General features: G+C 46.8%; 2 protein-coding genes, 2 non-coding genes and 1 pseudogene across 6 annotated transcripts; 1 reads left to right on the top strand and 4 right to left on the bottom strand.

Annotated features, from left to right (window-relative positions):
* Positions 1–6406: 6406 nt before the first annotated feature.
* Positions 6407–8054, bottom strand: LOC102526400 (acireductone dioxygenase pseudogene; annotated as a pseudogene).
* A 4807-nt stretch (positions 8055–12861) lies between these two features.
* IDH2 (isocitrate dehydrogenase (NADP(+)) 2) lies at positions 12862–27431 on the top strand. The gene is made up of 11 exons (XM_006198448.4): positions 12862–13100; positions 21357–21448; positions 22370–22535; positions 22974–23134; positions 23218–23361; positions 24188–24324; positions 24507–24658; positions 26112–26224; positions 26375–26472; positions 26564–26656; positions 27055–27431. Exons 1-11 carry the CDS (start codon positions 12986–12988, stop codon positions 27140–27142), a joined length of 1359 nt encoding a protein of 452 aa, XP_006198510.3. The 5' UTR covers positions 12862–12985; the 3' UTR covers positions 27143–27431.
* TRNAA-GGC (transfer RNA alanine (anticodon GGC)) lies at positions 17387–17459 on the bottom strand. The gene has a single exon. It is a non-coding gene; the product is annotated as a tRNA-Ala (tRNA).
* Positions 27432–28635: 1204 nt separating the features above from the next.
* ZNF710 (zinc finger protein 710) lies at positions 28636–92109 on the bottom strand. Of its 3 annotated transcripts, none has more exons than XM_031691845.2 (5): positions 91760–92109; positions 38817–40305; positions 35724–35915; positions 35059–35233; positions 28636–31344 (listed from the first exon to the last, which is right to left on the bottom strand). In XM_031691845.2, exons 2-5 carry the CDS (start codon positions 40275–40277, stop codon positions 31175–31177), a joined length of 1998 nt encoding a protein of 665 aa, XP_031547705.1. In that variant the 5' UTR covers positions 40278–40305; positions 91760–92109; the 3' UTR covers positions 28636–31174. The 3 variants fall into 3 exon arrangements, with proteins under 3 accessions (XP_031547705.1, XP_072806875.1, XP_015108205.2); XM_072950774.1 differs by lacking the exon at positions 91760–92109 and adding an exon at positions 90265–91695; XM_015252719.3 differs by lacking the exon at positions 91760–92109 and adding an exon at positions 89268–89524.
* A 23919-nt stretch (positions 92110–116028) lies between these two features.
* Positions 116029–116100, bottom strand: TRNAP-AGG (transfer RNA proline (anticodon AGG)). Its single transcript has one exon. It is a non-coding gene; the product is annotated as a tRNA-Pro (tRNA).
* Between the last annotated feature and the right edge of the window lie 11731 nt (positions 116101–127831).

Genomic DNA, 127831 nt, shown 5'->3' with positions numbered 1-127831 from the left:
TCACGAAAGCCAAAGATTAAATTTTCAGAAATTTTGTAAGCCAGTTACTAAACATAGACGCTCTTAAGAATTAAGTGATATAAACTTACAATTAAATAAATCATATTAAAGGACTCAAAACTCATCACTTCCTATTTTACTGTATGTTACTAATATTTCTCCTCTTGAGGATATTTACATGTATTGTATCTACCTGGTGGAAATACTGTAAGATGCAAATCCTATACAAATCTGTGTTCAGTGATGCTATGTTGATAGTTTGAAATTGGCCACGTGGAAGTATCTACACCACAGAAATCAGCAAATACTATAAATCAACACACACACACACACCCTCCATAGAGCTGGTTGTTAAAAACATTTACTAGCACCTCACTGGACAAACTGATGTCTGGAATTTTGTCTTTAGCCACTTCTCATGAGTTTCAGCATTCTCCATCTGTCCCACATAAACAGTGTCAGAGTCCCGCTCTAGCCTTTGGAGTTTCTCCACTCCAGTTTTGGAGTGTAATCCCGAATCTTACTGGTCTATCCCCCCCAACTGGTGTGAATGTTAGTGTCTGTTATTGATCACTTAACACTTACCTCATCCTCCCTCAGCTCACCTTCACAATATCACCATATTAAACTTTTACTCTACCCATTTTACAGAGGATAAAGTAAACCACAGAGAAGTTAGCAACTCTCCCCCAATGCAACCAGCTAAGACAAGGTGGAATCCTCTTATAATCACTAGCTCTACAGATAGAGAATAATCTGATAACCTAATAAAGGAGTGTGACTAAGTGGTTCAATGGCCACTCCTTCATGGTGCCAGCCCTGACTTTGGCTTTCAGCTGCCAAAGGGCATTCATTTTGACATTGTTTTATTGTTCGTAGTCACATCCCATAAAACTGTGGACTCCCAGAATGTCCCAGGTCTTTGGGAGACTTTAATGAATAAGTAAGTCTGTTCTATAGTTAACTGATCTACTGTTTCAGTTGATGTAGTGCTTCTAAATCAATCAATTATCTATTAGGAATTGAGATCCAGCTATGGAACAAACTTAGTTCAAGACCTTGGCACCTCTCATGAAAGCTCAAGCCCAGAAACTTTAAATAACTTGTTGAAGTGTACATAGATTATAAGACATGAAGACAAGATATTAACCAGGCTTGTCTGATTCCAGAGTTCCCTCTCCAGTGAGAGGCATCTGATTGCTATGTTAAAAAACGAAATCAACTGATGGGGTGGGAAGGGATAAACTAGGAGTTTGAGATTTGCAGATACTAACTAATATATATGAAATAGATAAACAACAAGTTTATACTGTATAGCACAGGAACTATATTCAATATCTTGTAGTAACTTATGGTGAAAAAGAATATGAAAATGAATATATGTTTGTTCTTATATGACTGAAGCATTGTGCTGTACACCAGAAATTGACACAACATTGTAAACTGACTATACTTCAATAAAGATAAATATTAAGAAAAAAACCTCAACTGAATTAGTGTAAAGATTTTATTGGCTTTATTCAATGACTCATGAATTGGGCAGCATCCCACTTGGCAAACAGAAAGGAGTTCTGAAAAGCTGTACAAAAGGGAAGATTTTATAGGCAGAAGGAGGCAGGGAAGGAACTTATTCTAGTTAAGAGTGGATTGTTTCAGGCAAGGTCACCTCCCTTTGAGGGAAGGTGGGGTCTATCAGGCATGTTACTGCACTAGTGCTGACTAGGTAATTTCAAATTGGCTGGTTAAAGATCACATTCCTGGGAGAGGCTGAAATTGCCATTGGGTTAGGTATTAAGCCTTGATTTGCTGACGTGGGGTTTAGCAAAAGTGACTCCTTTGGGGACTGTTGTCTCTTTTTAACAACTATCAGGCAGCTCTTTTAAAAAGTCTTGTAGGACATCTAATGGTAGAGAAAAATGCCTGTTAAACTTAAATTTAAAATGGAGGTTGCAAAGTAACTGAATTTTATCAATTCTTGGATACCTATGGTTTTCCACATTTTAACATCTGAAATAGGGTGTGTCAAAAATAAATTCCAGAGGAATTATAGATATTGAAGTGAAAGGTAAAACAATGAAGCTTCTAGAAGATACTATAGGAGAATATTTTCTTTTCTTTTTCTTTTTTTTTAATTCCAAGAAATCTAAGATACATCATGTATCAGCATGGGTTAAAGGAAAAGACAAGTTTGTGGAACAAATGAAAGCACATATGTGTCTTCTATTGTTTGTATTCTGAGGGGCAGGTAATTAGGTTTCTTCATTGATTTCCGCTTGGAGGAGGTACCGGGGATTGAAACCAGGACCTCTTCCGTGCTAAGCATGTGCTCTACCAATTGAGCTATACCCTTCCCCCTAGGAGAATATTTTCATAATCTTGGGTTAAGAAAAGATTTATTAAACAGGAAACAAAATATAAACATAAAAGCTCAATAAGTTGGACTAAATTAAAATTAAGAATTTTTGAGTGGGAGAAAATTTTGCAATACATATATCCAAAAAGGGATATGTATCATCATTCATCAGAATGTATACAAAGGGGATCTCATACATCAGAATATATACTGAACTCCTATAAATCACAAACTAGCAGACAATCCAATGGAAAAAATAAGCAAAAAACTTGAAATAGGCCTTTCACAAAAGAGATTATTCAAATGGACGATAAGTATATGAAAAGGAGCTCAATCTCACTAGTCTCCAGGGAAATGCAATTTATCAGTTTAACGCACTGACCAATTGCACCACAGAGACCACAGGAAATGCAATTTAAAACCACCATAAAACCGACTATACACCCACAAGAGTGACTAAAACTGAAAAGAATGACAATGCCAACTGTTAGCAAAGATGCAGAGAAATGGAAGCTTTCATACATTGCTGGAAGAATATAAATTAGACACTTGGAAAATTGTCAGGCAGAGTCTGTTAAAGCTGAATGCTTAAGTATGTAGCCTATGACCGGGTAAATCACTCCTAACTATCATCCAACAGAATCTCATACATACGTGCAGTGAAAGACAAGTGCCAGAACATTCACAAAAGCATCATTAACAATGGCCCCAAACTGGAAACAACCCAAATGTCCATTAACAGTAGAACGGATACATAAATTGTGGCAGATTCATAAATTAGAATTTTATATAGCAATAGAATTAATAAAGTACAGCTATTTGCAAAAACATGGATGAATTTCACAGACGCAATGTTGAGAAGACACACAGAGTACATACTGTGATTCCATTTACAGAAAAGCAAAAATAGGCAAAACCAGCCTATTTTAGTGGAAGTTAGTTTAGCAGTTGCTTCTGGGGAAGCTGGGAAATATAGCGCCTAGGAGGTGATTTGAGGGGCATTTAGGTGGGTATCAGTGATGTTACATTTTCTGATCTGGGTTGTGAATGGGTCAACAATCAATCATAAGTTGTACACTAATAATTTATGTGTTTTCTGTATATGCATATGTATGTTATACTTCAGGGTTTTTTTAATGGAGATAAAACTGAACAATTTGAGACAGAGAAAGTTAATTACTCACAGATCTTTGTGGAAAGGTCTGTTCAATGATGCCCTTCAATTATTAGAAAACTGAACTCAGGAGGTAGGAGTGGAATGTAAGACACCTTGCTGAGCTAGGGAAAGGGCAGACATATTGATAAAGCTATTTAAAAAATATGAAGAGCCTCAGAAAACCCAGTGGAATGAACATACTCTGGAATAATAACATGGAAGATAAGAGAGGAGAAATTGGACAGAAATCATCTAAGTTTCTCATATTCCTAAGAAGGATACAGAAAATGATGAATTTTAAACCTTGTACAGACAAGTTAAGAGTTTAATTTTTTTGGGTGAGGGGAGGTACTTTATTTATTTATTTATTTATTTATTTATTTATTTATTTATTTATTTATTTATTATTTTATTTTTAATGGAGGCACTGGGGATTGGACCCAGGACCTTGTACATGCTAAACATACACTCTTCCACTAAACTAAACCTTCCCTCCCAAAATAGCAAAGTTATAAACACTTCCCACCCATCCACTCACAAAAGAACAAGGTACTTTAGATTACGGAAAGCTAGTGAGACATGACAACCAAATGCAATGCCTATTCCTTGATTCTGGATCCCAGACCCCATTTCCAAATTTAAAGGAATTATTGGGACATCTTGGGACCATTTAATGTGGATTACATATTACATCGCATTATTGTATAAATGTTGACTTTCTTGTGTGTGACAACGTGGCTCCCATTTTGGTTGAGCTGCTAGTGCATTCCTCTAGGATAATTCTCCAACTGTTTGGTCTTTGGACCCCTTTATACTGTTAGAGGTTGTGAGGACTCCAAAGAGCTTTTGTTTATGGGGATTATATAAAGCTGTATTTACTGAATTAAAAGTTAAAACAGAAAAATTTAAACATGCTTATATGTTCATTTAGAAATAACTACACTTTCCAAAACAGAAGACTTAATGACAAGGGTTGCTTTGTTTACATTTTTTGCAGCTCTCTTCCTATCTGACTTATCAGAAATAGCTGGCTTCTCGCATTTCCTTCAGCATTCAGTCGGTTGCCGTGTGTTGTTATGGTTGCAGTATATGAAGAAAATCCAGCCTCGCATAGATATGTAGGTGGAAAAGGAAAAGGGAGGGGTATTTGAATAGCTTTTTCAGATATTGAGAATATTCTCTTTTTTCCTCCCATTATCAAAGATCATTTAATGTTTAAAGATCAACAATACCAAAAACGTAAAGTGGAGTAGAAGAAAATAATTTTTTACAAGTACATTTTAGTTAAAGCTGTTGACAGCTATTCTCTCCCACAGGAGTTAAGCATGAATTTAAAAAGAATGAGAGATGAGAAAAACAAGCACAGGCATCACCCTGGGTTAGAAGAGCCTCCAGGAATCTGTGGAACTTGAGATTTCACTGCAGCAGGAAGGGGACCGGACACCAATGTTTTTTTGTTTACTGTTTTTTTTTTAAATTAAGGCATTTTAGGGGGAGAGTACAACTCAGTGGTAGAGTGCCTGCTTAGCATGCATGAGGTCCTGGGTTCCATCTCCAGTACCTCCATCAAATAAATAAATAAATAAATAAACCTAATTACTCCTCCCCCCCAAAAAAAGAATAGTTTAGAAAATTAATGAATTAATTAAGGCATTTACTTTATTTTGAACAAGAAAGTGGCAAGTAGAATAAGCAACTGAGAGCATGCCTTGAATATGTGAGCTCTTCCCCGTCCCACTCTCCGCTCCAAGGGATAATTTTGGGAGAAAGAAGTGTCCTATATCTAGTTAGTTATGTTATCTACTATTATACCACTAGTTTGTTTTCCAACTGCAAGCAATTCAGCAGGACTGAATGTCCTACAGCATAATTCAACCCCGACACTGTCTACCTGGAGACAGCATTAGATCCCACAGGTTAAGGGCTCAGTCCCCCAAGACTGATGCCGATCGCACACCCAGGACAGTTGTGCTTCTGAATCACCAGCGGAAAATTAGGGATTCCCATCCCCACTTCCTTGGGTTCCATGATTTGCTAGAACACCTCACAAAACTCAGGAAATGTTGACTTACATTTACCAATTTATTTTCATCTATATAAAGGCCACAGATGAGCAGCCAGATGAAGAGATCCACAGAGTGAGGTCCAGAAGGGTTCTGAGCATAGTAGCTTCTGTTCCGGTGGAACTGAGATGCTCGGAAAGGGTTACCTATGGCTAACAGAAGGCCACTCCTATCATTCAGGAAATTCCAAGGGTTTTAGGAGCTCTGTGCCAGAAACTGGGGACAAAGACCAAAAATATTTCTATATTACAACTTTCTTATAAGGCAGGCATGGTGTTGACTGATATCTGGCTTAAAGTCTAAAATTCAAGTCCAGATAAAGCATCTAAGCAGTTTTTGGGGGAAAGGGGGTAATTAGGTTTGTTTACTTATTATTTAATGGAGGTAATGGGGATTGAACCCAGGACCTCCCTGCATGCTAAGCGTGCATTCTACCACTGAGCTATACCTTCCTCCCCATCTAAGCAGTTTTATTTCAGGAGATAAAACTTTCATTCAGGTTAATGTTGAACACATGTCTGAAACACTGATCTTGATTAAATTGGAAAAATGACTGCAATTTGTTCACATTTCCAGTTGTTTCTATGTAAAAATCAGTTTTCTAGCTCATTTTATTAAAAAATATTCTGATCAAATAATGTTGGAGGAGATGACCTAGCTTCAAATCCGCAATGTAAAAGCAAAGAGAAAATTTTTCTGCTCAATTATCATGTTTAGGATCTTTACAAGGAGGATATTAGGTCCCAGGGAGCATCTCTTGCTTTCCCTGCTAAAAATTTCCTGTACTGTCTTCAATCTCCAGTACCTCCTCTAAGAATAAATAAATAAATAAACCTAATTACTTTCCCCCACCCCCAAATTTTTTTCCGTGTTCTGTCCTTGAGAGTGGAAATGGTCGGCTGACCGGCTGTGTGCGGTCTACACTGGTTCTCCCACAAACATCCACACAGCTGTCACGTAGCTCTTTTCATCCAGCGTGAGGCAGTGACAAACTCCTGCAGGAAGAGTTACCACGTCTCCTTTCTCCACGAAAATCTGAGTCCTCTTTATCTCTTTCATCAAAGTATCCACTGCTGTCCAAGAGGCAGCAAATCTCACACCCAAGTACAAATGCTCCCAGCAAAACATCTGACTCTTTTCTTGGTAATTTGGCAATTTATCTTTGCATATGGTTATTACGTCCACCCAAGGAGTAGTTTCTCTTTACGAATCTTTGCTAATTCTGAATCATTCTCATATTTGTCAGCTTCCAGTAAAGGGCTCCAAGCTGGTGCAGCTGCTCCATGCGGACTGGGCAGCTGGGCTGCAGCCCACGGAGGCCACCTCAGGTCAACCTGGGATTCATCCATGTACCCGGCCTGCAGCACGGTCTGGCTCTCGGGGCTGCGCCTGGGTCTGGGGGCTGCATCTGGCCGTGGTGGGCACCACAAGTAACAGGGGCTCCTTGATCTGCATATGCTGAACTGGGCTGAGGCTCTGGTGGCCTTCTTTTTAGGGGGTATCCAGGCCAGGACTCCTGCCCAACCTTGGTCTCCCAGTTGCTGAGCCTGGGTGAGGCCTGACCCAGGGTATTTTCTTACTGTAACAAAATGCACAAGTGATACTTTCTCAAAGGTTAATTGCAATGTGGAATCTGAAACAACATCAAAATGCCTTTCCTACTCTGTTACATTCAAACCCCTTGCACTCAAGTCAGTTCTTGAATAGATCTTTTACCTATGGATAATTTTTTAACATCATGCATTAGTCATTTGGAAAATACTGGTTCACTGAGTTAGGCAGATCTTTCAAAAGTTGACACATTTCATTATACAATATGAAAAAAAATCATATTTGGTAATACCATTAATCTCATTAGAAACATCATTAAGAATTGGGAAGCTCTCAAGCTCAAGGTGATTATATACAAGTTTTCTAAAAGTTTAGTTTTCTCTTTGCTGAGGAGGAGGTAATTAGGTTTCTTCATTGATTTCATTGGAGGAGGTACTGGAACATTTTTTAGTTTACTCTTGAAAGCTCAAATTTAAAAATCATTGGTGACAAATACTGTCAGTTATTTTCCTTGAAGTGAATGGCTCATTTCATTCATTTTTGAGAAAAAAATCTGCCAAATGTTCAAGTCTGAATAGCCTCTCTATCAGTTGCTCTTTCCGGTAAAAATGGTGTTCTATGAAGACAGCAGCTGCTGCGGCTCACAACTCAAATAAAGCACTCGGGTTCCTTCTGAGAGCTTTTCCAGGAGACTACCGTCTTACCTGCATCTGCAGCACGAGTGCTTTGTATGTATTTCCATTTTTATTATATAGGATATTGGAAAGATGTATACTCAAGAATTAATCAAATTATTATTTTTAATGCTTTATTAAGAGGATCTTATTAATAGACTCTTTTTTTAAATTAAAAAAATTTTCTTTTTTATGATGGAGAGTGCATGGTGGTGAGCAATAAAGTCACTACCAGTACAGTTTGGAGCTTCTGTCATGACTCAGGGTGAGGTGCCAGCAGTTTCCCCCTTGGTGCTTCTGCACCACTTGAGCAAATTTTAACACAGTGAGAAAGGCAAGTGACTTGTTAGTATTATTATGAAAATGTAAGTTTAGATCTCGTGATGCCCTCCCCACCCCCTTCAAGCCTCCTCCAGGATGCGTGGACCACACTTTTAGGTCGCACCTCCACCTAACTTTACATTCATTAACTTCTGATCTTTCGTTCTCCTGTGTCCCCAGGAACAAACCAGCCGCCTCCCCAGGAACAGCCCAGCCGCCTCCTCCGGAGCACCTGGGGTGGCTGCTTCCAGCCGGAGCCGCAGGCAGGGGGCGTGCCCGGCGGGGGCACCGCAGCCGGTACCAGCGGGGCCTTCACCCCTCTTCACTTACCTCACTTCCTCCTGCCCTCCCGTAGCCCCTTTAACCCTCCGCTTTCCCCGAGAATGGAAAGATTGGGAGACGAAAGCTTCAATTTAAAGGAAGCTGCCAGAGCAAATTGTGCTGGGATATGGGACACTCTGGATGCTACCGAATTGCACATTAACTACTGTGTTTAAAATTAAAAAAAAAATCCGTATCTATAGCTATATAAATCTTGATTGTTCTTTTTCTTGTTACAAAATAGATGCTTGATATATAATATTCAAACCCCATAGAATTGTGTAAATTAGAAATTGAGAGTCTCTCATTATCCCCCCTCCCCATACGTTGCTTTCCGTGCCTTTAATTTTTCATATATATGTATGTATATTACGGTGGGATATTTCTCTGCAACTTTCTGTTTTCACTTAGTATATCACAGTACATTTTTCTACATCAGCAAATATAGATCTACCTCATTCTTAATGCAACTGACAAGGGACATTTAGGTCAGTACTAATTTTTCCCTATTACTAACAGTGCTGCAGTGAACACCTTGCACTTACATCTCTGTACAGCTTGGTGAGTATTTCTATGGTGTCAGTCTCTCAATGTGGAATTTCTGGATGAAAGGTTATGTGCATTTTATAATAGGATGGATGCTACCGAAATGCCCTCCAGCCACATCCGTTGTATTTTGAAATGACCTGTTTGCATCTCCAGTGGACTGAGGTTCTCTCAGGGATAAAATGTGCCCTCTTGTCCAACCCTGGGTCACGCCTGTCATATCATAGGAGCTCAATAAACTGGTGTAGAGTGGATGTAAAGGAATAGTATTAACACCACCCTCAGGTTTCTCTTTTGTATGGCAGGAACGATTTTAAGCGTTTTTATCTGCATGAATTTATTTAACGCTAATAATTGCTAGGAATAGGTATTGTTATTATCTCCATTTGCAATTGAAGAAACTGAGGCTCAGAGAAGTTCAGTGACTTGCCCAGGCAATGAGACAATCATAACAAAAGACTGCCACAAACTAGGAGAAAACTTTATGCTCTGGGTATCTGTTACTGACGTGGTAATGTTGCCTCTGGTTCTTTTTAATGCCTTTCAATCATTTCCCCCTGTTCCAACTTTGGATCTCATGTTTTATTTGGAATTTTGAAGATTAACTTAAGCACTCTGAGAGAAAATTTCATGAAATTAAATACTGTTTTAAAATCTTCCAAATTTGTTTCTGGATCCCATCTGTCCTTGTCCATAGATTCATTTTACAAAGTTAAAATCAGAGGTATATTTTGTATTCTTTCATCAGGAGGAGGGGGTCTGGGGAGTTGTTGACCTTTTGTGATGATTCAGGTGTGAATGAATGCTGTGCACCCCCACCCCTTACCCTCACCCCCAGTGCAGACTTGAGAAGGTGGGCTTGCACTTGGCCATCAAGGATGAGTCGGGTCTGACTCTGGGCAGTGAAAAGAATCCACCTGATACAATTAAAAAAAATTAAAAAAATAATCCACCTGGTAGAAGGAAGGGGTAGTGCAACTAACTGCTCAGAGTCAAGATCGACTCAGGGGAATGGCTAAATTTAGGGTTCTTACTGGGAGGGGATAGTAGAAGAGAAGGGTGGTGAGGGAGGTGAAGGCCATACAATGTTATAAGCCGTTCAGATTTTGTTGTGTCAGGTGGTGGAGGGCTACTCCAGTATTGGAGCTGCAGAGTGACTGCTCAGGGCTGTGCTTCAGAGTGACAGAGTGACGGGGAGGGCAGATGGGAGGGGGAGGGAGCACAGACTACTGGCAGGGAAATCAGTTTAGAGATGACCATAAATAGCTCTGCTATCAACACCTCCCCCACAACCCTCCCCCCTCCCCTTGTCTGATTTCTAATAATGGCATCACCATTCTTCCAGCCCAGGGATGGAGGTCTGAGTCACTCTGACTCCTCCCCCATCCAGCCTGCTGCAATTCCTGCAGATGCCATCTCTCCACCGTCTTGCACTGTGGAGTCTTATACTTCTTGAGGGTTCTGCCAGGCCCCTGTGTCAGGCCTGCCCCTGGTTCAGGAATCCTGGCCTCCCTTCCCCAGGCCTAACCTCCCACTCCCTGACATCCTCCCACCACGGTTACCAGATGTTACCCTCGCATACAGACATACCAGGAAACTAACGCCCTGGGGTGTCCACATGGATGACATGAAGTCCCTCACTCTCCTAGTCTGCCTGGCCAGCCTCCTCCCACATCTTAGTATCCGTAAGAGCAGGCTTCATGGATATTCCTGCTCTTAGCTCACCAGGGTCTTCCCCAACAGAGGTGATTTTCTCTTTGTCAGATGCCTAATGTGTCATCTAAACTCCTCTTTGGACCCTTTCTTCTTGCACCTGGTTTGTGGTGATTTTTGGCTCCTGAAGGGGAGAGACTGAATGATAGGCATTTTTGTGCCTCCACAGGGAACTTGCCTATGACCTAGACTCAACAACTAATTGAGGTTTGATTAAAATGTGTAAGGGAGGGAGTTTCCAATTCTCCTGACCCCAAACTGGAAGATTTAAGCACCTTTCCTTTAAACATCAACTTTCTCTGAAGTGCCTTTCAGTGGTTACCACCACCAAGAATTTCAAACAAGTGCAATAAATAGGGGCTCTGGTTCCTCTTATTTCTCCTTGAGAGAGCTATGGACTATGAACCAGGTATATGGGCATGAACCAGAGTTCTGATGCTTCCCAGCTGTGTGACTTTGAGCAAGTGTCCCAACCTCTCTGAGCTAATGGAGCTGACACCAGCTGGCTCATCAAATAGATACTGTATGGGGAAGGCTGCACATGGGAGGTGGGCAATGAGAGCAGTTTAATTTGAAGACTTTGCTTTGACTGCCCCGGGCTGCTGTTGTGCTTGCAAAGGACATGTGCTTCCACCCTGACCCCCTGCAGGTAAAGGCCAGACTCTGGAACACAGTAAAGCTTTAGTATTGCCTCTTGCCAGGCCTCTGACACCCTGGTCCACCATATAAAGAAACAGATGAGCCCCTGGGGGTGGACAGCAATTTCTTTATGACCATTTCAGAAGTGGCAGTGTAGGCAGTTGACTAAGGTAATGGAATCTGATTGCTTGAGCCAAAAGGATCCTCAGGAATCCATTCTAAGTTCACAGTCATAGACAATGAGGCCCTGGTACCTGATATTTGGCATAAAAGTCAAATATCAGAGACTTCCATGGTCTCTGCTTGTGTTCTGAGCGAGAGAACTGGGAACAGAATGAAAGGGATAATTTGTCATTCTAGGACATGCTGGCTCAAGGTCAGGCCTTTGGTTGAGGCTTCAGACTTCGGGGGGCCCCTAACAGCCTCCCCTTGGGCCCAGTCTACGGGATCTCTGGGCCAAAGCAGTAGCTCTGCCTGGCTGAGATAGGGAGAAGGAAGTTTTGAAGTCAGTAATTCAAGGTCACTTTCCTGGCGGGGCTCCATCTGGCAATGTTGACTCTGAGGCAATGAAGGGGAGAGCTGGGAACACAGGGGAGAAAGAGGAGGCTAGTATTTGAGTGAGTTGGTGTGAGTAGGAAAGTGGGGGGCTGGGGTCAGATTTTTTAAAATAAAACCCAGTCCATTTGGTGTCTCATTTCAAGACTGTGGATGACAACGGAGAGAGGGAGAGAGACTTAGGTTGTTTATGGTAGAACCAATCAGTATTGCCTTTTGTATGAAAGCAGGCAAAACTGGAACTGTTTGCCTGGGTAGATGCTGAGTTTATTCAGCCCCGGCTGCCTGAGTACTGTTTGATAAGCACTGGTGATTGTCGTTGAGCACAGGGTGCGCCCCAAGCCATTAACGTACGTTATTCCACCCGCCTCCTGGCAGCCCTGTTACTGTTACAGTTCCCATTTCGTACAGGAGGAAACAGACTCTGGCTATGCTGAATAACTTCGAGAACTAGCAGCTTGATCTTCTGGTGAGAAGCATAGGAGTTTCAACTGTTAACTTGAGTCAGTCTATGCAACTCGTGGAGGGGATAGGAGGATCTGAGAACGAATTTGAAGAGACCCGAGGTGCCCACGGTCTTAGTTCAAGAACGCAGAGCGCTCATTGGTTAATGGACCTTGGAGTGTCAGTCCAACCAACGCAAAGGATGCAGGAGTTTGCTCAGATTAGCCTTTTTGGTTTTAAGCCGATGTCAGCAATTGACACCCTAGTTTAAATAGGGCATCCTGGAAAGAGGGGTTTGCCCCGCTAACAGCTCCCCTAATCCTCCCGCCCCGACTCCTGGGTCCGGGTGGGTCTCACCCGCCTCTCGCTTCAGTGGAGCTGGGCTTCGGCAACGCCCGGGAAAGCGCGGGCTGGGCGCTGGGGCGGGCTCCGGGCTGGTGCAGGGCTGGAGGCGGAGTCCGGGGCCTGCCCCGCCTCCCCCCGGTGAGGCCCAATGGGGAGGCGGGCCCGGGCAGCCCCGCCCCAGCCTTACCCGCGCGGCCCGCTCCTGGCAAGCCTCCGCAGCCCGCCGCCAGGCAGCCGGGAGCAGCGGCCGGCGCTCGGATCTCCCTTGATCCAGTTGGTTCGCTTGCCTGCCCGACCGTTCGGGATGGCTGGTTACCTGCGGGTCTTACGCTCGCTCTGCAGAGCCTCCGGCTCCGGGCCGGCCTGGGCACCGGCAGCCCTGACAGCCCCCAACTTGCAAGAGCAGCCGCGGCGCCACTGTGAGTGCCACGAGGAGGGTCCGGGCGGGGTGCGCGCCCCGCACCGCGACGTGGCGGCCTTCCGGGCGGGGATGAGCGAGCTCTACCCGGGACGTTCGCGGGTCGGGGTCGGCGGGGTGGGGCACACAAGAGCCGGCGGACGGGGAAGTGCTCCCCTGTCCCACCTTCCAGGCTGTGCCAAGCTCAGGGATGGCGACTTGAAGGAAGGTGGCAACTGGTGGCCCAGGCGATGCCGGCCCTGCTGCCCCGCACCCCTAGATATTCCTGTAGGGAGTACTGGGGGTTGTCCGGAGTTGGGAGGGTATCCTGCCCGCCCTGCGCCCCAGGAGGGAGACAAAGCGACCAGGTTGGGGCTGGAGCTCACGGCCTGCTCCCCCGACTAGAGGGAGGGTCGCGGCGCGGTCCCTGCTCAGACAAAGGAGTGGAGGGAGGAGGCATCCACTTCCCCTTCCTTCTCAGCCAGGCGCGCAGTAATCCGTTCTCGCTGTCAGGCCCTCGTCAGCTATTTTTGGAGCCTTTTACGCGACAGCTGGAGGAGCGTCCTTTTAATTTTCTCCTTTTGTTTGGACGCCCCCCTTCTCCTTGTCGACGTACTTGAAGCTCCGTCGTGGGGCCTCTCCTTGGCTTGACCTGCCTCTTCACGCTAGCCGGCTCCTGCGCTGCTCCTTGTCTCTGCCCCGCTCACCCGGCTGGGAAACCTGGCAGCTGCGCCAGAATGTCACTTTCCCAAATTGTTCTTAACAGCTTCTGTGGTACCCTGAGCCTCTTGCTTAGGAGAGAAAACAGTTGTCTTAGTAAGCAGGTCATAATAAGCAGGACTTAGCCTAAACTTTAATTGCACTGTTTGGCATGTGGGCATTGGCCTGCCCCATGGCTCTCCATCCCCAGCTACAAAAGGCAGGGAACAATGTGGGTCCCTTGGCCCTGTCTAATGCCTGTTGCCATGGAAACCCCAATCCTGACCTGGCCAGCAGCCCCTTGGAGTGAGGAAGAGGGGGTGGGGCCCAGGCAGCCTAGTCTTTCTGCTAGAGTAGGTAATCTTTAACCTAGTGTGGGAGCAGCTGACCAGAGCTAGGAAGGGGAGGAGAGCTTGAGCCCCAGCACCTCCCTTCTCTTTCAAGGAGAAAGGGGCATTTCTGCTTTTGTACTTAAAAGATTTGTCTCTAAGGAGTCAGCCCTATAACTCCAAGTTTCCAAGTGCCCTCAGGCCCCAAGCAAAGTTTCCCATATGGAACCACCTTCAGCAAAATATGGTGAAAGTTAATATATTCTCCAATTTTCCCTTTTTTCCTGCATTGATGGTAAAAAAAAGAAACCACCCCCCAAACAAGAAAACAAAGCCCCTTTTGGGGCCTGAATTTTGGCACAAAAAAAGAGCAGTCAGTTGCAGGTCCTTCCAGAAGCCTGCGAGGGGGGTTGGTTATTAATGAGACACATGCCTGGTGTTTGAGTTGGACATGCGACTATACAGTTGTGACCTCTGCTAGTTTATTACTTGCAACACTGCTGGAGACAGAATACTTGGCATTCCCCTTAATGACAAGGAAAGAATATGCTTTGGTTAAAAATATTCTTGTGTTTTTGGTGCCGGATGATTCCCACACGTATTTCTTTCTAGTTTTGCAACTCATAAGCCTTCAGCGACTGCTGGTGGTGGTTCTGATAAGTGAGTTTGGGGAAGTGAGGGTGGGCTCTTACCAACTGCTCAGAGGGAGAATTACTTATCTAGCCTTCCTTTGCTCAGCTCCTAGCCTGGCAACTTCTTAATTTTCTCACCCTGCCCCTATCTTTTCAGATAGGTGACTTGCCTGCACTCTTAGATTCCATGGCAGATTGTTTAATGATTGTTCAAAGTTTTGCAGACCCATCAGTAGAGTTCATATGTGCTCTCCACTGAGACTTGTTTCAACCACATGGGATAAGACCACAGCGGCCTCATCAGAGCTGTTTTGGGAGGTCATGTTTGGGCCCAGCACGGTTTTGGTTTTTTTTTAAAATTTTTATGGGGGGAGGTAAATTAGGTTTAATTTTAGGTTTATTTATTTTAATGGAGGTACTGAGGATTAAACCCAGGACCTCATGCATGCTAAGCAGGCACTCTACCACTGAGCTCCCTCCTGGGTCCAGTAGGTTTTGAAGAAAAGTCTCTGGAAAAGCCTGGGGCCTGCCCCCAAATTTTCTATGTGAGGTTGAGGCCTCTTTCGCTGATCCCAGGATGAGGTGCTGGAAACTGCTCTCTGATTACTAGAAGCCAGCCTCTGTGGCCTGCCCTGGAGTTTACACTTCTGTAAACCCATGTTTACAATGCCAGCAGATTGCAGATAAGCTCACCATATGTTGTGAGCTTCTCCAGGGCTGGGAGCCCAGTGCCCGGCAGAGATGCTACCCTTGTGCATTTGTGACGGTCTGGTGCACTTTGATGGTGAAAGCGTACCGGCCTCTGTGTGGTAATGCATCCCCGGCTCAGGGAGGGGAGAGAGTGCTGTTTAGCCAAAGAGGAGGTTAGAGCAGGGCAGCTGAAATGACTGTCACTTGACATTCATTAATGGACTCAACAGTTATTGTACTTCTACTATGTGCCAGGCACTGTGCCAGGGACACTCTGGGGACAGAGCTGGAAATAAGAGGCAAAGATTTCTGCCCTCATGGAGTTTAAATTCTAATTTGAGGACAGACAGTAAACAAGATAGAAGTTTGCTAGTGTGATATACAGTAACAAGAGCTTAGGAGGAGAAATAAGCAAGGCAGATGTGGCTGAAAGTCTGGGTAGGGCAATCAGAAAAGAGCCCACTGAATGAAATACTGAGGGAGTGGAGGAGACAGGGAGAAACAGAAAGGAAAGGTGTGCATGAATGAGGCTGGCTCAGAGAGCACGGTGGTGAGTGAGGGGAGATGACGTTGGGTAGTGGGGGTCATGGGGGCTGATAGGCCATTTTTGAGAATTTTGGCCTTTACTTGGAGTGAAAGGGGAGGCTTGGCAGGGTTTTAAGAAGAGTGTCATGACCTGATTTACATTTTAACAGGAGCAGTCTGGCTTAAGGGAGCTGGTAAGAGGCCACAGTCAGGATCTGGCAAGAGAGGTTGGTGGCTTGGACCTGGGTGACGGTACTGGAGTGGTTAGATTCTGGATACGTTTTTAAAAGAAGAGCCAATAGAATTTTTTGATGGTTTGGATGTGTGTATGAGAGAAAGGGAGGAGTGAAGGATGTCACCAAAGAAAATACTAGTCTCTTCCAGAATTGCCTCCCTGCCTCCTTGAGCTCCCAGGGCTTCCCTCCGCATTCCACTGGGCCACGCTGGCTGAGCAGCCTCTCTGTCTGCTGAGAACAGAACAGAACAGAGAGTGGCCTAGGTAGGAATGTGGGGAAAGCAGTTAGCTCTTGAGGTCGGCCTTCCTGGGAGGGACATCTAGCCTGGAGGCTAGATCTATTTACTTGAGCAGCAAGTAGATCCTGAAACTGGGGGTGGATTTTGAAATCCTTACTTGGTGTTCAGTGCTAGGAATTGGCCTAATGGACCTCTTGTGACTGGTGTAATTCCATCCCACACTCTGGCCAAGAGGACAGCGTTTGTGCAGTATGTCATCTGAAGAGTTCATGGTGGCTGTCCCTTGGAGGCCTCCAAGCAGGCCCAGCTGCTGTTCCTTGGATTTCAGGTCTCCTGTCACCACTTGTCTTCCAGGGAGGGGCAGACAATAGGGGTGCCTTCCCCATATTGGGTGAACAACAGACAAGGTCTCAAACTCCGATGCCTTTGGGTGCTCTGGAGGGGGGCATGTGGCAGGCCTGGAATCAGGGGGAGAGGCTGTCCTCAGCCACAAGTGAGTGAGCGCCTGCTCAGTGTGGTTGAAGCGACTCATTCCTCAAGAAGGGCTGGATTTTTAAGTAAAATCTTCTGTCCCCTTCCCCTCACTGGTTTAAACTGAAAATTTTTTAAATTTAATTTTCTTTATTTTTTTATTGTGGTAAAAAATGTGTAACAAAAATTTCCACCTTAACCATTTGTATGCATGCAGTTCAGCGGTGTTAAGTACATTCACGGTGGGGAGCGTATAGCTCAGTGGTAGAGTGTGCTTAGCACACCTGACTTCCTGGGTTCAATCCCCAGTATCTCCATAAAATAAGTAAATAAATAAACTTAATTACCTCTTCCCTAACAACAACAACAACAGCAAAAAAGCTACAAGGCTACCAAGTTAGATAGCTACAGTTAAAAAAAAAGTACATTCATATTGTTTTTTGAGGGGTGATGAGGTAACTCGGTTATTTATTGATTTATTTATTTAATGGAGATACTGGGGATTGAACCCAGGACCTCGTGCATGCCAAGCACGCACTCCACCACTGAGCTATACCCTCCCCTCCTACATTCACATTGTTGTTCAGCAACCTCCACAGCTTTTTCATCTAGCAAAACTGAAACTCTGTCCCCATTAAACAACTACCCTTTCCTCCCTTCCCCCAGCCCCAGGCAACCACCATTCTACTTTCTGTTTCTATAATTTTGGCTGCTCTAGGTACCTCATAGAAGTAAAGTCATATAGTATTTGTCCTTTTGTGACTGGCTTATTTCACTTAGCATGATGTCCTCAAGTTTCTTCCATGTTGTAACATGTGTCAGCATTTCCTTCCTTTTTAAGGCTGAATAATACTCCATTATATGCATATACCATATTAAAAAAATATTCCAGTTAAAATTTATTGACCTTCTGAGTGAAGTATAGGAACTGTGAAAAGCTTAGGCATTATACCTATTAAATCCTTACATATTTAATATTGTTTCTAATTTATTATATTGCTTCCCAGAAATAATAATCACAGCTGGATTGAAAGAGTTTTTGGGAAATGTGGTGATGCTGTTTATCTAATCTAAGTATACCACATTGTAAGTCTATTAGTGATCCAAAGGGAATTTGCCCTTGTGGAATTTGAAACAAAAGGACAAGCAGCAAAAGCTATTGAACTAGGTTCAGATCCATCACGGAAACTGGGAAGCACTTTCTTTTTCAGTTTCAAAGCAAGTACATCCATGTTTAAGTGGTGGGGAGCACAGCCTTGGAAAAACTTGAAATCATGAACATCGAGTCACTTTTTGGAGGAAAGTTTTTATTAAACTTCCTGGATTCGTTAACAAAGAGTCCCGTTTTCCTTTTGAAGCTTCATATCACATTTTGTTTATCCATTCATCTGATGATGGACACTTGGGTTGCTTCCACCTCTTGGCTATTGTGAATAATGCTGCTATGAACATGGGTATACAAATACCTCTTTGAGACCCTGCTTTTTTTTTTAAAATATATTTTTATTGACGTATAGTTTACAATGTGTCAATTTCTGGTGTGCAGCACAATACTTCAGTCATATAGGAACATACATACATATATTCGTTTCCATATTCTTTTTAACCATAAGTTACTACAAGATATTGAATGTAGTTTGAGACCCTGCTTCTAATTCTTCTGGATATATATCAAGAAGAGGGATTATTAGGTTATATGGCAATACTATTTTTTAATTTTTTGAGGAACCGTCATACTGTTTTCCATAGTGGCTGCACCATTTACATAAAGAAAGAATTCTCACCATTAGTGCACAAGTGTTCCAGTTTCTTTACATCCTCGCCAACATCTGTTACTTTCGGTTTTTTTGATAGTAGCCATCCTAATGGGTGTGAGGTTTTGATTGTGGTTTTGATTTGCGTTTCCCTAATAATTAGTGATGTTGAGCATCTTTTCATGTGCTTGTTGGCCATTTTTGGAGAAATAATCTATTCAAGTCCTTTGCCCATTTATCAATTGGGTTGTTTTTTTCATTGTTGAAATCACCTCATTTTTAAACCTTGGTCACCAGTTAACATTAAAAAAATCCCACTACCTGGGCCAAACACAGCGAACCTTTGCTGCTGTGGCTCACATCGCCGTCCTGTCCCCCAGCTCCTCTGGGAAGTTGCTTTGAGGGGAGCCGCACTTCTGACTTTGATAACTGTGCTGCTTGCTCTCTCCATTGCCTGTAGGTGTTCCCTTCCATACTCACTCTTTGAGGACAGGCACTGTTGTGTTTAGGTGTTTCAGGAAGGGGTGCTTAGCACCTGGTTGTAAGTAAGTGGGCCCTCTGGTCTCTGAGGGTTGGACACCTGCACGCCCAGCTGGGAGGGCTGCGTGTTGTGATCTTGACATTGAGCTTCCCCCTGGAGGAGGTGTGATGTTCACAGCCACAGGCTGCTGTGCCTAAAGCCTAAAGCCCAAAGCTTGAGTTGAGCCCAGGCTGAGGCTGAAACCTTTAGGACTGGCCCCCCAAATGAATCTCTCCTTAGGGACCTTGAAAACAATAGGTTTAGTACAATTTAAAAAAAAATTAAGTAGCTGTCATTAACCTATAGAAGATGCTTCTAAAAGCTAAGCTAGCTCTGCAACAGCCCAGTGGACTTTCTGCAGGTCCTAAAGCCCTTCCACTCAAGCTTTAGACCAGAGGAGCTGAAGGAATTCAGCGCTTGGGTCCAAAGTCCCCATTCTATCTTGAGAGGAGTGCTGGAGCAGTGCCAGCCGTGTCCACCTTGTTCTCTGGGGAATGAAATATTTTGAGTCTCTGCTTTCTGCTTCTCTATATCTGGCCCACAAGGGCAGCCAGAGGCTGCACTTGAGCCAGGGCCCTGGGATCTGTCCTGATGCTGACACAAGCCCAGCTCCCTGGGTCTCATTTTTCTTCCTTTATAGATTAAAAAAAAGAGAGAAAAAATCTGTTTGCACATCTTTGGGAAGTGAATCATTTTGCTGCACATAGTTCACCTTTTTCTTAGCGAGTCAGGGATGTCATCATGAGTCATGGCTCAGGTGTGTTCGGAGGACAGTGATGTCTTTGGGGTCTGTTGGGCTGTGGTTGCTTTTGTTACCAATGAGCCTGGGTAGCCTTGCTGCTTCATCTTCTAGGCCTGCTATTCATAAGCATCTATCCCTTGCTCTCAAATTAGCTGATGTCATTTGGAGTTTTCAAGTAAACATCCTTGTCCCCTCTTCTGATTTGCTGTGTCGCATCTTTGGTGAGACAGAAGACCTATAACCATATCTGTAAGGATTGTGTGTAACATAAAAGTGGGCCCCGAGTGAGAGCTAAGGAGGGCCTCTCTGGGGGCGGGGCCCCACTCTCAGCAGATCTGCTCCCATCTGGGGTTCAGTGGTGGGTGAGACTTCCTGGTGACTGCGGCCGGGTTGTAGGATTTACATACATCTCGTTGCTGTGCTCTGCGGTCGCTGCTGCTTCTCGGGCTGTGTGCAGAGGAACATACTGGTGCTTGGGTGACCATTTGCTTCAGGTTAAGGTTCGACAATCTTCGCCCACGGCAGCCTGCACTGATTAACTGAATGGGCCATTTTCTTGCGTTTTCTTTGGAATTCACTTCCCAGACTGTTGGTTCTTCTCATGAGTCAGACTTTCCTTGAAGAGCCTCTACTGGCTCCTATTTCCTCCTCCACCATCTCCCTGGGTCTGGATCAGCCACCCCTCCAGTCCTTGGGTGCATCTCTGGCAGGACTGGCTGACCTGAGCCGGGATGGATCAGGGCTTCTGCCTTCCATTCCCAAGTGCCCATTGAGGAAGGTGTAGATCTTCCTGGATCTGCTGTTTTCAGGCTGTGTGAGCTTTGGCAGTAAGCTGATAATCTCCCTGAGCCTCAGTTTCCTGACATTTAAAGTGGGGAGAAGTGGTTTGGAGGATTAAATGCAATCATGTGAAGGGTGTGGTACACCATCAGGCACGTGGGAGGCGCTCCATACAGTTTCCTGCCTCACTTCAATTTAGTCGCCTGTCAGGTTGCAAGCAACTGACAAGAGTTGGTGACTGGCTAACTTGGAGAGAAAGTTGTTGGAAGGACATGAGGAGCTCACAGAATTGCAGGGATTGGACAAGTGGGGGTTCCAGGCTGCCCTAAGGAACTGGGTATCTCCCCAGCTTAATGCTTGACAAGGTGGCTGCAGCTGGCTCTCATTCTCTGTGTTGATCTCCTTTGCCGTCAGATTCTAGGGGAGAGGATCTGATTGGCCAGGCTGGCAACTTTCTGGCTAGTCCTAGCTGGCCATACTGAGTGGAGATCCAGGTGCCCTGAGCAGTCCCGGAGCTGCTCTTGCAAAAGGAGGAGTGAATTCTGGGCAGCTGGACTGCAGCTGACCACTCCTCCATGGTGAAGGGTGGGTCTGGCTGGAGAGGAGAGGGGCTCCCCCACCACCCTCCCCAGGGGTGTGATGTACTGTGTGCCTGGTTCTAGATGCTGACAAGAGGATCAAGGTGGCGAAGCCAGTGGTGGAGATGGATGGCGATGAGATGACCCGTATCATCTGGCAGTTCATCAAGGAGAAGGTAGTTTCTTCCCAAAGTGGGCGGCCTTCCCCGTGGCTGGCCAGGCTCAGTGTTCAGTCCCAGCACAGGTCTCCTGAGCCCTGCTTCAGGTCCCCAGGTTTCACCTGTCACTCTGGTGGGCAGGAACATTCCTGTTTCTCTCCTTCCATCCACCCTTCTGTCATGTCCAGACCACTCTGGCTCTTGTGACATCAGGCGGGGGCTGTCCTCAGCAGGCTGTGTCTCACTCGTGCTGGTGCCGATGCCTGCATGTTTTAAAAGATGTGAGCTGATCCTGTATCATATCTTCTTGATTTCCTCCATTCCGAAGTGCTTCCTTGAGGGGGTGAAAGGAGAACCAGGCCAGCATGCAGGACAGTGACACAGCCTGCAGCCATGCACGAAATTAACCTTCCCTTAGCGGCTCAGGGATGTCACTGTGAGTCGTGGCTGTGATGTGTGTTGTAGGGACAGTGATATGTTTGAGCCACCATGGCAGATGGTTCCCAGGGTGGCTACTTGGCTTCTCCAAAGTCTCTGTGGTTTAGCTCTGCCAGGGAGAGTGCATGGTGGTCACCATGTGGTGACCCCTGCATTGTATGTCTGCCCACAAGAAGAAGGTTGAGAATTGCCCCTTCTGAATGAGGAAGAAGAGGGAACCCACTGTATAGAGAACTCTGGATGCACTGGGAGTTGGGGTTCAGCTGAGTTGATGGGCCATCTCGGGGGGCCTGTGGTCCATGCTAGGGGATGAGTCCTCCAAGGGGCTGCTGCCTGGTCTGCTGGCTACTTCCCAGAGCCCCAGCCTCCCACCAGCTTTGGCCAGTCCTCTGCTGGCTTTCCCCATCCCCGCCCTGATGGGGTGTCCCCTGCCATGGCCCCCACGTGTCCCTGGGTCAGAGTCATCTGGGCTGATGCCTTGCCCCGGCCATCTGTCTCTAGCTCATCCTGCCCCACGTGGACGTCCAGCTCAAGTATTTTGACCTGGGGCTTCCAAACCGGGACCAGACCAATGATCAGGTCACCATCGACTCAGCGTTGGCCACCCAGAAGTACAGTGTGGCTGTCAAGTGTGCCACCATCACCCCCGATGAGGCCCGTGTGGAAGGTGTGAGGGCATAGGGAATGGGTGGCTGGGATGGTAGGGGCTGTGATATGACCCCGGTCTTGCTGCAAATGCCCGGTAAACAGCGGAGCTTTGGCGGTTGCTGTGGAGGAGGCTGTAGAGGGAGGGGCGGTTGAGGGGCTGGCCTCAGGCAAAGCTGGGACCCGAGTCCGTGTCCCTGGCTCCTATGCTAGTGGTGCTTCTGCTGCACTGTGTGGCTCTGGCCAGTGTGGGTGTCACCAGTCACAGGAAGGAGGAGAAAGCGGATGCTGATGCTGTCACAGTGAGGGCAGCTTCTTTAAACTGTCTGCCCCTCTGCCTCCTGGACTGTTTTGCAACATGAGTTTTAAGACCTCCTTCTGACTGTGTTCTTGTGGAAGTTTCAAGTTCTGGTTGGAAGATGAGGGCTGCAGTGGGGCCACTTCATGCTTGTCCTCATAGAGTTCAAGCTGAAGAAGATGTGGAAGAGTCCCAATGGAACCATCCGGAACATCCTTGGGGGGACTGTCTTCCGGGAGCCCATCATCTGTAAAAACATCCCACGCCTCGTGCCTGGCTGGACCAAGCCCATCACCATTGGCAGGCACGCCCACGGCGACCAGGTTGGCCCCGGAAGGAGTTGGGCTCCCAGGGCCTGGGGCCCCCACCAGAGCCCCTGGCCTGAGCCATCCTCTCGTCTCTGCAGTACAAGGCCACAGACTTCGTGGCTGACCGGGCCGGCACGTTCAAGGTGGTCTTCACCCCGAAGGACGGCAGTGGCGCTAAGGAGTGGGAGGTGTACAACTTCCCTGCTGGCGGCGTGGGCATGGGCATGTATAACACGGACGAGGTGAGCACGCGGCTGCCTGGCTCCCTCCCCCACGCCTGTCTCTCTGTCTCCCGCCACGTCGGATTGGTGGTTCTGACTGTTCCTGCGTCGGTGGCCTGCACAAGGTCTGAGGCCTGTGAGCAAATGCATCTCAGATGTGTTCAGAGGGACCTGCGGGGGGCCTGGCATGGAGGGGCTGCCCCTCTCCTGCTCAGCCAGACGCTCCTGCTCAGGTTCCTGCCCTCATTCTCGGGTGCACCTTTGGGGGCATATTGGTTGTCAAGACTCTTGGCTTAAAGCAAAGTGGGTAAGCACTTCCTCCCCTCCCTACACCCCTCGCTTGGCTTTCCTTTCCTCTGTGGTTGGCCTCATTCTCAGGCCAAGAAGAAATGGCCACAAGTAGCTCCAGGCTTATCCCTTGCCAGCTTGACTATCCTATCAGAAAAGAGTCTTCTCGCTCATGGTTCTAGCAAAAGTACAGGCTTAGGTCACATGGCCATCTCTGAGCCAATCATGGAGTCTGAGGGGAGGAAGGGCTCTGATTGGATAAGCCAGGGCCACACTGTCAACTCCAGAGACAGGCAGGGGGACTGAGGGTATTAGCCCTACCCCAGCCACATGGTCTAAGAACTGGGGAGGGTGGTAGCTTTCCAAAGCAAAGCTGGGGGGCTGCTTCCTCCCAGAAGTTGGGAGGGGGTTCTGGGCCAGCAGGAACATCAGATGCTCACTCCAGGGAGGCTGGGTTAACCCCAACTGCCTGCGAGGGTCGTGTGGAAGGAAGGGTTGTTATTCCTGGTGCCCGTGCCTGCCCTGGGGAACCATGCCAGGGACCTCTCTCTCCCTGCAGTCCATCTCGGGTTTTGCGCACAGCTGCTTCCAATATGCCATCCGGAAGAAGTGGCCGCTGTACATGAGCACCAAGAACACCATTCTGAAAGCCTATGACGGGCGCTTCAAGGACATCTTCCAGGAGATCTTTGAGAAGTAACTGCCTCTCCCTCTACTATCTCCCTGGGACTGCATCCTTCTTCCTTGTCCCCTCAGCCTGTATCCACTCGGGGAGGTGGCTGTCCCAGTGCATCTGTCTCAGCTCAGAGGCTCAGGGAGGGATTCCCCAACCTGTCAGCTTTCTGCGCTCTCCCCACAGCAGACCCTTTTGCTCCCAGGCACTATAAGACCGAGTTCGACAAGAACAAGATCTGGTACGAGCACCGGCTCATTGACGACATGGTGGCTCAGGTCCTCAAGTCTTCAGGTGGCTTTGTGTGGGCCTGCAAGAACTATGATGGAGACGTGCAGTCGGACATCCTGGCCCAGGGTATGCTAGCCACATGTGCCCCCTGCATGGGTGAACTGTTCGTTTTCCCTAGAGAAGGGAATTTTCAGATCTTTTGAGGAGAAAACTTCTCTAGTGGAGGAGCAGGATGGGATCTTGCGTGCTCATTGCAGGGTCTCCTGTGGACAGCAGGGGCCAGGAGCTCCCTGGTGTCTGAGTGAGGAAGGACCGTAAGTTAGGTTTGGACTGGGGTATTACTAAGGCTGCAGAGAAAGGAGGACACAGGAATTCAGGTTCTAAAGGGCTAGGTGTGAGCCCTGAATTGGTTCCTGTCCATGAAGGGGCCAAGTGATTGACGCCAGTAGAAAAAGGAAATCAAACACAAGCGGGTGTTCTTTAAATCACAGTGAATTTGTTTTGCATAGGGAACCTTTTGGATGTAGGAGAATACTTAGGGAAGATGGCAAACTCCCAGGCCCTAGGGTGTCCTGAAAGTCAAGTTGGGTTGCAGCAGAAAGCCTGCATGAGCTGTTAGGGAAGAACTGAAAGAAATAGCCCAATTGTGCTGGGAACGAGGGCGGGAAAGATGGTGGGAGTGGCAGCAGGTAAGGCACAGAGAGTGGAAGAGAAGCCAGGCTCTGAGAGGTGGGCGGGGTCGAGCCCCTGATGAGGGGAAAAGTGAAGCCCGTGCCGGGTTGCGATGAAAAGGCAGAAGGTCCCAGTACTTTATAAAAACCTTTGACTTTATTTGGAAAAGTTTGGTGTGATCCTCTCACTAGAACAATTCCCGTCTAGGATGGAAGGATGAAAAGCCCTAGCAGACAAGAGAAAGCATGAAAGGTACCTTTAAGTATATAAGTAATTGCTGAGTGTGAAGGTCTCAGTAAAAATGGAGAAGGGCTCCCCCTTCCTCTGCCCCAACAGCAAAAATTCTTAGACAAATAATTTTCCTCTAGAAGTGCCCACTTTTTCTTTCTTGGACCTTTACAATTCTTATTTTGGTGCCCTGGGGTGCTTTTGGAGGAGACCAGGAGACCTTGACAACATGAAAGGCTGACATCTGGTTTTGGGAAAATTTGGACATAAATCACAAAACTTTAATGTAGCTTAAAAGAGCAGATAAAGTGATTGCTGTGAAATAGTTGGCAGCAGGCTTTATTTTTTCTGCTGGAATGAGTCTCCCAGTCACCAGCCAGGGTGGGTGGGCAGAACTCTAGGGGGTCTCGGGCCCGGGAGGGCCGTGGACTCCGGGGTACCTAGAGGTAGGGGTCGCAGATGTATGCTAACGGCTGACGAGAGCCACCTCTGAGCTGCCCTGCTCTGTGCTGGGCCCTGGAGACCCAGGACAAGGGGAACAAGCCTGAAATAGTCCCTGTCCTCCTAGTTACAGTTGGGGGCGGGTAGAGACACAAGCTGGGAAGCAGCTACAACAGCAGGAGGGCAGTGGTGTGAGGAGAGGCGCTGGCCCTGAGAGGAGGGTCTTCCTACTCTCCAGGCTTTGGCTCCCTTGGCCTGATGACGTCCGTGCTGGTCTGCCCGGATGGGAAGACCATTGAGGCTGAGGCTGCTCATGGGACTGTCACTCGCCACTATCGGGAGCACCAGAAGGTGAGTGTGAGGACTGTGGCCCCAAGTTCACTGGCCCTGAGGGCTGGGAGGATGGGCCTGGCCCTGTCAGTCTAGAGGTCGGCAGCTGTGTCCAGGTGGCCCCCCTGTTGGCTGTTTGGTTCCTGATCCCTCTGCGACACCTTGCCCCAGGGCCGGCCTACCAGCACCAACCCCATCGCCAGCATCTTTGCCTGGACACGTGGCCTAGAGCACCGGGGAAAGTTGGACGGAAACCAAGATCTCATGAGGTGAGTACAGAGGAGGGGCCTGAGCTGGCCCAGGGTAGGTTCTGGGCCCTGCCTCCACACAGCTGGGGTCTCACTGCCCTGTACCCTGCAGGTTTGCCCAGACCCTGGAGAAGGTGTGCGTCGAGACAGTGGAGAGTGGAGCCATGACCAAGGACCTGGCAGGCTGCATCCACGGCCTCAGCAAGTGGGTGGCCTGGGGTAGAGGGCAGGGCTGGCCTTCCAGGGCCTCGGGTTTGGGTGGAAAGAAGCCCAGGGCCCCTCTTAGAGGCCTCCTCCTGAGTCAGCTCAGCTGCCTGGGGCAGGACGGTCCACAGCCCAGAGAGTGGGCCCCTATCCCTGAGGCTAGCTGCTCAGAACCTTTTCCATCCCCCGCTGCAGCCACCTCCCAGCTTCTCCCAGGAGAACTTGTATCCAGTTGCCCATTCACCTAGGAAAAACAAGACAGGCCTTACTGGGGTCCTGCTGAGTTGGCTGTGGCCCTTTGACAGTTGGCTGTAGGTGGCCTCTGGCCTGTAGGCCTCCGCGCCACTGCCCAGGAGGCCCGGCTGGAGCCGCCCTCACGCGCAGGCGCTCTCTCGGCAGTGTGAAGCTGAACGAGCACTTCCTGAACACCTCGGACTTCCTGGACACCATCAAGAACAACCTGGACAAAGCTCTGGGCCAGCAGTAGCTGGAGCGGGAGCGCTGCAGGCCGCTGGTGGCCGGGCCGGAGCCGAATGGGTCCCCGCGACGCCAGGCGGCAGAGGGTGAGCCTCACAGCCCCTCTTAGGAGGCCTTTCTAGGGGACATTTTTTATAAGCAAGATGTTTTTAAAAGTGTCTGTGTGTTTCCCCTCATGGTGACGTGAGGCAGAAACGGTGTGTTTTACCTCAGCCAGTGGTATGTTTTGCATACTGTAATTTATATTGCCCTCGGAACACATGGTGCCGTATTTAGCTACTAAAAAGCTCTTCACAAAATGGTCTGCTGTGTTTGTCCCTGAGGGGAAGGAGGCAGCTGGGGCTTGAGGCAGAGGCCCTCACAGGGCCAGAGGTCCCACCAGGGACACACTGGGGTGCCTTAGGAACAGCAGGCCTCTGTCCAGTCTGAAGGCCCCCCCGGGGGGAAGACGGATTCCCTGGAGTTCCCCAGCATGATCTGGTTCTATGTCCTCTTCTCCACTTTAGGATTGTTGTCACTTCCCGATAGATCCTGGTTATATTTTCATTTATTTTCCTTTGCTGGTTTTAATCCAAACACATGCAGACCTCCGTTTTTGCTCATTGCTTGGTCCTCAGAATAGGTCCCACCCAGTAGCCGCCTCAGTTCTCATCTCCATGGCTGCCTGGGGCTCAGGATTGGGAGTGAGAGTGGAGGCCCCCATGTGGTCCAGGCCAGGATTGGGAGTGAGAGTGGAGGCCCCCATGTGGTCCAGGCCAGTGGGTCCTGGACTTGGGTTCCTCTTCCCTATTCTTTGGCAAAACTAGAAAAGTAAGTTAATAAAAGTTTCTATAAAGCTAACAGATCCAATTTAAAGGGCTATCCTTTATGCAGGGATTATATTCTACTTGCAGTGTTAAAGTGTTCCGGACAGGAGTTGTATCATTTTGACTCGATAAAGCAAATACCTGGCAACCCAAAGTCCACTTCCCACATTTGGGTGGGCTCCTGAAACCAGACAGTTGGGAGTCTTGGTAGCTTTGAGATGGGATGTGGCTACCCACCTCCACTGACAGCTGCCTTCTGTTCTAAGACCACTCTTTTCTCAGTCACTGCACTCCCAGCGCTTTAGAAAGAAAAGCTGGTGTGCTGGCTCTGCTGGGCCCAACTCCTGGTTGGAGGGGGAAGCTTAAGGTTTCCGGGCCCTTCCTCCCCATCAGTAGCAAAGGCCTGACAGTGCCCCAGAAGGCACAGCCTCTGAAGCCCACGCTGGCATCATGAGCTGGCTTCTGTCCTGGTGGCCTGTTGGTGAGGAAGTGGCTTTTCTCTGCAAGTGGTGGGAATTCTGGTGCCTTGGCCTGTGCCCCTTTCTCCTGGGCTTGGAGCCCTGCAGGTGGTCATTCCATTGCTAAGGAAGGTCTGGGTCTCCTCCAGGCCCCTGGAGAGTTAAGACTTATAAGGAGTTCCTTCCAGGGGAAGGGTGAGGACTAGGCTCCCAAGAACCATGGAAGGAAGCACTCGCAGTCACCTCACTAAAGAATATTCATTTATTTATAATTATTGCTAAGTAAACGTCTCTTTTAAACAGGAACATAAAAACACAGTAGGGCTTTGCACAAGTGGAATTTCTAAACAGTTGGTTTGTATACATGTCAAAATAAGTTAGAATGGAATTTGTCCAGGAGTTTCCAAGTCACCAGAGAGGCCGCACGCCTCTTTTGAAAAGGTGGGGGTGGGGGGGTGAGGACAGGAGCCTTGCCGAGACCACCCCCCAGCTCAAATTGTGAGTTGTGCTGTTTCCTTCTCTCAGCCTTGCCCAGGTCCAAGGCACAGGGCAGAGGGGGAGGCGTTCAAGTATGGAACCTCGCAGAGGGCTGGTGCTGATGGTGGGGCTGGGGGAAGAGAGAGCCCCACCCTGGGGCCAGACCTTCTCCCATGGGTTTCCAAGACCAAGGCCACTGCACTGGCAGGAAAGAGGAGGAGGAGGAGGTACAGGCTTCTTTTTGGTACCAGGGGAGAAAGACGTGGGAAGAGGTAGTTTGCAGGGGATGATGCTTCTGCTCAGCAGGAGAAAATGTCTTCTACAGTGACGGGGGTCACTGCCACCTGAGGGTCATCATGGCGGGCACCTGGGAGGCTGGGGGGCCTCGGGGTCTAGGAGCCACATCTGGGGAGAGGCTTCCGTGAGCCCCCAGCCCTTTCATTTGCTGCTTAGCATGAACTCTGGCAGAGAAGGAAGGGGCAGCTGGCTGCCTGATCCCAAGGCTACCTTGTCCTCCCATCGGTCCTGATCTCAGCCACCCTGAGGCCTGGCTTGGTCCTAAGGTACAGCCTTGGGGATAGCTGCATTTCAAATTGGCACCTCCTCCTCAGCCGCTCCCTGCCTCCTGGTTCTGGGCTGAAGCTGGTGGCCTTACCTCCCATGCCTTTGGGAATGGCCCTGCCTGCTCCTCCCCTTGGAGGCCTCAGGAGGCAAGTGGCTGGGAGTCTGGGTGCCCTAGCATTCCTGAATGTGTTCGTTCACTGCCCTGGGCCTGCAGTCTTCAGTTCGGGGGCAGGAGATGGCGTGGGGACAGGGGATGAGAGCGGGCAAGCGAGGGAATGAGCCGTGGGCGAGGGGAGTCAGTGGCCCTGGCCACTCCTGGGTGGTGCAGTGAGTCACTGGCCTGAGGGGCTGGAGGGCCTGCCGGGCTCTGCCTCCTCCTGCCTCACCCTGGCCTCCTGAGGCTCCCTGCCAGCAGCTGCACCCCCAGGGCCAGACCTACAATCCCCTCCGAGCCCGAGTCCAGCCAGGCGGCTCTTGGTCCGGGAGGCACAAAGCACGCAAAGCACACAAGAGAGCTTCCGCTGGGAAAAAGAAAATCATCTCCGTCAGAAAAAAATAGGTGACACAGCTGGAAAGAAAAAAATAAATTACCTTCAAAATAGCCCCATTTGCTCAAAAAAAAAAATTTTTTTTTCTTCTCTATGGTCTTCATTTTCCTTTTTAAATATGTTGCTCTTCCCGGGACCCTGCTGACTGTTGGCTATCCCCACCCTCAAAATGGATACTTGTTAGTCCTTAAATAAGAGAAAAACTCCAGTCCCCCTTCCCCCCATATAGGGTGTCCTTGAGGACAGCCCCTCTTGGTCCCCAGTGGCCCCTTCACCATGCCCTGCCCCCTCACTCCAGGGGGGCCTTCATCTGTCTTTGTTAGTGTGTGCCTGACTGAAGGCATGCCCTGGCTTTGTGGGGGAACCCTGCCCCAGTTCGAGGCAGAACTGGATGATTGTTGAAATCCACTTTAGGGACACCTACCTCCAAATAGGGATGTAAGATGGGGGCTTTCAGGGGGTTGGCTGGAGAGGACGGTAGCTGGGAGTTGGGCTACACCCCACTTTCCTAAAGCCAGGACTGGGGCCGCATGCACACCTGGCTGGAGGAGAGCGTGGGAGGCACCAGGAGGTAGAAGGCAGAGGGCCCTGCCGAGCTGTCCATGGACAGGGTGGGAAGGGGACTCTGGGGCCTGGGCGCTTCCCAGTCCAGGGGCTAGTTGGGGTTGAGGGGGGCAGTGCTGACCAGCACAAGAGCTAAAACATCCCTAGAGGCAGGAGGTGGTCCAGAGGGAAAACGGGGCATGGCTCAAGAGATCTCTTCCTCCAGTGACAGGACCCCTGAGGAGCTGCCAGGATGGCCCTGCCCTCACTGGCTGCCCCAGCTCTGCTGGGCCTGGAGAGACTTGAGAACCTGTGCCCTTGTGACCTGTCTCCAAATGGCCCCCATCTGCATTTCTCCTGCCCTCCCAGAGCAGCAGGCCAGAGAGACCCAGACCTGGGCCTCCCGTGTTACCCTTCCTTCCCTAGAATGCCTGGGGCCGGTGCCGGGTTCACAGCTGAGGCCAGTAGTACAGTCTCCACTTGGTCTAAAAGTCCCCAGTGGTGCAAATAACTGAGTGGGAGGGGAGGGCTCGGGACAGTGGGGCAGTAGCTCGTTTCTCAGCTGCAGGAGGTGCAGCCCGCAGCACAGGGGTCTCCCCCCACGCCCCACGCCCTCCTCGCCCCGTTCTGGGCGGCCCGGCTTGTGCTATAGCACATTGTAGTAGGCCATCTCTTTCATGGCCTGTTCGGTGAGGACACTGGCCTCGGCGCTGCTGTCCACGCCGGCGTAGGCATAGGCGTTCTCCTCGAAGTCCTCCATCTCCTGCTGGCTGTCGAGCTCGGAGGGGTCGGGGCCGGTCAGCTCCATCATGGGGTCTGCAAGGGAGGGCACAGTTAGGTCTGGACGCCACCTGGGGCAAGAGCCAGTCACTCCCACACAGGGAGGGGAACTAAAGCAAGGACTTCCCAGTCATTGCTTCCAGCAGACTCAGCTGCCTCCTCTGCCCTCCTGCTCTTGGAGGCCTCCAACGCCTGTGGCTTCTCAGATGGGTTGCTGGACCTGAACCTTAAAACTGTGTGTGTGCCGGGTGGGTACAGGCCTGGACTTAAACCCTTCTTAGGGTCATGCTTCACACCCACCTAAGTCACTAAGCCCTACTTATTTATCCTCTGCGATGTTTCTCATTGGTCCCCTCTGCCATATGAAAGCCTCCTGTGCTAAATCATGTCTGCAACACCACTCATTTGGCACCTACTGTATGCCAGGCACTTCACATATACTGTCTCATGAATGCTCACAGCAATCCCACTTAGGAGCTCAAAAGGAAGTTCAGAGAGGCTAATCAACTTGCCAGAGGGCACCCAGCAGGCGCTGTTATTTTGATCCACTGTGCTGCTCTGCCTCAAATGGCTGAAGGGATCTGTCTCTCCTCTCATCTCCACCCAGTGGTATCCTCAGGCCTTGTTTTCCAAAGCCCAACAAACACCCAAGGTAGGTTAACAAAGACAAAAACTCTTCAGAGGCCTCTTATAATTTTAGCAAATTGAAATCTTATTATAAAGCTCTTACTATTGGAGTAAAAGCCAGATGGAAAACTTCACAGAGGAGGCCTGGGTGGGACTGCCTTCCAATGAGCTATGGAGGGAGGGAAGCCCGGGATATGATCTGGGGACACTGGGAGACTGGCTGGCAGCGACTGTGGCTGAGCCTCTCAATATGTATCCTGTCCCTGTCCACCTAGGAAGTGCGATGTGTTTTAGGGAGAAATGGACCCCAGCCCAGGTGTACGTAGCCCTGATAAATCTCAGGCAGGGTTTTCTAACCTTGGCGTTAACGTCTTGGGCCATAATTCTTTGTTGTGGGGGACTGTCCTGCGTATTGTAGAATGTTTGGCCTCTACTATCTAGATGCCAGTAGCATCATCCCAGTTGTGACAACCAAATGTCTCTAGACATGGCCAAGTGTCCCCTGGGGGGCAAACTCACCCCCAGTTGAGAACCACTAGTCTAAGACTAATCCTGCTCCTTGCCAATGAGTGGCTCAGGATTGGCATGGGACCCAATTCTGGCCAATGAATCATGAGGAAAGGCCCGCTAGTGAGTTCTTAGAATGCTCTCATTGGTTTCACAGAGGAAAGGGGAGCAGGCTCTTACTCTTCCAATGGAGGTTAACTAAAGAAGCATATTGCCCTGAAGGCCACTGGCAGCTATTCTGCAACCATGAGGAAAATCACAGCTAATTCTTTTGGACAGATAGAGGGAGCCTCATCTGATGTCATTGTTGAGGGGCTGAATGAGCCAACTCTGAAGATAGCCTGGACTTGAAGTCATTTCTTAATCTATTTCCTTATTGTTAAAGCCCGTCTGAATGGGGTGTCTGTTACTTGTGCCCATAGCATCTGACACACTGTAAGTCTTTCTGACTTTATAAAACAAGGCCAACTGTACTGAACCTTATAGACCCTAGGCTGTTTCTTCCTCAGATCCTAGTGCCACACCTTCATATCATATAGTTGATTAAAAACAAGGTAAATAAAGACCGTGGGACAATTTCTATCTCTGTATCTGTTACCCTTGCAACCTCCCTTTATCTTTATTAACTCTATTGGTCCTGTCCAGTTGGCCCCAGGGAATAATAATCTGTACCATCTTTTACAAGGACACTGACCTATCCCCCAAATTACAGTCCTATAGTTTATTTGGTGATTCCACCTAGAATGTATGCTGCCTTCCTCCTGCACAAGTGTCAAGCCTGAGCTTCTTAGACCAAGGTTATATGTGAGTGGCGGGCGGACCTGGGCCCCAGCCATTCCCATGCCAATTCCTGCTTTACTTTCTGTCATCTGGTACAGTCAGAAAGAAAGCAATCCTATGCACCCCTGGTTACTGACCTCAGAAGGAAAGAGCTTATGTCTTAACCACCTCCTGGAAGCAAGTTGTGCAGGGACAGCTACTTCCAAAAGGACTAATCCTGCTCTGGTCCCTCCTGGTGGGTTAGCTCCTGGCAGGTCCACTAGAGTATTGGCTCTCAAACTCTACCGCACATAGAATTACCTGAAGTGCTTAAAAAAATCTGGATCCTGGGCCACCAACCAGATCAACTCGAACCTCTGTGGTTGAGACTCAGGCATCAGCATTTCAAAAATTCTCCAGGTGATTCAAATGTGCAGCCAAGTTTGAGAAGCAGTTCTCTAGAGCCTAGATTAGAGGTTCTCAAAGTGAGTCCAGACCAGCAGCTTTGGTTTGACCTGGGAACTTGTTGGAAATGCAAATTATCTGACCCCACCTGAGACCTACAGAATCAAGAGCTTGAAGGGTGGGGCCCAGCAATTTATTTTAACAAGCCCTCTGATTCTCATGCTCCCTCACTCAAGTTTGAAAACTATCACTTTAGTCAATGCTTTTCAGATTTTCTGGTGCAAACAAATCACCTGGGAATGTTTTTCAAATATGGATCCTGATTCAGCTCGTCTGGGGTGGAGCTGAGTCTGCATTTCTGGCAAGATCCCAGGTGATGCCAACACTGCTGGTCCTACAACCACATTTTGAGTAAGAAGGGGCTACGTGCAGTCAATATGGTTTCATTCCACAAGAATGGAAAACTGATGATACCTGTTTCTGCCAGAAAACCTGGGCCATTCACTGGTCAGCTGCTCCCAAACCAAATCAGGGTTATTGCTGCCACTCCCCAGCATCTGATTGACTCCTAGTGAGCAATCTCATATGGCAAATCAACTCACTCGATATTGCACGGTACATTCCCAGCTAGTTGTCTCAGAAGGAGCACAGAAATTCAAATAGCTCCAGACTATACAAGGAGCCTTCCTAAAGTGCCGTTGGCCTCTCTTTCCTGTAAGACCTTAAAGTGCTTCCCATAAGGAGGCCAGAGAGACTGAAGTTCTGCTACTGACCAGCATTGTGGGGAGAGGCTATCACATGCAGAGATGCTATAACAAACAGCCAATGAAAACTCCACCAACTGCAGAGGTGAGGACCCTTCTGAGAACATGGCTACATTCTCTGACTGGCACTATGAAGAGTGTGACTGATTGTATTACACTTTTTGCCTTGGCTACTGGGAAGCTCAGAGCCCTCTGCATGCCCCTAGGACATTCCACTGGGGAACTTGGAGTTGTAACCTCACCTGGCTCTCCCTTATCTTTCCAGTTGCCATTTTCCCTTTTGTTAATTTCTTTCCCATCGATTTGTTTTTTAAATGTCATCTCAGCAATGATCTTGTATGAGTTACCTAACTTCTCTGTCCTTCAGTGTCTGCATCTGTAAAATGGTGATAACTGAGCCAACCTCCCTGTGAGGGTCATGTGAGTTAATAAAGGCTTGGCACACAGCACTCAACAAATATTATTTTTATTGTTTATGTGAGCCCACGTAAGTCCTTTGAAGAGCACATAAATATCTCATCATTATCACCATGGTGGTCCTCCAGGGTGCCCCCTCTCCAGACCTGAGCCCACCCCAACGAGGCCTCAGGCCTGGCCAGCCTCCCCACGCCCCTAACTGGACAGGAGGCTCCTGAGTGTGCCATGACAGTACCGCTCCTGCTCCGTCCACTGTGTGTGGCCCACCCACCTTGGCTGTCCAGGCCGATGTCCATGACGCCGTGCTTGACCTTCATGTGCCGGCTCAGGTTGCCCTTGAGGTTAAACTTGCTGGAGCAGTAGGGGCACTTGAAGGGTTTGCTGCCCGCGTGCAGGTGCATATGGCCCAGCAGGTTGTACATGCGGTTGAAGGACTTCCCACACACCTGGAACACACCAACCCAGCCTCATCAGCCTGGGGAGCCCGCCCTCCCCAGACCCCCAGCCACTCCCACCTCCAGGGCTGGGCTGGAATCCCATCTGCTGTGGACAGTACTCACTTTGTCTTCTCTATGTAACCCCAAGAGGCAGAGGACTAAGCCACTCCTTGCTGGTCACTGTTCCTGTGGGTCTGCCCCACGTTCCCTGAGCTGGAGTTGTCAGAAACCCAGGGCTCAAATCTCTGACTGCACTGAGTCCCAGGCCTAGGCTCTTCCCCTGTGGCTGCACTGTGACCTTCATCCCCTCCTCCGACCCTCAAAAAACAATAGCAGTAGCTTGTACAATGGAACCCCCATCACCCACCCAACCCCCAGAGCCCAGGCAGTTTCACCCAAACAGGGCTCCCTTGCCCACACTGGGTCTCTGCTGCTGCCATCATGCTGAGCCAGGGCCACCTGTGGGCAAGTCCTGCCTTGAGGTCCGAGGGCCTGGTACCTTGCATTTGAATGGCTTCACGGGCGAGTGTACAATCATGTGGGTCTTGAGGGTCTGCTTCTGCACGAAGGTCTTGAAGCAGATGTGGCACTGGTAGGGCCGAACGCTGGTGTGGATCAGCATGTGCCGCTTCATGTTCGCCTGCAGGGTGAACTCCCGGCCGCACACCTCGCACTTGAACTCCTTCACACCCTGTAGTGGGTGGGAGCGATGGTCAGGGCCACACAATGGACACAGGCTCTCCAAGTGTGTGCACAGGGACCACAGCGTCAGAGTGTGCGTACACTTCTAGGAAAGGACTTCCTGGGGACGTTCCAAACAGGTGCCGCTTGTTTGAAACCACTGGGAGTGGCTAGGGCAGAACCACTGACTCTGGGAAGCCTTCCAGTGATAGGCAGAGATTGGCTGGGTCGTATTGTTCAAATCCACACACCTGTTGTCTCCTGCCTGGCAGGGTAGGTAAACCTGTAGGTCTCGGGGGAGGGTACAGCTCAAGTGGTAGAGCACATGCTTAACATGCACAAGGTCCTGGGATCAACCCCCAGCGCCTCCTCTAAAAATAAATAAACCTAACTACTGCTCCCCCACCAAACAACAACAAAACTTAAAAAAAAAAAGAGCCTTCGGTAGGTCTGTATCAGCACACCAAGGCAAACGTGTTCGTTTGCTCATTCATTCATTCAGCAACCATATACCAGGCACCTGCTACAAGCCAGCACTCTACCAGGCACGAAGGGCCTGTGGTCAAGAAGACACATCCATAGCCTGGTGGTCTGGATGGCTTCCTTGGATTAAGATGTATGTATATGTTTTTCACCTCAGTGCTGTTTCTCAGTGGTCTTTTTGGTTCACAGGCCCCTTTGAGAGTATGACTAAAGGTATAGGAACCCCAGGAAAAATGACAAACACAAAGATCTGTGTAGAATTTAAAGAGTTCTTGAAATTGGAAGCCCATCCACTGACCTCCGAGAGTGTATTCCAAGCTTCCCTGGTGATTAAGAACCAACTGTAGTTCTTATTGAACATACAGCCTCTCAGACCCCTGCCTGGAAATTCTGATCCAGCAAGCTCAGGGATTTTTAATCCCAACAGGTTCCCCCGGTGATCCTTATCAATGATAAACTTGGGGGAACTCAGCCCCAGAAGACAGAGATTCGAAGGGATGGGAGGAGGGTATAGCTCACATGGTAGAGGGCATGCTTAGCATGCATCAAGGTCCTGGGTTCAATCCCCAGCGCCTCCTCCAAAAATAAATAAATCCAATTACCTCCCCCTTAAAAAAAAAAGATTCCAAGGGAAAACCCTCTGGTTTGGTTTTACATGCTTTACCATGGTCTGGAGGTGACCCCCCAGAGCAGGACAAGGTGCTGTGTGCACAGGAGACCCAGTGTATTGTCTGGGGAGGAATGTGAGAACCAAAGTTGGGAGCTGAACTCTTTCCTAGAAACCTAGTAATTTAGTAGAATTTCAGTGGGACTGACACATTTCTGTGGTCACAGCTGCTGTCCCAACCGCTTGATTGGTAAAGTTTTGCTTTATAATTTAATGGTTCCTGATTCTATTTCTCTTAGCCGACAGGGGCTGTCTCCTGTCTTGTGTGCTTGCTTGACACAGCGAAGATGACATGTATGACCACCAGGGGGCCCTGCCTTTGGGAGCTCTCTATATAAGTGCATGATACGCACATCCTACAAATTTAGGCTGCTAATGGGAATGTTTTCAATTTTATTAGCCTTTGATTTTTTTTAACTTTTTTTATTGAGTCATAGTCATTTTACAATGTTGTGTCTATTAGCCTTTGATTTTTGCTTTCCCCCTTTTCTTCACAGTATTATTTATCTTTTAACACTGTGGACTTGTGGGGATTTTAAAGTCTCCTAGTAGAGGAGAAAGATGGCAAATATATAGCACATATACTTATCACTCTCCACTCTCACCCCCTGCAGGCATAAATAATCAATCATCTAGTTTTATAGCCCAGCCCAGGTTCGGCTTCAGAATCCTTCTTAACATTACACTCTAGGTAGTGACACCAATTGACACCAATTGAATGGAGGCGCATCTGCAATGAAACCTACAAACCATCTCCGCTCTAGCAGAAACAGTCCCCTGGGCTGGGGAAGGCTGGACTCTCGGCCTGGCAGGCTGTTGCTCCCCCACTCACTGTCGTGTCCACTGTGAGAGATGAGGACACAAGATTGTCCTGCAGTATCTCTAAGGCTACCTCTACCTCCGGAGAGAGGAAGCTCTGTGCGCTTTCATCTTCAAAGTATGAAGTTGGTTGGATTTGGGGCTGCAGCTATGGACGGCCAAGTGCCAGAATGGGGCTATGGGACCTGAGAGAACTCAGTCCCCCTGCCTGGAAGTAAGGGCCTCTCAAAGGAAGGTGACGTTGACTGAAAGGCAGGATGGCCAGCGGCCTGAAGGAGGGAAGAGGAAGGTAAGAGAGGTCCAGGTTATGCCTGGGGACATAGTGGATGGGAACAGTGTGGCTGTATCTTCCGTCTTCACAAACCACAAACCACTCTGCCTCATTTCATCATATTACAGAACCAATTGTGCTTTTCCATAACAAATATTTTTCCTTACATCTATCTCCTTTTAAAATGAAATATTTTTAGCTTTCCCCTAAAAGGAAGTCACACAGGTTGTGATATGCTTGTGTAACCACGAGGAGCAAAGGAAGCCTTCTGTACTTCTGACCATCTCCTCCCCGTCCTTGTGGCGTCCTGGCCTTGGTCCTCCCAGCCATAAAACAGAGAATCAGTGATTCTCCAACTGTGCTCCCTGGGTCCTGCAGGGGTTCCTCAAACAGTCAATTTTTAAAGTTTTTAAATAAATAAAGGTTTACTATTTAAAAAACTAATTTCAATGACATTTTTTCCAATATTCATCAAAATAAAAATAACTATAAAAATAAGAAATGTTCACCACCTAAATGATCTCATCCAGCACTTTGGGAAGCGCTGGATGAAAGCAAGGCAGGAGAGGGCACAGCCTCAGGCCGGGGCAAAGCCCCTGGGGGGGGGGGGGAGGTAGCGGGGCGGGAGAGGAGGCCTCAGGGGCCAGGCCTTGCAGGGGAGGCGTCCTCACCTTGTGGGTGAGCGAGTGCTGCTTGAGGTGGTGGATCTGGCTGAACTCCATGCCGCACTCCGTGCACACGAAGGGCCGCACGTTCTGGTGCTTGAGCATGTGGTTCTGCAGCTGGCTGCGGTAGTGGAAGGACTTGTCGCACTCGAGGCACTGGTAGAGGGTGGGGCCCTGGTGGGAGGCCAGGTGGCGCTTGAGCTGGGTCAGGGTGGAGAAGTCCAGGCCACACTCGACGCAGACGTGGCAGCGGCCGCTCTCATGCTTCACTTCGTGGGCCTTGAGCTCGCTGGGGTAGGCAAAGCCGCGGCCACAGAAGTGGCAGCTGTAGGGCTTGACCTCCGAGTGCAGCAGCATGTGGCGCTTGAGGTGGCTGGTCTGAGTGAAGGCCTTCTGGCACACCTGGCACTTGTGGGGCCGGGTGCCCTGGTGCGTCAGCAGGTGCGTCTGCAAGTGGCTGGGCTGCTTGAAGAGCTTGCTGCAGTGCGGGCACGAGTGCGGCTTGATGCCGTTGTGGCCCAGGATGTGCGTCACCAGGTTGTACTTGGATGTGTAGGACTTCTCACACATGCGGCACTGCCAGCGCTTCTGCCGGTCTCCAGCCTCCACCAGGTACGAGTCGTCGATCTGCACGTTGATGTCCAGCCGGTCCAGTTGGGCCTTCTTGTGGCGTTCCACCGTTGAGCCAGCCGCGTCCGCCTCGAACTCGCCTGCCTCCTGCCACACAAAGCCCTGCTCCGGCTTCACGGGCTCCGGGGACTCCATGGTGGGGGCCTCGGGGTCGCTCAGTGGGGCCAAGTGGGGCGGCTCAAAACCACACTCTGCGGGCAAGGCCTCCGGCCCGGGCAGTGCCATGCTGGGCTCGGGGAAGCCATCCCGGGCCGGGTCAGGGAAGTGGGGGTCATAAGGGGCTACGTCCAGCTCTGGCCTCGGGGTTCGGGGCAGGTGCCGCAGCGTCCGGGGCTTGCGGCTGAAGACGCTGAGGTCGATCATCTTGACGGCACTGCTCTGCACCAGGGCCTCGCAGCCGCCACTGGCCACCTCAGCTGGGGCCTCTGCTGGACCTGCATCCTTGTCATCACCAGGCACGGACACCTCGTAGACCTCCTGCTCCTCCTCCTCCTCCACTTTCTCACACTTGACCTTGGGCACCAGCCGCACAGGGGGCCGTGTCTTCCGCCGGGTGTGCTTCTCAAAGGCTGCCTCCACCTCCAGCACCTCCTCCTCTGCCGGCTCCTCCAGGGCCCGCCCGTTGCAGGCCAGCTGGTAGACGTCAGGCCCCGGAGGCCCAGGCTCCCCGAGGGCTGCCCCAGACAGCTCCGGCCCCAGGTCTGGGTAGAAGGCTTCGGCGCTTATGGTAGCTCCAAAGAGCTCATTTTCTGAGACCAGGCCCAGCACAGCGGCCTGAGCCAAGGACAGCACCACCACGGCATCCGTCTGTGTCCCTGAGTCCATGAAGCCCTCCATCCCGTGGCGGCTGGCTAGGAGAGCATCGCTGCAGGAGGAGAAGGGAACATTAGCACTGCCGGCTCAATGCTGCACAGACAGACAACAGACAGACACACACTCAGCAAAGGCTTGGCCAGTTTTGGGTGTGTCTGTCCCTGATGTCTTTCTATTCCTGCCTCGGGAACAGGACATACTTGTAATGACAGGGAACAATGACATCCTCTGTGTATCTGACCATCTCCTCCATCTCCCTGTGGGATCCTGGTAAGCCTTGCCCCCTTGCTGGCCTCAGTCTTCCCATCTGTGAAACAGGGAGGTTGGATTTCCTTAGTGGTTCTCAAATTATGCTCAGCATGTCCTTCAGAAGTTCCTCAAAAATTGGATCCAAAATTGCAAAAAGTAAAGATTCTGCTTCTTTGAAAACTGATTTTTAAAGACTCATCTACCCAAATGTAATCTATCCCTGCAACACATTCAGTAGGCTCACTGACTTTGTTGCCAAGGTATAATTAATTTTGCATAGAATTTGAGACTGTACAGTGAGGTGTTAAACAACTGTCACCATTTGTAATGGCTTGGCCATGTAAATGAAGTGTTTTGGTTTTTAAAAATATATATATTCGGCAAAAACAAGGCAACACACAAAAATAAATAAGGTGCCGAGGCCGATGTCAGACAGCAGCTACCACCTACCAGCCCTGATGCCAAATGACTGTGTCTATCACAACAGATCATTGTTCTTGATTAGCTAAATGTTAGACATTTAAATACTTAAATTTATACTGATTAAAACACAGCTCGTGTCTGATTTGTACACTGGAATTCCACAGAAGATCTCATTTGAAAGAAGAGCTCTGTGACGGCTAACATGTTTGAGAAAACTGGCTGGAATGAATGCAGTAACACTGGTTCCCAGGTTCACAGCCACGCTCTCTGATCCAACAGGTGTTTCTAAAAAAGCCAGTGATCCCACCTGTCCCAGTTCAAATCCTGGGTGCGTCAGCTTCCTGCCTTCCTAGGAGCTCTGGCCGCACCAGTGCCCTCCGTGTAGCCCAGCCTTTGCACAGGGATTCTCCCACCAGGCTGCCCTTTCCCCAGCCTGGCCGAGCTCCTGGCTCCTCCCAGCAGCCCCCCAGGCTTCTCTCAAATTCCTCTGGTTCCTGGGGCTTCCCAGCCCTCCCCGTGGGCCCGGACGTGGGAGGGCCTCCTCGCTGGCCTAGGATACTCATCAGACTGCACTCCACCCCCCCACCCCCCTCCCCCGGCACACTACAGCACACCACAGGCACTCCACAGGGAGGAGGAAAGACAAGCCTGGGGTGGCTCCTGCCTGCTTCAAGAGCTCTCCTCCCAGGGCCAGGGTCAGGTGCATGGTCGGCGGCGGCCCTTCCTCAGGAAACCAGCTCCCAGCATGGTGTCTCCCTACCCCCACAGGCCAGAGGAGCTTCCCCTTCCTGAAGCTGGCTAAAAATAAAATACCCCAGAGAGGAATTTAGCCTCCTTGAAACGGACACTAAAGATTAAACTATTAAGCTTAAAGCAGAGCTCTCGTGGAAGGGGTCAGATGGAATGAAACCTCTGACACAGGGTCTGCCAGGAACAGGCTTGGGGGCGGCGGGGGGAGCTAAACCTGATTCAGAGCCCACCTCCCACCCCCGCTGGAAAGAGCACTCAACTGGGAGTCAGGCATCTTGGCCTCAAGTCCCAGCTCTGTCACATACAAGTGACTAAGCAAAGTCAATTCAGAATCACTTCCGCATCTCAGTTTCCCCATCCAAAAATGGGGATGGAAACACCTCCCCATGGAAGGGTTGTGAGAGCCCAGAGGTCACAGCTTAGATGAAGGGGCTTAGTTAATTCATTATAAAGCCCTCACCAAATGAAAAGGACCACTATTATTTAATCTGCCCAAATCTCTGGAAGTAGCCTTTTCTAATGAAAACCACAGAGCTAAGAGATTTCTCCATTCTGGGGCCCCAAATTCAGCAAAGGTGTGGGTAATTCTGCGACAACCTCCAGAGACTGAGAACTCATTCACTGATTAGTGCAACAAATATCTGCTAAATCCCCATGATGGGTCAGGCCCTGTGCTTGGAGGTGAAGGATGGATGAGGAAGGTCCCTGCCCGCATGGTGTCCAGAGGAGGCCACTGTGCCCACTGCAGCCCCCGGTGGAGGGGGGAACATCACTGCCCCCCACGGCAGCGGCACCCAGCGGCTGCCCTTGTGTCTGCTGTGGGCTTGAGAAAATAGGCAGCTCAGCACTTTTTCTAGACTTCCCCAAAGGCAGGGTCAGTGGAGGGGAGGGGCTGGGCCTCAGTAGCGAAGCCTGTGCCGGGACTTGGCCCCAGATTCTGAATCCAAACCTGCGCTATGCCCTTTCCTAGCTCAGGCACATCCTGTCTCATCCTGAGCCTCAGTTTCATCTCTGCAGAGCAGGAAGTGACTCCTGGGGTAGTGAGGAGATGGGACAAGGACCGCAGTGGAAATGTTAGTTCTCTCCCCCGTGCTCTTCTCCTGGCCCCAGTGCTAGCACCACCCCTCTTCTGGCACCTGAAGGGAACAGAAGCAAAGAAACCCTTAATATCACTTTATTGGCAGATGAGCTGGTGAAAAAGTCAGCCAGCAGATGTCTGCAGGAGCTGGAGCACAGGTCTGGTGTGGTCCCCCTACAGGGAGGGTAATCGTGTAATATTGCATCCCTGTTAGGGGGGACCTTCTAAGAGTGATAGGGGCCACTCCATAGGCTCACATCAGGACCGCAGGTACAAGGCGAACCTGCCCTTGACCACCAGGTGTCCCCCTCCTATAGGAACAGGCACGAGGTTTGACTTTAGGGCAAGAGGATTGAAGCTGTGCCTGGTTGTCAACGGGGACCTGCTCACTGTCCTTGCTCTCGAGGGGTCTGTGCTCAAGTGAGGGGACGCAGAGGTGCCAATGACTAAGCACAGACTTGGGCAGAAGAGCTAGCTTCCCATGACTGAGTGCTCGTCAGTTCTCAGGAGAGCCATTTAATCCTAGAAACAAGCCCGGGGGTGGCACTGGGGTGGGGGTAGCTGTGGCACACTCTACAGCCCAGGAATCAGGGCATAAGTAGCAAGCTCAAGAGTGCCCTGTCAGTGAGGGCAGAGCTGGGTCTGCACCTGGGCCTGTCCAGCCCCACAGCCCAACCCCATTTGGGCTCCATATCTGCAGCTTTACTCCACCATCTTTGCAACCTAGGAGGTCACATCATGACTCTGAGCCCAGTGTCCTCAGCTCCCAGGTGCTGCCCTGCCCCCCTCAGGTTCCCAGGAGCCAGCAGGAATGCATGGGCAGGCCCTGGGCGAACTGCTATGTGAAGTCTCAGATCTGTTCCTGTCTACCTGTTCCAAAACTCTGGCCAGACTGGGGAACCGGGGTGTCCCTCGAGGGCAAAGCCCCTTCTTGGGTCTCCAATCAGAATGCACTTCTTCCTGGAAGACTCCATCAACCCATCTGCCCGTCTGGCCAGTCAGGCCCCTGCTTTCTTTTACTGGATGGACACTTGGTTGACCAGACACACATCACCCTGTAAATATACGTTTAAGAGGCTCATGGGGTTGAGTGTTCACTGGGGCAGCCAGACAGTGTATGTGTGTGTACACGTACATGTGTAGGAGGGGCTCTGTTGAGACACAGCCCCAGAGAAAGAAGACAGACGGGATCTAATTCACCTGTGTTTTGAAAGCGTGTTCATCTGTCATGCACAGGGATGGCCAGTGGGAAGCTCGGGGCTCTGCGAGCCCAGCGTCATTATTCCTCCTCCTCCTAGAACATCTTTTTGGCACCCCCGACCAGCTCGTCCTCACAGGCCACAACCCTCCTGTTTTATGTCTGGAATGGGCTGCCCAGGGCAGGAGGAGAGCCTGCCATGTTCACCCCATCTGGGTGCCAGGACGGGCCCCACACCTCAAGGCCCTTTTTGTCATCAGCCTGGGCCCCCTTGTGGCACCTCCTTTCTCAGGGCAAGGCCTCTTTCCCATCAGAGAGCTCAGAACAATATCTCTCTACAGTGTCCAAGAAAAAGGGGAGACTGCCCCGGGCTCTGCACAGCCTGGGCTATGAGATGAGGGGCCATCAGAGATGGAGCAGATGCAGCTCAGCCTCCTACCAGGACACCCTCAGTCCCCGGGGTGCAGAGAGAGGAAACGGCAAAGGCAGGGAAATAGAGGAAACAGAATTGCTGTCTGATTGTAGTTTGAAGACTTGCACTGGGAGTAGGGGGAAGGGAGGCCACAGCAGAGAAGGGGTGGGGGGGAGAGAGAAAGTGACAGAGCGGGGGAGGAAGAGAGAGGGAGGGAAGAGAGGCGGGGAGATAGAGAGAAAGAGAGAGGCAGGCTGTGGAGGCCAAGAAACAAAAGCCGGGAAGGGGGAGGGGAAGGAGTAGAGTGGAGAGAGGGGGAGGGGACTGTGCTGGTGACATCAGAGGCCCAGGGCTGCCCTATTTCCCAGGGCTTGGTATCACCCCCTCCCAGGCCTGAGGCCAGGCCAGCCCCTGGAGAGAGACCGAAGTCTTATCCCCGGGGGCCCAGCAGGAGGCCTTCCCAACTCAGGCAGGGACCCAGTCCCCCAGAGCTCTCACTGTTGCTTCATCTACTGCTGTACTACAGTTTCTGTAAATACTGACATGAGCTTGTCAAGTGCATTAATGAGCGACTTGCTGTGTGACCCTGGACAAGTCATCTGACCCCTCAGTGTCTCAATTTTCTGACCTATAAAATGGGCACAAGAGGCTTCTTGGAATCTTGAGGGTGGGTTAATCCTTGGCTTACCTGCCTGTCTTCCAGGGTCCCTCCCCCAAGACATGACAGCACCTCCTCTCCACGCTGCTCTAAAAGCTCCTCTCATCTCATTGGGACCCCTTCATGTATTCCTGATCTGGGAGCAGGGGAGGTCAGGGAGCTTAGGGTGGCCAGTGTCCCTGGAACACACACAGTGGGGCAGAGTTTGGGTGGAAGGCACTTGAGGCCTGGTTTGGCTTGGGGCTGGCAGGACAGAAGCCATTTGGAAGGAAGAACCAATAGGACCTGGTGACCACCTGGCTATCCTTTGCCTCACTCCCACAATCAGGACATCTCAAAAACCAACTGAAGACGCAGGAATGCTCTAGGGCTTCTGCCAGCCCAGCCTTGGGATGTCACCAAGCACCCTGTGATCGATTACTCTGATGACTATTTTTGAGGGCCTAGTAGGTATTGGGGCCTGTTCCCTGACATAGGCCCCACAGTGCCCCCGGGCTTCTGCTCTGGAGAGTTTGACCTTTGGCCTTGAATCACCAGGAGACTGCGGCTATGGCCTCCAGTTCTGCAAGTGAATAACTGGCTCAACACACGTTTACTGGGTACCTGCCAGGTGCTGGGTACCGTTCACAGTTGCGGGGATACAGTAGGGAGCACAAGTTCCCACCCTCGGGGAGCGGCTCTGAGCGAGCTGAGCCTAAAACCTGAAGCATCAGGATCTTTGGCAGGCAGGAGGCACAGCGCTGGGGTTGGGCCGGGGCAGGACCTAGCAGAGTAGCAGAGGACCAGCTCACTCCTTGGTCTGGCTTTCAAGTCCTGTGGGATCTGGCTCTGGCTTCTCTTCCTGCCCCTGTCACCAGCTATACTGTCAGTGTCCTTTGCCCCGGGAGCCCCAGGCCCTGGGTCCCAAGAAGCTGAACATGGAGCGGGGTGGACAGGTAGCTCGGCCTGGGGAGGGAACAGAAGTCCCAGGCATGCACATGGCTGTAGAAGAACACTCATGGGACTTGAACTTACAGCAAAACTACCCTCTTTGTTTGCTCTGTTGTCCTCCTCGGGGTAGACGTGAGGGTAAACTCTGCTCACATCCCATGAAAGGAAGAGGAAGCAGAAGCAAAAGCTGGAGGCTTGTGCAAACCTCGGGGCTCCTTGCCAGTCTCACTTCTGTCCAGCCCACAAGGCCTCATTCGACTTAGCGGCTCTGGGCCTGGCGCTGACGAGGCAGTGGGGTGGGGGCGGGGTGGCCGAGGGGGAAGTGTGTACGTGAGTCTCTTCCTTACAGAAGTCTCTCTCTGCCTCAGCTTCCCCTTTCCTCTGGGGACAGATTTGCTAAGCCCTGTCTCCAGAGGTCAGAGTGGCTGGGCCACCAACGCAGGGCCACCAACCCACAAACCACAGGAGGGCCTGATACTTACTATGTAAACCTACCCCTTTTTACAGATAAGGAAACTGAGGCTCAGGGAGGGGAAGGGACTTGTCCTGGTCCAAGGTCACACAGTGAGATGGTGGTAAAGCAGGTCTCTGGCCCAGAGGACTATCCTCAGCCACATGACCTATAGGATGAAGTTCCCATGTCTTAGCTGGCTGCCCAAGGCTGTCTCCAGCCAAGCTCTACCTGACGCTGCATTAAGCCTTCCTGTCCCTCTGCACCACACACACACACACACACACACACACACACAGACAAACACACACACCTGTTTCCTACCTTGAGGCCCTTGCACAGGCTGAGTCACTTGCCAGGACTTGCCTTTCCCTGGCACTGGGTGAATATCCCTTTATCCTTTAGGATGCAGTGCAGGCATCAGACACTCCTTAGCCTGGGGCAGGGCAAGGGCCTCTTCCACAGCCAGGTTAATTTTTCGTGTCAACGTGGCTAGGCCATAGTGCCCAGTTGTTTGGTCAAACACTAATTTAGATGTTGCTGTGAGCGGTCTAGTCGATGTGATTAACATCTACAATCAGTAAATTTTAAGTAAAGCAGATTACCCTCCTTAATGTGGGCAGGTCTTATCTAATCAGTAGAAGTTTTAAGAGAAAAAGGGAAGTTTCCCAGAGAAGAAGGAATTCTGCCTCAAGACTGTATCATAGAAATCTGCCTGGGTCTCCAGCCTGCCAGCCTGCCCCACAGATTTTGGACTTGTCAGCCTCCACAATTGTGCGAGCCAATTCCTTAAAATAAATCTCTCTGTATGTATACCCTGCTGGTGCTGTTTCTCTAGAGAGTGCTGATACAATCATGCCAATTCATAACTGCATCTGTTTACGGGCATCTCCCCCACCAGACGACCACCCCAAAGGACAGTGCCTGCAGGGGAGCAGAGTGGGCCCAGCAGGGGAGTGTCCAGAGAGAAGGATGCCAGGGCAGGGAAAGGGGAGCCGAGGAAGTCTAGCTACCAAGAGACCCGGAATGAATGAGTCAATGAATGAACGAGACTGAGGGGAAATCCGTGCCCGAGAGTTCTGCAAATGCCGTGCTCTTCCCCACCAGGTAGGGAAGGTGGTCCTGGCTGGGAGAGTGGCCACTGTGTGAGGCCCTCTCCTCCAGGAACGTGATGGGGACCTCTAAACTCAAGGAAAGGAGGACTGGAGTTTCCATGGTGAGAGGCACACTCTCAGGCCCACTGTGTTCATGTGACCTCGTGATTCCAACTCTTCCAAGGACAGAGACCATGGCTCTGCACGGTCCGACTGGCATGCTTTGGTTAGCGCACCAGTGCCAGGCCTCACCCCAGGTCAGTTAAACCAGAATCACTGGGTGTGGGACCTGGACATCATATTTCCCAAAACCTCCCCAATTCACTCTGATTCTCGAAAGTAATCAGTCAGAACTGATGCGCACTCTCACGTGAACTAGCCTTAAGGGTAAATGAAGAGTGCCCTCCCCCCAAAGTCGTGACACCCACCCCTGGTGGGACCCTTCCTCCGCCTCCCCAGCCCAGGGCCCCCGTGCCACACCCCCCAACCCCCAATGGTTCATAAAGGAGCTGAGCCCAGAGCTACTGCCTGCTTCTCCTCACGCCCCAAATGGACTTAGCCCAAGCAGGTTCCTCTACTGGAAATGAGGCTATGCATCAAGCCTCAACCAAAGATGAGTTGGGACAAAGGGGCAGAGACCCTAAGCAGGCCAGGGCCAGCCCTCCGAGGAGGAGGGAGTCAGCGCTTCCAGAGAAGCAAAGCCGTGGGCTCCCAGCCCCTGCTGCCTGCCTCGGGAAACCTCACTGAACCCTTTGTCCTGATGAGAGCTGGATGGGTCTCTGATCTTTGTAGAAACGAGCCTGCCCAAACTAATGAGAGTCTGCTGCACAAACTGCTGGGGGTAAACGCTGAGCAGTGAGCAGAGCCCCACACAAATCACACAGCAGTTTCCCCTCAGCGCGAGTGCAGGAGTGATGTGGCATCTCTGATCTGAAGTCACCAGGTCCCCAGAAGCTGTAGGCCCTGAGCCCTCCTGCCTGATGCCTCACTTGCCACAAAGGAGGAAAGCTAGGCTCTCCCACAGCAGGACATTGGCCTTGTTGAAGGCCCTTCACCCAGGCCACTTCGGCTGTGTACCCTCAAGGCTGGTCTTGGAATCTTCATCAACAGGGCGGGAAGGAACTTTGGGGACTTTCCCGTCCAGTGCTGTCATTTTACAGATGTGGAAACTGAGGCCCCAAGGCTCCCACCCCATGATGGGGACCAACTTGAGAGCTCAATTCCTGGTATATTCCCAGCCATCTATCCAACTACATCAAACATGGCAGCCACCTGATACACTCAGGCTCTCCCACCAGGCTGTTGGCCTGCATCAAGTCCAGACACCTCACCAAGGACCTGTAAGAACTTGCTTGCTTGGTCCTTGCTGACGTGGCAACTTCATACCACTCTGCTCCTACCACATGGGCTTTCCTCATTTTCTTGAACAGCCCTTCCTACATGAGGCCTTTTCACATGCTGTTCCCCAGGCCTGGAATGCTCTTCCTTGTCCCTCACCCTTCAGCTTTCAACTCAGGGATCACTTCCATAGGAAGCCTTCCCTGACTCCCCTCTCCCCAACCAATCTGATCCCCCAAGTTCTAAGCAGCTGTAAGTCGAATACTTTTCCTTCCTGGGCTTTAACAGTTTTTAATGACAGATTTAATTGCGTGATTACTTGCTCAATATCTGGTATCCCAGTTAGATTGCAGACCCTATGAGGGCAGGGCAGAGAACTCATCTGTGTGCTCATCAGTGTTTTCCCAGCAGGGTGCACATACAGAATGAATCGTTGCCTTTTTGAGAGTCTCCATGTTCAAGTGTGAAGAAAAATAAGAGGCCCCTTGCTGAGCCCCAGGTGGAAACAGCCAAGTCTGTACTTCCTTTCCCTGAGCTTCAGGACCAATGTCTGTTCCCAGGGGAAGGGACAGCAGGTCTTACGTTTCTGGAAGGCTCTGTTTCCAGAAGCAAAAAGTATGTCTATCATCCAAACAAGTACACTCTGCTGGACCCAAAGATCACCAGTTTAATGTAACATGGAAAAACAAACAAAACTGGGCTTACAAGTTCATGGACAAAGATAAGAACCACAAATGAAGGAACAACAGGAGCATTTACTGGGCTTAAACTTCGTCAGGCCCTGTGATGAACACATGCAATTTCTATGCTTCCAGGCAGCCCGCTGGGGTAGGGAGTACTGTTTCAATTTTATAGCCGTCAAAACTGAGGCTTAAAGAGAGGCAGTCCCCCACAGGTAGGGAAGCGGACCCCAGCTGGGTCAGCCCAGGGGCGCCAAGGCCCAGCGCTCTCCACTCTGCCACCTATGGGCGGGGATGAGCTTTCTGGGTCAGGTCTTATTCCCCTGCCCACTTCAGTTTCCCCACAGTGAGGCCTGACTCAGACCTGGAAGCCCTCATGGCTTCCCTTCCTCCTCCCCAGGCTTGTCTCAGGCCCCTCCCGCACTGAGCCCTCAGCCTTCTCCATCCTGTCTTCCTGTCCCTCCTTCCGTTTCCGTGGCAACCCCATCCTCCACTCTGCCACTCAGTCCTGCATTCCCATCTCTTTCTTTCCTCTTTCATCTCTCCCCTCATCGCAGTGTATAGTCCAAATCCCCCTCTGTCCTTTCCTTCTGGTCTCTCAACTCTTTTACTCGCCTTTTATCTCCTTCAATGATCTCTTGTCATCTCAGGGCAACATTTATTTATCTCTTGCTTAAAAAAAAAAAAAAAAGAAAGGAAAGAGAAAAAAAAAAAGAAACTCCATTTCATCAGTGCCAGCCTTCTTTCTCTTGGGTTCCCTCCAAAGGCTAGACTCGGATTCCAGAATGGACCTCCTGCCTTGCTACCATGCAGGCCCTCTATCGACCTCACCTACACAGGAAGAAAGCACACAGGTGGGAGGTGTCCAGGGGTGAAGGCTCACTGCGGGGAGGCACTCTAGGGGGCTTGGCCCTGCTTCTCTGAGGTCAGGCTAAGGGAGGCACCAGAGGCCCCCTCAGGAGGGAACAAGGCAGGACCTAGACCCAGGATCCCTCTGCAACGCTGCCCCAGCAGGAATTCACTGCCGTTCAGGGAAGGTCCATGCATATACTGCCCTAGGCCCCATACCTCGTCCAGGCCCCACTTTGCCTCGTGTGAATGCCTGGATGAGACACAGGGCCTGGCCACAGACTGGGGCCCACAGCGGATGCTCGAGGTACCCAGCTCCCCTCACTCCAAACAGGATAGTGAGATTCATCCATTTCTCAAATTCACTCTTCTCTGTGGTCCTAAATTACCTCTGAGTAAAAGAAGAGCACCAGCTTGTGGGCTCTCCTACCCAGGGCTGTATCTCCGCTGTTCAAGGCAGAGTGAGGGTTGCCAGCTCTTTCCAATTTCTTTTCAGTGATTGCTAACTGAGCTTCTGTTACTGTCCAGGCCCTCGATCCAGGCCATGCCAGGGAGATGGGCATTTTAATTTTCATTTTACAGAGGAGCAAACTGTGGCTTGGAAAAGCTGTTACTTGTCCAAGTCACAGAGCCAGCAGAAGATAAAGGAGGGATTTGAGCTGGTTATAATCATGCTCTTCCCCTTTCTTCCTCTCCCAGGACAGGAGGGTCATGCTGACCCCTGGCCCAGCCTCCCCAACCCTGCTTTCTACATTTCTATGTTTAATCTGGAGTGACCAGAAAGACAGGAGAAAGAGAGATTTACTCCAGAAAACAAAGCAAGCTGATCATGGCTGGAGCCCCAGTGTCTCAAAGTGACAGAGAGAACACATGGGATGGTGGAAAATGGTATAAAGTCCCCTGGGAAACCAAAGCCACATGAAGAAGAAAGGGGCCCTGGACCTTCAGGAGCCCCACAGGCAGTGTGATGCATTGTGGGTGGGGAGTTGGGGGGAGGTATTGGTGGCCGCTAAGTCCTGGGACCCAAAGGCCCCACTGGAGTAGCTCTATCAGGTGCAACTAGCAAGGCCTGAGGTCCAGGTCTGCTGAGCCCACAGAGGTGCCTATGACACAACAGCTCTGTCTTTCCCCTAAAAGGTTAGCTTAGAACCTCAGGAACCCCAGAAACAGGGCACAAGGAGGAAGAGATGGGAAGCAGCAGAGGGGGAGGGGTAAAAGGAAGGTCAGCCCCTCACTCTGCTGTTGAACGAGGGGAGAGGAGCCCGGCTCTCAGTTGGGCAGGCCTGGCTTGCACTCCCATCTCTGCCACGTATGAGCTGGGGGGCCTTGGGCAAGTTCCTTGACTCCCCTGGGACTCAGTTTCCTCGTCTGTAAGATGGGGACATTGATATAAAAAGGATCTACCACAAATTGAGCCTTTCCTTCAAGCCAGGCTTGTACCTAAAGGAGATCATGTATATAAAGAAGGACATCTTGATAACACACCCACTTTACAGAGGAGGAAACCAAGGCAGAGAGGAGTTGAGTGACCCACTCAAGGTCATCAGATACACGAGAGGAATAAGTGGACTTTGGGTTTCATTCTTGGGTCTAACTTAAACACCCGTGCTTTTTTTTTTTTTTTTTTTTTTTTTTTTTTTTTTTTTTTGCCTGTGCTTTTTAAGGTAAAGGAAATAAGGGAAATACGGGTATCTGTGGGGGATGGGTTCCAGGACCCCTGTGGATACCCAACTCTGCAGATGCTCAAGTCCCTTATAATAGGGTAGTACTGTCGGCCCAGCTGTAACGTGTTTGGTAATAAGGCCAGTGCATAGAAATGACTCAGTTACTGGGACCTATTGCTGCTATGATCATCCCCATCATCATCTACTCCCTGGGCCAGGCTGGCGCAGGCTGCGGGTGGGACATAAAGATCCCCACCTTTAGGGACCTCCCAATGTGGCTTGAGAGAACAACTAAGACCCATGAAACAGGAGCGCAAACTAACAGTGAGGAAATAAGCACAAAATGTGTGAGGTACCACAAAAGGACAAAGCAACTTTGATTTTTTTTCTCCCTTAAATTTAAGGGGAAAAAAAATTAAAGGGGTCATGAACATTCTTGTATGTAAACTGGCACTTTGGGAGACAACACAGACTCTGGGTACGGGTTGCAGGGTCTGGTCTCACCCCTTGCATGTTGGTTTGGGTGTGCCTGGGTCCCCTCATCTGACATGGAACAACTTGCCACTTCCCAGAGCTGTTAGGAGGTTTACTGGAGCCCATGAGCCCAACGAGCATGCTCTGTAGTGTTCAGGACACAAAGGTCAGGTGGAGGGGCTGGGGAGGCCTAGAGATGGGAGAACCTGGCTAGGAATCCCCCTCCCCCAGCAGATGCAGCGAGAGATGAAGGGAAGGTAAAAAGGGAGAAGAGCAGTGGGCAGAGAAGATGCCGAGGGACAAGGACAGGCGGGGAGTGTGGCCTGGCCACGGAGCCCTCTCCTGTCTCACAGCCGCCAGCATGATTCATCCCCCTGCGTCCCTGGCAGCAACTGCCTCCTGGAGCCGATGCTGTAATCAACATTTATTTTGCAGTCACCCACACACCCAAGTTGCGTACGGATTTGTGCCAGGAGAGGAGTAAAGAATGCCTCTCTCATTCACGTAATGCCTGCATGTATCTCCTGAGGGGAGGGACAGCTGGGGAAACATTTAGGCTGATAGTGTACACACGCAGACATCAGGCACATACGGCCATCCACACAAGCTCTAATCAGCCGCGAGCAGGAGCACCGCGCCAATCTGTGCTTTCCTTACCACCCAATGAACCATACTTTCATACAGTGAGTTGTGGGTCAGGACCCACGTGAGCGGGGGAAGCTTGCAATCTTGAGTGCCCTGCAGTCCAGGTGGGAAGATGCATGTGGGGGTGGGGGTAGCCCACGATGCAGATGATACAGATGTGAGATATGAGGTTCAGGGGAGACCACGGCAGAGAAGGCAGGAAGAAGAGGCTGGAGCCACAGGATGGGGGCATTGCAGTCAGGCCCTCTGGGTCTGGACCTTACCAGGAACTAACAGTGAGAGGGCCTGTCATCTGTAGGCTGGAGGAGAGGCGGGAGGAGGACTGGAGGACAGAGACAGGAAAACCTTCGGGGAGACCTGGCTGGAGGGCAGTGGGGCCTGAGAGGACCTTGAGGGCAGGTCCCTGGAGGAGCGTGGGTCTGCAGACATCAGAGGAGAAGGTGGCCAGTGTGGCCAGCTCAGCCCAGAGTGGGAACTGGTTTCCATTTTGACCTGAATCATAAAGGAGGACACCGAGGACCTTCAGAAGACCTCATCTGCAGAGTGGCCATGCGTCCCCAGTTGCTAAAATTCAAATGCATGTGGTATGTGACCCTAAAGCCAAAATGATTTTAATGACTATTATGAAACAAGCAAATGTATGGCCTTCTCTAGAGGCGTTGACGGTGGAGTTGAGGGTTTCCTCACCACTCTCCCCACTGTGAGGACAGCCTGTGGGGCTGAGGCTCCTCAGGGCAGGCCGTGGAGTGCAGGGTAGGGGCCCTCGGCTGAGGTCTGAAGTAAGCTAGGCCACTTCCTGGTTGGAAGGCCTGGGACAAGTTGCTTCATCTCTCAGAGCCTCAGCTTCCCCAGTTGTAAAATGGGAGTAACAGTTGCCTTTCCCACAGGAATGCCCGAGGTAAAATAAGTGACAGCACCTGGCACAGGGGCTGGCATTTGATAAATGGTTTTTTTTTTGCTTTTACCATTGCAATATATGTAAACACACAATGTGAATCACCTAGGGCTCTGAAATATTTGCTATTTTCTTATTAACTCTAAAAATATCTGTAGTAAATCCAACATAGGAGTGGTAAGAGCATGAACATTTGGAAAAAGCAGCTGCTATTTGGAGGGAGAGAAACAGGTGCAAGGGAAGAGATGCTGGAATTGAACCTGGTCTCGAAGGAAGGTTTGAGTGCCAGTGTGGCCCACACAAGAACTCCTGGGTTGCCTGAGGGGCCGAGAGGGTCCCTTGGGCCCTAGGACCCAGAGGGGAGCCCTGGAGCGGTGGGGATACCTTTTCTACAGATGCAACTGCAGAAGCCATCATCACAGATGCCAGACGGTTTCTCTTTTCTGAAATTTCACAACTCATCAGGGTAGCTCAAAAAACTAAATTTCTAAAAGAATTACAAAACCCAACTCCTCTCACCACAGTGTAGAGTCTCTTTCTGGGATCATCGGGCACCTTCTCAGCCTGGCCCCTAACAGCTGGGATGCCCTACCCGCAGCAAACACAGCGCTGATGGGTCACAGTGTAAAGGGGTGATTCTGAGAATAAGACATCTTGTGCTCGCCTCCATTCCTTGAAACTAAAATGCCCAGGAAGCTTCTTGTGTGACGACCATGTAACTCACATGTGCTCAGGACAGGAGGCAAGGGGCCCCCTCTTCCCTGTGCTATGGCAATGACTGGCCAGCGTCCTGGGCCGCCTCTGGGGGGCTCAGTGGATTTCCTCCTCTGAATACTCCCAGACCTGTGCCCAAGTGCCCGGTGAATCAAGTTCTGCAGGGACTCAGAGACACAGGCCGGGCAGGGGGACGAGCACACCTGGTTGCACGGGCAGGGCCCTCCATGGTCTACAGAAGCCCTTCCAGACACTGTGCCATTGGGTCCTCCCTGCCCGCTCTGAGCGGGCGTCTCTCTGGGCAGCACCTGTGTTGGCAGTGCTCTTATTCCCACCAGACAGGTGGCAAAATCCTGATGTCAGTGGCCTGGCTGCCCATCCTGAGAGCTACAGCGCCAGCCTGTGCCAACTGTGAGTGCATTATCTAATTTCATACTGACCGTAGTCTGTGTGGTTGACTAGTACTATCCTTCCCCCACCATGCAACAAATAAGGAAACTGAGGCACGGAAAGGTTAACACCTTTAGCGCAGTGCTCCTTGCGACTGCTTCCACAGAGATGAGGGCAGCATTTAGAAACCTTTACAGCAATTTCACACTGCTATGATATCCAGGCAGGGCTGATAGGTCACCAGCCTGTAAGGATCAGAAATAATAATTTTAAAAAATGATAATTTAAAAACAGGTTGAGAAGTACTGGTTTAGAGCTCAGACTCTGGAATCTGCAGGCCTGGGTTTGAATCCCACCTCTGCTGCTTCTCAGCGTTGAGACTGTTTCTCCCAACTAAGGTGGGGGCAGTGCTGACAGCACCTGCTTCAAGAGTGAAAATATGCAAAGTGCTTACAGCAGAAGCTGGCAGCCTGTTTGCTACTATTATTAGCATCCGGTAACTTGCCTGGGGCCACAAAGCGACTTACTAGAAGAGCCAGCCCCTAGATGCCAGGTCTTGAAGGGAGGATTGACTACCAGGTCCTCTGCCTGGGGGGCAGAAATGAGGGGCCTAGGAAGCATGTCTGTCTCTGAAGTCTGTTCACAAACGCAGACCCCTTTCCTCCTGCCAGGAGCGAGCTGCCTTCTTAAATCAGGCTCCCCTTTCATCTCCAGGTCTGTGGGTGCCTTAATGGGGTGTAAGGAGATGTTCTTGCCCAAACCGGAAAAACCTGATGGGCAGCGCAGCCTGCCCTGGCAGGCTTGACTTTGGCAGCAGGTGTCTTAAGAGGCCGACAGGGCCAGAAGGGCAGTGGGTGGTCTTCCCAGCCTGGCACCAGGACCTCTGCTCAGGGAGACTCTGCAAGGGATGGTGTCTGCTCACCAGCTATCTCCATCCCTTCCCTGGAGTACAAATTGCTACTGACCCCAGAGGCAGGATTTGCTTCCCCCACCCACAGCTCACCTGTCTCAGCCACCCAGACTCAGAGGGAGGACACAGCCTTCTTCTCAGTCCTTTGGAGCCCCAGGCTGTCCTCCTCTGAAGTGTATGTCATTTACTGAACTTACACACAAGTGTTCGACACGTGTCTCCTGAATGAACCATCCTTCAAGGGGGTTCAGATCCACCTCCCTGATGATCTTCCTCCACCTGGGCCCAGTCACCACCACCAGCCTGCTCTCTGTCCCCACCTGTCCTGCTGGCTCTCTGCTCATACTACCCTCTATGCCTGGTCCTGACTTGTCCTTCCACTTTCCTCTGTGGATGTGGCTGGGACTCTGCCCCAGTTTTGCTTGGGGGGTTCCTGTGCCCTGTGCCCTCCTTTGTATGGGGCTCTCCAATTTACACAGCCCTTGGCTGTACGCTGTGCTGTATCCATTCCCCATCTGCTAAGGAGAATCCAGTTCACACTTCAAATGTTTATGAAGCACCACTTTGGGTCAGGAGACACTGGGCTTGCCCTTGGGAGGCTCCCGCCGGCGCATATCTCCAGGCCTGGCAGCTTGTGCCAGCACACTCAGGCTTGGAGCCCAAGCTCCACGTCACCCAGGCCACACACCCCAGGGCTCCTTCCCAGAGATCCCTGTGTCTCCCCAGGTGCCCTGGCCCATCCTGGGGCCCCTGGGCAATTCTGAGCTTGTCCAAGGACGCTATGGCAGGACCCACAGCTGCAGACTTGGCCCTTTGTCCTGTACTCTGAGGAGGGGTAAAGGGACTCCCAGACCTGCAACCTGAGTCTCTCCCTCTGCAGGGAAATAATGGGCCCCCAGACCCGGCCCCTCTCTACTCCAGGCCGGCCTTCTCCACCCAGGTGCAGCCCCTGGCAGTCCCAATGTCTTGCCTTATTTCCACCCCCTGAACGGGGATTAGGTCCCACATCCTCCTTCCCCTCCTCAGCCCCTGTCCTCCATCTCCTCCAATGAAACTAAACTGTCCTCTTGAAGGTCACAGGTGAGCCCTTCCAAGCAGAGACTCTACCTGACCAGGCCGCAGCGCCGCCCTCTCTTGGCTCCAGCCACTTCCCCTGCCCTCCAGCTCTGCCTCTCCTTTGCCTCCTTCATCCCAGTGGTGCCGGGCTCAGGCCTCTGCCTCTGCTTTCTTATCCTACAGGGGCTGCCTCAGAGAAGCCCTCTTCCTGTCTTCAACTCTCACCTCCATGTTGATGTCACCATGTGCACGCCCCTACCCATCCCTGCAATGTTCCCTAGATGTCAGAACTTCAGTCAGCACCTGTCTAAGCTCCAAGGATTACTCGGCTCCTTAGAGACATCTACCATGCCAGCTTCCTCCTTTCTGCTGTTTCAGTTTCCCAGCCTCCTTTCCAGGCCTCCAGGGCTAGCTGACACAGGCCTACTGCCCCCACGGCCAGGGCCACGCCTGACAACTGTGGTGCTGCATGTGAACCAGCCTTCCTCCTTGCGCTCAGCCCTGCACTAGGTTCCCATGGCCTCTCTGAGCTCTCCCTTGGCCAGGAAGGCCAGGCTCCCACAGAGGAGGGAGGTCTGGGGACTCCGCATCCACCTCTGATCCTCACCCTTGCATCAAGGCCAGCCCTGCAGCCAAGCAGAAAGGAAGACTGTCCCCAGGGCCGTGTCTGCATCCTGCAGGCTGTGGCACCAGGCTGGTAGCCAACCGTCCTGGTGACGGATTCAGGATTTCTCAGCGAGGAGCGCCTGACCTGTGATGAACAGCTCCCACTTGTCTGATGGAGACCCTTTCCAAACACCTTTCCCTCTCAAGGGAGCCCAGAGGAAGCCGGTGTCCTGTGTGGTGATTCTTTTTTATTCATTTAGAGCTTTGGGGAAAAGGAAAACATCCACATTCTGCCTTCCTCAAATAAACCGACTTCTCTACTCATCCCATCCCTTGAAAACAGAAGCACTATTCAAAAAGGAAAAGAAAAAAAGAAATGTGAAAAAAAGAGGGGCAAAAAGAAAAAAAAAGGAACTGAATAGAAGAAGAAGAAAAAAAGGGCGAGAAAAGAGAACTAGAAGAGAGCGGTCCCCGAGGGAGCTGGTGAGTGCTGAGAATGAAAGGCAAAAAAGGGAAGGGAAGGAAAGCAGAGATACAAAGCGGGAGAGAAAGACAGAAGCTTTGAAAGAAAGAATGTTTCAGCGTGAATACAGCGGGCAGGGGAGAAGGGAGCGCTTGAAAAGGAGCAGCCCGATGCAGTGACCCCTCATTCACAGAAGGTGCCAATCACTGGGACAATGCAGACCCTTTCTTCTTTTCTCCTTCTCTCCTTTCTGGGGAGAGAGGGAGGGAGGGAGAGGCTGGGAACTGCAAGTTAATTCCTAAAAGTACAAAAAATAAATGCAGTTCCCCTGGAGAAGCATCAAAGGGCTGCTTTAAAGGCTTCCCCCGAAACTCACTACACCCTCAAGAGAAGTACTGGCTCTCAGGGAGTGGGGGGCACAGGCCAACGGCCATCAGCTTTATTTCAGGGTCGGCCGCCCCTGCCCTGGCCCAGCCACCAGGCTGTGGCTCCTCCCATTTGGTCCCGGGTGAGCCAAGGCCGGAAGAGTCCCAGTCCACAACACTGCGGGTGAGGCCCGGCCTCCGCAGGCAGCTTGGCCCTTCTTGGTTCTGCTCTGGTCTGAGAGCAGAGAGCCCAGGTAGGAGGGCAAAGGAGGAGGGTCAGAGCGAGGCAGCTGGTCAGGCTGGAGGCCAGCTTGGGCTATGTCCGCTCACTTCTCCGGCAGCGGGGCAAGTCCAGGAGGCACTGGGTATGAGTAAAGTGAATGATAATTTGAATCGGCCCTGGGATCAGGTGTCTTCTCCCTGGACTGCTTCAAGGAAACCTGCTTGCTGCCTATTCAGGCCAGGCCCTTGTCCAGGAGGGTGAGAGGGTGGACCCGTCCTTTTCACTGGCTGCCAACTGTCAGTTCAGTGTCCTTACAAGGGAGGGGGCTCTGAGGGATCGATCTGTGGTCACATCAGATCAGCACTTTCCTGAGTTGGCCAAGACCCAAAGACTAAAAGACATGGAGGTGCCCCAAACAATCCCAAATCCCTCTTTTGAAACAGGCCTGGATTTGGATTCTGTCCTTTCCTCCTTCCCTCAAGCAGACATCAATTATGGTGGGGTACCTGCCAGGCGCAGGGGCTGTACCGGCACAAGACACAATCTCTGGGGTAAACTGCACAGGATGGTCCCTGCCTGCACATGGCCCTTAGTCTAGTGACCAAATGTCTCCCCAAATGTCCTCTGAGATCACAGGTGAGCATCCCTGGCCCCCTCTTTGTCTTTCCTTCTCTTGCTCTTCTTGTCTCTCAATACTCAGTGAGTCATGACGAAACCTGAAATGGGGTCACCTTTATGCAGAGGTTTCTTTTTCCTTCTGATCATCCAAACGCTGGATAATGAGAAACGCCTGGGAGCAGAGAGGCTGAGTGGAGGAAGACTGATTGGTTTATTGACTGATTGATTGAGCAAGCCTCAACCTCACTCATCTATTGAGCAATCAGTCTGCACGGAGCTCAGTGGCGTGGGCTCAGATTATAAAGTGACGAGGACCAATCCCAGGCCCTGAGATGCTTGAGGCCAATCTAGTGGGGGTGGGGGTGGGCATACAGCACAAATCTGGGAATTAAAACCCTGCTTTTGCTAGGTTCATCTGGAAAAGGCTGTTGCTAAGTCAGAACAGGCCCGGAAGGGCCTCCAAAGCTAAGGAAGGAAGCCGAGAGAAGGAGCGCATGGAAAATGCAAGGGAGCACAGGGCCAGAAAAGTCACTGAACTACCAGGAGCATATAATCACTCTTGCATTTCGCCCCAACAAATGCAAATGCAAATGCAAAACATATTTATTGAGCACCTGCTAGGTGCCCACCAGCTCTGAAGCAGCCCAGCCCTGCCCTCAAGAACTCCTGGTGTGCAGAGAGTGACAGGCAAGAAAACAATGGTTGCATCTAGTGTGCCAAGGGCTGTGTGAGGGTGAGGATGGGGGCAGTGGGGAGGTGGGCAGCTCAGAGGAGGTGGCATGGAATCATTTTAATATAGTAAAATGAACAAAATTTTCATTTGTTCTGAAAAAGCTTTAAAGAATTTCACTGGTGAGATATCTCAGTGTCTAGGGGGAAAAAAAGGAATAGATCAATAAACTAACAGATTAAACATCTGATAGATGTTTCCTGATCTTTTGGTGTACTAGGAAGAATCAGCGACAGAGAAAACCAAGCCAGTGAGAACAATAAAAGAAGTGATAGCTCAGTGCTAGGCTCACAGTGAACAGTATTTATATTGTAAATTTAACCCTAAATGGTGGCAGAACAATATTAGTAGGAAAGGCAATAATACAGAGGTAATACATAATGTTCAAAACTGGTAAACTGACAAGCAGTAGGATAAACATATTTTTTCAGAGTATGAAGGTGAATAAGAGAAAGGAGAAACTAAAGGAACTGAAAGCAGTGAACCAGGCTGGAGGGCTGGAGTGGGGGAAGTGAGGTGGGTAGGGGCCTTCTGCTTTATTCTTGTAAGCCCATCAGTATTGCTGGACATACACAAAAAGATACATATGGATTATTTTGATAAAAAACAAAATTAAAAGCAAGCAAACAAGCAAAAAAGGCTTGGCAAAGGAATCACTGTTCAGTCAAATTGGGATCACTCTGAACTCCTTGGAGCCCTCAGCCAAGAAACAAAGGGTACCATGCTTATATGTTTATAAGAATAGAAATTTCTTTGAGGAAAGACAGAATTCAGTGGGCTCCTGCCCAAGATAACACAATTAGGGAGAAGAGAATGGAGGGGAAAACTTTCAGGAAAGAACTGCAGAATGTTGGCACGTGGCTTTAATCATAAGATCAGAAGTACCAGGGACCCTTCCCAAGGAGACCAGGAGATCCAGAGACCAGGGTGCTGCAGCTCACCTGCAGGGGCCCAGAGGCTCAGGAATATGGCAGGTATATTAATACAGCCGACCTGCGCGAAGGCAGCATGTTACATGCAGGGAGGGTGATGGTTGGAGCACACTGGCCTGAGCCAGAGACCCCTCACCTCGCCCCGGCCCGGCCCGAGCCACCTCAGCACCGTGGCGGCCGCGCCCCTGGCGCTCTGGCACTCACGCACACACATGCTCACTGTCCTCACCAGCCACTCCTGCTGCATGTTATGCACTTTTCTAGGTCTTTTAAACTTGAAACATGTAACAGCAACAACCCACTTGTCCAGAAGTCTCTTCTCTGGCAACCTAAACTCCCCCAAGAATAGAGAATGTGGGGTATCATCTCCAAAACACAGAAAGCCTACAAGTAAATTAGAAGCAGGTGCCTCCAAGAAGGGCTTTTGGTGTCATGGTCACTCTTTGTTCTGTGGGCCAGAGCCCCTCACTCAACAGCGTTTGGACTCAGTTCTAAGAAGCTTGTTTATCTGGCTTCCCAGACCGCAGGAGATGCAAGGTGCAAACTAGGAGGAGGAGCAGGGCAGCGGAAGGAGTGCTGCTGGCGGGGACTATGATAGCTGACAGCAAGGGTGCAGCCTGGGGCCATCCAGGGTGGGGCAAGCAATTCCAACACCTCAGAACACAGCTAACTAGACTCATCACCATGACCCAGAATCATCAAGACAAGTGAGATCATATTCAAGCATATTCAATAGTCTCAGTCTAGCACTCAGGGACGTGTATGTTGGGCCCAGGGCTGAGGTTCGGTGACACCAACTTATAACCTACCCAGTCCTGGGGCAAACACAGCAAAGTCATGAAGTCTGCCCAGTCTCCCAGCTGCCACTGCAGTGATGGGTCAGAAGGGCTGAGCTCTGGTCCAGTTCTGCCTAACGCCGTGCACCTGGGTACAAAGTCAACCTCTCAGAATCCCATCCACTAAATGAAGAGAACGCCTTGCCCAGGCTAGGCTTGTGGCACCCCTTCCACTGCCCTGCTCCTCCTCCTAGTTTGCACCTTGCGTCTCCTGCGGTCTGGGAAGCCAGATAAACAAGCTTCTTAGAACTGAGTTCAAAGGCTGTGAGTGAGGGGCTCTGCCCTACGAACAGTGACTGTGACATCAAGTGAAGTGACCTTTAGGGTCAGCTGAAACATTTTATAAATATAATGTAATGTTACAAAAGCCACCTCTTTTTTTAGGTGGCTGGATAGGACATCCCACAACTCACACAGGGGTAGGGGACAAAGGAATCATCCTCCACTGTACTTTCTGCCTTAGGATGCTTTTAGACACAATGAAGCGATTATCAGGTGAGTTTCAAAACTATGCAAAGTTATATGTGAACATAGTCAATCAGACAAAGTCAGAATCCATCCTACCCAACAGCTGGCTTGCCTGGAATCTTCAAAGCCAATGTCACACACACACACACACAAAGCAGGGGGACTAGTCTAGATTTTAAAAAAAGCTAAGGAAATATAACAACCAAATGCAACACATGAGCCTTTTTGGATAAGGAAAAGAACCTAAACAAACATTTTTAGAGGACAACTGGGAAAATGTGAGTAGGACTGTATTTATTAGATGATATTACTGAATAATGGTAATTTTTTAGGTATGATGATGGTATTGTAGTTACATAGGGGAAAGTCATTGCTCCTAAAAGATACCTGCTGAAGTATTTAGGGGTGAACCATCATGCTGCCTGTAACTCACTTTCAAATGATTCAGCAAAACCATTTAAAAGAGAGCAAGATAAAACAAACGTGACAAAATGGTTAACAGCTGTGACTCTAGACGAAGGTTCTTAGCTTTTCTGTTAGGCCTGACATTTTCAAAGTAAAAAGTGACGAGGAAAGAGACCACGCAGGCGACTTGTGCTTTGCTCTTCGCATTTGCTGAGCTGATACCGGTTTGTTTACCCAACCTGCCCAATGCCCAAAGTGGTGTGCTCGTGAGGAAGAGCTGGGCCACTGCAGTGCTTCCCAACCTGCACAGTTCACGCAGGAAATACACTGGGACCATACACTGGGGTATACGGCCTGGCCCAGCCCAGCTGCCTGTGGGCCGAGGGGAAATCGGTACACAAATGGACACAGCGTAGCTCCAGCACTTAGCATGTCAGCAGGCAAGCCAGGCCTGTGGGTTAAGGGGGCAGACACCCTCAGGCCCTCACTTCTCTGTTTGCTCATCAAGTCTCCCCTAGAACTCCTCCCTTCTCCCCCAAGCCTGTCTCCTTACAGGTCTGGAATCACAGCATCCAGATTTTAATACTTTATGCCTGGGCCCGTCACCCTCCAGATACCGAGTTCTTTGAGGGCAGAATCCCTGCCTCTCCTTTTCAAGTACAGATTCTTCATCTGAAGGTCAGAGAAAAGGATGCAGATTGTGGGGATTACAAGCACAAGGATGCTCTATCAGTCAGAACCACAATGCACCTGTTGGAGATCATTCCAACTGTCACATTCTATCTAGTTAGCTCTCACCTAGCCAGGCGGTGAAGGCCTAAACCCCCAGGCTCTGCTACCCAGTGGTGGTACTCACTGGCGATCAGGCCTCAGTTTCCCCTTCTGAACAAAATCCCTTCCAGCTGACTCTCCAGGGGCCCCATGTCTACACAGTGCTCCCTTAGTTCATCTTGGCTGGGGGCTCAGGGCTGAGTGAGCAAGGCAGTCTCCCATCAACAGGGAAAAGCAGAAGGGATTCTCAGGGGAAGCAAACGCAAACACCAGGGATGGGCCCACCCCCAGAGACTGGTCTTTTTTAAAAGCCCCTTGGGTGATCCAAAAGTGACCAGGGTTGGGTCCATCTCCCAGGAGACCAGGTCCTCAGAGCTGAGCTAGACTTTAAGTTTAGTCCCACTGCCCCTCCTTCCCAGCCATTCCCCTGATGCCCACATTAGGAAGCCTGCCTCTGAACCATCCCTCTCTATCTCTCCAACTTCCCAAACCTCCTGTATTCTTCAAGACACTTACTTGTGGCTCAAGTGTCTCTTCAGAACCAGGGGCTGCCTGCCTCTCAAAAAGGTAAGGCCCTGAAGGCCACGCAGAGGGTCTGCTGCATTCTCAGGCGGGGGGAACCAGGGGAGGCTTTTAGGAGAGGATGTATCATGAGCCAATGGCTGTCCTGAAAACCCTTCTGGTTACTGTGTGGAGAGGGTGAGCAGCGGCCAGGACATTGTCCCATGGGCTGATCTATTTCACCTCTTCCAGAACCCTGCCCTCCAGCTCCAGACCTGCGTGGAAGCTGCTGCCTTGGGAGCCCCAGCCAGGCCTGTCCCCAGGGCTCATGGGTGTCACCAGGAAGAGTGGAGCAGGCTTTCTTTCCACTGTGGCCAGTGGGGCTGACAGCTGAATGTGGGGTGGAGGCGGTGAGTTACGAAAGCTAACAATGAGAATTCATTCCAGGCTCCTGGTGGGCAGAGACCATCTGGACAGAGCCAGAGGCCACTGAAGGGATGTCCCTCGTCCTTCGGTGGGGGAAGGTGCTCGCTTGGGCCACTCCAGAGAGAAAGGCTCCAGAAATCCAAGGAGCACCCTCCCCTGTGCCCTTCAAAAATACGTTAAAATCAAATGGCATCAAGTGAATGAGTGGGAAATGTTACACAGCAAACATGGGAAGGGTTTTTCCCTGGATGAAAGCAATGGAAAGAGGAAGAGAGAAATAGAGGCAGAGGGGAAGAAAGAAAGGAGGAGGAGGGATGGGAGGGAGAGAGGGCCTCAGAGCTTTCTGAGGTTACAAAGAAAGGGGGAAGCAGGGTATGGAGGAACAAAAAGGAGACGTGAGGGTGGGAATCACTCCCACCTTTGTGAAAAGCTGCCCATAGGACAGAGTGGGGTCAGCATGTCTCAGAACTCCAGGCTGGTTTGGATGTAAAGTCCCTCCTCTACCAAAGGGATGCCCAATTCTGCCACCCTTGAAGCCTCACCCAGAAGTCCACAAGGCTGGGCAGTGCTGCCCTTGGGGTGCCATCCCGCAGGGGCCCCACCCCGGGGCACCATGCTCTGATGTGCCCGTCTAGAAATTTGTACTGATTTTCAAACGAGGGGCCCTCATTTCCATTTTGCACCAGGCCCCACAAATCTCATAGGCAGTCCCAGATGACCTTTCCAGAGGACGTTTTGCTTGAAAGACAGGAGCAGGAAGGCAGGGGGCCGGCTCCAACTGCTGCTCCCTGTTTGCTAACCAAATACGCACGCCAGTGTTGTTGACTCAGCCACCAGGTAGTAGTTAAGTACGGGGCTTCCCACCCCAACTGAAGAGCCGGGCCTGACTCAGGCGAAACGTGTGAGGAGCGGTGCAGGTGCAGGTGCCCAAGTGTAAGTGTTCAAGAAGCCATGAGGGTCTGCCATGTGCACCAGGTACAACATGGTCCCGACTGCACTCCTGTGTGCAGAAAGCATCGTCCTGCTGAGGCCCGAAAGCCTGTCGGACAAAACCCATCCAGTCTTGGGAGACCTGCCTTCCACCTTTTACTGGTGGCTGAGGAGACACTAGGACCTACATCCTGGAGGACCCGGATCCTCCACTGCGCAGACTGGAGACACCACCTGGAATGTCTGGGACCCAGACTATCCCTCGTGTTGTGGCTCCCGCATTGTTCACAAGACCATTGTGTGCTTATCAAGTCTTCAAGTGAAGTGCTGAGGCAGATTCAGCCCAACACTACGGCCACCGGACCATGCCAAGCCCAGGCCCCTCCCCTCGCAGTGCTCCCCTTCTCTGCTGGCCCTTTGCTCAAGGGCCAAGGTACAGGCAAGGGACTCTCAAATCCCAACACTCCATTGGTCTCTCCCCCAGCCGGTACCTCCCTTCTGAAGACCAAAGGCAGACTCCCTGTAGACCCCCTTCCTACCATCAGGGAAATCTTGGGACTTTACATCCAAACCTTCCTGAGGCCCCAGCCATCAGGCCTCCTTCTCTAAAGGGACAGAGGACCCTACCAGCATCATTTCCAAGGGCTTGCAGTTCAGATCATCAAAACCTCTTAAGCCCAATCTAGGGGGTGATTTGGAAGAGGCCCAAGTCCCCAAAGGTGCCAGGTGCACAAAGGAAACACACCTGCAGGCAAAACCAGAGACGGCTAGGCCCCAGCACCCTGCTCACGGCCAGGACAAAGCCAGGCTCAGCAGGCCTGCAAGGTGCCTGGGCTCAGGGCAGCAGGAGGGCAGGCGGACCTCTTAGAAGGGGCCAGGAGAGTAAGCCGAGGAGGCAGGAGGCCAGGCCTGTGAGGGAGGGCCCGCCAGGAACTGAATTAATCAGCAGGAAACTGATGGTTGTTTCCTGACAACTCCACCACCACCACCAAGAGCACAGAAAACACACACACACACACACACACACACACACAGAGGAATTCGGAAACAGGGAGGGCAGCTGGCAACTTCCTGGAGACTCACAATGCAATCCATGTTTTCAAATAACGCAGATACAACAATACAAAGAAGCCTCCCTTTCCCAAGTGCAGACGGTGTGTGTTATCTCATTTCTATCTCACACGAAAAACTTTCCAGGAGGGACCAGTTACCCACCATTTTCTACACTCTGAGGTGTGAAGCAGAGAGGACCAAGGTCACAACTGGTAGTGCCTGAGTTTCCAAAGCCAGGCCTGGCAGGAGTCTGAAGGCCATCTCTTAAAGTACTTGGCCCCACTCAGGACCAACAGGTCTCTCCTGCAGGCTCCATGAGCAGGTTTTAAAGGAATCCAGTGGTGTGCCGTGGACCCCCTTCTGCATGAACTGGCCTGTTGGGATTTGGAGGACGGTGGTGAGAAGTCGTCCACCTCTCCCCCAACTCTTCTCCTACTTCTTAAACTGAAGAGCACACCTTTTAACATACCCAGTGTTTCTCATACTCTCTGCAGTGGAGGATCGGTTTTATTTGAATCCCTGGAAGAAGTAACACTAACAGGCAGCTCCTGGTCCCTTGACCTGCCACAGGAGCTCAGCGATGCCCACACAGGTCCACACTCTGTCCAAGATGCAGCTGCCAATCACCCACTTGGACGTTGTCATGGCAATGTTAAACTATATAAGTTTCTAAGCCTCATTCTCTATTTCTCTTGGCCAGGTAACACTGTGCTGAACAGCATCAGTCCATGGCTCACCCTTTTGCGTGACACTGACCAAGAATTTTAAGTGCAGATGTATATCTTTCCTCTTAGATGAAAGGTCTACTCATAAGTAAGAGATCTTCAAATCTGCCCTTTCTTAATATTTCAAACATGCGTTCTTAATTGCCACATTTTTGGGGGCGTTTGATTTTCCACAGTCATCTCACCTGCCTCTCCTCTCTCTTAAAAACAGAAAATAATACATTTAAGTTTCTTAAGTGTTCTTGGAATTTACAGTCAACTACATGCGATCTGCTGAGTTCCATGGAGCTGAGGTGTGAAGAGAATGTTCTGTCAATGAGAAATTCACAAGTGCTCAGTAGAGGGTACAAAATTTGTAATCCTTAACCATGTAACTCCGCTGGGTTCCTCCAGATGAAAACGGGCTTTGGTTTACACCAGCCCAGGACTTTGCAGGTTTAATCTCAGAAGAAACAGGCCAAATAACAGTTCATGGTTGGCCATGACAAGACTGGCAGCTAGGAATCACCTGAAGGTATTTTAAGATGCAGACTCTTGGGTCCTGCCCAGATTCAGGGGATCTGGCGCTTGACACAGGGAACTGCGAATTAACAGGCTCCCCAGCAGGCAATAACAAATGGTGAGACCACTGAAGATGCCCCACTGCATAAGAACCAGGAATGATGAGGTGTAAGCAGTGAGTGGCTCTGAAGATTTGGTCTTAGGAAAATAAAACAAGCCCAGACAAAACCAATTTGTTTCTTTTTTTTTTTTTTTTTTCATTCCACTGGGCCAAGTGGTATAGAAAGCCCTAGCATAGAGAAACCCATGGAATAAATCCAGTTTGTTTGTTGAAGGTGGTCTCAGTCTCCACATAGCTGGGCCTGGCACATAGCACACACTCAACTAGGGTCCACTGTTGTTATTCACAGGCCAGGAAATTAAAGCCCAGAAAGCTTGAGATTTGCTGAAAGTCAAGTTCTTGGCAAAACTAAGACTTGCCCTGGAACTCATGCCTCTTTCCTCTGTACCTCAGTTTCGTTATCTATAAAATGGAAATAATAATTACTAATTCTCATGGTTGTTGTGAAAATTAAATGAGGAAAAAAATTAAATGAGGGAATGGTTTGGTGGCTGCACCTAGCTTGGCCTCTAGTAAGCACTTAATAATAATTGTTCATAGAATCATTATTATGGATTTCAAAAGTCCAGAATGACAAAAAATCTGTTTCTGTATGAGCTAGTTTGTTTATTCCAGACGGTTCTTATTAGCACTAAATGCCCTGGTGGTGCTGAATGGCCAGAATGGTCCCTGCACCTTGGAGGAGACTTTCTGGTTGGACCAGGAGAGCTCACTACCCTGCAAATGCCACACCTCGTGACACACCCGGCCTGTGTTTGCTCTTGGGCAGACCAGCTGGCAGAAGCTCTCTGCAAACATGTTCCTGGGATGAGCCCCTCTGCAGGGTTTCCCAGTGAGCACTCATCCAGCACATTTACTATGTCCATATATGCCAGGCAGGGGCTGGGCATCAGAAAAGAACAGCAATAAACAGAGCAGAGCCTTCTCCTGCCATGAGCCTACAAAACTATAAAGTGGGTATAAATTGTTTTGATTAAAAATTTCTATCATAAAATTAATAAAACCACCCACTGCAAAGAGTTTGAAAAAATAGAAGTGAAGAAAAGTTAATACTCCTCATCCTAACTCAACCATTTCTTGTATATTTCTTTCTGGTCCTCTTCAAGCATGTGGTTTTCACATGGTTTTGATCATGATGTGTACAACCCAGATTGGTGTCCTGCTTATTTTCCCTGGACGACATGAGCAGGTTTCCGTGTTGCATGTTCATAATCAATAATCCACGTTCATAAACACAGAACATTCACCAGAGAGCACAAATTGCCACTTGCCTGCCTATTCTCGTACTGAAGGACATTCAGATTGCTTTCAATTTGTCTGCACTGCACTCTCTCATGCAGAGAGAAGATAGAGGGAAGAGGTAAATGTTGTGTAATTTGATGGTGTCAGATGGGTTAGGGTTAACTAATGCCACTATATGATCTTGGGCAAGTTACGTAACCTCTATGAACTTTAGTTTCCCCCAAAGTGTGCAAAACACTCCCATCATACACTTGTGCAGAGGATTTAACAGGAGACTATTAGTAAAACGCCCAGCTAAGGAACTGACACTCAATACACGTGTACCTTCTTTTCTCTTACATATCATGTGGGCATGACTATGACTTCCAAGTGCCTTTTCGAGGACGAGGGCAGTCTGCAGAGACACCCGCAGGGCATGGTGTGTGGCAGTTTCCCAAACCCTCTATACAGATTGCTAAACTCTGGGAGATTTGGCATTTGCAAGCTCAAGTATTCAGGGGATAAGTGATATGTGCTCTGCAACTTACTTAAAAATGGCTCAGGAAAAAAATATATACACGTACAGGTGAAGCAAATATGGCCAATGTTCATAACTGTTACAGCTAGTGTTGGGTGTATGAGTATTTACTGTACTACTCTTTCAACTTTTCTATAGATTTGAGATTTTTCATAATAAAACCTTGAAAAAAAAACTCTTGCTAATATAAAAGGTAAAAAATGGTATCATACTTTAAAAACTTGTGCTGCATTCGTTTGTTCAACAAATATTAAATCAACACAGTATCTGTCATGCACTGAACTGACCTGATCCCTGATCTGATGGAGCGTGTCATCCAGCACTTCTTTGGGTTGGGTTTTTTATCTGCTAATTATATAATTTGTTCACTTTGTCTTCAACTTTAAATCTTGATTTTTAAAACCAGTTCCCGGTTGCATTAAAATATTAACCCTTTAAGTGTCCTGAGATCTTTTCTTTTCCCTCCAGCTCTCAATTGTTTTGTAGAATTTACAAAGCAGTTATAATTTTTTACATGTAGTCAAATCTGTTGAATTTTTGGACAGCTGTTTTTATTTCTAAACTTTGGAAACTAACCTCCAGCCCAAGATTTGGTATAAATTGTACATACTGTTTGTTATGTTTACTCCTTCTTTATTATATATTTTTGTGTCAGTATTATTGGGTTGACTAGCATTTTTAAAGCCATGTTAAACAGTGATGGTATTGGCAGGCCTCTTTATTTTGTTACTGGTTTCAACAGGAATGCCTCTAGTGTTTCTCAGTTAATTATAACACTGGCTATTGGTCTGAAATAGATATCCTTAATCATGCTAAGAATGCACCCTTCTATTCTTTTTTTTTTTTGGTGTATTGATTAGTTAGAAATGGTTGTTCGATTTTAATCAATTACCCTCCCAGAATGTATTGGAATCAATCCAGTTTTACTTCTTTAACCCATTAGCATGACGCAGTTACTATATTAAGCTTCCCTAATATTGACAGTTCTCCCTGCTTTGCCCCACTGGGTTATGGTGGATGACTTGTTTAATATATTACTGAATTTCGTTTCCAACATAGCATTTTCATTCTTTACTGTGGTCTTTTTGCCATGTTTAATATCAGGCTCATTTTGCTTTATAGAATGAATTGGAGAGCTCTCCATCTTTTGCTAAGCCATGGAATAGTTTAACGTTATCAGTCTTATCAAATTTGAAAGAATTACCGAGCGAAAACACTTGGGAGTGGTGCCTTCTTTGGGTAGAGGGGGCAGTACTTTGATAAAGATTAGAATTCTTTTTCTCAATTAACAACGTATACCTTTCCAGAAAAGCATTCATTTACTTGAGATTTTCAAATTTAAGCCTATTGTGCATATATTTTTATTTTTTAAAATCTATCTATTGCAATGTTCCCTTTCTCATTCCTATTTTTTTTTCTTTTCTCTCTTTTATTTTTCAAACAGATTTGCCAAAGGTCAGTCCACTTTACTGATTTATTTCAAAACAGAATCAGCTCTTGGATACACTTGCTAATTTCACTGTGTTTCTATTTTCTAATTCATTGAATTCTGCCTTTATCTTTACTATTTTTTCCTTCCAATTTTCTTTGGGGGCTGTTTTTCACTCTTTTTTTTTTAAAGATCTCAGGCTGAATGCTTGGTTTATTCTCTTTCTCTCTCCCTTTTTAGTAATAAAAACATTTAAGGCTATGAGAATACTGCCAGCTGCCTCCCATTGGTTTGGTTCTGTGGCACTCTGGTTTTCAATTGCTTTCTAAATATTTGTCATTATGTTCTTTATTTCTTCCTTGACCCAACAGCAATGTAGGAGAGTGTTTTAAATTTTTTCAAGTGGTTAGGTTTTAGTTCTAGTCTGTTTAAATTTACAGCATTTTGGCTAGATTTACCACATGGTGATCAAAGGACTCTCCTACTGGCACAATTTCTGTTTTGGGTAGACCGTGAGTTCTTACAGTTGGTTACTGGTGGCTGACAGAAATATTCACAGAGCATATGCTCGCTTACTAAGCCCAAGTGCTTTTTAAAAGTTTCTGCTTGCCATAATGTTATGTCAAATGAAAAAGAAAAAGGATATAAAGTTCAACGTGCTTGTGACCAGTTTAAAATACAATACATTTACCTCTACGCATGGAAAAAGACTACGAAGAAATGTATAAAGGTACTCAAAACAGTGATGGTATTTTCTAATTGGTGAGATTACAGGCAATTTTTACTTTCTTTACAATTTTCTGTATTTTCGAATTTTCTATATAGTCATAAGATTTACTATTTTAATAATAAGATCTCATCAAACGTTTGGTAACAGAGATGTTCTGCTCTGAGCTTTGTCTTTGCAAACCTCCCCCTGGCTAGAGAGTTAAGAAGTCACCAGGAAGGATTTGAGGGATAATTGGATTTGGACCCCAAGCAGTGCTGACACCTGAGGACGGTGCCACAGCTCCTCCGGCTGTGGAGGTGCCCCTGCAGGAGGAACATTCCCAAGGGGCAAATAGGAGCACCTCCCTCGTCCCTCCATGTTCCTCACATTCAAATGACCATCCTCCATCACTGTCACGGAGAAGTCTGCCCTCAAAGCAGTGAGATCCAACTACTGCTACTGACATGTGCAAGCTTTTATTTCCTTTCTACCTCAACATGCTCTCTGAGGCCCACTCAAAAAACTGCATTTTCAACCCACAGTCAACTGTAGAGCCCATGTGAATTCAGAGGAGGTCTGGCCCCTGGAAATGGACAAGGTGGCTGTTCTCCCAGCTCCTGCCACTCAGCCCAGCAGTTCTGAAGAGGGGGCCGCCATGCTCCTACTGGCTGCCTGCTCAGGGTGTGGGACCGGAAAATGCAGAGGTCTAGAAGCCTGCTCCGTGACTGTGAAGAAAGCAGGGAGGGAAGATAAGGGAGTGGCCATAGGGGTGAGAAAGGATGAGGGAGAGAGAAGTCTGTGTGGCCGGAAGTGTTTTCAGGAGTGGGGAGCAGTGGTTCCAGGGAGCCCCATCATCTGTACGTATCACAAGTTCACAAGTATGTATCCAGCAAGTGCACCACACAGGCACTGTGGCCCTGCGTTTACCACCATTACCAGGAGTCATCTCACACTGGGGTCTTTCTCTTCTGTTTCTCTGCCCTCCACCCTCCCTCACCAAGTCCTCTGCTAGAAGACAGCGGCAGAGAGGAGGGAGGGAGGAAGGGGCACAGTGGGCCTTCAGATGTCTCAACTGGCTTCCAGTGAGCCCCAGCCCAGTCTGGTAGGGAGTCTGGGGACACTTAGAAAGTCAGGGAAGAGAATCCTGACCCACAGGGAATGTATTAAGATGGTCAAGCAAAGATGGCAAAGGTCAGAGGAAGTGTGACGATGGGCAGAGATACTGGCCTGTGCAGAGCTCCCTGGAGAAGCAGCTTGTGTCTTGGGAATGTCTCTTGTCTCTTCCTTGATAAACCTTGCCCCTGCCACCTCCACCTCCCCACCCCGCCATGGCTTCCTATACCCAGGCAGATCTCTGCCTACCACCCTAGCTGTTCTGGGCAGTGAACTTTAAGCATGTCAATGTTTAATCCTGATGCCACTTATAGGCACCTCTTCTCCATGCAGTGTCTACACAGTGGACTGAATCGCCCAACTCAGAACGCAACCAAGGGCTTGCAACCATTATCCTTTGGAAGAGTGCTCCTCAGGGAAGGGGTGCTACCAGTGTGTTGACCCCCAGAACTTGCTGAGGGAGAAAAGGAGTGGGCAAGTGTTTTAGCTTGAATTTTTCCCTAAAAATCAACACTCTCCAGCAGCTCATCCGACCCACCTCTACATCTCCTGCTTTACTTTTCCAGTGTCTTGGGAATTAGGTGGCAGAGTAGTTTAATGAAGGGAGTGTGAACTTTGGATTCAGACACACCCGGATTCAAATCCCATTGCCATCTCTTATAGGTGTAAGGCCTTGGAAAAGTGGCCGCCTTCATGAACCTCAGTTTCTCTGCCTCTAAAATGGGTTCAGGAATGCTGTTTCTTGCAGTCACTGAATTAAGAGTCTAGCCCAGTACCTGGCCTGGAGCAGGTGCTCAGCAAACATCAGTCTCCTTCTCCTTCACTTGCTGGGATTGGGGAAATCCAGCCTGAAAGCTCATGCACTCCTGCAACATTTTAGAAGAACTTCCTACCTTCTCAATTTAGTGACTATACATATGCGTTAATATACCCCACTGGAAAAAGTTTACAGGGTTATTTCTTGGTGAGTTTTAAGAAACAATTAAGCACAGAAAATGTACTTTAGTAAATTATCTGTAAATAGCTGGTGCTGAGCAGAAATTTTAGGTGAAATGAGAAAGGATTCAAGCAAAAGCGTTATACTACTTCCTCTGAGGGGCTCCTCAACTCTCAGACTATTTCCAAGGGGCTTTCCCCACACAGAATAACAACGTAAGTCCCATGTCCCCTGGCTTCTGCCAGTGCGATTTGTCATGTTGCTTCTTTGCTCATTGGTGATAGTTCACCCAGGCCTCTGGGTGAAGTCCAAGCCTTTGGACACGTTGCCAGATCGGCCCCTACCTACACCTCCGGCTCCATCTTCTACCATCCCACCTCCACACCCCACCTCCCATCCACACCAAACCACCACTGACTCTTCAAATGCACCTGTAACTTTTGGCCTTTGCATAGTCTAGTCTTCCAATGGAATGCCCAGGCTTCTCCCATCTGCTAAGACTCAGCTAAACACCACCTCCACCAGGCAGTCTTCCCTGCACACCTCCACACCCTCACCACATCCCAAGAGCGAACTTTCTGTGCTCTTGTCTGTGTATCCCATAGCCCTTCTGGTTGAGGGCCTGCTAGGGACAAAGACCATGCCATTCCCCTTTACATCACAGAGTTTAGTAGGTGCCTGGTAAATGTTTGCTGACTGAATGAAGGAATAAAGAGATGACAAAAGGAGATTTGTAAGAGAAAAGAGGATTTGGGGTAGTGCAGGGCTCTCCCCAACTTCAGAGCCCTGCGGTCCACAGGTAACAACAATAACCATGTATCACACAGCACCAAGCACACCTAGGAAAAGCAGGTTCATGAACCCATTTCACAGGCCAGGAAACCAAGGCATGGTTGGGGAGGCTGTCGCTCATCAGGGCTAGAGATGGCAAGCCAGTACGGAAAGCCATGGCTCCTCTGATCCTGAGTCCTGTGGCTTGAAGTGGGGTCCTCCTCTTGCCTCAGAGTCCGCTTCCTTGGGGAACGACATTTGAGATGTGGTCCTGCTTGTGGGGAGAAGAGCGATTCTGTGTTTCTGTGAAGAATGCTCTTTCCACCCTGCAGAGCTTCCCAAGGTCAAGGTGCCAGGTGCCAAGCTGCAGCACACATGGGAGCAAACAATCAACTCTGTCTTGGACCACCCAGAGTGGAGACCCTCACCCTCGGACCCAACTCTCCCACACTGCTAAGGGCAGGTGCCACACCATCTCTTACAGTGACACCAAAGTTGCCTACTTCTTGTGCCTTGGGTGGGTCCAGCATTGTTAAAAGTGGACCCCGGTTTTCTCCAAATCTTAATTAGCTAAGAAGCAAGGTGACAAGTTTCACTGGAATCTAAGGTTGCAGAATAAGGTCTGTAACATTGTGTCTCAAATGGGGGAGGAGGGTAGAGACTGTGGGATGGGGATGGTCCATTCAGGGAAGAGAGGCAGGACCAGGCAGATAAGAGATCTCATCTACCAGACAGATAACGGGGCTTAAGTGACAAAGGAGCTAGAAGCTGCGCTGGCACATTCAGAGAAAGAAAGAGCATATTAAATTTTAAACGAAGCCCACCCCAGGGGAACCTCCAGCCTCCCTCTCCCAACCCATGCCTCCTGTTTCCAGCACACAAGTCGTCAAGTTTAGAGAAACCGAATCGTCCCTCATCTCTAGGGGCTGGGTTTTGTGTTTTTGTTTTTTGTAACTCAACGGGCAGCAGCTGGCACACCATGTCTCTCTGGGCGGGGGGAGCTTGGGCCTCCCTGAGCCCTTGTGGCCTCTTGTCAGGCCTGAGAAAGGAGGGGGCAGGCTAGAACTGGGCTTCAGCTGGACACAGGAGTGATGGGGGGCCCAGCACCAGAACAGAGCAGGTGCAGAAAAGAGCAGGAGATGCCAGGTCCAGAGGGTAGGTAGGCACTAGCCTAGGTGTCACCAGGAGCCAAGAAGAAAGGAGTAAGAAGGAGGGAAGGTCCTCAGAGGCCTCAGCAGCTACCATAAAGACTGTGCTGGTATGGAGGAGGAAGAGGGCAGAAAAGGAGGAAGACGAGTGAGGAGCTGGAACAGGAAGGCCCAATTTAGCCTAAGCATATGTTACTTCCGCCATAATTCCATCAAACCTCCCTCCTGCCCCACCCCACCCCCCAAGGTGATGACTGAGGAATCGGGCTGCAAGGGCTGAAGGTCTGGGCAGAGCCCCCCACCCCACCCCCGGGCAGGACCCAGGGGACAAGTCTGAGGCCTGCACAGGAAGTCCTCCATGCCACTCCCACAAACACCAACCGAGCCAGGGAGGACCAGCCTCTGTCTATGGAGTTAGGAAGAAAAGACCAGCCTAAGCTCCCCGCGAGAGTCAGGGATCCTCAAAGACAGCACTGCCGCCAGGCACCCTAAGGACGGGCTCCTTGAGGATTCCCAGGGGAGCCACAGGCTGGCCCAGCTGCCTGCAGTCAGAGGGAACAAAAAAGACCTCCAGCCTCAGCGCTGAGACCCACTGCAAACAAAGAGGCAAGGATTGGAGGTTCTCTTTCCCAGGTCAGCAGTGCTCCGGGTTTCTCAGGCCTTTCCCAGGCCAGTCACTCTTAATCAACACGTGTGAACAGTTCGAAAGTGTGTCTTAAAAATGCACAACCAGGTTTTAAAAGAAGATGACTTAATATTCACCTAAAAGGAATCAAAAATACTACACAACATTTCTGGAGGCCATTTTAACCATCCAAATCCAGACAGTTTAGAATGTGCCCTTGGCGCAGGGATTCCATTCTAGAAATGTACCCTAAGGATATAATCAAACAATACCCCAAGGATGTTCACCACAGCATTCTTTTGCTTTCCTTAGTGGAGGTACTGGGGATTGAACCGAGGACCTCGTGCATGCTAGGCATGTGCTCTACCTCTAAGCTACAGCATTCTTTATGAGAGAAAAAGAACAAACCTAAATGTAGGCGACTGCTTAAATATATTATGATCCATCTGTTCAAAAGAATACTATGCAACCCTCTAAAGTAACTTGGAGACCATTTAACACAATGGAAAATTTAATAACACTGTCAAGTAAAAGCAAAACTAGTAAGATGCACTGACATGATGAGTATAATCTCATTTTTCTCAGTATACTGTATACATGTATTTACATGCAATATAATGTGTATGTGCAGTCGAACTGTAATAATTCTACCTAACTGAAAAAAATCTCATTTTTTAAATTAAAAAATATACACTGGAAGGGTGTGTCATATACTGAAATATTAATAATTATAAGTGGTTTTTATTTTCTTCTTTTTGCTTGTTTCTATTTCCTAAATTTTTTTTGCAACAATCATAAATCTCTTTGTAACAAGAAAAAAAATCAATAAAAGCTATTCTCTAAAAAACAAAAGGAGGAGATCCAAGATCCAAGAGATTGTGCATTCCTTGGACATTCAAATCTGAACAGAATTTGAACAAAACAAAGCAAAACTGGACAGAGACACTTAAAACCACCTACGTATATTTTCAAGGACTAAGAGGTAGTTTCCAGTGAAAAGGAACTAAAATCTTCCAGAAGGCCCAAGTGAGTGCAGGAAGGGTGAGTCAAGAGGCAAGAGCCAAACCCTGAGAACAGTCAGGACCCCACTTTTCTGTCCAGGCCCTCGGAGTAACTGCCACGGGGTAATCGGAGAGTGGGAGGAGGGAAATGAGAACAGGCAGAGGGGCTGAGGTGTGAAAAAACAGAACAAATATTACTTTTGTCCTTGATCAAGGAAAAGACAATGACCATCTCTTTAGACAGTGAATTCAAAGTGGGGAATTAGGGGGAGGGTATAGCTCAGTGGCAGAGTGCATGCCTAACATGCATGAGGTCCTGGGTTCAATCCTCAATACCTCCATTAAAGATAAACATATAAAAACCTAATTACATCTCCCCAAAATTAAAATAATTAATTAATTAATTTTTAAAAAGGGAGGAGGGAGGAATTTTTTAAAAGCCAGTTCCTGAGCTGAGATTTTTTTCACCTAGCTGGTAAAAGAGTATGCATTTTTATAATCAAGGTATAAAAGCCCCCGAAGAGGGGTTTGGAAGAGAAATTCTGACAAGCTCTATAACTGAAGCAACAGAACTTACCTGATATTACACAAGAGGTTCTTCCAGATAATGAGCTAGAACACAAGAAGATAACAGAGTGGAATGCTCAGGAGTACTCAGAGTGTACCACTGACAGAAGTTGGCCTTAGTGTAAAATGAGCTAAAGCCCAAGGAAGGAAAAATACCGCAGGGCATGGACTTAATTATTCAAGCATCAGGAAAACCCGAGGAGCAATGGGAGATGTCTGAATTTTTCCAGTCCTCTTTCTGATCAATAGCTTTAAATCTATCTCGAAGTTTAAGTTCAACCATTTGGGAAACGTTTATTGGGTGCCTCCATCCTTTCATGCATTCAGCAAATAGTCAGGTGCAAACTTTATGTGGATACAGCTCTGTGACGTTCAAGGCACTTCTACTTCCACTGGCCCAACAAGCAAAAATAGACAGCGTGGATCATTAGGATGCATCCCTTGTAAAGATGCCAAGTAGCACAGTGACAGGGTGCTGGAAATGTCAGCTCAGGCCCTCAGATCCTGAAGACTTTCTGCTCCCAGGAGCATTCCTCAGCCCCCAAAGGACTCTGCCTCTTTCTTAAGAAATGATGGCTCCAACTTAGAAAATGAATAGGACACTGCACACGAGGACAGGTGGTGCTAGATGGTTCTGTATCTCTTAAAGACATCAAGTTCTTCCCTCAGGTGAAGCTGCTAAAAATTACAGCCTCATATTATATATGGCCAAAACCTTTAGCCTTGTTCTCCGTAAAGAACCTCTCTTCAGCAAAGAGGAAGTAGTCAATACCCTACTTTGAAAACAGCACAGGTGTTTCTGTGAGACAAAAACCAAAACCCAAAAACCAAAAATCAAAAAACCACCTCTCTCTCCGTTTAATTAAAGAGATGCCATCCAGTTGCACCTGTGGATGGAAAATAGAAAAAGTGGTTCTTCCAGATTCATCCAAGTACCTTCAGCCCTGAAAACTTCCCTGCCATAAAAGAAAGTGAAGGCACCAGCTGAAGGCACCAGGAAGTGCTCCCTCGGCACCTGGCAGCAGCTGGTGCCTACCTGAGGCCAGTTCATACAGACAGTAATAAAAGCTCCCTTGAAATAATGTTAAGGTTCAGACACTCTGATAAAAGCTGGGAACTTCAAAGGTAGGACTGCAAAGCCCATCCCTAATCCTCCTCATTGTGTCTGATGTGGAGGGCTGGGTTCTGGGCTGGCTCCACCACCTACTGCCTGAGCTCTGGCCAGTATGACCTGTGAGCCAGCCAGGCAGCTGGAGGCCAAAGGAACTTTACAGTCACTCCCTTGAGGCGGTGGGCCTAGGCCATGGGACACAGCCATTGGTCCTCGACCTATGAGATGTCAGTTAAAAACAAAGGAAGGAAACAAGAAAATACGGATCTACAGACATGAGCCCAGGGATTCTGGAGTGAGAACTGGATTCAATGCCAGATTCGAAGGCTCTCTCCATGAACTTGGGCAAGTCACTGCAGACTTTCGAGCATCAGTTTCTTGGTTTATAAAATTGGGAACCTCGCTAGGGGCCCCTGAGGAGAGTAACTAAAATAGCCTACGTGAAAATGCAAAGGTGAGATCCTCTTCCCTCCCTCCGTCTTTCCCACCCTCCCTTCTTCTCTCCTTTAAAAAAACAGTTTTTAATTAGGTAGTATATGCACAAAGTACAAAATTCAAAATGGAGAAAAAGGAACACAGTGAAAAGTTAGTATCTGCTATGGGAAACCACTGTTCCCAGTCTCCTAGGTATCCTTGCAGAATGCTGCACAGCCAGGCATTCTGTCCTGTACTTTCTTAAGAAAATACGTCAGCAACTATATTGATACACTATCTCGAAAAATGCATCATTTCACATGTTACATGCTTATACCTGTGACAGGCATTCCCAGAAGTGGAGTTGCTTGTGCACTTTTAATAAATATTGGCAAAATCCTCTCTATACGGGTGGTATCAGCTCATACTCTATCAGCAATTATGAGAGTATCTGTTCCCACTGTCACTTCTCCATAGCACAGTTAACTTGCATTTCTCTTATTACTAGTGGGCTGAATACCTTTTGTGGTTAAGAACCATTTGTACTTCCTTTTCTGTGAACAGTCCATGTTCACAGCCCATTTTAAAAATTGTGTTGATGGTCTTTTATTTCCTTTTTAGATATTAAAGAAATTAGCTCTATCGCTGATATATGTTGCAAAAATGTTTTCCCAGTTTTGAGAAGCAGAGACTCTTTTGACTCTGTTCATGATTTTGCCACACTGAAATTTTTCACCTGAATAGGGATGAATATATTAATCTATTCTTCCATAGCTTCTGGGTTTTAAGTCAAACTTAGAAAGTATTTTCCCTGAGTTCATTTTTTATATTTACCATCTTTACTCCTTCTGAAATTTATTTTGTTATAAAGTGCTCATTAAAAAAATGAATAGCCACCAAGTTGTCTCAAGTTACAAATTTTAAAATGTCACCTTTCATATTAATTTTTGAGTTCCTTCTCTTTCTTCTTGTCCAAATCATGCCATTACCTCAGAATTGCATTCTTTTTCTCCAAGACCCTCTTATCCCTTCATTCCATTTGTGAACCAAGAGTTATCCATATGATCATGACTGACAAGTCATACAAGTTATATTGAATCTCAGTATCTTACAGCAACTAGCAATCTCACAAGCATCCCTTCATTTTATAGCTAAGGTCACTTAGATCCAAAGAGGTAAACCGGACTTGTCTAAGATCATGCAGTAGGGTAGTGCCTGTGATTTTTTTTATTACTATTCAACAAGAATAGAAATACTGATTTTGCCATAAACTCTGTTCAATCAAAAGACATCTACTAAGCAACTACTCTGTTCAAAGTGAGCCAGGCACTGGGGCTCCAGAAATAAATGACAAAGCTCTGAGCTTTTAAGACATTCAGAGTCCAGTGTGGGGTCTGAACACATCCACTCATAGATGAATAGGTAAGGTTAGAGTGTCAATGAATGTAGAAGAGCCAGTTACTTCTGCAAGAGATGGCATGGAGAAGGCTCTGAAGAGACACAGTTTTTAATTGGACCCGACATGACTAGGACTATGTTCAAATATGGAGGGAAGGCATTTGGCAATAAGGGAACAATGGGATAAAGTGGGGTGCCTGCTAGTAGTGTTAGCTGTGTGTAGAGTTTTCAACGAAGACTCCTCTGAGAATCTGTGGTCACTGGCAGGCCCGCATGTGGGTGTGGGCTCTGTCCTCAAAACTGCAAGCTAAGAATTAAGCTCACAATAAAAAATCCTAAAATACATAAGGAAACAAGCCCTCATGAGTGGGAGAGAGCAGGAGCATCAAACAATAGAACTATACCTGCAAATGTTCCAGGTATTAGAATTACTGGACACAAAAAAATACATATGTTTAATACGATCAAGGAAATAAAATGAGATCTAAAAACAAATAAGGAGTAAACACTAAAACAAAATAAATTAGAAAACAAGTAAGGAGTAAGATGTCATTTTTAAAAAGGTCATACATACTTGAAAAAGAATTAAATAGAAACATGAAATAAAAACATAATCATCCAGATTAAAAACCTAAAGGATGAACATCAAGGAAAATAAATGGATTAAGACACATCAAATATATTAAAATCTGTGAATTAACACTGATATTAAAAATACCTCAGTGGAAGGTCCAAACAGAAAATTAGAGACAACTGAAGAGAGAATTAGTGAACTGGAAGACAAATAAGAAATTACCCAGAAAACACTAAAAAAAAACCCAAACAAACCCCAGAAGATTGAAAATGAAAAACAAGTTATGAGATGTAAAGGAGAGAATAAGTTCTAACATACATCAGACTGGAGTTGCCAAGGAGGAACCAGAGAGAGAATGATGGAAAGATAATAGTCAAAGAGATAAAGGCTGAAATTTTTCTAAAACTGGTAAGTCACTAATCTTTGGTTTCAGGAAGTCTAATGAACACTTAGCTAAATAAAATAAAATCCACTCCTAAATACAATAAACTGAAAACACACACACACACACACACACATGCACACACACACCCCACCATCACCACAACAATAACAAAACAACAACCAGGGAGAAGAAATTACCTAAGAAGATCAATAACTGGACTACCAACTTCTCAATATCAGCAACGAAAGTCAAAAGACAGTGGAATACCATCTTTAAATACAAAGAGAAAACAATTGCCAAGCTAATGTTTTATACCCAGGAAAACAATCTCTTAACAATATATGCAAAATAAAATTTCAGTCAAACAGGAACCTGAAGTTTATGGTTAAATCACCCACCACATGATGTTCTGATTCCAAAAAGAAAGCCTAAGATGCAAAGAGAAATATAAGTAAAGTGATAAATATGTGGAAAATTAAAGGTTAACCAACCATGTAGAATACTGAAAATAATGCCCAATTTGCGGTATTAAAGAGTGAAACAAGACAGAGCTAAACCATTGTATGACAACTGAATGTGAGCGGGGACAATGGTGACTTTATATAAAGCATCCCCAGATCTGTACATTGCTCAGAAAAAGATATGGACACCAGCTAACTGTAAACCTTATGCAGTTTCCATGCATCAAAAGAACAGAAATAGAGTATATAAGTTCCAAAGTAGTAAAGAGAAAAAAGAGTGAAGGAAAAAAAAAAGAGAGAGAGAGAGAATAATCAGAAAAAGGAGAAACAGAAAACACAAACTAAGATGGTAGGAAGATATCCATATATACCCAAAATTATAACTAATGTAATCCCAGCTCTAGGCTATTAACAGGATACATGAGGACAGGAATATAGACCAAGAGTCCAGGCTGTGCAGGCTGAAACCATAGACACAGATGGGAAGCAAGTAGCAGAGAACTGTGGCTGAGGCACCAAAGCATAGCCAGAGGAGGAGGGAGTAGGAGAAAAAGCATAATTAGAGAGATGGGAGGAGGATCCAGAGTGACGAGCCAGAACCCACTGGGGGCAAGGGTCTCATGACAGTACCTGTTACTGAGAAGCCAGATAAGTAGAGGCCACCAGGTGTGATTAGGAGGTGACCATGACCTCTGGGAGAGCAGGTGGGAGTCAGAGTGATACTCTGCTGCTTCAGAGCTGGAGAGGAGAAGGGGAGAGAGGAAGTAGGGATAGAAAGGGTGGACTCTTCTTTGTGAAGTCCTAGGGTGAAGAGAACTGAAATGGGAGCAGGGTCGGGGAGATCCAGGGCCAAAGGAAAAGGAGACGGGTGTGTCTGTAGCTGTAGTGGGACCTGGGCACAGGAGGATGTCCAGTGCTCAGTCGTAGGGAGGCATCCTGGGTGGGACATGGGAATGAGGGTTGATGGTGGTCATGAGGCCTGGGTGACCAGGCAGAGGTTTCTTAGCTTGGGGCAGCGGTGGGCAAAGCTGCTTCAAGGAGGGCTGTGCAGTGGGAGAACTGGAAGAATTCAGAATTTCATCAGTGAGCTGCTTCTGGATAATGGTCCAGAAGAGTCCACAGTGGTCCTGTGGTCTGTGGCTAGTGAATGGATGGGAGGTGAGACTGTGGGCCTGGGAGCCCCAGGATGGGACATCATAGGGTGAGGTTAACCAACCAGCACCATCAGTCTCCCAAGGGTCCCTCATGCTCACTGAGAAGCCAGATGAGACATGGTCTTTGTGAGGACATCTCGATGTGGCACATAACATAACCACTCAAGTTTGTACGGTTTTTTTACCAAACACATGCAAAACAACCTTCCCCATCCACCCATCCCACTGGCCTCACTGGGAATGGGATGGGGTCGGGGATGGTGTTCAGGCACCAACCAGAAGACAAACCACACATAACCAAGAGTCATCACAGAAGTTATTCTCCTGTGTAAATCTGCAGGGTGGACATTCCTGCTTTCCATAGTGATCAGTCTTACCTGATTTTGATTCTCGATTTATTACATGTGGAGGGGAAGGGAAGGAAGAAAGGGAAGGCAGCTGGGCCCTTATTTTCAGCTTCCCGCTGCCCTGAAAATCCTCTCGGTACTCCCGAAATACACACATGATAGAGCATACATATTTAATATCAGAAACTCCTTAATGATGATGGTCGTAGAAGATAAAACCAAAACCCCCCTAGAGATCAACCCACTTCTAATAGTCCCTTTACTCCATTTACAAATATCTAGATTATAAAGATAATACATACTGATAAATATTCAAATAGCACAGAAGTGAATAAGAGAGAAGACAAAAAGCCTCTGTACTTGGGGTAAGGCACTAGGGATGGGGGAGGAGTCAGGTCTGTGAGGCTCACACATTAATTAGTAGGTAATAAAAGCCACTTATTTTACCTTTGGAAGCTGCTGATTTGACATACATTTGGCCCTGCTTTGGCTTCTAACATCCTTTAATCCCCTCTTTCAGAATCTACCCCAATTTCCTCCAATCACCTCACCCCCCTTACTTGACTGTGTTCAAGTGCTTTCTGTCCAATTCTAGAATTTTTAATTTACCTTGCAGTACTGCAGCAGTCTTGTTTTCTAATTCTTCTTTTTGCAAACAATCATGAGTTGAGCCCAGTAGTGACGCAGGCTCTCACGGGCTAGCCTGGCAACCCAGTGCTATTTGTTACATATTTCCTTGGGAAAACCGCTTTCAGTTTTATGCATGAACAACTGGGAGATACTTACTTGAAAAGCGGGGGCCTCTGTAATCTCAATTTCTGCGCTACCAAAAAGAGCTCTCCCCTAGTCCCACCTGCCCTGTTACTAAGGTAGACTTTGAGAGGAGCAGGGACTCTGGGGCCTGACTGCCTGGGTGTCAGTCCTGGTTTTGACACTTACTAGGTGTGTGACCTCAGGAAAAGCAGTCAACCTAAATGAGCTTATATATGGAAAGTGCTTAGACTAGTGCCTGGCACATAGTAAGTGCTGCATAATAAAAGAGCTAGAAGCTGGACAGTGCATGTAAATCAGTGACATTAGAACCCTCCCTCACACCATACACAAAAATAAACTCAAAATGGCTTAAAGACTTTCATATAAAACATCATACATCTCCTAGAGGAGAACGTAGGAAGAACTTTCTCTGATATACATTGTAGCAACATTCTCCTAGGTTAAGTCTACCAAGGCAATAGCAATAAAAACAAAAATAAACAAATGGGACATAATTAAACTTATAAGCTTTTGTACAGCAAAGAAAACTATAAACAAAATGAAAAGACAACCTATGCAATGGGAGAAAATATTTGCAAACAATGCGACTGATATGGGCTTAAAAGAGCTGGGAGAAATGAGTCAAGAAAGCCTTTGGCCCCTAGTTCTGGGAGGCTGCAGACCCCTTTGAGGCTGGTGAAAGTTACAGGTTCTCTCCCTAGCAAAGTGCACATACATGTAACTGTCTGCATAGGTGCAGGTGTAACTGAAGCCCACCATGGCTGCGAGGGTCCAGGAGCCCTGGTTCCAATCCTCTGCTTCTCTCTACAGTGATGTAAGGATCTCAGGGGCGAAACACCATGGCAGTTCTTGAAGTATTATGTTCACATGCACGGAACTCTTGGGCAGTTTCCTCCCACCCTTGGTTTAGGTTCCATTTCTGGCAAAATGTCACACCTTTCTCACTCAAAGCCCTTTGACCTTTGCAAATTTTTCTCTTGCTCTCTGTGTGCTCCACAAAGCTCCACATGCTTTTGGCAAAGTACGCCCATCTTTCCCCAGACGAAGGTCTGGCCCCTCTAGCACTGAAGTCAGACCAGAGCATGCACTAGTATTGCCTGCTGGCCGCCACCAAAGGCACCGCAGAAGTAGATGCGGTCTTAAGCCCAGGTCCTTTCCCTCAAAAATCTTGGAGACAGCACACACCAGGAGAAGCCAAAGATCTGAGAAGCCAGAAGGAACTTGTAGGATGATCTACTTCCCTCTTTATTACTCCCCCAAGCCATTCCAAGTTGGGTGACTTGTTTGAGGTCACCAAACTCATTCGCAGCTGCGAACCTCCCAACTGGGTACTTTGATTCCATCAGCATTTCTCAGACTTTACCAGGCACGCGAATCTTGTTAAGATGAAGATTCAGCAGGTCTGGGGTGGGCCCGAGATTCTGCATTTCTAACAAGCTCTCAGGTGATGCTGAAGCTGCTGGTGCACAGACCACATACAGGTTTACATCAAGGTTAATGGACTATCCCACCTGGTTAAAGCCTCTTCATCCACTCTTTGCATGGCTGTTTAACTGCCCTTTATTCAGGAAAGCCTCCCTTTCCCCATCCTCCTTGATTATCAGCTCCCATAGTCTCTGTACTTTTTTCCTTTGAAGCATTTATAACGACTGTAATCAAAGAGTATTTGTGTGATTATCAGTTTAATACCTGTCTCCCAGGGAGACTGCAAGCTCCATGAGGACCAACAGACTGTCGATAAAAAGGCAGGAATAGCCCGGACCAGCACCCTGAAGTAGGATGGATCATGGAAAACATCTTCTAGAGGCCTCATGGCCAATGGTGACACTTTTGGCTTTAAAAATTCTCACCAGTCTCAAATACATGCTGACTAAAATTTAAGTTGAAAAGTTGTCCTAAATCCTTATCAAGTGCAAAATTGTCCTGATCTGGTACTAGCCACTCTGCTTGGGGAATAGTCAGGGCCCCCAAATCAGTATTCCCTTACAGTCTTCGGACACCGTGATGGCCCTGGCAAAGGAAGCAGAGGGCATGCTCCCTGCCAGCTTCATTCTATAGCAGACCAACAATTTCTTTTCCAGATTTTCTGCTGTCATCCTTTTGAGGAACCCCAAAGCTCTGAATGCTCCTTGGTGTGGGTAGAGATGTCTGAAATCATCATTTAGGGGAGGCAAAGTCTGAAGTCAGTGTGCCTGGGTTCAGATACCAACTCCGTGCCCTCGGATGAGTTACTAAGTCCTCTGTGCGCCAGCTCCCCAGTCTGCCAGATGGGAATAACCATGGGGTAACTACCACCTATGAGGACTAACGGAGATGATACACCTAAAGCACTTACACAAGCCTGGCCCAAGATATATGATTATTATTATCCTCCCCATATCCGGTCAAATTATAGACCTGCCTATTGTTCTGCACAAGTCTCCATCCAGTGGCTCCACCCCATTCAAGATTTACTCTTCCCAGCCCCTCCTGCCTTACCTGTCTAAAGCTTGTTCTAAGCAATGACTCACTGCAAAACTCTGCAGCTCCTATCAATCACCTCCCTGTCTCTGCCTCTGTGTTGTCATCCGTGGGTTCCTCCTGGAAGAGAGATCTTTTTCCTAATGTCCAGCACATGTATTCAACAAGTATTATCGAGGGCCCATTATGTGCCAGGCCCTGTCCTAGGCACAGGGGCTTAGTAATGAACAAAGAAAGACCTCTGTCCTCACGAACTGAGGGTAATAAGAGATCTAACCCATGAATAGAGATCAGTTAGCATCTCTGGTCCTTTCTTACATCCCCATTCTTCTCCTCAGACTAAGCCTAAATAAATCACACATAAGTACAAAGCATGAAGAAAGCATTCCAGATCAAAAAGTACTCAGGGTGACTTAGGCACATCCCGATGACTAAACTGCTGCCCTGTTGAACTGGTGGACTTTGAAGAAGTAGGTGTTAAAACAGCCAGAAACACCCGGTTTCCCCAAGTAGTCACACTGGCTGTCAAATCCTCTGGAACAGTAAGTATAACACAACTGGAACATAAGGGCCTTCATTTACCTATCTCATGAGGGTAGGATAAGCCCATGGTTTTATGCTTTCACAGCCACATTCTTTGGATGGAGCCTGATTCGGGATCCTCAGCAGGAATACAGGCCACAGCCTTGTGTTAAGAGTACTGGAAATGGACTCAGAAAACCTGTGTTTGAGGGCTGGCTCTGCCACTTCTGTGCGGCCTCAGGTATGGAACTCTTCTCATGCCTTAGTTTCTTTCAGACAACCTCTAAGGTCGTCTTCCAGCTTTGAAGTCTAAGGGCTGGGATCAACCACCACTAGTATGAGACTCACCAGATTCACAGATTCCTTAATTCAACAAAATGAGCCCCTGCCCTGGGATCTGGGGGTGAGCAAGCCAGATGAGGAGCCTGTGGGCAGCATCCTGAGATGCACCCAACTCCTCCTCTATTTATTCACTCCTTTCTAACATCAAACTTGGTTTTCGAAGCACAACTCTGATGGAGATATCCCTGGGCCACAACGCAACCCCAAAATAGAAGGTATGCAAAATCTCTGGTGGGCCCATTAGTCTCCCTCCAATTCAAAAACCACTGCAGACCTTGTCTGTCTCCTTGTCTCTGGACAGTGAGCCTAAAATAAGTCTCCCTGGTAGAAAATGCCTGGTTGGAATGAAAGTGACCCAAGTACAGAACAAATGGCCCGCTGGCCACGCACCACAGGACAAGGACTCACCCAGGAATCTGCTCTGAGACGAGTGAAATCTTTGCTCTCACTTCCACTCACTGTATCTCCCTCCCTCAGCACACAGGCAACCAGGTGAACCTGGAGGAAAGGAAAATGTGACCCAAATGGCCAATACCTCCTTTTCTCCAAAAGCAGCCCTCATGCAAGAAAGCAGGGTCCTGCAGGTTACTGGAGCACTACTGCAGCTAGAACTATAGGTGACCAATTAGAGGTCCTGATTCCAGACTGGCAGGTGCCTGGCACAGGGTGACACATGGTTTGAGGGCCAGCTGAGAAAACCACCATGAAAGCTCTAGAAAATAACATCTGCTTTAAAACAAACGAGAAAGGGACAGCCTAAAAAATCAAAACCAGACAAGCCTATGGCTTTGATCATCATAAACACTAAGAATACGTTTTCTAAAGTCTAATGATGATTAGGGGTGGGTTTCTTTCCTTCCACCTGGCCCCACTTGGTCTTTGAAGGCGGCTGGAGAGGGCAAAACAGGGATGCAGGCTCCAGGCCTTCTATTTGGCAGAAATGAACTTTGACTGTTTTTACTTACACGTGTACTAAGGCAGCACTGAAAGAGCAGTCTCAAACTTGGACAGGTGACCCCCAAGGTTCAAAGTCCCTCTCTGCACACCTGTGGGGGAATTTCGTGAATTTCCCAGGCGCCTGGTTACATCCCCTCCAAGTCTACGCCGGCTGGGAGTTTCCATTTTGCACAGAAATTAAAGCGCTCGGAATGCCCTTAGCAGTGAGGGCACTCGGCCCGCAGCTCGAGAGTGGGCCACGAGGATGATCCCTCACTGGGCCGCTCAGACGGGGAAGGACCAGCACCTGGTAGTGACCCTGTGAAAACGCACCCAGGCTCTGGATACGCTTTGCCGGAACCATCGCAGAGCTTAGAGATACATTAATGATTGTTTCGGGTTAGTTAAAAGCCACGCAAGCACCTCCCTGGCCTCTTAAATCTTCCCGAACTGCAGCTCAGACTGGAGGGAAACAGTTGCAGCGACCATAAAAGTCATCTTAAAAGGCAAGTTGGAAAAAAAAAAAAAAACAACACGATACGCACTAGTTAGCAAGTCCGCGGTTAGGGGGGCGGTGGCACAAGGGCCGGATCCCTGAGCTCTGCACGCCAGCAGGGGCTGTTCCGTCGGTCCCAGAGTCCCCGTGCCCACCTGGCAGCCTCGGGGCCCCATATCTGACGCCGGCGATCACACCCCACAGCTCTGTCCAATTAGGAAAATGACCGCGAGGAAACGGAGAGAGTGGGCGACGAGGAAGGGGAACTAGGACTGAGGAGGCTAAGGACAGGCCATGGGGACCCCGCGGGCCAGCGAGCGCCTTCAACAGGTCCGGGGCCCCGGGCGCGCGGCAGCCGGCTGCCCTGGGGGCGCCCCCGACACCCCAGCGGCGCGCCCAGCCCTCCCCCACCCCGGACGGCGGGGACGCGCAGCAACCCCACCCGCTCGGAGAATAAAGTTTGTGGGCAGCCGCCGGGGCGGGGCGGCGCGGCGAGGGGGTGAAACTTTGAGTCCCGGGCGGGCGTTGGGGGTAACGCACCGGGCGCCGGGACACCCACGTGCGGGCCCGCGAGCCGCCGCCGCCTCCGGGCCTCCCGCCCCGCCGCCGCCACCGCCGCCGCGCTTTCCTTTCATTTTTGCCTCTCTCTCTCCCTCCCTCCCCTCCCTTTCTCTCTCGCTCTCTCTCTCTCTCTTCTCTCCCTCTCATTCGCGCGCTCTCCTCGCTCTCGCCCTCTTTCGCTCGCTCGCTCCCTCCTTCCCTTCCCCTCCCCCTCCTCCCCCTCCCCCCCAGACGCCATCTCTCCCTCTTTCCCCGGCTCTTCCTCTCTCCCTCCAGCTCTCCGGCATGAGGGAATGTGGAAGTGAAAGGAAAAGACGACATGTTTGCAGCGCGGCGCGGGCCTGCGCGCGGCCGTCTCCGGGGAGAGACGGGGGGCGGGTCGGCCGCCGCCGCCGCCGCGACCCACCCCCGCGCCCCCCGCGCCCCCGCCGGCGCGCCGCCCGGGGGCTGCAGGGCCGGGGCCCTGGGCCGCGCGGGACACTCACCCTGGGTCCGGGCGCGGCTCCTGCGCTGGGGCCCTCGGCGGGCCGGGGCCGGGGGCTCCTGGCTGCCCACCGCCCGGGCTGCTGCTGCGCGCCCGCCGCCCGCCTCCACGCGCGCCCGCAGCCTGCTCCTGCCGCCCTCCCTCCGGCTCCTCTCTTTCTCTCTCCCTCTCCTCTCTCTCCCCCTCTCCTCTCTCTCTCTCTCTCTCCCCCTCTCTCGGTCGCTCGCTCGCTCTCCCTCCCTGGAAGAAGGGAATGAGGCAGGGCTGACGTGAAGGGATGCAAAACAGCTCCTCCTAAGCCAGCTCGCGGAGGAAGAGAGAGACAGAAAAGCAGCCCTTTTATCTCTCTTTTGTTTTCTCACTTCCTTCCACCCCCCCACACCCCCCTCTTGTCAGCCCAAGTTTTCTTTTCTCTTTCTACCGCAGAGAGGTTTTTTCTTCCTTTCTTTCTCTTTCTTTCGGTTCAACTCTCCCACTCAAATTGAAAGCCTGGAGGGTTTTCTCTCCCCTTCTTTTTTCTTCCCTCTTTTCTTCCTTCTTCCTCCTTTCTTATTTCTCTAAAAGGGTTTTGTTTGCTGTGGGAGTTTCGTTTGAAAATCAAGTCACGCCTTTTTTCCTCCTTTTCTTTCTTTCTCTCTTTTTTTCTCCTCCCAGCAGAAAAGGGGAACAAAGATTAACTGAAGCGGGGGAAAGGGGGAGCATGGTAATGGGGGGCTCGGCCCCGCCCGGCACAAAGGAGGCCGGGGGACGCCGCCCCCCACCGTGGGAAGCCGGGGGCGTCCTCCCTAGAGGAGTCAGTGGGGGTGGGGGGACGCGGGTGCCGGGTGCCGGCTCCTTCCTAAGTGCGGGTGGGGGCCGCCGAGCCCGTCCCTCCCCACCAGAGGTGGCGGGCTGGGTGTGTTCTTTACTTATATATTTTTAAAGTAGGCAGATGGGCTTGGAACAAACATCCCCCCAGAGCACTGAACTGTAAAAAGCCTTTAAACAGCTGTTTGCAGAGCCCTGGACGTCCAGACTCGAGGGAGCGGTGCGGGCTGCGAGCGCCAGGACCCGGGTGGGGAAGGGGCTCGGAGGGGCCGCTGGGATCGGCCGCTCGTGGGCTTTTCAATCCCAGGGCCTGGGCCTCGGCCCGCGGGCGCACTGCTGGGGGGCGCCGAGGCGTGGCTGTTGGCAGCGCGGGGGTCAGGCCCCTTGCGCCTCCCTGCAGGGCCGCGGGGCTTGGCACAACCTCGCCTTCCCTGGGCTCCGGGGCAGGCCGGACGCTCGGCCTCCAACCTCCAGGACGCCCTCCACTCCCAGCCGTTTCTCCACTCGGAGCCCTCGGACAGAACGCGGCAGGGCCGCCAGAAAGGGTCAATTATTCCTGGGGCGCCTGGGCGTATTCCCAAGACCTGCTCTGCCTTCTGCTTCTTGGGAGAAGTGAGGAGAAGACAGGGGAAAAGTTCCCAGAGCAAAGTTGGCCACATTTCTCATTTTCCCAAGTAAGTATTGAGCACCTGCTGGATGCCTGGCCCTTGGACTGGGGCTGCTGCCAGGGCCTGGGAGAAACGTGAGTCTTCGTCGGCCCCGAGAGATGCCGCAGGAAACAATGCCAGAGGAGGCTGCAGCTCGGGACCAGGTCATCGGGAGGAAGGAAAGCCTGGATCCTCTCCCCTCCCTTCTGTCTTCCTTCCCCTTCTCTTCCTTCCTCCCGGCTGCGTCTCCTTGGCTCCACCCCTCCTCCTCATCAATTCCTCCCACACTTCCCTGCTCTCCCTGGCTTTTCACTGGAGGGTCCCTTCTCCCAGCGAGGAGCAGATGCTGAGCCCCATTGTCTCTCCCCCAGTGACTGCAGCCTCCGGGGGACAGGACCTGCCACTCTTCACCCCTCCCCCTCAGCCCGCAGACCTACTCCTTTAAAGACTGAATCCCCAAGGCCACTGCCCCTCACCCCACCCTAAACCAGCTCCTGGTGTTGTGAGCGATGACTCCAGTCACTCAGAACATGATTTGTTTCTGTCTGGGAGTGAGAAAACAGTAGCCTGAGACTGCTTTAGCAAGGAGGACACCATGGTTTCCATATCAGGGTAGTGAGCCCTGGATGACCCCAGAACATTCCCCCACTGTGCCCTCTTAATGGGGAAGAAGCCACATTCCTGTCATTTTATATCCTGCTTGATGCACCTAAGCAGTATCTTCTAGATAAAGCAAAACAGCTCTGAGAGTCAAGCATTCATGTAACAACAAATACCTACTGAGTTCTGCTCTGTGCCCGCTCCTGTTCTGGGTGCTAAGGACCTGTCAGCACACACAATCCTCACTTAGGCTTTGCAGATTGGCAGGGGGAAAAGCAAGAAGACAGACAACCAGATGCCACTTGTTCCATATAAGGATGAACCAAGGAATCACCTAAGAGGTTGCTTGGACTAGGGTGGTCAGGGATGGCTTTCTGGAGGAGGTTACATCTAGATGAATAGGGCTATGCCAGGCAAATGCATAGGAAGGCACAGCCTGTCCAAAGGCCCTAGGGCAAGAGAGCATATCCTTAGAGATTCTTAAAACTACCACAAGTATTTGCTGCAATGGACAGTACAAGTGGGGGAGTGGGGACAGCAGTGTCAGCGCACAACTCTGGGAGGGAAGAGTGGTGGGTGTGTCAGGGCATAAGTGGGGGAGGGGGTCGGGTACCAGGGAGATGTTCAAATTTTAGCTTCTCCTGCTTGCTAACTTCGTGAAACTGGGGTGATTAACAGCCTCAGTAGATGACTTAGACTCCATTTCTTTACTTATAAAAAGGGTAAGAAGACTTGTGGGTGCAGAGACAGTGTCTTTTTATGTTTAAGGGTTCAGGCTTACTTGCTGCATATTGGCAAGTTGACTTCTCTAAATTTAAGTTTTCTCATCTGAAATAGGGATGAAAACACTTGACTCAGGGTTTCTGAGAGGTTTAAATGGTCCCATTCCCATCTCAATGTCTGGGACATAAGCTCCAATACATGGGAGTTTTTATTCATTGTTATAAATCAGGGAGTGCCAGGGAGGTGCCCATACAACCTGGAAATGAGATTTATGTTCTGAGTTAAAACTAGAGTGACTCACCATGTCAGAAACGCAATGAGCTGGCTGTGGAGGATACATTCCTTCAGAGATGCCCTGTGTCCCTGTGGGTGGTTGGGGTTGGGGAACACCTATGTCTGATCTAGGTGGTCAGGGTATTGTCTCCGAAACAAGACCAGAATGTGAAGGCTGTGGTTACTAAGGCCTGGCCTGATCATTGGAGGTGTAGCCTGACGGAAGAACAAATAAGAGAAGAGAGTGGGCCTCGTAAAATCCTGGAGGGCCCCTAGGAGCAGGCGCCTGGCTGTATTTGCTCAGTGAAGAGAACTAGACACAGAAGTTCACACTGGAGAGGCGAGGGGGAGAAAGACTTTTGACTCCTCCAGAACCTGAATTAAATCTCTCAAAACCTCTTTAGTCCTTTGCTTGGGTTCCTTGTTCTCCAAGCAATTTGCAGATGAACTTGGCACCAGCAAAATGCCCCCTGGATCCAGGCAGACTTCAGGGTTCTTGTTCCTGCATTGTAAACCTTTTACACTTCTTTTATTTCTTTATGACACAAGTTCATTCTGAGAGAATTTGATAACTAGCTAAGCAAAACTGAAAAAGAACCCCTGTAGAGACATGTTTTGGTGTATATCCTTGGACATTTTATGTCCACATATCTACACATAAATGCACGTAGTAATAAAACTATACAAAGTAAATATTGTTAAACAAATGAATGACTATACGTGTAGATACATTATTTTTACAAAATTAAACAAGAATGGTATATTCCTACCAAACTGCAACCACTTTTACTTGGTAATGGTGTCACAAATCTCTCTCCCTGTCTGTAGACATCCACATTATCATTCTTAATGAACAATATTATTCCTTGCCCTTCTCTTACTGGTTAAACAAATTGCTGGACTTGTGGGATATTTCCAGTTTTTCACTTTTGTGGACCTGCTATGATAAGCACACTGCACAGTCACCTTTGTGCCAGGTAAATGTTATATTCTGATCATCATTTTACAGCTGGGGAGACCAAGGCACAGAAAAATTTAAAACCTTTCCAAGGTCACATCTATGGAGTGACTGAGCCAGAATTTGCAGCCCAAGTTTCCAGTTGAGAGCATCTCTGTTTTCTCCTTTTCTTTAGAGTGACAGTCCCCTCCTCGTACCTCCCCATTACCTTTTTCTCTTCCAGATCACCTCCCTGTGAGAACCTGTCTGGGCAGGTGACCCACTTCATTCTCTGACACCTGGGTAACTTAAGCAATGTCCATCTCCTAGGGTTGCTGGGAGGAATGGAAACAGGTAATGTATGACGTGTAGTGAATGATACTGTATTTGGTAAACTGTGACGACTGTGCGAGTGTTTGGAGGTACTAGCAAGGGCCTAAGTGCACAGTCAGATGCCACCACCTTTTAGCCAAATCCCCTGACCTCCTCAAACCCAAGAAGGAAGCCTCCAGATTTACAACAGAGAGAAAGAAATCAGCTGTTCTGATGCAGAAGGAGTGAACAGAGGCCTCCCCTGTGCATTTCAGGAGCCCCACAGTTGTTCCCCCTGACCCCCTCTCCCCCTAGCTGGAACACAAGGAAAGATTTGTTAGTATAAACTTTATCAATCCTCCCAATCTCCCTGAGAGAGGATACATTCGTGTCACAGACCTTCCAGAACGTTCATATCCATCTCTCTAAAAATCAGGACTCTTTAAGCCCAGTAAAGGTATGAAACAGCTCTTCAGTGTTTCACTTGATGTGTTCACCAGAGTAACTGCTGGGAGATTAGTGGGTGATGATTAACATCTGTTTCTTTCATTGGCAGAAACATACAAACATTAAAAATATATATCAGTGGATATATATTGCAATGTCTAATATTCGATTTTGACTATCAGACCTCCCCACCGGAATCCAGCCAGTGCAAGGCGCAGGACCCCAGGGTGGAACTGAACAGGGCCACAGAGAGCAGAGATGGACCTAGGGCTGCTGAAGGGATGGGTCTGTGGGAGATGGCAGGGGACCTGGAACTAGAGAGTCACTGAAAACTAAGTCAATGGCTGGAGTCCGACAGAAGATGCGTTGGGCAGCAACTCAAAATTGTCAAGAAACATAGTAACAATTTTGGAATACTCAGTTTGCAGGAAAACTCAAAGAAAGCAAAAGTCTGCGTGGATAGATAGGGTGAACATCTGACATTTCTGCACTGTTTCTCAAGGAATAACATTGGTGCACCTCCTCTGATGCCCCTTGTGTCCAAGGGTGCATGTTTGTATAAAGATGGCTTTATTTCTATCATGGTTTGGACCAATATGCTAACTTGCCTTGTTTGCATAAATATAAGAATAAAAATATGCTAAAAGAAACATGGGCCACCTACCATAAGCAGGAAACTGCTAGCTTCACTAAAGAGTTGAAAACAAATAAACACATAAAAGCCACAACGATGACAAATATTGCTGTGAGAGAGCTAATTGGTCAAAGCCTGGAAAATAATTTGATATTTTAAGTCAAGGGAAGTTTAAAAGTTTGTGTCTTTTGATTAGCAAACTTTAGTTCTAGAAGTCTATTTGAGGGAGAGTCATCATTGTGGAGAAAGATGTGAGTTAAGGATGTTTATCGAATTGTTATTTATGTTGGCAAAAAACTACAACCAAAAAAAAGAAAAAAGGAAATAACTGAAGTATTCAACAATGAGAAAATGTTTAAAGAAGTTATGGCATGCACATTTACTGTTACACTGTATAGCTATTAAAAACTATGTTTTTGAAGAATATGTAATGACCTGGAAAATGTGATATAGTAAGCGAGATATAAAATTGCATATGCAATTATATTTTTGCCCAATTTCGTATATACATATATTTATCCTGAAAAATAGATATAAAGTACTGGGAAGGAAATACAAACAAGTTAAAAAGTTGTTTGTGTTTGCTGGAATTATAGTATATTTGCCAAATTTCTATAATGATTATAGAATTTTTAAACAATAACCTATATATTTAGAGAACAAGACCTGGGCTTCTCACTCACTCCACAGTCAATGGTGAAAAGACCCAGGGCCAGACCTTCAAGGAGCTTCCAGTGTGCAGGAGAAAAAGCCAAGCAAACAGGAAGTTACACTACCGAATGCAGTTATTTCTCCTCCCCTGGAAATGTCTGAAGACCTAGGAGGAAAGAGGAACTAGCGTTTTGGTTGCTGATGATTTGGGCTCTGAGTTGAATAGACTATCTATTGTGAAAGTGTATTGTGCAAAAAAGAGAATGGGGCTTTTTGTGAAGGGAGATAAAGAGGGTGTGGGGTGGGAACTGGGAGAATGGGGGAGGAGGAGGCAGGCCTGGAAGCAGTGGGTGGACTGTGGGCAGAGCTGCCTTGAAGGTCCCCCCAAGTTGTCCTCCACAGCTTGCACCTGGGTCGCAGTGTCCAGGGCCAACGGAGTACCTGGCTCTGCATTCATAACAGGGGCTCAGTAAATGTTCAGTCAGTGTTTATTGTCCGTAAGAACAGAGGAATGAATAAGTGTAACATCAGGGATCACTCTCATGAATTTCCTTTAAGGCATTAATTAAACATGTCTGAAAAAGAAAGACTCCATTGTGAAACCATGATGATGAGCAAGACAGGAGGGGAATTTGAAGTCTTCTCTACTGAGACAGCAAGGTGTGTGCGTGTGCGGCGTCGGGGTCTGCATGTCTGCATGTCTGCTTTAGCATGGAGAGGGACCTGGGTTCACTTTGAATGTGGCATTGACGGGAGTCTGAGGAGTTCTCGGCTATGGTGACTTGCCAGCTGTGTGACCTTGGACAGACTTAGTTTCTGAATATTCACTATCTAAAAAAATGGGCTTAGGGCGACCTGTGTTCTTGGAGATCAAATGAGATAATGCAGTTAGGATAATGTTGTGTATACATCAAAGCATGCTGCAAACAGAACGAGCTATTAATGTCAGTATATTACCTGTAAACCCCTAGGCATCACCCACTTGGTAGAAGTGGGGGAGGGGTGCCATAAGGTGATGGCTTTGCTATGTTGACTCTTCAGACAGGAACTCTCTTTTGGTCCTTTATTTTGGCCCTTTTGTCTTTATTCTTCACTTCATCAACAAACATTTATTGAGAACCCAAAATGTATCGGCCACCCTTAAGGGTCTCCCACATAACCAAGGGTGACAGATGTGACTAGTGATGACTTCTACAGGAGCAGAAGAGGGGTACCCAGCTCTTCTCTTTGGGAAACCTTCTTAGAAGAAGTGATATTTAAACTGAGTCTTAAAAGAAACGTGGGAACCTACTCAGCAAAGCAAGGGGGACAGGGCTGTAAGTGGGGAACAGACTTTAGGAAGTTACTTAACCTCCCCTGGGGCCTCGTTTCCTGCTCTGAGGAGTCCTGCCTCACCACTGGATGAGACAGTACATGCAAAGTGCCTAGCACAGTGCCTGGTCTTTAGTCCTTACTGAAAAAAGCCAGCTCTTTGTCCCCTCTGTATCAAAATCACTTCCTCTTTGGAGCTTACTTCCTGTTCACATTTTGTTCTTTCCCCTAGTTCCTGAAGATATACTGACTTTTGGCTTGGGCTAGAAGTTACTCAGCTGATTTTCCAGGATCCACAAAATAGTTTTAAAAAATGGATCAGTTTCCTCCACAAAGAAAATCTCAATAAATTAAAAATACGGATGTCATATGGATCACATCCTTTGTTTATAACATGCTAAAACTAGAAATTAATGTTAGAAACTGACTATTTAAAGTTCTCCAAAATAGCTTTTGGAAAAAGGAGGGAATCAGGAATTAAGTGTTAATTTAGAAAAAAACACAAGGAAGAACCACGCCTAGGAAAACCAACTATGCGTGCAAAGATTTGCTCAACATTTTATTTCGTTTTTTAAATGATTGTTTTATTAAACTCAGAAAATTTAAACAAACAAAATATTCATTAAATAATTCAGAAGTATTAAAAAACAAAAACCCCAAATAAAAACAAGGGGAAGAGATCAGGAAAAAAGCAGAAAAAATAAATTAGAAAGTAGAAAAACAGTCAGATTAGCACATATGTCCTTGAGGTGGTTCTTTTTGTAAAAACAAGGTCTAAATAATACAATGGACAAACCTCATGGGGAAAAAGAGCAAAACAGATACAACTGCCAGTGAAATGGTGGAAATGACAACAAAAATAGACTTTAAAAATATGAAAGGATATTATGTGAAATGGCTGACAAATTTAAAAACTTCAGAGATCGTTTTCTGGAAAAAAATAGAGAGAACTTTCTCTGTTTGACAGAATCAGAAGGAGAAAATCTAAACCACCTCCTTCAGCTTCTCAGAAGCACCCCGGACAGAGCGCCGACCCTTGACCAGCTTTCGGAGGCTGCACTTTTTCTCGGCAGGACTTCACACCATCTGATCTGACATATGCCTAATTGCTTACTTGTTTCCCGTCTTCTCTCCCCACTGGAGTCAGCTTCCTGCGAAGAGAGAACTTTGTTTTGTTTTCTTAATTAAACTTTTTTATTTTGAGATAATTGTGTTTTTTTAATTAAACCTTTTATTTTGAGGTAATCGTAAGAAAACTGTTTTGCTTGCTGCACAGAACTGGGCCTGGCACATAGCAGGCATTTGAAATAAATACTAGTTTAGTGAATAAATGAATTGAGGAAGAATTTAAGACAGAATCAAGAATGTTGCCCCCAAAGTTCTGAGTCCAAATCGTCTTACTGGGGAAGGGAGGTGTGTCTACTGAATTTTTGAGGCGTGGCTAACCTCATGTTATTATAAATTAATCCAGAATACAGCCTTTTCTATGTGAAGAAAACTACAACTTTTTCCTAAGGCATAAAACAATAGACTTGCATATGAAGAGACATACTTAATGCCTGATGCAAAGGCTAAATGAAGTAAAGATGGAAAGGTCAAATTAATTTACAGGCTTAATGCAAATCCAAATGTGATTTTTTTCAAACCTTTACCGAAGAAATTATAAAATTCATTTCGCAGAATAAATAGGTAGAATTTCAAAGAAAATTTTGTAAAAACAAGAGTAAGGAGGGAATAGACTTTCTAGCCACAAAACGTATTAGAAAATTGTAATATTTAAAATTATGCAGTACTAGGGCAAAATGTATAGTTGTTTTAATAAATTAGGGAGCTCTGAATGAGACAATGATACACATTAATTTAATGTGTAATAAAATACCATCATCAGGAAAAGAAAGGGTTATTAAAAAATTATTTGGAGCCAACTGGTTGACAATTTGGGGGGAAAAATTGTATCTTAACCTTGCAGAATACAATAAATAAATTTTATTTGGACGTAATATAATAATAATAATAATAATAATGATAATAATGATAATAATAATAATAATAAAGACCAAACATTAAAATGTTGTAGGAAAAAGAGACACTTTCAAACACCTGGAGAAGAAATGACTTCCTAAGCTTAGAACCAATGGAAGAAATCAAGGGAAAAGAGAACATTTTTGGTTATGTAAGGCAAACTTTATCATGCTAAGAATACAAAAATTATCTCCAAGCTACATTGTTACGCGAAGAAGGCAAGTTGCAATTAGTATAATGTTTATAAAAAGAAGAAAAATGTGAACAAAACAAAGCTATATGAATATGTTAGGTGGGTATATACCTAGAAAGTGGTCTGGAGGGATATACACAAACTGAACATTTGGAGTGGGCTAAGGGGACATTCGCTGTAATTGAACTGTATGAATTTTGATTTTATACAACAACAATATACTCATGTATCACTTGTGTAATTTTAAAAGAAAAAGTCCTGTGTTAAATATTTGTAAAGCCCTTTTAAAAAATTACATAAAAAGCTCATATATATGATGTTTCAAAGTGTAAAATCCAATAGATAAATGGTTAAAACATACCATGAGTCAGGTCACCGAAGAGAAAATACCAGAATCAAAACTAGAGAAAAATGTTCGTACTCAAAGTCATTTAAATAAATCTGAAGTGAAAGCTGGCTCTGAGGATTAGGATTCCAACTTCTCTTCTGGGCCCCAGGATCAGCTCAATCTTGGGAAATGGGCGATTTGGGGGAACCCGCAGCAGAGGGGAGGATGGGAGGTAGGCAGGGGCAGAAGGGGGCCTGCCCAAATCCTCCTAACTGGAGACTTGCTGATGTGGGCTGCCCATCCCTTCCCTACCCAGGGGGTAAGTGGCACTGTCCTGCACCGGCTTTGCCTGCCTGCCTTTTCTGCATGAGGGTGCAATGCAGGGAGAAAGAAAGAAATCCAAAGAGAGCTGCTGGGATGGCTCAGTCTGCAAACAAAACTGAGGGTATTCTGTCTAGCGCCCCCACACAGATGTCCTTTCCTAGGGACTGAGGGTCAAGAGCATGTGGGAAAGGTCGGCTTTACAGCCTCCTTGAGTGGGGAGGAAACCATAAGAAGAGGTGGGCAGGGATGATGAGCACAAAGGGATTTGGAAGCACTTGGAGTAGGTGGAAACCCTCTCTTTTACCCACAGGAACCTTCTCTTTTGCTGTCTGGATCCCCAGAGTTTGTTCACACTTGAGCTGCACAAGTCTACGCTGCGTGGGCATGCACAGTGGAGCTGCTGTGTGCCTACAGGTGGCTGGCCTCTCTTTTTCTGGATCTGGACAAGTTGGGTTGAAATCCCAGCTCTACCTACTATGTACTTGACACTGGGAAAGTAATTGACCCTTCCTCCTGCAAAAAAATAAATAAATAAAAAATATTCTCTTACTGGCTTAAAGCCTGTTAATGGCTTCCCATTGGCCTTAGGATACATCAAAATAAATAGCAAAAGTTATTGAGCAACCACAGTCCTCCCTCAGTATGAGGAATTGGTTCCAGGATCCCCTCGGATACCAAAATCCAGGGACGCTCAAATCCCTTCTATAAAATGGCACAGTAATTGCATATAACCTAAGCACATCCTCCTGTATACTTTAAATCATCTTTAGATTTTACTTATAATACCTAATACAATGTAAAGGTTATGTAAATAGTTGTCAATACAATGTAAATACAATGTAAATAGTTACCACATTGACAAATGCAAGTTTTGCTTTTTGGAACTTTCTAGATTTTTTTTTTTTTTTAATATTTTCAATCCAAGGTTGGTTGAATCTGGGGATGTGGAATCTGTGGATATGGAAGGCTGACTGTACTGTGTGCCAGGAGCTATGTTAAGTGTTTTACCTACTTTATCTCGTTCAACTCTGGAAGCCCTGCTAGGTAAATACTACCACTTCCAGCTTGCTGGGTCACCTTCAACAAGTTAATTTAGTGACTCAGTTTCATTATCTGCTAAGTCGTGACAGTACCTTATCTCTTAGAGTACTGTGAGGATTAAATTAGTTGTATAATGAAAAGTGCTTAGAAAAATGCCTGGTGTATAGTAGATGCTTATTAAATTTAGCTAGGTGTTGGAGAAGACACCCCATTTTGCAGCTAGGGAAACAGAAACAAAACCTGCCCAAGGCCCCAACAGAGGGCACATGGCCCAAGCCTGTTGACCTTAGTCACTGAGCTGAGTGTTCAAGGAGACTCCCAGGACCCTATGTGTTACTCACCAGCCTCTTCCAAAGCCACCCTCCTCTTCTGTACTCACTGCAGCCCTGAAACACACCTCAGTCCCCCAACCTGTGTCCTTCACATGCTGCCCCATCTCTTTTGGGCCTTCATCTCCTCCAGGAAGCCATCCCTGGACTCCCAGATCAGGTTAGGTGCTTGGTATGTCCCTCCCATTGGCCCCTCCCCCCACAGCCCCCTCCCCCCACTTCTTGGCAACACTTTGCACATTAGCAATTATTTGTTTCTTATTTTTCAGTTTTCAGTTTTATTTGGTAGAATTGTTACAATTTGACTGCACATTTACAATGTATTGCATGTAAATACATATACACAAAATACTGCACATATTTTTTAAATTTACATATATGTACTGTTCATTGTTTCTAAGAATGTTTAGAGCTTTAGCTTTTTAAACTTACATAGTTATCAAAGGAATAAAGCCAACCACAAAATAAGAATTAATTCAAAAAAATACATACACCCTGCTATTAACAGTAACATTATTTTTAATTGCCAAGATATGGAAGCATCCTAAGTGCACATCAATAGATGAATGGATAAAGAAGATGCAGCATACATATATAATGGAATACACCTCATCCATAAGAAAGAAAGATATTTTGTCATTTACAGCCCTTCATTCACTTTTTTTTCACTTCAAAACTAGAATTTTATAACTGGCATAAACATTTTCATTGCATCAAAAACAACAATATACTTGGAAATAAACTTACACAAGGAAGTTACCAATACTCTTGAAAACTGTGAAACATTGATGAAAGAAACTGAAGATGATACAAAGAAATGGAAAGGTATCTTGTGCTTTTGGATTAGAAGAATCAACATTATCAAAATGGCCATACTACCCAAAGCAATCCACAGATCCAATGCAAGCCCTGTCAAAATACTCATGACATTCTTCACAGAACTAGAACAAACAATTCCAAAATTTATATGGAACCATAAAAGATCCTGAACTGCCAAAGCAATCTTTTGTAGGTCTCTCTTTTTTTCTCTTTTCTTATGGTTTGATGACTAGAGAAGTTCCTTTACCATTTGCTGTAAAGCTGGTTTGGTGGTGCTGAATTCTTTTAGCTTTTGTTTATCTGTGAAACTTTTGATTTCTCCATCAAATGTGAACAAGAGCCTTGCCAGATAGAGTATTCTTGGTTATAAGTTTTCCCCTTTCATCACTTTAAATATATCGTGCCACTCCTTTCTGGCCTGTAGAGTTTCTGCTGAAAAATCAGCTGATAACCTTATGGGAGTTCCTTTGTATGTTATTTGTTGCTTTTCTCTTATGCACATTAGCAATTATTGAATTGTTCATAGGGCTGTACTTCCTGTCTGTCTCCCCTGGCCTGTGGTGCAGTGAGACCATGCCGAACTTAAAAACCCCCATGCTCAATCAATATTTGTAGAATGAATGAATGAATGAACAAACCCTGAGGGTTTCAATCATCCTTGTCAACTAGGTGCTGCAAAGCTCTTTTCTAAGAGGGAAGGAAGTGGTGAGGGGAAATCTGATTGGAGACCCAAGCTAGGGAGAGGGGGTCTAGGTTAACCAAGAATCGAGAGTGGGCTTTTGATATCAGAGGCTGTGGGAGCCAAATGGAAAGGGGTATCAAAGCATAGAAGGCGACAGTCATTGTCAGCATCTTGCTCCAGCTCTGAAGCCAGGGGCCTGAGTGGGTAAAGCTGACTGGAGAGGGCCTGGCACATAGGCGTTCAGTAGGTGTGCATCATTGATATCAACAAAATAATCATCTGAATGGAGCTCCTAGGAAAAAGGAAAAGGGAAGGAATGAGGAATAATAGGAACAAAAATACAGAGATATGAAAGTGCAAAGCATTTATGTGTGGTCAGTGTGGTGGGAACCAGGGAGCATCGGTGGAAGAACTCTAGGCAGTGAGGCTGGAAAGAGGGGTTGTGGTCAGAAAGGAAGGGTCTTGGATGCTGTGTTAAGGTATCTAGATTTTATCTTGCAGACCAGTGATTCCCCAAATGTGTTTGTTAAATAAGATTACATACAAAGGGCTTCAATGTCAAGCAAGGTTTAGAACTGATGGAGTAAAAAAGTAAAAGACTGCTTGGAGCCCTTCATTTGTCTTTGGGTTTGGATTCTCTAAAATGGGTATGAGATAGAGGATTTCTTAAACTTATTTGACCAAAGAATGAAGATTCTAAGGGACAGACTTGGAGAAATGTTGCTGTAGTCACCGGGCAACTGAAAGGTTTTGAGGGGTGCAAAGTGATGGGGTCAGATTTGTGTTCTAGGCAAGGAAATTCTGTGTCCCAGCTGCCAGTGGGGAGAGAAGCAAAGTGAAAAGAAGAGGAAAGTAAATATACAATCAGCTGCTTCAAGGAGACAGAAGCAACGCACGCACGTACCTGCCAGAGAATGGACCTCACCGACTTCACCGACCAACAGGGGGGCCGTCGGCCTAGGCTTAGCTTGGTTGCTGTCCCCATACTTCTAGATGGTCTGACAGGGGAAATGCAGAGTGCTGGAGAAGGATGGGTTTGAATACATCTTGTGCCTGTGATTAATAGGGGGAGGCTGGCAGCTTTCTCCTTTACTCTGTCCTGCAGGCTTGGGTACCCCCCAGGTAGGCCAGCCTCTCACATTCAGTATCCAGCCTCTAGTCCCTCCCCTGCCCTGCCCCCCAACCACCACTTCTTGCCCAGGTGCAGTGGGACCATCTCCTGCTCTCCTTTCCCTCCCTTGGATTGCATTTGTGAATCCAGAATGATCTGAATCATGGTGGAGTTGCAAAGACTCATTTTCCTTGTACACCTGGAAGAAGAAGATGTAAGAATGTTCTTGACACACCTATATCAAGAATGAAGAAAACTGTAATATGTAAAGGGAAATTCGGCGTAACAGAAAGCCCTGCCATCAACCTCCTGAGCCCTTGGAAGTGCTCAGAAGCCCCCTTCAAATCCCCACTGGAGTCTCCATCTGCTAGCTTAGTCTCATTAATTAAACTTGCTTTTTCTCAAGCATCAGCACTCATAACAAAGACAAGGTTTCAGATCCCAATTCTTTTTATTTATCATCCACGGTTTTAAGTTTTGCATTCTATTTTTCATTGCAAATATCCAAGCACTTCCACTATATTATGGATTAAATAAAAATTTTTAGGCTAGTCTGGGAACTTTACAATTAAAAATTCCCCCTTCCCTCTCAACCACATGGGTACAAATGTAATGAGTTAGAAACTGATTTACAAATGAACTTTTGGGGCATAGGCTGTCTGGAAGCTGTTAGGCACATCTCCATAACCACTCTTTCTTTCCTTCCTCCTTCCTTCCTCTCTTCCTTCTTTCCTTCCTTTTTTCTCTTTCTGACATCCAACACCTACTTATCCTGCTTCTTATAATGCATCCCAATATGGTTTTGAGGGCACTACCCTTTGTCTCTCTAAGTCCATGCTATTGGGTGTATGTTGATCCCCACCCCCAGGGCCCAGCCAATCAATGCATCACATTTCCCACTGTCAATGTTGAGCGAAGCCACGCCTGCTAGAGCCAGTGAAACTCAGTTGTTTGACTTACTAGATCACCTCTTCCCTTTTCCTGACAGGGTGTGAGGTTCGGTGCTATGGCCGCCATCTTGCGGTGACAGGAAGTGAAGCCAGTGTGGAGGAGAGCAAAGCTGAGAAGCAGGACTTGGAGTCAGTCATCCTTTGATTCTCTGATCAAGCTGCACCTGAAGCTCCACCTACCCTGGGGTTTTAGCTCTGTATGTCAATAAACTTTGCTTAAATCAGTTTGGTTTGGGTTTTCTGTCACCTGGCAACCAAGGGGCCCTCTCTCGAACAACCATCGACTGCTGCCTTAGTGAGCCCCCTGGCAGACTCCCAGATCCCACACTTTTGATTCAAATACCCGACTCCTCTCTTTGGAGGATAAGCAGTGCACACACATCTTGCTGAAAGAAAGGGAACTGTTTTTAAACAGTGTGAGCTCCGGTCTCCTCTGTACTTCCAAACAGGCAAGTCACATATGTTCCCAGGTCTCCAGCAGACATTCTAGCTGATACCTGGCATCTGTCCTGAAACCCAGAGCAGTTCTCTTGCAGGGAAAGGCAGCCAGCCTCAGGCAGAAACAAGGTGATGGGGAACTCAGGGTGCTCTGAGTTTCCTGATGGCCAAACTGACCAGACTTACCTCTTTTGCCCCAACTCCAGAGGCAGAGAGAATTCGTGTCATGTTTGGAAGAACAGTAAACCTGGTAGGCAAGGTGGGGAGAGGCGGTTAAGGCAAGGGCTCAGGCATCACCCAGATCTGAGTCCAAATCCTCATTTTATCACACACAAACTATGTGCTGGTGGCCTCAGTTACCTCATCTGTAAAACAGGGCTAGCAGTATTCACTTCACAAAGTATTGGTGGGGACTGAAAGACATAATGGGGTAAAGCACAATGCCTAAAGTAAGCACCCACTATATGATGAATGCAATTATTATTATCATTAGATATCTCCAAGCCTGGTCTAACCTATAAGCATGCTAAAGCATTCTGTTAACAGGAAGAGTTCTAAAGATGGAGAAGTAAAGGCTGGCCACAGTTTGGTTATCCCTCAGTTGGAACCGTGGGGTGAAGAACATGGACTTTAGTGTCAGACAAACTTAGGTTCAAGTCTAGCTGTGCCACTTACAAGTTATATGACCTTGAACAAGCCATGAGTGACATTTCTGAGCCTCTACTGCCTCATCTGCAAAGTGGGCAAATGGAAACCTACTTCAGAGACTTGCGGTGAGGATGTACTGAGCTAAGCATGCACCTGCTTGGCACATAGTTCAAAGCTCAGTAAGAGGTGGGTACACCTTGGGTGTGTCCACAGGCAGGCGATGCAAGTGACAGTCCTTAATTATGTGAGCACAGGAATGAGGCTGCTGCTCCCTTTATTTAAGTGGCATTAATTATTCTTTAGACAAGGGATGTAATTTATGGTGAGAAAAAAGAAGAGAAGAAAAAAAGAAGAAGGATGAGAAAACAGCATGTGCTGGGGAGGAGGAGCTCAGTGGGAAGACATTGTCTTCAGATCATTATGCAGACTGCTGCTTCCTGGAGCGGATGGCGGGAGCGCTGGCCCAGGTTGTGGAAGAGCTGGGTTCTAGCCAGTGCCTCTCCGTCCAGAAACTTACATCCCTTTAGTCCTGACTGAGGCGCTTTCCTTAACTGTGTGACCTTGGATGGGTCACAGCTTCTCTGAGCCTCATGTCCTATCTATAAAACAGAACTATTAACACTGGTCTCTTTCACAGGATGCATGTGGGCATTAAGTGAAATGTGGAATGTGGAAACACTTCAAAAACTCTCCAGAATCCCTTAGTGCCCCAGGTGGTCTTAATATTCTCTGTTTTGGGACCTGCCATTTTCCAGTGTACGGTATAAATTTTTAATGCACTTACCTCTGTTTTATGCCCTGGAGGATGGATGTGGTAGGGAGGCGGGTGGGGCAGCAACAAAGAACTGGGTGTGGGCTGGGATCCCTGATAGTGGAAGTGGTGGGGTGGGGCTGTTAAATGGGACAGGGGCTGAGGGGGTGGAAGGGAGACAGGCTAATCGATTTAGGTGCCAGACAGACCTGAATCTGAATCCTGGCTTCCAGCTGGGAGACCTTGGGCAGATCACTTATGAACTTTCCAGCTTCCTTTTATTCATGGGGGTGAGAGGATTACTGTGAAGATGAAAAGAGAAACATGTTTAAAGCACTTAGTATGGTCTCTGGCTTGTTCTCCATCTCCATACTTCAAAATTTTTCATTTTATTACCAAAAGAGGAGAAATAAATCAGAAACTCGGGAATCTCTGAATCCAGCCTGGGTTAATTCAGAAACAAACACTTGATCCCCCCAGGGTGAATCTGATTTTCAAATATATTTGTCTTCCTTCATTTAATACTATTTGATTGGCTTCAAATGGTAAAGTGTGGACTCTTATGGTTGGAAGGGATTGTAGCTGTGACTCCAGGAATCCTGGGCCCTGCAGCGCTGCCTCAGTGCCAAGAAGGCCCAGCAGCCAGGGTTCCAGGGGTTTGTTGCTAAAAGAGGTTTGAAAACCCGACAGCGCAATGCATGAATCCATTATGGTGTTCCTGGTGTGAGGCTGAGGCCCTTCTTGGAAGAATCCTATAACAGTAGACTTCACTGCCTTTCTTTATTGAAGCAGGACTGTCCTGTCATGGTCATCTGTGTCCAGCTTTTAAATCAGAGTTCTAGAATTCTCCGTGGTTAAAGACCAGCTTCCAGCATAACCCACCGGAGCCCCAGGATTCCTGAGGATGGGCTGGGGGGCTGAAGGCTTGTGCTAAGAAGCAGAAAGAGGAGGGAGTCCAGAATCCTTGAGAAGTCAATCCTCTTGTGGGTGATGGTCCTGGGAGCCAGATGCCCCTGGGACAGAGAACTCTGTCCTCTGTGAAACCTCATGTTGTTATACAACAGCTGTAATTAATATCACCGAGGCTCTGAAAGACAACCTATCACTCTAATAAAAAATGAAGGGTTAACTGAGCCCAATGTCCAGAGCCTGCAGACACTTGCCAGCCTAGAAGCCTCCAGCAGAGGGCGGTCACAGGGACCGGTGGTGTCCCCCATGCCAAACTGCAGGAAAACGCAGACTTGCTCCACCTGGTTTTGCTCAGCGGGAGCAAAGCAGGTACCAGGAGAACCAGGAGAACCCCAGGGGATATGAATCATTCAGAGAGGAGGTCTGGGAGTGTTGGGGGTGGGAGGAGATGGACAATGGGCATCTGCTTCAGGGTTGATTTCCTTTGACCTCCAACTTGCACATCTATTTGTCACCCCTTTTGTACTGATCAGGTTTCCACCCTGGTGCAGAGCACAGAGGCTCAGCCAGGCCTTCCCCACATACTGCTTCCACATTCACCTGCTGACAGCACCACTGGAATCACATCATGTTTCTGCTCCAGAACGTGCAATGACTCCCTGTTCCACAGTATCACGTGAATGTCTCTGCCTGGTATCAAGGCCTTTGACTATCTCCTCCCTTCCAGTGTGCCTCATCTCTACATGCACTGTTTGCTTTAGTTGCCTTGATGTCTCCCTGAACTGCCATCCACCTTCTCTTCTGCAAAATGGCACTTAGTGCCCACCTCATAGGGTTGCTGTTGTAAGGATTAAGTGAGAGAACACGTGAACCGCATGCCTCACACAGGACAGGCACTTACAAGAAGTGTTTGCAATGATGCTAATGATGCTTCTGCTGAACTAATTCCTTCTTTGGTAATGTCTCCCCTCCTCTTCACCCAGCCAAAAACATTTTTGCCTTTCACTGTTCAGTTCAAAGCTGCTCTTCCTCCCAGAAGCCACCCAGAATCACACTGGGCCAGTAGTTTACAAATATGGAGCACTTCAAAATCACCTGATTTTTTTTTATTTCTTTCCTTTTCTCCCCATTTTTTGGGGATGGTTTTAAATTTTGTGTGTGTGTGTAAAAAACACATAACATAAAATTTACCAACTGAATCATTTTTAAGTGTATAGTTCAGTAGTGTTAAGTATTTTCTCATTGTTGTGCAATAGATCTCCAGAATTTTTCATTTTGCAAAATGGAAACTCTGTACACATTAAACAAAAACTCCCATTTCCCCCTCCTTTCTTTTTTAGATTAAAGACTAAAGGTATGTATATACCACATTTTGTTTATCCATCCATCCATCAAGGGACATTCCAGTTGCTTTCATCTCTTGGCTGTTGTGAATAATGCTGCTATAAATATGAGTGTGCAATATCTGTTCAACTCCTTGCTTTCAATTCTTTTGGATATTTACCCAGAAGTAGGATTGCTGGATCATATGGTATTTTTGTATAAAATTTTCAGGAACTGCCATACTATTCTCCATAGCAGTTGTACCATTTTACATTCCCATCCACAGTAGTCCTTAAGGGTTACGATTTCTCCACATCCTGGTCAATATTTTGTTTAAACAAATGTTTTTTAAATGGGTGAGTTTCTGTTTTCCATGGTTATGAAGTAATATCTCATTTGTCTGTTTTTGCTTTTGCTGCCTGTGCTTTTGGTTTCATATTCAAGAACTTACTGCAAAATCTAATTTCATGAAGCTTTTCCTCTTTGCTTTCTTCAAGTTTTTATAGTTTTGGGTCTTATGTTTAGGTCTTAATCCATTTTGAATTAATTTGTGTATATGGTGTAAAGAAAGCGTCAAACTTTATTCTTTTGCAAGTGGATGTCCAGTTTTCCCAGCACCATTTGTTGAAGAGATTGTTCCTTCCCCATTGAGTGGTCTTGGCACCCTTGCTCAAAGTCTTCTAATCCATTAACATGGGATGAATTTCTATTTATTTATGTCTTCTTTAATTTCTTTCAGCAATGTTTTGTAGTTTTCATTGTGTGATTCTTTTTTGGGTTGTTCGTTGTTAGTGTGTAGAAATGCAACTGATTTTCATGTGTTCATTTTGCATCCTGCAACTTTGCTGAATTTGTTTATTTGAACAATTTGTGTGTGTGTGTGTGTGTGTGTGTGTGATCTCTATGGTTTTCTACATATAAGATTGTATCATCTGTGAACAGAAATAATTTTACTTCATTTCCAACTTGGACACATTTTATTTCTTTTTCTTACCTAATTGCTCTGGCTAGAACTTCCAGTACTATGTTGAAAGAAGTGGGGAGAGTGGACATTCTTATCTTGTTCCTGACCTTAGAGGAAAAGTTTTCACCCTTGAGTGTAATGTTAGCTGTTGGCTTGTCATATGTAGCATTTGTTATATTGAGGTAGTTTCCTTCTACACCCAGTTTGTTGAATGTTATCATCATAGAAGTATGTTAAATTTTGTCTAAAGCGTTTTCTGTATCAATTGAGATGGTCATGTGGTTTTTGTCTTTCATTCTGCTAATGTGGTATATTACTTTGATTGATTTTTGTATGTTGGATCATCCTTGCATTCCAGGAATAAATTCCACTTGGTCGTGGTACATAATCTTTCTAATGGGCTGTTGAATTTGGTCTGCTGTTGAGAACTTTTGCATCAGTGTTTATCAGGGATATTGGTCTACGGTTTTCTTTTCTTGTAGTGTCTTTGTCTGGCTTTAATATGAGGGCAATGCTGGCCTCACAGAGTGAGTTTGGGTGTGTTCCCTCCTCTTCAGCATTCTCGGAAGAGTTTGAGGAGGATTGGTCCTAGTTCTTCTTTAACTATTTGACAGAATTCTCCAATGAAGCCATCTGGCCTTGGTCACATGAAGCTTATTAAAATGCACCTGTATCCACAATTAAATATAATTTGTATCTAACTATGTAAGAGTTGCATCGCTGATGTCTGCTTGACAAATGTTAAATTTTGCAGACAGTTAAACATTTATTCATTGTGATTGTACTGTTTTCAGTTTTTGGGAGTCCATCCTTTTTGTTGGCTTGTTGTTTGTGTTCTAGGTTGCAAACACTTAGCTCAGCCTCGGTGCTGTGCTCGGGGCCTGGTGGTAGCAGCGGCATGGGATGTGCCAAGGCCAGTGGGTGGCAGGTTCAGGAGCCTGTGTGGGCTCAACAGAAGGAGCTTTCTAACCATAAGCGAACTGCCTCCACCAGAAGAGCTTCCTATTCCTGGAAGTAATTTTATTTCGGGCTAACTAACATCTATTTAGCACCTAGTACATGCCAGGCACAGTCCTGTCATCAGAAATGCTGCAGGAAGAATTTCTGGCCTTACTAGTAAGCAGGAAAACATGGTCTCGGAGTCCTCCCGGTTTAATAATTGCATGGGCATGAAGGCATCGTCTAGCAGCTGCCACTCAAAGTGCGGTTCCTGGACCAGCAGCATCCGCGTGGAGCTGGTTAGAAATGCGAACCTCCACAACATTGTAAAATGATTATAAATCAATAAAAAATGTTAAAAAAAAAAAAAAGAAATGCGAACCTCAGGCCCCACCCTGGACCTACTGAATCAGTATCTGCATTTTCACAAAATCCCAGGTGATTTGCATCCACATTACCTTTTGCCAAGCACAGCCCTGGTCCTGGGACAGCCTGCATTGCTCTTACCAGCAACGGTTAGTCGTGGGCTGACTACAGCTATAAGTTTAAGGACTTATTGGTAAGTTAAGGAGGAGTGTCACCCTAAAATTAACTGATGACCACAAATGCATCCCCAGCCAGCAGCTCAGGGGCCCCGCTGAGTTGGCTGAAGGCTCTGAGCTGTACCGAGGCTCATAGGATGTTGCTCAGGCTGAGGGGCCTTGGTCTGGGGGCTGGGTAGGGATGGGGCATGCTGAAGCCTTGGTGCCACCCTTCTGTGCCCACTGGGCCCCATTCTATCTTGAGTAGAGTCTCCTCAGCTGGCCTGGGGTTAGTATGGGGCTGCTTTGTGCTTTCTTTGATGTACAGGCCAAGGGAGCTGCTAAGAGTGGTCTGTCTTAGTGGGTGGGCAGAGTGGTGCCTACGTGGAGCCTGGGCAGGCTGGAATTCTGATTTTCTGTGCTACCCTCTGGGAGATGGGATACTGCTCAGTCACTGACTCCCTAAGCATTTGCTAATCACCTACTGTATGCCAGGCACTTTGCAAACATCATGTGATTAATCATGCCACAATGTTTTATGGCTGGGAGCTGACGCTCGGATTGGTGAGATGACTTGCCAAGGCTTCTCAGGGGGCTGCACAGCATGCCTGACCTGAGACTGCTGAGGCCTGGAGCCTGGAAGGCCTCAGGATGGTCTGGAGCAAGTGGCAGGGAAGGGATGGATCTTGTGGGAACTGAAGCACGTGGGCATCCAGCACAGGCCCTCGTGGAGTTTGCAGTCCTGGGAGTGTTAGACAAGTGCACACATGACTCTGAGATAAGGCAGAGGCTCTGAGAAGTTCACCTGGCTGCTGAGGGGGGGGTCACAAAGTTGGCAAAGGTCGTGTCACACTCCTGGGGCTCAGCCAGGGTCTCCTGCCTGCAAGGCCGCACGAGGACTCACCCCGGCCTGCTTTCCAGTAGTTTCTTTTCAACCTTTCTGGCTATTGACTTTTAATATTAAAAATAAAAAAATTAGTATCTTACCTTGTTCTTTTGTCTTATTTTCATGTATATATTTTACTGTTCTGACTTGTACTATTCCCCATTATTTTTCCTTTTTCAATGATCTCATTTTACCTTCTGTCTTTCAAACCTTTTAAGCCTTCTGGTCTCCTTTTGGATCCTCTCTTTAATTATGTTTATTGTTGAATTTCCTTTCAATTAAAAAAATCATATTTTTCTGACTTGAAAAGCACAATGCATTTTTATTGCTAAATGTTTGGAAAATATAGGAAAGGGTATAAAGAAGAAAATTAAAATATCTCATTAAGCTCTACTCTTGGGATAACCACTGTTATTGTATTATTCTATTCTTTTCAACTACTTTTTCTGTTCATAAACACTTCAAGATATTGCTTTAACCCTTAGTTTGCCATCTGTGTTGTAAATATTTTTCCATGATTTGATATTTGTTGAAAAAAATCACTATTTTTTTTAACAGCAAACATTGCATATGCTTGCTGTGGAAACATCAGACATGACTAACAGGTCTACAGCAAAAATGCAGTGCTCCCTACTCCACCCCTCACCCCCGTCCCTGAGAAAACCAGCCAGAGGTAACCATTCCGAACTGTTTGGCATCCATCTTTCTAGACTTTGAAAATACATTTTCATATGTGTTTTAAACATACTGTTGTACTGGACATACTGTTCTGCCTTTTGCTTTTTCATTCAACAACACATGATGGGTGTCTTTTGAGGTCATCCCTGAGCGGTGTGGAGGTGGGGTTTTGAAGGGATCACAGCCAGGAACCCCTGGAAGGTCACACTTGGCCATCACATGAAAGATTCCGAAAGGAGCTCATGTCCCTGGATCAGCAGCCAAATGAGGATAGAAGCACCATTCATTTCATTAGAGGGGCAAATGCCTGATGCGAGAGAGGCCTGGGTTTGAGAACCAGCACAAAATGTGGGCCCTGATGCTTCCATCTTGTAGCAATTACTTTTTACTGCACTTCGCACACAGGAGGTGAATTTCAGCCAGCACTGCTAGGTGACAGTGGACTGGGGGTGTTAGAAAGTGACTTCTCCCCTTCCTGGTTCCCTCTCAGGAGAGGTGCTAGAGCAGCCAGCTGGAGAGGGTGGAGCTCTACAGGGGCTTTTCTGAGTCTCTTGGATTCCATTGTAGTGATGCTAACAACCAACACGGTTCTAAGTACGCGTTACATATGCTAACTCGGTTATTCCTCATAAGAGCCTTGAAAGGGAGGTAATATTATAATACTATTTTAGGATAATAGTACTTTACAGAGGAGAAAACTGAGGCACAGAGTGGCGGACTAACTTGTCAAAGGCCACAGAGCTAGATAGATGTAGAACCTGGATTTGAAAGCAGGCAGTCTAAAGTCTGTGTTCTTCACTAATATGCTATTCTAGCTTACTAGCTAGTTTAGAGTTGCTTCTAGTTGTTCACACCATCCAGATCTAGCATCTGGGTTCATGGGATCACTTCTTCCTACAGCACGATGCCACGTTGCCACAGCGTCCTCTGGTTATAAAGTGATGACTAGACATTGCCTGTTGCAGTCACACTGCAACCATGTGACCATGCATCCTCATTTGTCTTCTGGGTCAGGAGGCTGAGGGCAATCTGAACTCGCGGGCCTGGCCACAGTCTCACATAGGACTCAAGGATAGAAGCTGGATGGTAGCACAGAGCCTGGGCTGAGTCTGGGCATCTGACTAGCCCTGAGGTAAGGGGGATCTGAAGCAGGTCAGCAGATCCCAGGGTGAGGGCAGAAGGTAGGGCTTGGCCAGGCCAGTCTCAAGGAAGCCTGAGAGTGATGAGACCATCAGGGTGTGCATGGAGGGGCTGCATAGGGAAGACCACGCGTGGGCATGTCCATTCAACACAGTGACGCACCCCTGCTAAGCAGGACCCAATCTAAGCCCAGCAACTCCTCCTCCTCCTCCAGGCTTGGGGGTGTGAGAGGAAGCGGCAGAGAAATCTTCCCTGCATGTAGAGCTAATGCATTCTTTTACACCCAGCACATCATGCAGTCAGAAGAATTAATTTACGAACATTTACGTTCTCTCTCTTTCTGTCTCTCTTTTGAAATACAGGCAGAGCTGCAGTGCATAAATTCCACTCCCTCTACCAAGCGCTCCATTTTCCCAGGTCTTCTTTCGTGACTTCCAATAAAGTTATTAGGCATTCCACACTTCCTCTTAAATTTATTCCTAGGTATTTTATAGCTGTTATTATTGTGAACTTATGGTGTTTAAAATATCTTTATTACAGTTTTATGTATTTATATTGTCAAGTCCATCAACCTGTCCCTTTGTGCTTGCCAACTTTGATACGAGGCTTAGAACAGCCTTCTCCACTCTAAGATGTTGGAACTGTTTGCTTGTATTTCCTTTGAAAACTTTATGCTTTTACTTAGTAAGATTAAAGTTTTTTGTTTGCATTTAAATCACGTGGGGGTTTGTTTAGCATCTGGTATGAGGTAGAGCTCAACTTCATCTTCCCAACTGTTAGCCAGTTGAACCAATGAAATGTACTGAACTGCCTATCTTTTCCCCATTGACCGAAATCCCATTGTTACCACACATCAAATTCTTATATCTTTTGAATCTCTTTCTCAGTTTTCTATTCCATTCTATTGATCTGTTATTCCCAGGCTGATACTACAAAATGACTTTATTTCTTATTAGAAAAGCAATAAAGGCTTATTACAGGAAGATCAGAAAATACACAGACACAAAGAAATAAAAAACACTTGTGATTGCATCCAGGGATAACTACCATTTTACCTCGGTGTATATCACTCCAAATCATTTAATTTATGTAAACACGTATAAATGTATATTCATAAAGTACAATTAAGACCATGCCATAGAAATAGTTCTGTAGAACTTTTTTACTTTATGATACTTCAGTAATGTTTCCTTGCCAGTAAATCCTCTTCTTTTTTAAACTTTTTCATTGTAAAATATAATGTGCATACAGAAAAGTACACAAAACAAACATATTTAACTCAATGACCACAAAGTGAACACCCAGGTAACCACTACCCAAGATGAGAAACACACATTATTAGCACCCTGGAGGCCCATCTTGTGTTCTCTCTCTCTTTTTTTTTTTTGAGGGGGGTAGGTAATTAGATTCATTTATTTATTTTTAAATGGAGGTACTGGGAATTGAACCCAGGACCTTGTGCATCCTAGGCATGCACCCTACCACTGAGCTATACCCTCTGCACAAGAACTACTATAATTTTTTTGGATATGTCTTCTGGTATATATATGCCCATTTTTCTGTTGATTGTGTATCTAGCCGTGGAATAGCTAGGTCATAGCAGACACATATGTTTAGCTTTTATAGATACTGAAACAGTTTTTTAAATGATTGTACTCTCCCATTAGCTGAAAATTTTAGTTGCTTCATGACATGAGTTTTTCTAATTAAACATTTTTTCAGCTTTATTAAGGTATAATTGACAAAAGGTATGTATATTTAAGGTGTACGATTTGATGTTTTGATATATGTTTACATCATGAAATGACCACCATAATCAAGTTGATTTACCTATCCATCACCTCCCATAGTTACCTTTTTTTGTGTGTGTGGTGAAAACACTTAAGATCTACCCTGTTAGCAAATTTCAAGTGTACAATACAGTATTGTTAACTATAGTCACCAAGCTGTACATGAGATCCCCAAATACACATCTTGCATAACTGAAACCTTGTACCTTCTGACCAACATCTCCCCACTTCCTCTACTCCCCAACCCCTGGCAACCACCATTCAACTTTCTGCTTCTATGAGTTTAACATATAAGTGAGATCATGAAGTATTTCTCTTATTTCACTTAGCATAATGTCCTCAGGTTTCATCCATGTTGTTGCAAATGACAGGATTTCCTTCTTTATTGAGGCTGAATAATATTCTATTCTATATGTCACATTTTATTCATCCATTCATCTGTTTAACATTTAGGTTGTTTCCATATCTTGGCTATTATGAATAACGTTGCAATGAATATGGGTGCGCAGATATCTCTTTGAGATACTGATTTCATTTCCTTTGGAGATATATCAGACATGGGATTGCTGGATCATTTGGTAGTTCTATTTTTAACTTTTTGAGGAATCTCTAGTGTTTTCCATAATGGCTGTACTACCTTACATTCCTACCAACAGTGAACAAAAGTTCCCATTTCTCCACATCCTCACCAACATAATTTTGTCTTTTTGATAACAGCCGCTCTAATAGATATGAGGTGATATTTCACTGTGATTTTGACTTGTATTTTCCTGATGATTAGTGGCTTTGAGCAGCTTTTCATATTTGTTGGCCTTTTGTATGTTCTCTTTTGAGAAATGTCTATTCAGGTCCTTTGCCCGTTTTAAAATCAGGTCATTTATTTTTTGGCTATTGGTTGAGTTCTTTATTTATTTTGTACCGCATGAATCAAGATGTCCATTTCCCTTCTTAGATTTGGGAAGTTCTCAGCCATTTTTTCTTTAGATAGGTTTTCTGCCCCTTTGTCTGTCCATCTGTCTGTCACTCTCTTCCTTCCTGGGATTCACATAATGCATATATTATTTCACTTGATAGGATCCATAAATCTCAAATGCTTTCTTCACTCTTTTTCATTCTTTTTTCTTTTTGTTTCTCTGACTGGATAATTTCAAATAACCTATCTTTAAGTTCACCGATTCTTTCTTCTGCAAGAATGAACCTGTTGTGAAGCTCATTGTTGAATTTTTCAGTTTGGTCATTGTATTCTTCAGTTCCAGGATTTCTGTTTGGTTCTTTATAAACTTCTTTCATGTATTGTTTTCCTGATTTTGTTTACTTGTTTATCTGTGTTCTCTTACAGCCCACTGAGTTACTTTAAGATGATTATTTTGAATTCTCTGTCAAGCGGTTCATGGATCTCCATTTCTTTAGGATCAGTTCCTGGAGCTTTATTAGTGTCCTTTGTTTTGTCATGACTGCCTAATTCTTCATGGTCTGTATAACCTTGCATTGGTGTCTGTGCATTTGAAGAAGTAAACACTTCTAGTCTTGATTGGTTTTAGCAGGTAAAGACCTTCTCCTGTTGAGTCCCCAGATTGAAAGGACTGCCTCTAGGGCTGTGGTTAAGTAGGGCTGGAGCCAGGTCATGGGGCTGCTTCTTGGTTCAAAGTTGGGTTTGGAGACAGTGGGCTTGTTATCAGAGGTGTGAATGGCTGTGGCTCCTGCTGGGTCCCTGAGCAGGCAGAACTGCCCCTGGAACCACATACAGCAGGGCTGGAGCTAGGTCACAGGGCTGCTTCAGGGTTTGCAGTCACATCCAAAGTCAGCAGGCCTGTTATAGGGGGTTCCTCCTAGCTCCTTTGGCAAATGGGGTTGATGGCAGGACTGTGGACTTATGGGGCTGGAGCTGAGGAGGAAAGGGCTACTTCTGGGTCCCGAGGGCTCTTATTCACCCCTATTCTCCAGAACTTAATAACTCCTAACTTCTTGACTTTAGTAAAGTCGTATCTGTTGTTTTGATTTGCATTTTTCTCATTACTGGTGAAACTGAACATCCCTTCATGTGCTTACTAGCCAGGTGTGTTTCCCCTTCAGTGCATTAACTAGCAAATCCTTTGCCATTTTAAAAACTGAGTTTCCTGTCTTTTTCTTGCTGATCTGCAGTTTTTGAATGTTCTAGCTATGGCTCTGTTCTTGGCTTTGCACAAATTTTTCTCAGACTGTCATTAGTCTGCTCACTTTGTCTACAGGGCACTCTATTGAACTCAAATCTTTAAATGGTCAAATGCATTGATTTTTTTTTTTGAACTTAAATTAAAAAAAGTCTTGTTTAAGAGCTCCTTCCCTCCCCAAGGTTATAAAGCTATTCTGTTTCCTTCTAATAGTTTTTACCCCTGAACCTACCACCATGCCTCTGGGTCTCAGGGTCTCTCATCAGCCAACTCCCCTGCAAATTCAAACTTTTCTGTGAAAGCGTTGCCTTTACCTTCTTGCTCTAAACAAATTCTGACCCTCCCCAGAAATGCTGCTGAACCCAGGCTACTGAGTAGACGCTAAAGCACACAGGGATAAATTAGAAAGAGTCATCTCCTCTGGGCAACAGAGGCCCCAGGCACAGGAGTGGTGAGGGGAATGTGGACTGGATTTTTTTTCCTGCTTGCCCTCTTGCTGGGAATCTTTGTGCAAGGCACATTCCTGGCCAAAGTGTGGTTTTATTCTAGCTCTTGTCATCTTTTACCTCAAAAAGTTCAATTTGTAAACACTGTACTCTCTGACCACCTCCTCCCATATTTCTTGATCCATCAATGTCTCAACCCTGCAGTAACCTCCAATGCATTGATCACTTTCTCAGTGTACATCAACCATCTTTCTTCAGCCCTCTTCCACCAGCTACCCTCATTACACAGCTTAGCTTCCATTATCACATCATCATAGCCCCTTCCTTGCACTCTCAACTCCCTGGCAAAATTCTCACCCAGGCTGCTTCAACCTTCCTCTAACTCTGTAGCCGCACATGAACTAACTGCTGAAAATCCATGATCTTGCTGAAGACTCTCACTTTTAATTTGTGACCAAACATCTCAGCATTACTGACTATTCCTTCCATGAGGAATGCTCCTCCACCAGATGCTGAATGGCTTACTCCATTATTTAATTTAAGTCCATGCTCAAATGACCTCTTTAGAAAGGCCCTTCCTGATCATCCTCTGTAAAATCTGCCTCCTCCAGCACCATCTATCCCCTGTGCCCTGCTTTATTTTTCTTCATAGCATATATCATCTCCTAACATAATATTTAATTCTTGTTGTCTATTTTCCCCATCCTGCACTTGAGTGGAAGCTTACTGAAGTCTCCTTGCCTGTCCTGGTCCATGCTGTATCCCCAGAAGCTAGAATGGTCTTGTCACACGGGCAACACTCAGTAAATAATTTTGAAATGAACGAATGACGGTAGGCTCCAGAATGGACGTCCCAAAGTATCAAAAAAAAATTGTGGCGGTATGGCCAATATGGCCCTGAGCTCACCTCCTGCCATGGGCACACCAAAATTACCACTATTTGCAGAACAACTGTCTATGAGGATGACATGAAGACTAGCAGAAAAGATTTTCTGCAACTGAAGATACAAAAAAGGCACCACAATGAGATGGGGAGAGGGGCAAAAATGCAGCATAGTCAAGACGCACACCCTGGGAGGTGGCTTACAAACGGAAGGATAATCACAACTGTAGGGATTCTCCCCATTTACTGAAGAAGTTGTCTCTCCCCCATTATATATTCTTGCTCCCTTGTCATAGATTAATTGACCATATGAGTGGGTTTATTTCAGGGCTCTCTATTCTATGATCTGTGTGTCTGCTTTTAGGCCATACTATTTTTTTAAGTAATTTTTTTAGTCGATGAAAGTGTTTTATTTCTTTTTAATTTTTAAATTTTTTTACATTTGACTGAAGTATATTTGATTTACAATGCTGTGTTAGTTTCTGGTGTACAGCATAGTGATTCAGTTATGCATATGCATCTGGTCATGATGGGGTGGGAGGTAGGGGTCTGTGTAGGCATGTGCATGGTAGCTAATCCTAATCTTCTGCAGTGGGAAGTCAAATGATAATCTCCTAAAATGAAAAATCAAGGACTATTTTTTATGCATATTATTTGGAAGACGTTTTAGGGGAGGAGAGAGTTTTCCTCCACCCTCACAGAGTCCCTGACTGGGTCTGAAAATTAAACTGACAAAGACAGACTAATTGGAGAAAAGCCTAAAAATCTTACTGAATTTTTATGTGTATATGGGAGCCTTCACAAGAGAATGAAGGCCCAAAGAAGTGACCAGAGCAGGAAGCTTTTATACCTTTTTAGATAAAGAAACAATAAATTTGTGAAGCATTGACAAGACAAAGGGGTTTGGGCTGGGGTTAGTAAATGGTGAAGGAGTAACTAGGCCGATTAAGTTTAGTTTAACAAGGTTTGTTTATACAGACTTCTTGGCCCTAAATTCCCCATCTCTCGTGATAAGAACATCTTATCCCCTTCTGGTGCATGGAGGGTACCTTGCACGTGAGAGATTTATGGCCTGTTTCACAGAGGAAGGGGGTAGGGGGAGATCAGAGTGACCTTCCTGACTCTGCTGTTTTAAAAACAATTCCTTCAACTTCAAATATGTAGTTTGCCAGGGTGCCATATTTTGGGTAGCATGTCCTGAACCCCACCAGGATAAATACCCAGAAAAAAAAAATATTGAGGTTAACAATGGTTGGTGTTCACCAGTGAGACTAAGTGGTAGGGTTGGAGGGAGACAGGGACTGCTGCTTTGCACTATAAGCCCTGTGGTTCTACTGCCAACTAAAAAGGAACGATTTAGTTGTATCACTGTAATAAAGGATAAAAAATTGAAAACATGAAAAAAATTATCTTCTATGCTGCCAAGAAGTGAGGCCATTGTGAAAAATAATAAGATATTATAATAAGATACAGGGATAAAAATATAGTAATATGTTTCTCCAAAAATAATAGACAAGTGGCCAATAAGCACATGAAGAGATGCTCAACATCACCAAGCAACAGGGAAACGCCAATTAAAACTACAACATGGTATCACTTCACGACCATTAGGATGGCTACTATGAGAAAAACAGAAAATGAGTGTTGGCGAGTATGTGGAGAAACTGTAATCCTTGTGCACCATTGTTGGGAATGTAAAATGGTGCAACTGCTATAGAAAATAGTATGGTGGTCCCTCAAAAAATTAAAAACAGAATTATCGCATGATCCAGCAAGTCCACTTCTGGGTATATAACTCAAAAGAATTGAATGCAGGGTTTCAAAGAGAGATATGTGTACACCCACGTTCATAGTAGCATTATTCACAATAGCCAAAAGGCGGAAGCAACCCAAATGTTCATCAATAGATGAGTAGACAAATAAAATGTGGCATATTGATATAATGGAATGTTAATTGGTTTTAAAAAGATAGGAAATCCTGTCACATGCTACAGTGAAATAAGCCAGACTCAAAAAGACAAATACTATACAATTTTACTTAGATAAGGTACCTAGAGTCATCAAATTCATGGACACAGAAAGTAGAATGGTGGTTGCCAGGGGCTTGGGGAGGGAGGACATGGGAGTTAGTGTTTAATGGGTACAGAGTTTCAGTTTCACAAGATGAAAAGAGTTCTGGAGATAGATGGTGGCAATGGTTGTACAACAATATGAACATATGTGGTACCACTGAACTTTACATTTAAAAATGGTTAAGATGGTAAATTCAATGTTTATGTTTTTTACTATAATTATTTGAAAAGTGGTATCATTTTTCAATTACAACAGAATGTAAAATTTGGAACATATGAATATTATAAATAAACAGGGGCTTAAAACTGCTTAAGATTTTTAATGAAACAAAATAAAAATTGTGTTTTATATATATATAAAAGATTACGTTATAATCCAATTGTACCTTTAATAAATTGGTCCTTATGAAACTCAAATAGTATTGCAAATATACAGACCTATTGAAATTTTCTACTTAAACTTTCTGGGTAATATTTTCAAAGTGTAATATTTCCCTAATTATTATTGACAGTAATAGTAACACATTATATTTTAATATTCACTTAATTCTATTTTTTGACCATCTTATGCTTTGGAGATTTTGGACAAAAACAATACAGACTTTAAAAATATCTTACTTTATCCAAGATTTGTGAGTAATTGGAAATCAATAGACTATTCCTGTGACAAAGACAAATAATGTCATAAATAAACTAAATGTTTACATTAAATTTTAAAATGAGTCTGTATTTAGCTGCACAACATAAAACGCAAAAGAATTTTGTCTCTACTATAAAAGTGCATATTTCTCTAGATTCCAACCTTCATTACTCACATAAAACTCTATCAATAAATAGGTATTCTCCCTAATACGTCCCTAAGGGTAAATTAGGACATCTTTTCTTTTAAAAATAACCAGTATTGTGTCACAATGATGCTAATCACGAAAATCATCTAGACCTCTACACCCTAAATCAGTACTATAGTTGAGCTCAAATGAAAGGAAAAAAGATTCATGGACACAGCACAATCCCTACGTGAGATCTAACTCTGTATTTCTGTCTAACTGTAAAATGAAGTGGTTTTTCCTAAGCCCAAAATGTTTTTAGGTTTTAGCAAAAGAATTACCGCGTTACTGGTTTGGGCTTATAATTTTCCCATGTAAGATTTAATTATGTTTTAAAATCAAGGCTTTTAAAACTACAAGTAAGATAGTAATTCAATATTGTTTGCTATAACAATCTCTCATACATATGCATATATATGTGTGTGTGATATACATGGAGAGAGAGAGGAAGAGAGAATAAACTTTCTTTGCATTTATCTCTCCTCATTTCCTGAATAATCAATTTTTAAACATTTCTGTCATAAACCACATTCTTTTACAAAGTTTAATACATTATGTTTTATATGTGTGATTGGATATGCATATATATAAATTGGGCCTAAAAAGGAACAACAAACAAATCAAAAACCTTGATAGTTCAGAAGAAGGAGGAGATAAATGTTTATATTTTTAAACAGTAGACAAATATAGAGAGTCTAGTCATTTTTATGTAGGAACTTTGCACATATAACCAGCACTGAATCAGAGAGAGGCCGATCTAAACTCGCATAGGATGGCCCAGGTTTTCCACCCATCTTATAAAGGAGATTTTTCACAGTAGCAACTAAACACATCTGCCACGTAAGGGTAAGTAGCAGAAAGTCTCCACCAGGTATAAATTGTAAGTTATTAGAACACTATCACCTCTAATTTGAAAAGAAATGCAAACAATTGAATCCAGCTATGCAAGCGTTTATACAATCATAGCAGAATCAGGAATTATGACCAATGCCTATCACCCGGTAGGTATAGTCACCATATGGCTACTGAGGACAATTCACTAGTTATGTTATCAATGCTGATATTACATTTCATCTCAGGAGAAAACAAACAAGTAATTAATGTTTTAGTCAGGATTTTCAGTTAAGGCTCATCACTCTATAAAATGAAAAGAATCACAAATTTAAACACTGACAACAGAAGACTTTTGAAAGACCCATCCTCCAGCCAGGATGCACTTGTCCACCAATGATATCAGGGCCATGAACATTACTAGTCAAATTATAAAGGGAATCTGCATCACTTGGAATTAGCAGGACCTATGGAATGCAAGATAGGATTCTGAAAAATAAACTGAACAAATTTTGCACAGAAACCTAATTCAGATGGCCAGATGCTTTATCACTCTCCAGTCAACAAAAAGATGAAACTCTCCGTCTGCAGAGTCAGGACAAATCCCTTTTACATACTCTGTAGATACTTATGGAATGTAACTATAGTCATTGATCTATTGAACACACTCTCGCATGTATTCTTGAACACACAAAGAGATTTTTATTCGGATTTATTGATTGTATTTGAACATGACTGTATTCACAAGAATCTTAAACCACCCTATGAGACCCACCCCATCTGTGAAACACAACATTCCTTAAAACAATGCTATAAATATACTCACTATGCATGTATTTTCTTATGCCAAAATACAGAATGGATAAGCCAGAAAATAAATAAACTTATTACCAGTAGGAAAGGAAGGGAAGAGGGTGGAAGGGACAAAGGTATAAGTTATACTTTTCTGAATATACCTTGTTTTGTAGATTTGAATCTAGAATTATGTGAATGTTTAACGTAAGAGTAAAACAAACTTCAATCAAAATGCGTTGGCAATTTGTGTCTTCCTTTCTTTCTTCTTGATCAGTCTTTCTAGAGGTTGATCAATTTTATTGATCTTTTGAGAGAACTAGCTTTTGGTCTCATTGATTTTCTCTAATGTTTGCCTGTCTCCTATTTTATTGATTTCCGCTCTTATCTGATTTCTTTCCCTCTACTTACTTTGAGTTTAATTTGCTCTTCTTTTTCTAGTTGGTGGAAGACTGATTTTAGAAATTTCTCCTTTTCTAATACAAATATTTACACAGCTATACATTTCCCTCTAGGAAAGTTGCCTATGTGTATGTATGTGTGTGTGTATGTGTTTGTGAAGATTTTGTTTTTAAATTACAAACCCAATTTCTTTCATAGATACAGGAATATTCAGATTGTCCATTTCTTCTTATGCCAGTTTTGGTAATTTGTGTTTTTCAGTGATTTTTCAAGGGATAGCCCAGGTGTTCACCGCTGCCCCTCCTCTTAGGCTGGCTGGAACCCATCTCCAAGCCCTGAATGAGCTATGGGAATAGGCCAGCTCACAGCTCTCTTACAGCTGCTCTTTGCCTGCCCTGCAAATATGGACACTAAGTGTGTGCATAGCTGTAGGGTTGTCACTTCTCCCAGGCTCTCTCGGTGGACAGAGCTAGGGAATGGATGTAAGGGTATTTCTATGTACGTATTTATATCTATATGTATTCCTTCATCTATTTATATTGAAAACCATAAGTTCACATGATATCTCCATCTCCAATCCAACCCTGCAGGGTACACTGTAGCATTCTCTCTTTCTGTATTTGTAACTCCCTTCTCTGAGTGAGAAACTTGATTCCCATTGTCTTTGATACATTAAATTATACGATTAATCCCTTTGTATGTAGCTAGTCTATTGCTGTTGCCACCCTCCGCATCTCCCCTAGAAATGCCTTTCTTATTCACCTTGGGCTCTGTCACCCGACGAAGGATCACCTCTCCCACATGAAATCTATGTTGTTCAGATTTTCTATATCTTTGCTGAATATTTTCTTTTTTCTTTTTTTTGCTGAATATCTTTCTGCTTGACCTATCAATATTTAAGAGAGGTATGTTGAAATCTCCCACTTTGATGATATATTTAAGAATTCCCCCACATCTTTATCAGTTTTTGTTTGTATACTTTATTACTTGCATACAAGATTAAAATTGTTATAACTTCTTGGAGAATTATGTCTTTCATAATATAGTGAACTTCTCCCTCTCTAATAATACTCTTTGTCTTAAAGACCATTTTATCTAATAATATGATTACACCATCTTTCTTTTAGTTTATGTTTACACAATGTCTTTTTCCATCCTTTTACCTTTAACATTTGTGTGTCCTTATTTTAGGTGCATTTCATATAAATGATGTTTAACTGCATTTTTGAAAATCCAATGACTGTCTTTATTTTTAAAAGGAGTTTAGACATTTAAAAATTATTTTAATGATTAATATAATTGGAAGTGTTGGTAGCAACTAATTTATTATTTTGTTTCTTTTTCTTTTTTCATAACTCCTAATAAGACAATAGCCCATCACATTGATACTGTATGTTTACCGTTTAATTTCATCTTAAAAATGTTTTAAAGACAACTTTGATCACCTTTAATTCTTATACCTCTTGTACTATCTAGTATTTAAATACTTTATTTGAAAGTATTTCTAGTGTAGATTTTTCTGTGGCAAACCTTAGCCCTGCTATACCTGATGATTTTTTTTAATCATGATTTCATATTTAAAAGAAAGTTTGACTGTATGTAAAATTTTAGGTCTCTAAATTCTTTTCCTTTCAACCATTTGAAAAGAAGTTTCCATTGCCTTTTTGCCTCCAGTACTACTGAAAAATTGATGTAAATTGGATCTTTTTCCTTCGATAAAATCTGTTCTTCTTGTAAAACTTAAAGTTTCTCTTTGTCTTTGACATTCTTAAATTTCTCTATTAGTTCTCTAAGTGTGGGTTTTCCTTATTGCTCTTTGGTCTGTGTGGCTCATTTCAATCTGAAATCTTTCATCCGAGTTTAATTCTGGTGAATTTGTCTCCATTATTGTTTCAATTACTTCCTCCTCTCCATTTTTCCCCCTCTTTCTAGAGTTTCATCTATTTTTTCCATTTAACTATGATTTCTATTGGCTATATTTTTTTGTGGTAGGCAGAATTATGTTCTCCCAAACATGTCCACGGCCTAATCCCTGGAACCTGTGAATATGTTAAATTACATGGCAAAGGGGAATTAAGGTTGCAGATGGAATTCAGGTTGCTAATTAGCTGACTTTATTTAAAATAGGGCGAGGATCCTGAACTATCGAGGTGTGGCCAGTGTAATAATGACAGCGCTTAAACGCGGAAGAGGGAAGCAGAAGAGTCTGTGTGGGAGAGACAGGGTATGAGAAAGACTCGACCAGGATGGCTTTGAAGCTGGAGGAAGGGGCCATGAGCTCAGTAACATGAACAGCCTCTTGAAGCTGCAAAAGGTAAGAAAACGGATTCTCCCCCCGAGCCTCCAGAAGGGAATGCAGCTCTGTCCACATCTTAATTTTAGCCCAGTGAGACCCATTTTGGACTTTTAAGTCCCAGAACTGTTGTTTTAAGCCACCAAGGTTGTGGCAATTTGTGATAGCAGCAATAGGAAACGAATAAACTTTTTAAAATTGTTTTTCTTATTTCTTTTCCTACCATTTGTTGGAGTGATCACACTTATTTATTTATTATTGAAGTATCATCAGCTTATAATGTGTCGATTTCTGGTGTACAGCATAATGTTTCAGTCATTCAAGTATATATACATATATTCATTTTCATACTATTTTTCATTACAGGATATTGAATACAGTTCCCTGTGCTATATGGAAGAAACTTGTTTATCATACTTTTTTCTTTTTTTTTTTTTCCCTCACTGATGGTTTGCAAACTCTATATGCCATTTCTGTATTCGGTGGTTACCTTTAATGTTTTCACCTTTTTCCAATGCTATATGTGCACTTAGTATAAAACTCTAATCATTGTATCAGTTCTGTTATGCAAAAGAGCCATCGCCTCCAACGTCCCCCCACCAGTTCTTCCTCCCCAGCGGAAACCATTTTCACTCCTTCAGCTGATTCTTCTCATATTTACTTCTTTATCTCCAAATAATATCTCCAAGTGATACCTCTATCAGTACTTCTTGATTTTTCACTTTTAGTCATCATCCGTTGACT

This window comes from Vicugna pacos, chromosome 27 (assembly GCF_048564905.1).
Source record: "Vicugna pacos chromosome 27, VicPac4, whole genome shotgun sequence".
Taxonomy (NCBI): domain Eukaryota; kingdom Metazoa; phylum Chordata; class Mammalia; order Artiodactyla; family Camelidae; genus Vicugna; species Vicugna pacos.
This window is presented reverse-complemented; position numbering and strand designations above follow the sequence as displayed.

What these genes read in the sequence shown, in the direction of transcription:
- IDH2 (XM_006198448.4), top strand. Translation starts at nt 12,986, where the DNA reads ATGGCTGGTTACCTGCGGGTCTTACGCTCGCTCTGCAGAGCCTCCGGC. An exon ending in TTCCAGGAGATCTTTGAGAA is followed by an intron (nt 24,325 to 24,506) that starts GTAACTGCCTCT and finishes TTTTGCTCCCAG; the next exon opens with GCACTATAAGACCGAGTTCG. An exon ending in GTCGGACATCCTGGCCCAGG is followed by an intron (nt 24,659 to 26,111) that starts GTATGCTAGCCA and finishes CCTACTCTCCAG; the next exon opens with GCTTTGGCTCCCTTGGCCTG.
- ZNF710 (XM_031691845.2), bottom strand. Translation starts at nt 40,277, where the DNA reads ATGGAGGGCTTCATGGACTCAGGGACACAGACGGATGCCGTGGTGGTG. An exon ending in AGCACTCGCTCACCCACAAG is followed by an intron (nt 35,916 to 38,816) that starts GTGAGGACGCCT and finishes CACCCACTACAG; the next exon opens with GGTGTGAAGGAGTTCAAGTG. An exon ending in TGAAGCCATTCAAATGCAAG is followed by an intron (nt 35,234 to 35,723) that starts GTACCAGGCCCT and finishes GGTGTGTTCCAG; the next exon opens with GTGTGTGGGAAGTCCTTCAA.